This window comes from Lygodium microphyllum, chromosome 23 (genome assembly GCF_053477565.2).
Source record: "Lygodium microphyllum isolate KBCC chromosome 23, Lygodium_microphyllum_v1.1.10, whole genome shotgun sequence".
Classification (NCBI taxonomy): Eukaryota; Viridiplantae; Streptophyta; class Polypodiopsida; order Schizaeales; family Lygodiaceae; genus Lygodium; species Lygodium microphyllum.
The window spans coordinates 96,634,613-96,748,534 of record NC_141157.1 but is presented as its reverse complement, the minus strand read 5'-3'; the positions used below and the strand labels follow the sequence as shown (position 1 = coordinate 96,748,534).

The following is a 113,922-nucleotide window of genomic DNA, read 5'->3' as shown; positions in this document are numbered from 1 at the left end:
GCTTTTTTGAGCAATCATATACTAGTATCTAAGATATATTTTTCATCTTTGTCATTGCATGTTGTCATCTCGGTACATCCACCCTTCTAAACTCAAAGATATTCCACAACGCCAAAGCACCAAGCATCGGGTCCCCTTGTACTCCATGTTGTTTCTCGTGGTCGTTCTCTCACTATCTCTTGTTTTTGTCTATGTTGATGCTATCCATTGTTGCATCCTACAATCCAGTTTTCTTATTGCGACCTTTCTACTTCTGATGCTTCAATTAATGCTAACATGTTGCACTCAATCCAAACATGCAAAAAGTGAGCTTTTTTATGCACGGCATTATTCCATTGATGCATGCTGCAACCCATAAAGGCATACAATTTTGGTGCATGTTGCAATCGATTGATGCATGGTTACGGCCAAATGAAATATAGATGACATGATACTATATCGAAACTAATCCGGGCTTCATTATTTGAATGACTCAAGCACCACATAAGGGGCCTTCCTATTCTCCGAATTAGTTCCTATGGTCATCCTCTCGTCTCTTCTTATTGTCTATGTTGATGTTGTTCATCACCATGTCATACAATGTAAATTATTATCATTACCTTGCTACTTTTGATGCTTCAATCGATGCTTGCATGTTGCACCTAATTCAAACATGTAGTTTTGATAAAATTAGTATTTTGATCCATGATGCAACCCGTAGACAGTTACAATTTTGATGCATGTTTGTGATCAATTGATATATAAAAGGTCAAACAAGCAAAATGGAATGGGCACAAGGGTCCAAAGGAATAGTTCTCGTCGTACATTTTCCTGCACTGGAAATAAAGAGATAGTGCATAGTAAAACACAAGACATGAAAGGGAGCATATGTGCTTTTTCAACATAACCTTACCCCTACCCAACTAGCCCATATGAGAGAGTGTATGGCCCAAATTAGGGCAACTAGGAAAGAAGGTAAGATGGGTTTTTGCAAGGGAGGAAAAGTGGTAATCTTAGAGAAATGCACCAAATGACAGTATGAGATGTGACTAGTCTGAAATAGCAACATGGAGTTGTAATAGATCACTACTAAGGCACAGCAGGCACATCAAATAGCATGGGGACCCATATGAATACCTAGTTGAGGCTCAAGTGGAGTGGAAGTTCTTTCCAAAGAGAAACATTATCCACTGATCTAGGTAAACCATCAAGATCAATAGGCCAAACATATGTGTGTCACGCACCCTATACATTGCCATATGCTACTTCACTCCCACCGCATCCAAATCTATTGCCATATGCTACTTCCCTCCCATGACATCCAAATATATCCTCCTTAAAGGGAAATCATCATACACTATATTGGATGAGAACATTTGGGAGTTCCCTAGAGAGGATGATATCATCTTACTAAAAAGACTTCAATGCCCCTTTTTGACACATTGGAGGACATTTTACAAGAGTATGACTTGGCAAAGTTAGGAATAGAGCATGCCTTAGAAGACATGGGTAATACACAAAGTTTGGGAGATACCTCATTACGATGGATAAGGTACGTGGATTATACCTACTTAATGGCCTAGTCAGATATCCCTTATTAGGCATATTGGCATGCTATCTCTCGTCAACATAGTGCCAACATGATGGACTATGTATTCACCATTGCCCCCCCCCCCCCCCCCCATGTTTATCCACCATATTCACAATCTCACAATATCTTTGTGCCCCATTGGAGCCACAATTGATCGTACCTACTTCTCGTTTACAATAGCTCTTTGATATGCACAAGGTAAGGCCCCCCATGTAGTTCCCAAACACCCAAGATACTATTTTTAACTCGAGATGGTTTGTATCTACTTAGGAGGGATATTTAGAGTACTACATGTTTGAGCTATATATAGCTCACCACTACACAATGTTGATCCCCATGTTCCATTACTTAAGCTCGTAGCATTTTAGCAAGGCTTTACATGCAATAGCAAGTACGATCTCCCCCACTCATAGCCCACACAATGAGACCCCTCTAGGATGATACTTCAAATATTTATCATAATGATTAGTGTCACAATATCAAAACACATTTGCAAAGGGAGTGGCACTAAGATCTATTATTCATAGATAGAAAAATCTACTCTTTAGATGCCTCTCCCAATGTGAGAGAGAGATTTTCTGGCTCATTTTGGTGTGCAAATTGGATGTTGTATGCGCGCGTAGTGAGCGCTGGAAGGTCCTCAAGAACAAATTAATGTAATGAGAGGGTGCTCAAGAAAACGAAGGCCATGTACAAAAACTAAAAAGTGAATGTATAAGCTCATTCTTGTGGTGTGCAATCTTGTGAGCACACTTATTGCTTCTCACATGCTTCTTGCTTGTGTGAGATTGTTAACCCCAATTTGAGATGGAGAAAAAGAAGTCTAAGAAAACTCCAAATGTGGACACAAAGGAAGAAGTGAATGTATAAGCTCATTCTTGTGGTGTGCAATCTTGTGAGTACACTTATTGCTTCTCACATGCTTCTTGCTTGTGTGAGATTGTTAACCCCAATTTGAGATGGAGAAAAAGAAGTCTAAGAAAACCCCAAATGTGGACACAAAGGAAGAATCAGGAAGGGAAATGGTCAAAAGCACAAGGGTGGCTTCAAAAGCTAAGTCAAAGGCAAAAGCACATTGTTAAATGTAAGGCGCTTATAAAACTTTTGCAAAAGAGTTCCAGGCTCCCTCCTGTGCAAATTGTAAAGGGTAGATGGGCATAGGTAAAGAGAAAGGAAAACTAGAAGGAAGTGGGAAAAGAGGACCTTGCCATAATGGCCAGTCATGGAAAAAAGGGGATGGGTGTCCAAAGGGATAAGGGCTTTGTATATAAACTCAAAAAGTGACTGAGAAGCTCATTCTTTGGTGTGTGGAAAAGTGGACTCCTCTTCTTCTCTTATTATCTTATTCTCTTCTTCTTTCTTTCTTGTGTGCTTAAGGGAGGGAGTGTGAGAGTGTGAGGGAGTGAGTGTGGGAGGGTGAGGAATCAAGGAGAAGAAGCTCTCCATCATCTCTTCTCTTTCTCTCTTTTTTTCTCTTCTCTTCTCTTGTCTCACCCGCAGCTATGGAGGATGGAGCTTAAAGGTGGAGGCTTGAGGTTGCTTGAGCTCGCATCACAAATCATGGAGCTACCGGTGTGCTTAAAGGAGGAGGGTACTCAATTGGGCATTGAGGTAAGCTCACTACACTCGTAGAGAGGGATAGCGCATCGGCTATGTGAGAGGTAGCCATTAGTGCTCGACTTGAAACGCTTGAACAATAAGCGGTCCATGGGTCTTGGCGGTCAAGCATGAGCTCCCAATATTTTGGTTCCATTGTTGCTGAGACCAACGGATTTGAGCTTTGAGTGCTTGCACGCTTCGAATTGAGCATTGAAGTAGGGTTTCACCCATGAACCGGTGCTTGATATAGGTCAGAGATTTAGGCGCTTTGAAATAAGTAAGTGATTGGAGTTTTTGATGAGTAGACAAGTAGATTACTTTAGCCTAAGGATTATTTTGTGATTTTTGGTTGCATTTAGGTAGATTAGAACCAAGAACTTGTAGTTAAATAGTAGGGTTTGCTGTTGTGAAATAAGAAAAATAGGGAAAATAAAAGCAAAAAAATGAGTTTTGGGGTTTAATGCATGCAAGACGTGGAATTGGAAGGTTAAGGATGGCTAGACATGACCCTAAAAGCCCAAAACCAATAAGGAAGAGCACATTTCAACACTTAGTGTTAGAGAGAGAGCTGCAGATTCAGAACAAATCAAGCATGTTGATTTCAAGTCCAATCTTTTATTCTAGATACCTCCAGGCCTTCCTTGTGTTCTAATTGTTTATTTTGGAAGGTTACATGTTAGGCTACAAACCCTAGGGACCTCTAGCATTGATTGCATTGGCATACATCCCCAGTAATCCATTCATGTTAGCGGTAGCATCTTTGCTCGATCCTCCTTCTATGGTTGTGACCTTCCCAGTTACTAAACCCTAGACGATCTGCGGATTACAAGCCCTTATGCAGTCGATGCAAAGGTGAAGGCCACACTGTAAAGGACTGTCCAAGTCCAGCCCCTGTAAAGGCCCATGCCACTGATAGCCAACAGAAGGTACAAGAGCCTGCCTCCAATTTGGTAGAGTTGGAAGTTGCCGCTGTTACGCGCACCAAGAAAAAGGAACCAATGGTTCAAAATGAAAATAAATCTCTTGCCAAGACTGTGAAGTTCAACCTACCAACAGAGGGACAGAGCAGTACAAAACAGAACAATGCAGTACAGAGCACTGTAGCGCCACAGAGAGTTATAGAGACAGACCCAGAGATAGGACCAGAGGCCCAGGAGATAGATGATACAGAAGCACTTCCAGAAATAGAGGAAGTGCTGATGCTGCAATTGTTAGAAGAAAAAGGAAAGATGAAAATGGGTGTAGCCCCATTCCCCAGTAGGCTAGAGAATCCTGTGGATCCTATCAAAGATTATGACTTGGTCAAAGACCTAGACACTTTTAAACCAAACTTAACATTCCGACATTTGATGTTGTCTCCCAGCTACCGAAAGAAATTTAAAAGCATCTTAACAAGAAGACGTGGACTAAGGATCGCTCCTTCAACGACGACCAAGACCAATAAGGCCCCGAAGCCTGTAAAGGAAGTAGATGTGGCTAATGTCTTCTTAGATCCTAGAACCCCAGAGATTAGTGTATGGATAGAAGGATGCTTTATTTCAGATGCATTGATTGATGGAGGCTCATCAGGAAACATAATGACGGATGTGACAATGAAGGACTTAGGGTTGCAAGGAATTCAACCACCACTCAAACAGAAGCAAACAAAGCTCTGATACCCTTCCAGCAACCTCAACAGATGAATGAGTCATCTGTTCAGAAGGAGGACACTGGTTCTAGCGGGACATCAGACGAGGATACTATTCTCTTGAAAGAGTCAAACCTCTATCCAGAAGCAGTCTGTGGGACATTTATCCGCGAAGTGGAAGGTGAAAGGAAAGTAACGTTCTTGGATATTGACAGTACTGAACGTCATCTGAAAGCGGGTCTCAATCTTCTAGAAGAAGAACTAGTGGTCCTGTGAGACCTACTCAAAGAGAACTTAGACGTGTTTGCTTGGTCATATAAAGATCTAAAAGGGATTGATCCCACAGTATGCCAATATCACATTGACCTAGAGCCCGATACCAAACCTGTAAGGCAAAGACAAAGGCAAATGAATCCTAATTACTCTTCTCTGGTGAAGGCCGAATTATTGAAACTTCTTGAAGCAGAGTTCATTTATCCCGTGGCTAACAATGAATGGGTTTTGCCCATTTTGGTAGTACCCAAGAAGAACGGGAAACTTCGAATATGTGTCGAATTTCGGAAGTCCAATTCGAAGACGAAGAATGATAATTTTCCTATCCCTTTTACAGAACAACTGTTGGACACAGTGGCAGGCCATGAGCTGTATTTCCTCTTGGATGGATTCAGTGCATATAACCAAGTCCAAATTGTAGAAAATGACCAATCTAAAACAACCTTCACCACCGAATGGGGGACCTATGCCTATAGAGTGATGCCATTTGGGCTCTGTAATGCTCCTGCCACCTTCCAACGAGTAATGATGGCTGCCTTCCAGAATCATCTACATGATTTCATTGAGGTATATCTTGATGACTTTTGTATCTATAGTTTGATCCGTGAGCACTAGGGACATCTAGAGCAATGTTTTGACAGACGCCGCGAGTTTGGGATTTCTCTCAATCCCGACAAATGTGTCTTTGGCATTTCCTCAGGAATTCTTTTGGGCCATATTGTCTCTGCACAAGGGATTGCAACACACCTTGCAAAGATTGAAAAGATTGCCACTTTAACAACACTAACAAACCTCAAGCAATTGAGAGAATTTCTTGGCCATGTGGGCTACTATAGAAGATTTATTGCACATTTTGCAACCAAGGCAACCCCTCTGCACAAGTTCCTAAAGAAAGAAGTTGATTTCCTTTGGACTGATGACTGTGAAGAGGCCTTTAATACCCTAAAACAGTGCCTTATCCAAGCACCTATTTTGCAGCCTCCTGATTGGACGAAGGAGTTCCATGTGTACACAGATGCATCAGTTGAAGGGCTAGGTGCTGTCCTATGTCAAAAGGGCCCTTCATAATTAGATCAACCGATATATTATGCAAGCCGAAAGGTCACTGATAGGGAATGGAACTACACAGTGACAGAGCTTAAGTACTGAGCAATGGTGTTTGCACTGGAGAAGTTTCGATACTATCTACTGTCAACGCATTTCAAGTTCTACGTGGATCATGAAGCCCTGTCCTTCCTGATGAACAAAGCAGATGTTAAAGGACGACTGATGAGATGGTTACTCCTATTCCAAGAGTTCGACTTTGAAGTGGTCACTAAGCCTGGCCGTTCCCATGTCCTAGCTGATTATCTATCACGGATCCCTCAATCAGAAGAAGAGAAACAGGATGATCCAGACCTTCCTGATGCTTCCTTGTTTCTAGTTGAAACAGTTACTCCTTGGTATGCAGACATAGCCAACCTCCTAGCAACTCAATAGTATCCTCTTGGCATCTCAAGCCATGAGAAGAAGAAGCTTCTGCTAGAATCAGCCCCCTACACTTTGCTAGGCGGTGCACTGTACAAGAGAGGCAAAGATGAAGTGCTGCGAAGATGTGTTGGAGGGGATGAAATCGGCATAGTATTGAAAGCATGCCATGACGAACATGTGTTGGACACTTTGCAGGAGAAGCGACAGCCAGGAAGGCTCTGTTAGCAAGATATTGGTGGCTGACCCTCCACAAGGATGCATATGATTACTGTACCTCCTCCACAGAAATATCTCAACCCGACATTGTTCTCTTCTCGTTTGATCCAACAACGGTGGCGAGGTTGGTCTTGATATATGGTATTTCTACCATTCTCTTTCTTAATGAAAAAAAAAGAAAAAAAAGAGAGAGAAAAAAAACAAAGAAAAAAAAAACAAAAAGAAAAAAAAACTATTATGGGAGAAAAGGAAGAAATTCCCTGTCATAATAGGCCTCGTTCCAAGAAAAGATGGAAACACCCTTGGGCGGGAAGCTGACTGTGGAAAAGGTGATAACACCCTGCAGTTCAGGATAGCTGACTCACCAGGCAGAACCTCTTCAGCAACAAGTAATTTGAAGCCATCTCCCTTGGTGCGTTGTTTCTGTAATATTAGTCCGTCTGCCCTTCTTAATAGACGACTCTTCTTACAATCATTGAAGTATGAGACTTGTTGGCTGCCTCCCTGGGTACGCCTCCTCTTCAAGATCCTGATGACAACAACAGCCGACATGATCTTTATCATCAACCCCTTGAGAGATGTGAGCTTTCATCCTAATAGGATGGGGACGTGAGTATGGACTGCCCTCTATATCTATCAGAGAGTGAGATAGAGGGTGGAGGGGTCACCAGTCTTTCCCTTTAAATCAAATGAGGGGTGAGATGTGTGAACGGAGTGTTGCACGGACGGGATGGGCCTCTCAATGCACAATATACGATCTGTTCCCTGGCCTTCCTTCTTGCACTGTATGCCGGCACAGGGTGGGATGTATAGTTGCACCATTAATTGCGCACAAGGCATACAACCTCTACACAAGTGACCGTGAGGATTACATCAATGGGTTTCAGGAACGGGCTGCCCTCTATATCTATCAATAAAGCGTGAGACAGAGGGTGGGCTGGTGTTTCTTCAATCAATTATCGAGAGGTGAGGATTGAGGGATGTTACAACAATTGGAGTCCGATACGTTTCTGTTTTCCTATGCACCCACGGGCTGGGTCTCTGCCATTAGCACAGGACATGTCACTCTGTTCTGTATACTGCACTACAAGGCTCCCTGGCCTTCCTCCTTGCACCTATGCTAGATGGGGTTGGACGCACTTATGCACCATCAATTGTGCACCCTGGCATACTCTCTTCACACCATCCCCTTGTTGATTCCTAAACCGGGTGTGAGCTCTGGGTTTTCATCATTATTTTCTTCTAATGACGTTCGTAATGGAGTGAGTGACTGCTCTTTCATTCCATTTGAGTGCTCGTGAGTTGAGTGCAATATCCCTTGTCATCGACGAATTTCCTGCGATTCCTTCAACCAGCCACCTCCCTGGGTGCTGCTGCTTGGTCCTTGCCACGAAGGATGAAGGACGTGAGCTGTGAAGACACCTTGTTACCTTCTGCAGTCGACAATGACACAAGACGCAACCTCAATAGTGGACATTCCTCCTCGGCAATATGTGCCAAGTTTTTCTAACCCTATTCCTTCTGTTTTTTAGTAATGGTCATGTCTTAAGTGTGGGGACATCATGATTGGTCTGATGTGAGGTACCCGGTCCTTAATGTTCGGTTTACCCTTCCTGCTAAGGTGTTAAGTGTGGGGATGCGTCCCTGCCCGTCTATGTTGCATACCCCCATGCATATACCCTGTCTGATCATGCATCCATGCCGTGACTTCAATTTACCCTGATGGGGTCCCTTCCCCACCCTTCCGTTCTATTTTACCCTGTCCCCGGGGTTGTTTTTTGATCGTTTTCATTTATCCTTTATTTTGTGCTTTTTTTATATGAACAGACTCTACGTTTATCAAACACTGAAATCGGCCTTACACCCCTGTTTTTCCCTTTGAACTGCCTATTTTTTCTTTTTACCCACCCCTGTTCCGACATACAGTTCTTAAGTTATTAATTTTTGAACCAATTCTCATAAAATGGACGGTTTTCCATGTGAACGCGTCTTTATTGCTTTAGAACCCTAATCTGATATGTGAAACATGTCCTACCCATTCCCCCTAACATTTTTTCTTTTTATTCCCTGTCATTTCGATACACGTTTGATCCGTTATTAATTTTTACGAATTTTCGGGCTAATTTTTTACATTTTTCCATGTAAACTTGCCCTATTTTCACTAGAATTCCAGTTTGACTTGACAGCCGTGTCCTACTAGCCTTTCCCCCACTTTTTTCTTTTTTCTCCACCCTCTTTCGATTGTTGGATTTTTAGTTATTAATTTTTTCGAGTGTTTTCGAGTGTGATTTTCGTGTTTTTTTCATGTGAACCCCTCTTAATTTCCCCCAAACTGAGTTTTGATATACCAGCCCTATGAATCCCTTTCTTTTGGACATTTTTCTTTTTACCGCCCACTATTCTGACGCACGGTTCTTCTCGTATTAATTTTTGAGTCCATTTTCAAGCCCTTTTTTGGGGTTTTTCCCATGTGAATGCGTCCTATCTCAATCGGAATTGTGTTTTGTTATAATAGGGTTGTCAGAAACATTGTTCTGCACACTTTTTCTGCTTTTTGCACTTCCTTCCGATGCACGGATTTTTCGATATTAATACACGTATGTGTTTTTGGGTTTTTTTTTTACGTTTTTCCCATGTGAACACCCTGATTTTGCCTTGGAACCTGTGTTGTATGTTTGCAACATTTTCATCTCGTCTCTTGGCACATTTTTCCTTTTTATAGATTTTTGATCCGACGAATGGTTTGTATTTTGTTAATTTTTCTTCATTTTTCCCGTGTGACTGCGTTTCTCGTCTCACGCGTGAATGTACATGTTTTTGGTTTTACGCACCTCAGAACGCCCCGTGGCATCCGTGGCTTGCGCGTCATCGTCCCTGCCCCATTTGACCCCATCACTCCAAATTTTTTTTACCCCGTGCATGCGCACGGGCCGGGGGTGTGTTTCTGGCCCCTCAATTCTCCATTTCATTATTTATTTTATTTTTATTTTTCTCTTTAGAAAAATCAACACAACCCACAAGCCCACAAAGTAAAAAAAAACAAAAACAAACACAACCGCATACATAATCATTATAATACATAAAACCACAAAACAATACCAAACAAAAATAAATAAATAAATAAATAAATACACAAAAAAACAAACAAAATAATTTATATTTAAAAAAAACATGCACGAAGAAAAAAAAACAAAGAGAAAAACAAAAAGACAGAAGACAACTAAAAGAAGAGGAAGAAGAAAAAAAAAACACAAACAAACAACAAAGGAGGAAGAAAAGAAAGAAGCCATAACTAAAGAAAATAATTATTTTTTAAAAAAACAAAAAAGAGAGAAAAGCAAACAAAGAAAGAAAGAAAAAAAAACTTACCTGATGACTGTTTGTGCGCACCTCCTCGTCCTCCCCTTCTTCTCCCCTCATGCTCTTCTTTCTCCTCCTTCCTTTCTTCTTGCCCTTTTCCTTCTCTTCTTCTTGCCCCCTTCCTCCTCCTCCTCCTCCTCTCTCTCCCTCGGCCGCCCTATGCACCTGACGCCACCCAGGTCAGCCTTCGTCTCGCTGCCCGCTACATCGTTGACGCCACTAGCGCCTCGACCGCCAGATGCCGGCGTCTTCGTTGCCCTGCCGCCGACTGCTGTCCGCCTCCGTTGCTGAGGTCAACTCGCCGTCGCCGCATTGACGCTGTCATCTGCTCCTGCCTCGGCCCGCCATCTCGTCCACCACCACCTGCTGTGCCTCCTCCTTCTCTTCCACCTCCACCTCCACCTCCACCTCCAGCTCCTTCCTCCCCCTCCACCTCCACCTCCACCTCCAGCTCGTTCCTCCCCCTCCACCTCCATCTCCTTCCTCCTCCTCCTCCTCCACCTCCCCCACCACCTCCTCGTTAGTGTTAACTCCATTTTGGTTAGTTCTAACTTAACTAGAGTTAGTTAACTCACTAACTTCACCCACAGTTAGTTAACCCCCCACCAATTAACCCTAGTTAGTAATTAACTAACCTTAGTTAGTAATTAACTAACCCTAGTTAGTCACAAAATTAACCTAACTAGCCTAGACTAACCAGACCTTGACTAACTAGCCTAGACTAACTAGACCCTGACTAACTAGCCTAGACTAACAAGACCCGACTTCCCTGACTTACCCAGACCTACCTAGACTAACCAGACTTAATTGACCTAACTTGACCTAACTTAACCAATTAACTTAATTTAACTCACTTAATTGATTTATTCAACTAAATTAACTTAATTAACTTTATCAGACTAAGCTAACCTAATTCATCTAATCTACTCAGTTAGCCCCTGTTCCTGCCCTTTCTCTTTCGTTCTTTTTCCGCTGAGTACGGGTGTGCTAGCAGGCGTTCACGTGCGAGGACACGCTTCCGACTTGGCATGCAGTGGAGATTGCAGACCCGCCGTTCACACGCAGTCATCCTTCGCTGTTCACACGCAGCCCGACTACCTCCTTGTATTTTCCAACCCGCAAATATATAAAAATACATAAAAATAAACAGAAAAAATATAAAAAAATTCCAAAAAAATAATTTAAAATGAAAAAATAAAAATAAAAATTCTAAAAATTTACCAATATTGCTCAAATTATTTGGAATATTTTTAAGGTGGAAATTAAAATAAATAACTTTTAGAAAAATTAAAATCTGAAAATTCATTCAAAATTACATAAAAAATGAGTAAATTTCATTAAAAATTAGTAAAAATTCAGAAATAAATTCAAAAAAATCCCAAAAAAATTCGCAAATCCCTTGTTGTTTTTTCCACTAAATTCTCAATTAAAAATATTTCCATAAAAGGTAAAAATATTATTTGAAGAAAAAAACCCTAATTTTAATACTACACTTCATAAACATTCATTTTAAATCCTAAAAATCAACTGAAAATCATGGCTGAATTAACATACATTGTGGACACTTGCTAAATGGCTGAAAATTTATTCTTACACTTCATAACATATCCATGTGTTATATATCTTGATTTAATTATTTTTTAAAAAATATAATAAAAATAATAAAACAAATTAATCAAACCAAACAATACAAAAAAACACCTAAAATACAAAATAAATAAATACAAAAAAATAAAAATAAAATAAAAATCAAACAAAAACACTAAGGTGCTTTATTTTTTTCAGTCAGTAGGTCTTTGTTTTTGTTTAAGTGGATTAATTGCTTTTGGGGGATTACTCCGTGCGCCTTCAATCCATTGCATACACACCCCTACTAGGTACTTATTTTGTGAGCTTTATTTATTTTCATTACCCCCTTAACCACAATTAATTGCTAAAATGAACTATATTCACTCACCTCTTCCACACGCATTTGCGCTAAACACACAGTTTCTAATAATAAAAATCAACCAGCCGTTCACTTTGCACACGCTATGTGCGCTTAAGAGGCACCTTAATTTGTAATAAAAATGAACCAGCTCTGCAAAAAGCACACGCTGGCAAAAAAAACACTCCACATCACTCTTAATTTTTAGTTAAAGAATTTGCATTTAGAGACCTAGTCTGGGGATCGTAGTTCGGGTTTCGATAAAGCATCGTTTCATCTTAATAAATTGTAATTACATTTTGAAGAAGGAACCGCTATTTTTTTATTAAGGTTTACAACCTAATAAAATGATACCCATTGTTAATAATTTCTTAAAATAAACCCTTTATTAAAATAATTTCCCCTCACTGCACTTTTTTTTTTCTTTTTTAATAAACACGCTTCGTGGGATGGGCACGTAAAAGTCCTCTTAGTTGACATTGATGGTCAAGGTTATGGTTCGGTCTTGAGGTACAATTTTATGGTATTATGATTTGTCTATGTGTTACGATTATGGGAATGGTTTGTAATTTTTTCTCTTTTTCTTGCCTGACACGGGGTTTTGGATGCCTGTTTATTGCATCGCATGAAGTTTTTGGTCGCATATGTGTAGAGGTCATGCCGAATTTTTTCTAGGATGTGTATTGTTTGGGATGGTAATTGGGTTAGTTACGTTTGTGTATGTGTGTCTTTCTTTTTGATTGATTTCTTTTTGATAGCCCTTTGGTTGTTTTGCAGGCATTCTTTATGATTGTCTGTGTTGTGGTGTGTGTGTTTTTCATCTGGATGGCGCCTCACGCTCCTCCTCCTATCGAGTATGTCCCGCTGGTCAGTAGGGATTACTCTTCCCTACTAGCTTTTGAGCCTATAGCGAAAGCAGGACTTGCGACTTTCGTGGCTGCCTCATTCCCCTTGATTCCAGATGATCCATCCTTGTGTGATGAGTTCCTTGCATCATACAGCAAGAAGTCGGGATTGGTTCATGGTGCTTCCATGACATTGACACCCCGAGGGTTAGGGAAGGCTCTGTCTCTTTCCTACAAAGGAGAGCCCTTTGTTACAACTAGACAATTATTCTCTAATGATGAGATTTTCAAGCTGTTGCAGAAGCAGACCAAGGAAATTTTGGATGTCAAGAAAGTGATCAACCTCCTCCAAGACAGCTTTATGCCTACCAAAACACCATCCCATTACTTGTCCAAAGGGCTCTTCATAGCTTCCAGGATGGTGTTAAAAGGAGTGGCTATTGATTGGAGCACTTACCTACTTACAAAGATGGATCAACATTTCGTCAAAGTAACCAGAGAAAATGTCACAAACGTCACATATGGATCGTACCTGTATGCTTTCTTGATGTACTCAGGCTTAAAGAAGGGTGTGCTTCCACCTCCTCCATCTGATCCAGTACCTCCCCCTCCACCTTCAGAAGAGTTAGAACCTATTGATGCAGAGGATCTTGATTCTCCTCCTCCACTGGTCATTCAGCGAAAACGCTTGAAGCATGTGGCAGATAAAGCTCCTTTAGTTCTTCCTTCAGTTACAATTCCTACTACATCTGGCAGTGACCTTCCTGCTTACCTCACATGTAACAACTTGTTCAGAGCACATAGAGAGGGTTCCTTGGACATATCAGTCCCTTCACTGAACAGTCTAGTGTTAGGAGATGCCATTCCATTCCTCTATAAAGACATCCAGAGTTCGATTGAACTTTTAGTTTTTGACAGCCTGTGCTCAACAGCTATATGCTTCCTTTTATGAAGAACTGATGCAGTCCAAAGACCAATTGCATAAGGCAACATCCAAGTTAGCCTCTGCTAAAGACACACTTGTAGATCTGTTTAAGCAGATGGAGCAAAAAACCCAAATGATTGAGGCTCAAAGAGAAGAGATATATTCTTTGAAGATTCAGTTAACAGAAGCTCAATCAGAGGTCACTAGAGTATCAGAGGAGAAGGAGATGATGTCCAAAGAAGCGCAAGAGTTTCAAACTCTTTTAGATGCAAAACTCTTAGCCTTACAGACTGCTCATGATACAGTGGAATCACAAGCTTCCCAAGCAGTTACAAGACCAACTGACGCAGTCACGGTCTGTTCCTCCAAGGCCCAATGTTCCATTGATTCCTTCTATCTCAAAGCAGGACTTGGCAGTTCTCCAGAGACAGGCTACCTTGTGTTCTTTATTCCAAGATAAAGTGGAAGATTGCACTCCAAGATGGATTTGTTATGGTCAACATTTGAGCATTTCCAAGAGTATGTTCCTTCGGACCATTCTTTCTTTGTCCACTATCAATTGCAAAAGTTGGCCTTTTATATGAAGCTTTCAACGATGGATCTTCCTCTTCCAGAGGATGGTTGGAGTGGGGCTTGGTCTTCTTACTGACAGAAGTGGTCTGTATGGTGTTTGAAGATTCTGTGATGACGGATACCATGTTGCTGTCATATATGTATCTACAAGGTGATCTGTTGATTCCAGATGAAGTAGATATGGCCTGGTATGTGGAAGACGTGGTTTTGCAAGCTGTCTTGCATGTCAACTATTTGGATTTGCGGATAGATGACATGTTCGAGTGTTACTCTTCAAAAGTGGCTACTTGCCCTAATAATTCCTGGCACTCAATGATTGATTCTGTGGTTCTGAATCAACGTCAGAACACAACTTCTACCTATATACAAAGCACTAACCAACTGAGGGTGGATCTCTTAGCTCACCTTTCCAAAAATCATCCATTTGATTTCATTTTTTTAATGCTTATCAGAGAAGATCTGTCTTAGGTCCCTCTATTCATAGCCTACTGTACTACCAACAAATGGCTCACTGCTATGATACTTATCTTTCCCTTTATCAAATCAATTCAACAACAATCTTACCCCTTTTTTTTCAACCTCAATCTTTTCCTTAAATTCCCATATTTACATATTGCTCTTTTATCGAAGATAGAGCATTTTCCCCTTCTCCACCATGCCCTTCTCCATCTATCTATATACCTTCTACTTTTTCTGTTTATCAATTAACACCTTTCCTAACTGATTCCCTTAAATTTTTATGCACTCCTTCTTTAACTTATTCCTCCTTTTATGATTTTGCCTACCCATCTCTTCATCCACTTTTACTTATTCCACTTCCATCTCCTGCCACTTCTATCTCTCAACCCCCTTAGTTGGTTAGTGAATATGAAGGGTTTGATCAGCAGATTCCCAGAAGAAGAGGATGGAGCTCGACTGATTCTCTTACAGGACCTCAGATAAACTGGCCAATAATTCCAAGAGATTGGACAACAGTCAGTCAAGCATACCAGAACTACCTTCATTTTGCTCACCAATATTCACAATCTCTAGATCCTTCAGTGAGATTGATAGCTCACTTTGCTTGGTATCTAGCATACATGCATAGGCATTCCCATAATGATCAAAAGGCCATTCCAAAGCTTTGTATGAATGTCAATGTGAACATTGACTCCCACCAGTTGGATGTCCTGTATTTTCATGCCCTATGTCTACCTAGCAGATACCTTGTTTTGTTAGAAAGGATGTGCTACATGCAGTTATTTCAAAATCCTCTAAAGACATTTGTAGATGAATCCTTCTCCAAAGACATTTGTATTTTTATGCCCTATGTCTACCTAGCAGATACCTTGTTTTGCTAGAAAGGATGTGCTGCCTGCAGTTCTTTCAAATCCTCCAAAGACATTTGTAGATGAATCCTTCTCCATGGATCATTTTCGAAACCACCAAGCCTTCAAAATGGATCACCTTCATTGATGCCTTTGAGATGTATTTTGGATGATTCTTAATGATATATAAATATCTCTCTTTTTGGAGGTGTCATTCAGATGGTTTAGTGTTTGTGTGTGTTGTAATAATTGTATGTGATAAGATCGTGCTGATTGAAAATCATTGGTTCGAGAGCTCTTTTTAAACTATTGATGGTGGATGGAAAGCCTATGGTGGCAAGCTGAAGAGAACCTCTTATATCCTTTACAAATTTGTTATGGCTTTTAAATGATTAATCAGAAGAGTTAATGAATAACGGAAGTTTTCCTTTAGTAGTATTTTCTATCAGATACAGGTAATAAGTTGGGGTCGTGTTTTGGGAAGATTATTAAAGATCCGACGGAAGATAAAATTGAGCTCTTAATGAACTTATATTCTTCTTTTCCTTAGGTCACGAGGATGCTTCCTTTCAAAGTGTGGGGATATATTGAGAGTGGAAAAAGATTGAATTTTTGACTGATTTTTGTTGTTTTTGAGGTTTGAATGATTGATTTTTGATGGATTTAGAGTGATGTATGGTTGTTAATGGAAGTATTTGAGAGTGTTTTGGATGATATTGATTATGTTTTGGAAGATCATGATGATTCTTAGTAGAGATATGAAGCCCTATAATGTTCTGTTGAGGTTCGGATTGGTTATGTATACCTTCTGTATAGCTTTTATTTTATTCTGATTTTCTTCCGTAGGAAGCATGGATTGGTGATTGATAAATATTGAGATCTTTTGGAAGATTATTGAATAGTTTTTGATAGTATGAAATGGTTTGAGTATGAGTTATGAGGTTTTGATGACCTTCTGTAATCTTCTGTAGAGCCTCTGTCTCTGCTCTGTCTTTGTACTGTAACTGTACTGTAGCTGCTCTGGTACTGTACTGTAGACCTTCTGTAAGTGTTCTGAAGAATGTATGTGTGACTTTGGGAAAGTTTTCTAACCTTTGGAAATGATGAATCTAAGTTCAAAAGAGCTAAAACAAGTGGAAGAAGCAGCTGTTAAAGACTGAAGAGAAGACTGAGTGACAGTGACAGTAGTGAGCTGTGAAAAGACACTGTAGTGGCTCTGGTGACTCTTCATATCAGACATACCTCTTGGGAGGTGCATCCATGACCTAAGAAGGATTATTAAGAGTTATTATGAGAGTATTGTAGTGAGGAGATGACGTACTATTGATAGAGAGAGAGAGAGAGAGCCAAAGATAGTCAATTCTATCAAAACAGTGTAACTGTATATGAGAGATTGAGAGAGAGAACTATGAAGATGAATACTATGTGATTGATTTCCATTCAAAGATGGTGTATTCTTTTGTGTTCTTTGTTATATTGATGGATTCTATGAAGGTGTTGAAGATTATGGTTGATTCTATCAAATTCGTGGGAGAAATCTACTATGATGCTGCGTGAAGAATTGCTGTTTTCTTTGTTTTGATGATCAAAAGAATGAAATAAAAGCTTGTTGATGTTACAAGATAGATTTTCTTGCAAGAGAATCCCCTTTTCCTTGGTGTTTCTCTTGGGGCTCCAGTCCACCACTAGAGTCAGACACCCAGAATCAGACCGTTTGACTGAATCAAATCAAAAGGGAGAACAAAAATAGGGGCAAATTACCTAGCCCCTGACCAAAATCAGACCCTGGAAACCCCAGAGATAAACGACCTGGCTTACGGAAGCTGAGAACATGAGACATTGTGAGCTACGGCCTAGAGGTAGCCTCTAGTGTCCTAATCAAGAGTCCAATCCCACTTAGAGACAAAACCAACTCATAGACCCCGATTCCACCCTAGATAATTCTTAAAAGCAGCTAGAGAATGTGTGTAGAGCCACATTAGGCTATGAACAAAAAGGGGAATAGTGTGAGTTGCATTTTCCATCTTGCATTTGTACCCCACATTGATTTTATCACTCGAAGTGCATTAAAAAACCAAGAGCCTGATTTTGCACAGTGCATGGAAGAGAGCACACACACATACACCGAGTGAGTTTAAGCTGAGAAGTGTGTGTAAATAATAAGGAACTCACTCATACCTAACCATAAGAACGAACCCACTAGTAGGAGAAGACCCTAAAACGTCATCGGGTGATCGAGAACCCCAAGCATAGGACCAAGCAAGAACCGACACCATTGGAGGAGTAGATCTACATGACTTGATCAATCTCATCGACACCCTGGTGCAACAAGAGACCGCAAACATGGCGGCAGAGTCAAGCACTAACCACCACCGATGGGACAAAGAGCTTGACCTAGGTGGGTTCCTGGCAGGAATTCAACGGCTAGTTGCCAACTACTATCTGCAGACCCAAACAGACCACCACGGTAGGACATCCGAGGATATCATAGCGGACCTCGAAGAGGAGGGGAGACTAGTGCGAGAAGCCTTGCAGGGCATAAAGACTTACAATTAGGAGCAACAAGCCATGAGCTTGCGATAGAACATAGAAATGTGCAAGATTCAGCGAGTGCTAGCCCTAGTAAGACAAAATAGGACATGACTTGATGCAGAAAGGGAAAGAGTATTGGAAGGAGATCTCATGCTAAGCGAGCTTCTTATGAAGCGACTGCTAGATAGTGCTTCCACTGAGCAGAGCATTGCTGCAATGGCAATCTCATTGCTTGTGCAGAATTAGGGGACAACTAGGGCTCTAAGAGCCAATTAAGAATCCATGTCATAGCTAAGCAACTAGACAAGTTCAGCCAAACAATGACCCATATAGCTTCGTGGAGCACTTTGAGCAAGTCTGCGAGATGAACGGCCTCATCAGAGACTACGCCACCCATGTGTGGAGTCTCTTTAAGAGGATCCCAACTGGTGAGCAACCTACTAAAAGAGTGGTCTCCATAGTCTTCATCAATGGGATACAAAGTGAGGAACTCTACAAGGCCTTGGCAAGCAATTCAAGCTTGCACAGCGAGACGTGCTAGCTAGGGTCTTTGTGACGAGGCAATCAGAGTTGATGACCAGCTCAAAGAGAGAAGCTCTAAGAGCTCAACCCTATACTAGAAACTCTGAAAGAGTTTCAATGTCAAGTGAAAGATCAAGCCCAAGTTCTCAAGATAAAGAAAAGGGCACGGGCATAAGTCAGGAGCTAGTGAAGATGAAGATGGAGCTAGCCAAATTACAAGAAATGATGAGACAACCTACATGCCCTCACATCTAATGTGTGTATTGTGATGAAAACCACTTGCCAATTGAGTGTCAGGGCCCGAGGTCCCGACTTTGCGTCACTTGCAGTAGGTTTGATCACGATCTTATGGATTGCTGACTACCGAGGAGACTCCCGTAGTTGCAACCATATGGAGAGCCTTACGTAGCGAATAGGCCGCTAAAATTCTTCGGAAGGGGAGCCCCATTGGCTCTCTCGCCACTTAATGATGCCAAACCAACCATTCCAAGGATGGAGATAAACCCCACAGGCATACCTAGACTAGCTGGACCCTACATAACTCATCCACCAAGCGATGCTCCAGTCCACTATGTGGAGAAGTCAAATGACGAGGAGCCTTATGTACATCCCTACATATCATATGACGAAGAGGGCAATGCAATCCTTATGGATAACCGCCCTGTACCGGTGATGGCGCTAGGAAGAGGTAGAGGCAGAGGCTTTGGAGGGTAGATCCAAGAACCAACCTCGTGTTGGACTTGTGGACACCCAGGACATATCTCCTCATGCTGCCCCAAATGGGAGCAGGCTAATTAGGAAATGACTGATCTTAGATGTCCATAGTGTGGAATCACTCACTTGTTTGTCGAATGCCCTAGACAAAGACCACCCTCTAGTGCGAAAAACGAGCCATCTGTACCATTGGGACTGTTCAGAGTTGAGATATTTTACAAAGAGGACACACCCATCCTGCTGCATATCATGACCCACTCGCAAACAAAGCAACCCGACATATCACTGCATGTACCTAGTAACTTAGATGCAGCCTCTTGGAAAGAAAAGTTAAAGGTGAAGAAGAAAGAAAGTTAACCCAAAGGTCACGCTAAAAATCGAGAGTGTTATGATACTACCTGCCGGAAAAAAGATGATAGACACAGAGGCAGAAACATCAGCTCCAAAGATGGTTGAGAAGGAGTGCAAAGGTTGGGGAGTATCCCAACCTGAAGCTCAACTAGAGGCCATCAAAAAGGTTAAGGACTGGGTAAAAGAAGCCTAAGAGCACCTAAAGGATGTTGAGCCCATATTGGAAGATGAGCTAGATGATCTCTCAAGTGTAAGCACACTAGTCTTGTCTCCACGACCAAAGTCGAGGAACGTGGTTGTACCACAAGCAATGCCGCTTAAATAGAGCCTACATACTATGGGCCAGTAAACCAGCCAGGACTATTGGCCAAGAAACACAGAGTTCGGAGAGAGGCAAGCAGCTAACGGCCTCCTCACCACTCTAGTAACCACCTTGGTGACTCTAAGCCTTGGAGATTTGCTTAGCCAGCATCTAAGACTATGGCAAAAACTGAAGGAGTGGGTTGAAGGACCGATGGAGGAAGGGGCAGCTGATCTACATGACCATGATGTGGTAACTCAGATACCCAGCCTGACATTGCACTCAGTGCTAAAGTCCTTAACATGAATGATTTTTGGGAAGGCACCGAAATGCATGTAGTCTTATTGATCCTAGCACAAGAGACACCACGAGAAAGGGAATTTTGGAAACGAGAGCAGGAGTTAGTGTGCTGAGCCACACAGTACTCTAGGACTGGGATAATGCGCATGTTGAGAATGCTAGGTTCAATGTCTCCCTAGCCAATGGAATGAAAGTGCAGACGTTTAGAGTGTTAAAGAACTAGCCCTTGAAGATTGCGGGAATCCAATTCTTTGTTGACTTTGTGGACATGAAGGGAGTGGACTATGAGATCCTATTAGGCCGGCCATGGATGCGCAATGCATAGGTCATAGGAGACTGGGGCAATAGTCTGATCTTCCTAGGAAATCGATAAGAAGGAAGTAAGAGTAGAGATGGATACATGGAAGACCACACAGCCGACTTGGATGCCATCTCCACCATGTTGAAGGGTGAGTGTAGATTAGGAAATCTTACGGGCCACTGACCAAATATATCCCCTGTCCTAAGGATGAGTGAGATTGGATGCATGTGCTTACCATGATGGACCTGACATTCTCAGATAGTGAGGAATACGAGCAAGTTGCTAAGAAAACTGATAAACCTAAAGACGCACTCTCATAAACCTAAAGACGCACTCTCAGTGCCAATTTGCATAATGGCTAAAAGCTCGAATGGACAATCCAACCCCATTGAACTCCATGCCCCAAGTAACAAGTGAGACTCCTGGAGATCCTAGAATATCTGACAAGCAAGCTAGCAAGCAATCTAGCCGCTAACCTTAAACCTCTCCAAGATCTCTTGGATGAACCTAAGTGGCGATGGACCAAAGTGCATGACTTAAACTTAATGTACAATCAGGCCTTAGCCACTGATGAGAAGAAAAGACCCTATCAAGACTTAGGAGATGATGAGCAGTCAGAGGAGGAGGGCTCTAGCAAAGAATACCAGGATTGTTATTCTTTTAGTGTGATGGAAGCAAATGAGAGTTGGACACGGTAGAATATGACACCGAGGGAAAGGTGATAGAGCAAATTCAAGCTGACTCCAAACCGTGTAGGAAGAATGCCTTTAGAATCGAGAGAGGAGTCATGCGCATGGATTGTGATCGAGCCTGGCTGTGAGCACATGAAAGCAATTGACTATGAACAAGCACGCATTGCCAACCGAATGCTTTGCCCATGCTTAGGAAAGAGTCACCATCTGAGCTACGACCACCAGCCCGTGAGTCCCTTTTCTAGCAAAGGTAGAGAGTTTGATTCTGAGTCAGAGGTAAGTTCAGACAGTGATCCTGAGGTGCCACAACTACCTAAGACCAAACGCACCAAAGGGGACCTGCCACTCCACCTGAGGCGTTGAAGGTTGAAGGAAGAACGTCACAAGTAGGCTAGGGATATATAGGTTGAAGAGCAAAGGAAACCACAAGACCCGTCAAAGCAATTTACTAAGTTTAAGAGAGGCGATAGGGTAGTGATCTTGCTAGGAGCCAAACGACAAGGGCAAGGAAACAAACCAATAGAAGGACCCGCAAGCCTTGCTATATCTAGTAAGCAAACCCTGTGCTACAGGATGCACAATGCGATGGTTACTTCTGCTTCTCGAAATTGACTTCTCGATTGTCGTGCCCAAGGTAAAACAACACTATATGGTTGATCATATGTCCCGCATACCCACGGGAAAAGCCACTGGATAGAGCATTGGAGACGAGCTACTAGACACACACCTATTCGCCCTATCTAGCGAAGGAGATATGTTTAGGGCCCGACTTGACGTTTATTTTCCTAGTATGGTGTCAAGTCGGGCCCTAAACCGATTATCTCACAAAGTGGGCAGAAGGTTGAGCCACCGAAAAGAATGACACATGAACCACTGTTAAGTTTTTATGGGAGTAGGTAATCTCTCAATTTGGTTGCCCCATTGAACTTGTCGGTGATTATCCATAAAAAATCCTCACCATATTACCCTCAAGCAAACAACCAAGCAGAGTCAACAAATAAGATTTTGGTAAACATCTTGACCAAGGTAGTCTCTGCTTTGCACAAAAATTGGGATAACAAGCTAATGGCAACCTTATGCGCTTATCAGATAGCTTATAAAACGGCTGTGGATCTCCCTTTAGGTTGACCTACGGAGCTGAGGCAATTCTACCCATAGAATTCTTCGTTCCTAGCTTATCGCTATTGAAGAAAGATGGGAGGGAAAGAAAGCATAAACTAAACATTTAGTTGAGCTAGAATGCTTCTCACAAACTCGACTTCTAGCCACATTGGCACTAATTTGCGAAAAGGCATGACATAAGAGCTGGTTTGATAAGCACGTCAAGTGATGCGATTTCACACATGGTGACTTGGTACTATTATACTCGGTCAAGGGACATAAATAGAAAATGAATTTTAGGGGGTTAGGACCCTTACGAGTTCGCACCATAAGCTGGACCAGTAATGTAGAACTCGAAACCCTGGAAGGTGAGGGTTAGGCTTCTTTAATGGCAGCCGCATCAAGAAGTAATATCCCCCTAGACATCCACTACATGAACCCCCAATGCTAGAAGCCCCTATCAATGTATGAGTTGCCACCATTACGGAGGTTGAAGATGAGGATGAGGAAGCCATAGCTTTGGCTTACTTGTGCATGACCATTACAGTAGCCCAACAGACACACACCATTGATGCATTGATTGATGAGGGTGTTAACTTTAACGTCCTGACTTATGATCATTGGACTCAAATTAGAAAACCATAGTTACACGTCACTAATGCCAAACTCAGCCCATTTGGTGGCCACACATCTACACTTTTGGAAAAGTGCAAAGTTGCAGTCTCTGTTGAGACTGAGAGCTTACACATGGTCTTTTATGTGTTGCTAAACGTGAAAGATGCAGGCACGGAATCATTGCTAGGACAAACCTTTAAGAATCACGCTCATTATAATGTCGCCTACCGATCATAGTGTATTCACCTGGCCATTGGCAATGTATGAATCATCACAGCCTTCATCAAGGACTGTGCGATCCCATCACAGTCCGCAAAGCCACGAGTAGAGAAACCCACCATCAACCCTTAGAAGGGGGGATCGTGATTTGTCACATCCCGCCAAACCTCAACACCACCAAAAGGCCGAACACAAAGCTAAAACCCTTGAACACCAGTTCAAATGGGTACCAAAACATCCAAGACCGCCACCTAGGAGCACCCAACCATGAATTCGCAAGGCTAGGAACCTTCCCTTGAAACCTAGGAGGTCCAAAAGAAAGTATAGGTCCCACAATGAATGGTCAAGATGAGATGGGTCCCCAAGACCTTATTGCAAGTGCGAGGTTATTATGAGGGTAATACCTGGATTTGGGTACCTAAAGCCCCGATGACCAAGCACACTACCCAAATGCCACCCTCAAGCTTAACCACATGAAGCATCAAGACGAATCAAATATCAACGCCACAAAAGCCTCTGGCTATAGGGCATATTTCCCTTCCCAAAATCTAAACCCATCACAACTCAACAAGTTTATCGACCCAAACCACAGCCCGCTACTCCTAAATCACCTCAACCTTGCCTTGCTAGTACCCCACAACCGCCGCCCAAGCATCTGGTAGTGCACCACCCACTACACGAGTCGCCCCTAGTGCACCAATACCAAAACCACAACTAGAGGTGCACCCGAGAGCTACGTGACTAACCAACCCCACCAAACCTCACACACCTATTGGCCTTAGACCCTCTTACCAAAGGAGATCCATTCTAACCTAGGCTGTTGACTTAGCTGAGAATACAGGCGACGACTTGGTTGCCTGCTTCAGACACTTGGATGCCACGTTTATCAGAGCAGTTGAAGTAGCTCACTGCCAACAACTCCTCTTTCTTATGTAAATGGTATGCTCTTTGACTGTCAAGTCTTGGCAGTGGCAGGTACATTTTTCTTCGTTGATTGGGGGATGTACCAACTCATTACCATATATTTGTATGACATGTTTGGGTGTTGGTTTCATGATTATTAACTGTCATATGCCTATGGTATGCTTGCATGATGTTGGTTTTGGACTTGTTAGTAGGCATTGCCAGCTCTCATTTTCAGAGTTCTGTAATTTATTACAACAAGCATTTATGTATGGAGTGATATGGAATTTTCATGCTGAAACATCCTGATTTGATGTATTACTGATAGTACTTGGTGAATAACATCATTAAACACCAGTTCTCTATCGTTTTGCCTTTTTTGTGGTTTTTTGGGCATTTTCTGCAAAAAATAGCAAGCAGTTTTGAACTGTCTATAGTGTTATAGCCTGTATTATGGTATCTTCTTCCACTGACAGTGCTATCTTCAACGTCACTAAGCTTGATGGTACGAATTATGCCTATTGGAAGAGCCAACTTTGGCAAGTATTGGTGTAGAAATCACAGATAAAGCCACTAAGGTTGAGTGGAGAGCAGCCTGAAACTATGACTAATGATGAATGGATGGAGCTTGATGAGTTATGCAAGTCCACCTTCATCTTGTCTCTAACTGAACATGTGCATTATTACAATGTGGTTGAGGAAGCATAGAGTGCTTGGCAGCTTTGGGATAAGATTAAGAACCTCTATGACAAGAAAAGTCTAGCAAGTTGGATGTATTAGCTGAAGTAGCTTATGGACTTGCGCATGAAGGAGAATGTGACGATGTTTGCTCATTTGAGTCAGTTCCATGCTATTCTCAAAAACTTGACTTCGCAGGGCATTACTTTCAATGATGAGGTTACTCCATTGTTTTTGCTTGGGACTTTGAGTGAGTCATGGGATGTATTTTGCACTGCCTTATGTGCTTCTGCTACTACTTTGAACTTGCCTGATGTAGAGAGTGCTCTTCTGCAGGAAGAGATCAATCGTAAGAACTTGGATGCCTCTCGTGCGTCACATGCTTTGACTGTTAGAGATAGAGATGGTAATGGAAAGAATGGTCATGGCAGAGACTTGCAGAATTCTAGGTCTAAATTGCATGGCAAGTCACGCAATAAGTCTTCTGGGAGAAATGCTAATGTGACATGTCACCATTGTAGCAAGAAGGGTCATATATATCCACAATGTCATGAGTTGTGCAATGAGAAGCGCAAGAGAAGGGGAAAGACAAAGTACAAGAAAAGTCCTTTGATCGCAACATTGTGCCTGCAAAATCCAGTGTGAAAATCGAGGAGATAAATATCATGCAGACTCAGGACTCGGATGGGGAGTACATACTTGCAGCTAGTTCTTGTGATGCTATGCAGTTGACCGAGGTTCACTCTATGTATGCGCAGTGGTGGCTTCTGGATTCTAGTGCTTCATTTCATGTTACACCATGCTGTGAGTGGTTCCACTCCTACCGCACTGTCTCTGGTTCATTTCACTTAGGTGACGACAGGACACTTACTATTGTTGGCATTGGGGATGTACGACTGCAGTTCTCTACTGTTAGTACTTTTCTGTTACAGGATGTACATCATGTACCTGCGCTTGCATGCAATCTTATGTCTACAGGGCAGCTTGATGATGCTAAGTTTCATGTTTCATTTGGGGATTCTGCTTGGAAAATCACATGTAGCAGACTTGTGCTCGCTAGATGTGCCAAGGCTTGCAGCCTCTATCCTCTTGTAGTTGATGGGTCCTCTGTTGACCATGTTTTGTCAGTGGATTCCATCGCACATGTATCTCTTTGGCATGCTCGTTTGGACCATATGTCCTTGAAGGTAATGAAAATTCTTTCTAGTTTTTGCAGTACTTACTGCCCCTTGACTATGCATGTTTTGATTCATGTAAGCATTGTCTTTATGGGAATACGCATAATAAGTCTGGTAGGACACGCATGAGTGAGCCCCTGGCATTGGTACATTCGGATATCTGTGGGCCCATGCCCTGTCAGTCTATGAGTGGTGCAAAGTATTTTATGACGTTTATTGGTGCTTTTTCACGTAAAGTTTGGGCTTATCCCATTAAGCTTAAGCTTAGGTAAAAAATTTTGGTTGTGTTTCAGAGATGGCTTGCATTGGTTGAGAAGCAGACTGGGCATAGGCTTAAATGCCTTAGGACTGACAATGGGGGAGAATATGTGCCACTTTCCTTTGAGCAGTTATGTGACGAGAGGGGTATTAAACGTTAGTTGACTGCCCCCTATACCCCATCCCAGAATGATTTGGCTGAGCGGATGAATAGAACCATCCAGGAGTGTGTATGTAGTATGCTTAGCCATACAGACCTACCACATAGCTTTTGGGATGAGACAGTCAATATAGCTATGCATATCATAAATAGATCACCTTCCAGTGGTTTGGATTTCCAGGTTGCAGAGGAGGTATGGACTGGGAAACCTCCGTCTTATGCATATCTACATGTCTTTGGATGTGAGGCATTCTACAATGTGTCCCAGGAACAAGCATAGTAAGATGGATCCTAAGAGTGTCAAATGCATTTTCCTTGGCTATGGAGATGCAGGCGAGATGGATTATCGCCTCTAGGATCCATAAGCAAGGAAAGTCATTAGCAGTCATGATGTAGTCTTCCATGAAGACAAGATGCATACGCATCCTAAGAAGGTGGTAGAGATACGTAGGGTTATATTCCAAGAGAAGCCACATGCGAAGTACCCTTGGAAACCCCAAGCTGGCCTATAAGGCAAGACTTGTTGCTAAGGGTTTTAAACAGGAGCATGGAGTTGACTTTGATGAAATCTTTTCTTCTGTGGTTAAGATGACTACCCTATGCTTAGTTTTGGCCTTAGTCGCGTAGCTTGACTTGGATTTATACAGAATGGATGTCAAGATTGCATTCTTGTATGGGAATTTGCATGATGAGATTTACATGGGGTAGCCTAAGGGCTTTGCAAGCAGAACCTAGCAGGGAGTACCTAATGTACAAGTTGAAGAAAAGGCTTTATGGCTTGAAGTAGGGACCTAGGGAGTGGTATCATAAGTTTGATGCTTTTATGCAGTCACAGGGCTACAACATGAGTGCTATGGATCCATGTTTTACATGAAGAAAGCCCATGATGGCTCATTGCTTATTTTGATACTTTATATGGATGATATTGTGATAGCAGAAAAAGCTCATGATGAGCTGGATGCTCTTAAATCTCAGTTGAAGAAGAGCTTTCAGATGAAGGATTTGGGATAGGCCTCCTACATTCTTGTTATGCACATTAAGCGCGACAGGCACCAGGGACTACTCTATCTCTCACAAAGGGAGTACGTTCATAAAGTCCTTGAGTGTTTTCACATGCAGGACGTGAAGCCTATTGGTTGTCCATTACCTTCTTATGTGAAGGTCTCACAGGCCGATTGTTCATAGACAGATGAGCAGAGGGCCGATATTTCCAAGATCCCTTATGCATCAACCATGGGTAGTTCAACGTATGCCATGATAGCCACTCGTCCAAATATTGCCTTTGTAGTTGGTATTGTGGCATGCTATATGGCTACACCTGGAAAGAAGCATTGGGATGCCATGAAGGGTATCATGAGATACTTGAAGGACACATCAGGTATGTGTATTTGCTATGGCAACCAGGATACGGGAGTTGTGGGGTACAAAGACTTTAATTATGCAAGACCTGCAGATAGTAAGAAGTCCACTTCTGGCTATGTATTCACCTATGTTGGAGGTGCTGTCTCTTGGATGTCCAGGGTTCAGAAGTATACGGCTCTATCTACCACTGAGGCCGAGTATGTTGCAACCACTGAGGCCTGCAAGGCGGCCATATGGCTAGGCTGTTTGGTTCATGACCTTGGGATTGATGCTATACCTATGCTGCATTCGGATTCTATGAGTGCTATTCAACTAGCCAAGAATCCGGTCTTCCATGCAAAGACGAAACACATTGAGGTGAGGTATCACTTCATACATGAGGTCAAGATCTCCATTGACAAAAATCCTACAGATCTACTCACGAAAAGCCTCACTACTAAGCGCTTTGCCTTCCTCTCAGGAGATTGATGTGAGTTGGATGAGATGATGTTTTTCCTCATCCTGTTGTATATGTTACATTGTACTATCTTTTTTTTCTTTTTCTTTTCACTCCTTACTGAGGAAAATTTTCCTTTAAGTGGGAGGTTGTTGGGGGTAAAGGCACCTCCGCCTAGCCACCCGTGTATTACTATACTGACAGTATCTGCCACTGTGCACTGCATGTGGCGGGCGCCCGTCACCATCACTTTATTCTTTATTCTTTTAGTGACAATTAGAATAAAGGAAGGCCCGATCACACATTGTAACTGTTGGAGTTTCCATTTTGTATCTGTCTCTTTCTTGCTCTTGCTCTCCCGCCATAGCTCTTCCAAGCAAGCTTCGATCCTTCTCACCTTTCATACCATGAGGCCCCATAATCATCAACTCACCAACCACACTTCAGATCACCAAACCCTCAACAACATAGACATGAAAGTGCCATGGGACTGGCACTCGTCTAGGAGGGGGATAATGTTAACCCTAGTCTGAGATGGAGAAAAAGAAGTCCAAAAAAACTCCAAATGTGGACACAAATGAAGGAGTAAGAAGGGAAATGGTCAAAAGCACAAGGGCGGCCTCAAAAGCTAAGTCAAAGACAAAAGCGCATTATTAAATGTAAGGTGCCCATAAAACTTTTGTAAAAGAGAACCAAGCTCCCTCTTGTGCAAATTGTAAAGGGTAGACGGGCATAGAGAAAGAGAAAGGACAACTAGAAGGAAATAGAAAAAGAGGACCTTGCCATAATGGCCAGCCATGTTAAAAAGGGGATGGGTGCCCAAAGGGATAAGGGCTTTGTATATAAACTCAAAAAGTGAATGAGAAGCTCATTCTTTGGTGTGTGGCAAAGTGGACTCCTCTTCTTCTCTTCTTCTCTTCTTCTCTTTCTTGCTTGCTTGTGTGTGCTTGAGGGAGGGAGTGTGAGAGTGTGAGGGAGTGAGTGTGAGAGGGTGAGGGATCAAGGAGAAGAAGCTCTCCATCATATCCTCTCTTCCTCTCTTCTCTTGTCTTGCGCGCATATATGGAGGATGGAGCTTGAAGGTGGAGACTTGGGGTTGCTTGAGCTCGCATCACGAATCGTGGAGCTACCGGTGTGCTTGAAGGAGGGTACTCAATCGAGAATCGAGGTAAGGTCACTATACTCGTAGAGAGAGATAGTGTGTCGGCTATGTGAGAGGTAGCCATTAGTGCTCGGCTTGAGATGCTTGAACAATAAGCGGTCCATGGGTCTCGGCGGTCGAGTGTGAGCTCCCAATAGAGAGAGCGAGAGAGCGAGAGAGCGAGAGAGGAGGGGAGTTTGAGGTAGAGTGAGGGACCGGTGTAGAAGAAGCTCTTGCTTCCTCCTCCTCCTCCTCCTCCTCCTCCTCCTCCTCCTCATCCTCCTCTTTTCTTTTTTTCTTCCTCTTTTATGCAAAGCTTATGTGGCAATTGAAGCTACAAAGGTGGATCTCACTTGAGACACATCGTTTGAATCATGGAGCCATCAACAACCCTTTTTGTAAATAGACTATACTAAGAAGGTAAATCGGCGAGTTCACTACATTTGGTTGGAGATTTTGCAATGGTTATGTGAGAGATAGCCATAGCCGCATTTTTCAAAGCACGTCTCATCCACTCTTACATATGCCTCTTGCAATTATCATTAGCCAAGCTCTTCTCTTCGCCCTAGATGTCATTTCCTCTAGTATATTATGGCATTGCCCATGTGGGTCAAGTCCTTTTCGTAGTCATTTGTCATTCTTTTGCAACAACATAGCAGCTTCCTTGTTGGAGCCACAAAATATCCACTCAAATTGTGATTGTATATGGCCTTGGTAATAGGCCAATCAAGCCTCATCTTGTTGAGTACCTATTACATAAAAGCGGCCTCTTGAGTCATCAATCGAAATTTAATCCTACCACCATTTAGAAACTATGTATTGCCTTGATCCCAAATATCCTTCCATCTTAGCACTCATTTAGCTATCATGCTTTGGTCCCAAATATCCTTCCATCTTAACACTCCTTTAGCTATCATGCCCTTAACCATCCTTGGCGAATTGTTATATTTGATTTAGAAGGGGAGGTCATAGGTGCACCTGCAACTCTATATGATCTACATTACGAGGGGATCTTCCCTATGGTCATGTGCCTCCAATGAGGCAACTCCTTTTAGCACATTCTACCATGCCTTAGCATGATTTTGTGCAACTCGTGACCATCTTAATCTTGGGTCATTGTCTTAACAGTCAAGAATCTATCTAGTAGAGGCTATGTCCCTTGACTTATTTAATATTGTTCTTTGTTACATGTCTTCCATCCTCTTACCACCTAAATTATTGCTTGGGTTGTACAAATTTTAACCCCAAATTGTTAATCCATTTATACGGCTTGTTTAGCTCTAATTACATAAGCTTAATTACATGAGAGCTTAGAGAACTTATCACATGAACCTCCATTAAGACTTTAACTTAGAGTTTCTCAGCTTGCATTATGTTAGAGTTATTGTCTACAAAAAAAACTACAAGACAAAGTAACGGTCAATTCAGTGGTAGCCCTTTGATTGTTTCCTACTCGTTCCATATTGGGCCTTTAAGTCCAAGTTGGGAGCAAATGATCACTAATGATTGCAAAGAGGAAGGGAGCAATTGGACACCCTTGTCTCATAAGCCTCTTAACCTCAAATGGTGCAAAGTAGATACCATTGAAGTAAACGATTGCCAAAGCATTGTAGAATAATGCTTGTGTCCTTTTGAGGAAGCCCTTGCCAAATCCCATGATTTGCATGACCTTCAAAATAAAGGTCGAGCTTATCCTATCATAAGCTTTTTCATCAAAGTCCATAGCTTGAATGTGTCTAGAGATTTAAAAATAAATTTGATTAGACTAGACCTTTATTGAGCTCTCTCAAGAGTACAGCATCCACCATGACCTTATTAAGCAGCCTACACAAATCCTACCAACAAAGATTGGAAAACTTTAAGAGGAATGAATGCTAAGACCTCATCTAGCTTCAATGGAAAGCGAGCACAAGGGGTTTTGGGCTTTATTGGTTTGAGGGAAAGGCTAAGACCTCATCTAGCTTCAATGGAAAGCTAGCAGAAGGGGTTTTGGCTTCTTATTTGTTTGAGGGAAAGGCAAAGGTCCCCCACATCGACACTTTCCATGTTTATCTGGAGAGAGCGGGCATCGATCCCGCGACCTATAAGCATGCTGAGCGATTGGGTAGCTCTATCGCTTGAGCTACAGCCCCGGGTTTAACTAATAATACTAATTATAATTTGTTTTAATCATGCATCAATACAACGAGTTGTTGCATTTGACTGTCGCTATACATTAAAACCTTTTAAATATGAATAAAGCATCTTATAACGTTATCATATTGCTATCATGTTATTACACTTAAAAAAAATTCTCTACTCTTTTATTAATATTTTTTTTTGCATTGTTATATATTCGACCTTGTTATTATAGTACATTGCTACAATACTATTGCAATAATTGTATTTTAATATAATGTGAATTTCACAATTAATTTATCATGTATAATATGATTACAATTACTATGAGATTTTAAAATAACTATTTTAAACGTTTTAATTAAAGCATTGAATACTTTAAAACATTGTTCTATATAAAATATTCAATATGTTAATATAACATTTAATTGAAAATTTTGAATACTAGCAAATGTTTCCTTATCCAATTCACTTTAAACCTAAAATAAAATGATTGGCTAATGCGCCAAGTAATTGTCCATATCTCCTTAAGGTTAAATATTCCCACAATACATGGATTGTCTCTTGGATCAATTTAAGCACATGCATAACTAGAAAGAGTAGAGAGGTAAAAGGAGAGAGGATGGGTGGAAGGCAAAAAGGGAACATAACCTACACTCATGCAAATATAAAAACCTCGCATACTCCCATTGCTAGCATTGAGACCTTAGAGTTTCCCCACCACCCCCCTTCCTCCTAAGACCTTCCCCTCAAACTATGAAAAACTTTGTCCCTCTCCCTTAAATTTTCACACCCCTAAGGCCCTTAAACCCCTCCTTGCTCAAATCCCCAACCCAAAAAAGATTTTAGCACTTCCTTCTCTTGTGAGGCCTAACCTCATATTGTAAAAACCTAATCCCTAATAACATTTCATAGAGAAAACCCTCTACCTAAAACCCTTGCTAGTCCCAAAAACCTCTAACCACTGCGCACGCGCACACGCACGCACACACACACACACACTTCAACCCCCCTGCCCCACACACACCCCAAAACCTTAGGGAGAGACAAAGATGGTGAGAGAAGTGTTAAAATACGCGGGATCTAGAGCATGGCAGATGCGGAAGCTATGGAGGTTGAAAGAGGAAAAGGAAACTCATGAAGACATTGACCCTGACAAGGACAAATTGTTAAACAAGTGAATTAGGTTCCAAGATTGAGACTTGGACTCATAAACACAATCTTGTGTATTGACAGTGACATGACACTTTACTGGAAAGAAAAAGTACTATCATTGCATTAGAAAAAGAGTACAAGTACAATGCTTTATAAGATTTGAATGGTGGTACTTTCTCCTACTGTGCATATGGGATTTTGGTCCTGAGCCCTCACTGCTCCTCACGAAGGAACTAAAGTAGGTGTGATTGCAAATATTTCAACAAGAAGGAGAGACCTTGCCCCCCATTCAAGAGAAACCTTGAATCCCCTCTCTAAATACCATGTCTAGGTTAGGCCCAATGAGTCAAGTTTATGAATAAATTAATATTTTGAGAGAGAGAAAGAAAGAAAGAAAGTTATATTAACGTCTTCTAAAGACCAAAACTGGCCTATGAGACAAACTATGATACAACTGATGAGGTCCAACTATCTAAAATAAAAGTGTTGAATGAAAAGCTAAAAACTGAAAACTGAAAATACGGTGCTGTGAGTGTGATAAGTGTTGTGTATGTGTATGTGCGTATGTAGCTCTGGTACTCTAGATAATGGCTACAAAAGGGGAACAAATGAGAGAGAGAGAGAGAGAGAGAGAGAGAGAGAGAGAGAGAGAGAGAGAGAGAGAGAGAGAGAGAGAGAGAGAGAGAGAGAGAGAGAGAGAGAGAGAGAGAGAATCATACAACTCTCTTTCCTCCAAATCTAGATTGCCATCCTTTTCACCATCATTATATGATCATATTGATGATTATAGTGTTTTGTATACATTTATTTCTTTGTTAATTCATGGGTAGACTTACAATTAGCACACTACAATGCATTTGGTTCAATTTAATGCTCCTTGTGGTTATCTTACTTATTGCTTTTAGAGTTTCAAATGTGTGCTATAGAATGTTAACGTTTAGCCAATTTCTATCTAGGTGTTATAAGGCAAGGGCATGCAACATTACAAAGAAAGTGCGACAATGTAGATGTATATGTGATAACTTATGTTATTGAAGTTTGTGTACACTAATGTGAGAACAATACTTGTAACTTGCATTTAACAAGTATTAATTGCATGATGCAAGTAGGGTAAAATTAAGGACCATATCTACAATGTATGATCTTACCTGCTCTTGTCACATGAAACATGGCTTAGGGCACCCTTATTGTTCCTAACCTAGGTGCAAAGCACCAACCTAGGTTTCTAATGCATAATATCATAAAGTGAGTGGCCTACAACATGTGTCCCATGAGCAGCCAAGTCACACGTACTTTAGAAACTATAACCCCTACACACACCATATGATTGTGTTTCTATCTAAACTAGTTTCATTACTAGTTGAGCTTGTGCAAGGAGGAGGCAAACTAAAAGTGAAATCATTAAGCATGGCCCAATTAACCCTCTCAAATTTAACCACATCACATTTCCATTTTTTTATTGCAACAAATTCTATCTTTGGAAAAAAAATTGAAACTAAGTTACCATGAGAACATGAGAACTTCTCTACCATCCCAAAGCACCACCATCATGCTCCCTCTTCTCACCTCTAATTTACCTCGACATGGGTGTTAAGCAAAGCCCTCTACTACTTTTCATGCATGCCAAGTACGCTATTCAAACTAATTCTTCTGCTATGTACATCCCTACATAGATAATTTGCATATGATCAAATTTTTATTTGGCTCTATAGAGGAGGTTTTGGCACCTTATCAAACATGTAGGTGCAATGGGTGGCATGCACACATGCAGTTTCATGTAGTTCATATCCCTTTAACAATGTAGGAGCCATCTCAAAGTGAACTTTAATTTTTTTAAAAGCAACATTGGACAATTACATAGGTAAGTATGAGTGTAGATGGGGATGATCTATTCTACCATGCTAGAAAAAATGAAGTGAAGTAAAATGACATGCAAATTTACATTTGTATAGTCCTACCATCACCTTGGTTCACAACATTTGTAAAACTTGCATATTAAGCTTCAATGACTTTGGTTATTATAAAAATGCAACAAAAAGAACTAGTTGAGTGAGAGGGCCGTTTCAAAAAGTGAAGTTGCCTTCTGAAAATATCGTGCTTTCAAGGATGGAGATGGTTTGAAAATGATAGAAAGTATGTAAGTACAATTACTATTAGGATGGACAATAAGCTTGTTTATGACTCATTTATGAAAGCATGGAGATGAGTTCAAAATGATTGAAAGCATGTAAGGTAAAATTAATATTGAGATTGTTAATAAGCTTGTTTATGAATATAACGATGGAATGTACAAGTTTCAATGTTCACAAAGAACAATTCAACAAGCAATGCAAAAACCTTCAACTTCCACATTTACAACTTCTTGTGGATACTCCAAATTACATTTTGCAAAAAGTATAACTAAACTTTTTTAAGGATTTGTCTCCAAATTTGGAAGTTATTTTTTCATTTTTGTAATCCATTTAACGATAATGTTATGCTATACGTGTGATTTTGGCATTATCATGATTGTTTGCGGCATCCCACAACTTCAACATTTATCGAGGATTGATTAGTTAAGGATAAGGCACCACACAAACTTTTGGGATGCGTTGTCTTTTTCAATACATGGACTTCGAGACCAATCATGTACATAAGTTTGAATGTTGACATCTCAAATAAGTAATTTTAGCCTACGAAGAAGAGTTGTCAACATTTCCATTACCAAAAACTCAATGCCTAACATGACTCGATTTTGGAAACACTTGACTTGATTATTACTGCAATTGACTTAGAAGAGTAGCATCATACACACATTTCCACACATGTTTACATAATATTGCATGCGTTGACCAATTACCCACCATGCAAGTAAGGTCTCAAAAAATCTCCCTTTGGTCATGAATTATCCAAGTAAAATATAGAGCTTCAAACATCATTTTCACAGTCAATATCAATATACAGAATTATACACATGTTACCCTTATCTAAGTGACTCTTCTTTAGATTAAATGATTCACAAAAGGATAATGTATAACATTTATCCTCAATATAGGTATTTTTGAACATAAAAGATATATCTTATGGACCTACTTATTTATGAGGTCCATAATGCCTTTTTCATTTTCTTATAGTAAGACAAGTATTTTACTTCCTTTTGATCCTCACATGAGATTCCTTCCTTCAACTAGTGAATATGAATGCTTTATTACAATATGACTCCATTGAACATCTAAATGCAAATTTTTTATTTGATAGTTCATAACCTATCAAAAAAGAGAAAATCTAGCATGAATTACTTAAGTGTGTACCTTGTTGAGTATTATTCCGCAACTACAAAATTTTACTTGAAAACTATTTGAACAAAGAATCACTTGGTTAATCACAAAGGTACACGCAAATAGATGGTTATCCTTATGTAATAAAATTACATCGACTACAACTTGTTAATTTATTAACATCTTTCTTGTAATGACCCACTTTTGTCAAACATAGTAGTTAGAATTTATAAAATCTACACACCTTCAACTTGGCTTATATACTAATGTATGAATTATGCTTTAATTCTCTACCTAATTGTACCATGACGTGACCAAGCATCTTTAGAAGTCACCTACAAAAAAGCATCAAAGAATGTATTGTTACTAGTGCTTGGTGAGTAGCACTTGTTCCCTCCAACATTAAGCATATAAAGAGCTCTTTCTCATGCAAAAGCTTTGTCCCATCACAAAGGTAAATACAAGATTTACCAATGTGTCTTGGTGAGCTAAGCATCCCCTAACTAACAAGGTCCCTAAAACAAGCTTCCATTGACTAGCTATTGACAACGTGTCCCCTAATTAAGGTTTCCTCTTTGTTCTAACCTTAATTAATGATACCTTGGTCTTACCGACCTATTGCCTATCACACGATAGTTCTCTCTCATCATATCTATTGCAAGCTTGCCCTTCCACTCAGCCCAACATTTGATTTATAGTAGTATTAGCTTCATACAATATCAATGAAGTCTTCAAAGGCTTTTGATTGAAGCCAAATAACTTTTACCAAGGTTCAATCCTTCTTCCCTAATCACCTCTCCATTGCGACTTCTTGATTACACTTCTCCATTCATCCAACAAGTTTTGTGCAGCATAGGAACGTTGAATCTTGAATAATGTTCTATAAAACAAGGTATCATCCTAATCAATAACCTGAGAATGTTGAATCCAAAGTGGGGAACAGCAACCTCTACCCCCACCCACACCTAGCGAGGCATACAGTGCCTCCTGAGCAAAAGCTTGTGATGTTGAGCACTAAATGATAAAAGAGGAAAAAGAGCCCCTTTCAGATATGGAAAAATGTCAAAAACTTCTAGTAGGAGCCCAAGATAAAACTAGCACTAACCCTTTCTCTCTGGGCATGACGCCTGGCCTCACAACGGATGAATGTCCACAATTAGAACAAATACCGAGAAGCCATGACTGCATACTCCATGGCATAGCAATGTATAGATAATCATGCAATGCAAATCTTCTCCCATGGACAACCTCACCCATAGATCATATATGCACACAATGGCCACTGGCAAGCTTATATAAATTGGAGGTAAGGCCTCTAGTCGGCTTGTTATTAAAGATGGGAGATCAACAAATGAGAGAAAAGATCCACAGCACAATGTGATCAATTATTCTGAAGGAGCAAAGAAACATATATAAACACCTTTTTAATACAATGTGTGCTTTGATTCAATAGGCAATCCCATAAAACACAAAAATCTCGCATGGCCAATTAGTTTGGCCAATGAAAATATGGAATGAAAGTAGATCAATTTATTATCCATTTGCTCACTAGATATACCCATTCCTTGATGCAACAATCGGTGAGGTAGAATCTTGAAGATATATGCTTATTTGTTCCAAATTATCACTCAATGCATTGGATTTCAACTCAAGATTTGCCGTTTGAACTTGTGAATTGTGCACTGTTGAGATATGCTTTCTCTCTGCTTATGAACTGTGCATTAAAGCTGAATGATCTCAAAGAATAGCTCCAAAACGAACAACCCTACGTGCACTGGAAAGATATATGAAATCACAAATACTTCCTGCTACATTCACATTCGACAAGTTTCAAATCAAATTAATGCATTATAGGCTACAATAGCCCACAGAGAAATTTCGAAACACTTCTTTCTATTGCTTCTTGTATTTCTCCCTTTCTCCATACAATTTGATAAGGACCTGCATGACTAAATGTCACATAGTAATCCACTATTTGCAAAGACCAAACAGTTTTCTTCCACCTCAATTCCATGAAAAAGCAATCAAACAGTGGAATCTTCTACAACAAAGAGATTGTGAGCCTATTCCGAACAGACGCCTTACAGCAACCACACACTACTGAGTAAACTGAGTAGGGCATCTCCCATCCAAAGCACCCTTTTAAAGCTCATATACACCAGCTGTGGTCAGAGCGCTCCATGATATCACATACCCCTTTCAGCATTTGCATAAATGTGCCCTTGCATCATCTGAGCTTTTACATTGCATTTTCTGTACATGCTGACCAAATAATTTCCCAACTGCCACATCTGCACTCTTCGGAGTCCATGATTGCTGCATGGATTCAATGGCCAAGATCCATGCTGGTAACACTGGAACATGCATCAAGGACAGGCAAACATGGCATAGCTTTGTTTGATACTATTACCCTGTGTCTGTCCAAAAGATCAATGGTTTTCTAAACTAGGCATTCTTGCAAATGGTGCAATTATGGTATTCCAAGCAACCACATCCCTATAAGGATTTTACAGAAAATGATCCATGCTTCATCTAATGCACCATCCTCAGCATAGGACTTGATGTGGTTTGCCCAAGAAAACAGATTCAGATTCTACATTAAATAAAATGCCTTCTAAGCATCCCACTTACATCTCCAAGTGCCATACATTGGCACGAGATATCAAGTAAATAAGGGTGTGCTGTCAACATCCAATGATACAGATACCAACGCACTTTTAGTTGATTCCTAATCCGGCTTCCCAGAACAGTCAGAAGGTCATAAGGGCCAAAAGAATCTTCTTTGTCAAATTCCACTGTAGCAACAGCAGGCCTATTGTTTTGGAGAAAACTATAAACACATGCTATGAGACACCCACTATGCACACAAAGCAGCTGTTCTGGTGTGAAACCACAATTGCTCCTTCATCCCAAAGGACATAGAAGCTAAACGAATAATACTGAGAGAGGTTGTGTTGCCTTTCTGGCATCACCCATGGCAGGTGAATGCTAAGTGAAGATGATACTACCGTATGGTCCAATTTTGTGAGACTTTGGTACTAGCATCTGCTGTTAATATCAACCAATTTCTAGACTTACACAGATGACTTATTTGATCCTTTTTTTCCCAGCAAGTATTTGTTGTCTTATGGATCAAGAAAACCAAAACAATGGAGGATAGAAGCCTTTCATTTTCATACTAAGCTAAACCACTTTCCTGAAAATTATCTTGTTTGATGTGCATAATTTTACAGCGATTCTAGACATGGATTCAGCTTGCAGCAAAGAGTTGGTCATACTTAGTATACTAAATCCCATAATTCCTTTATTTATGCATTGTAAAATCACCAAGCTCTTTTTTCATCCTTTTGCATGTTGACTCATCTACCACCAGCTCAAGAGTTATCTGCATGCCACCCAATTTTAATTGTGGTTACAATCACCTCATCAGAAAGACCTCACAAATAATTTTTACTAGCATGCCTTATACATTGATTGCAAAAAAACTAGTGTCAAAATTACTACAATAAGGGCTTTGCCTGTTTTGGTGGGAACAAAAAGACCAAGCCAGCCTTAAGGTAAGAAAACTAACATCAAGTAAGCAGTTTGATCACATTCAGAACCAAAATGTGTCCACCATGCCAAGACAAAGGCATGCAAAAATTCCTAGGTTACTGACAGCCAATATAAGGCCTTACCAAACCTCGTTCCTCTTTTTTAAGCCCTGGTTAGAACTCTTGTTCCAAGGACCACAAGAAAGCCAAAAATTTTGGAATGATATACCAATTAAGCACAGGAGATCGACAAAACATACTTCTATCATCACGTGTAAAGCATGAGTTAAACTTCTCTGCCATGTGATGGTTCAAAGCATGAGTCATAGTACTCAGAATCCACATAATACATAACATGTCAACCTTGTGCAACTTGCAATCTCTTGCTCATGTGATGCCCTAAATGTGAAGTGTGCCAACTGCAAGAAGGAGGCTTTGCTCTGACTCTTTCGGTGCATTATGCTTGTTAAGCCATTGACAAGAATTGCCACTCTGCTTGTTACTTTAGCTCGCATTCACTTAAGGATGTTGCCCAAAGCCACAAAAATTACATGTGTAGCATGACCAATATGCAAAAGGAGTGACCAGAGCCGCATCACCAAGACCTTATACTGCATGAAAAGAAGAGCAATGGGCTGCCAACTGATAGATCTCCTGACAAACTATCATGACAGAGAGGCTGTTTAGAACCTGTTTGTGTTTGGTACTTTTCCAAAATATCACCCAAAATGTTTGCTCATTCACCATTTATCGGCTGATTATCTCCCTGATTTTTTCAGTTATGTTTGTGCTTCTTGCAGTTTTCCCTTCCATAACTCTGTAGTAAAAGAATCTTACAAGCCTGATGTTTCCCAATGGTTTCCTAGCTGTTTCTGTTTCCTAGGCTCAAATAATTGCCATTTCAGCAGGCTTGATCATTGCAGTAATCATTTCCCTTGCATGCAGCTCGAGAAAAAAGTAGGAGATGTCAGTAATGATATAAATCATCTCTTTAACCTCCCATTTCGTCTTTTGGGCTCCAAAAACCTGATGTGTAGAACTATTCCGCAAGGCTAAAGCAGGATAAAGTAAATATTATCACTAGCCAAATTTAATTAACTTTAGAGTGTTTTCATCAAGCAATCATTTACCTGCCCAACTCCATGTAAGGAGGGCCAGGAGGAGCCATTCTTCATACTATCTAATCTCCAATCATTTACCGCATTACCACATCTTCTCTATCAACCTTCCTTACAAGCCTCTATCTCATCATGCATGCCCATGCTGCTGTCTATGACAGTTTCAAACCCAGACATCTCTTTTTTTTTTTTCGTAAACCCCAGACATCTCTCTCTCTCTCTCTCTCTCTCTCTCTCTCTCTGATTGCTGACGAAATACTGACGGGGATGGTGACGAGACGTGTCTGGTGTGAGTGCCAGGATGCTGGCGTGACGAGACATGCCTGGCGTGATGGACGTGTCTGGCGCGAGTGACAAGAGCTGACGTGACTGTCATGTCCGTCCTACAAGAGGCAGCAGTTTGGTGGGAGCAATTGCAGTGACAGTAGTCTAGCAGGACTGGTGTGAGTGCTGACCCGAAGGAGCTGCTCTGCAAGGTCACGTCTCTACACAAGGAGACAGCCACTGTCCTACAGGGACACAAATGTACTCAGAATGACATGAATGCAGACCTGGGTGAATGTATTGATGCACTGGCCTGTGGACTAGGCAATGATGCATTGACTTTGATTTTGATCATGTCACGGAGTATGCAGTAATGCACTGACTGGGACTGCAATTTGTATTTCTGTAGTGACTGTAAAGAGTGTAAAGGCATTTGGGCTCGTAAAAGATTACTGGGCTTGCAAAAATTTAGAGAAGGGTTAGGGAAACCTTGGAAATTTGCAAGAATCACAGAATTTGCTCTGATTTTGACAGTACAAAGTACAAGCTGAGTGGCTTTGCACACAGTGTGTGAGAGATGGATAATGTAGACAAATGCAAGCATCAAACCGTGGAAAATGAATATCTGGGAGATGAATCTAATCAAAAACTAACACAACCGTCAATGGAAGCAATGTTCAACACCCCTTCTAAGAACACACGGTACAAGACGTATGGCCGTAGGGTCCGTGATTGAACCGTCTCCCCAGCATCTGATAGGCATGGAAAGACCTCACGCACCATGAATAAAAAGAAATACGAGAGCAGGTCAAAGCCGAACTAATAGAAAATCAGAGGGAAGAAATGCAAGACATGCAGATAAAGATGAAGAATGACTTACACGCACAAATGCTGTCTGAAATGCATACGCTGAAAACTGATGCTGAAAGTGGTAGATGCCTACAAATCTGAAATCTTAGAACTGAGGAAAGAATTGAATACATTTAAGAAAAAAGAAATGAATGTGCAAAAAAAACTACAAAAAGAGGAAAGAGGCTTTGAAGGCATGTGAAAGGGAGGTTCACTCATGGGCAGAAGTGGCAAAGACAACACAGAAGCAAATAGAAGAAGCCAGCCCATGGATTGAGGTAGTAAAAAAGAATAAGGGAACATGCGTAAACAAGACTAAAGTAATGAATGCTACCTTGGAAGAAGAGACTAGGAGACCGGCTAGGGTTTTACACGTACGGGTAGTAGGATGGGAGGAGAAGAGCAGCCCACAAGAAGATGCTAAGACACTTGCTGACAAAATTGGGGCTTCAGACATGCCTATCGTCAGTGCTTGGAGAGTGGGGAAAGAGGACTCTTAAGTCCAAGGCTCTAATTCTTCACTTTGGGGACAAAGAGAAAACAAAGGCCTTCCTCTCCAAGAGGAGAGCCCAGTGAGAAGATCTATTTCGATGAGGACCTTACCCCGGCACAAATAGCGCATCGCAAAGAACACGTGCCCAAGGTATTGGAGGCTTGCAAAGAGGGAAAGTGGGATGTTTATAGAGATGGACGAGTCATCGTCACTGACAAAAGTACTTCATGACGGTACAAGGCCTATGAGACACTTCGGATGTCAATATGGAGTTGTAATGGAGCCTTACGCTTGGATTCTGGTTACTTTGAAGATAGCTTCAGAAACATAGATATAGCAATGCACACAAAAACACCAATGTAAAGGTAGCCGGCTATTTGACGTCCAGGGATACAAGTGGGAAAGTGCATTTCATCCAGCAACTAGAAAACCAGGAAGCACTAGGGGTTCTGGAGGTGTGGCCATACTATACCGGAAAGACCTCAAAGGGATAGTGCAAGTAATAAAAAGAGATGATGATGCACGATATTTATGGATTAGAATACATGCAAGAAGACCACGTGATATATTCATCGCAATATGCTACTTCCCTCCTACAAATTCTACCTATGCCACACGAGATGGATCTCCCTTTGATGTACTTTATGAGGATATCATGAGATATGCTAGCATTGGGGACATATTATTAGTAGGAGATTTCAATGCACACACTAGAGATAGACAAAGTGACTTTTATATGCGTGATAATGCCATGTTCAAAGAGATCGACATAGATGAAATAGGCCTACACAGGAGAGCCCAGGATAAAGAAGTGAGTACCTATGGGACACACCTATTGACTTTGGGAAGTGCGCATAGACTAGCCATCTTTAATGGCCTGCAACAATAGCCACGATCTGACAATTTGACATGCTGGAATCACAAAGGAGGGGCAAGTACTGTGGACTACTTGATGGGCTCACCAGCATTGATACTAGACATCCAAAACTTTAAGATATCTAAGAGACCAATTGGCATAGCAACAGATCATGCTATTTTGACATTCATGCTCTCTTGTATACATATGAAACATGAAACACCATGCCTCCCTAGACATTCCAAATACTACTTTACAGAAGATACCTCACATATCTACAGTGGTTCTTTGCAAACCAGTTTACATACATTGGACTTGAGTAGATCGTTGGAAGAATGTACAAGGGATTTAGTAGAGGCCATACATGGATCAGCCATGTATGCATTCCCACACACCTTGCCCCAATGTAGACCCACATGATCTACTGCTCCCCAAAATAGCTGGTATGATGATGAGTGTAGAGTCACCCGAGCTCACTTACAGATAGAAGTGGAGCTAGGCACTCAGACACATCGCCAAGCAAAGGCGTTCTTCAAACGCCTTGTGCGGACGAAGAAACGAGACTACTTAGAGAAAGCAGAAGTAGAGATATATCAGCTATTTTTGGGGCGGGATAGCAAGAGCGCATGGAAGATGTTTCATAAAAGACAGGCCCCCATACAGATTACATCACCAGATGCTTGGCTTGACTATGGGAGACAGCTGTATGACCTGCCAGGACAGCCACCTATGCAGCCCCCACAAGCTTGTAGGCCAACACAGTGGTATTTCTTCACATGGAAAATGGTTAGGGATGCAATTTATAGATTACAAAATGGAAGGACACAGGATGAGGATGGACTGGTAGCAGAACATTTCTCGCATGCTTGTGACATATTAGCACCCATATTAGCACATATATTCAATAGAGCAATATGTGAAGGTTTCCCTATGAGTTGGTCAGACAATACTATAATCCCGCTATTTAAAAGTGGTGATCCCCTAATTCCTAGCAACTACAGGACTATCATGATCGGTCATACTTTGGCAAAGATATATGGATCTATATTTGAGCATGAACTCAGTGAGTAGGCGAATCTCCTCTTAAGGTACATTGCCTTTAGGTGGGAGGTTGTTGGAAATAAAGGCCTCATGCCTTTTAAATGTGCTCGGGTGTGAACACACCCTTAGCACTTGTACTTACACATATATATCTATCTAAAAACCTAAAGGTACACACTCGTCATTGTACCTAAAAATGTACTTACTCTCTACTCTGCTCTCTCTCTCACTCTCTGTCTCTCACTGCACGTAATGACAGTTTGTCTCGATCTCCGTGCCTAGCCGGTCTCTACAGTTGCCCAGTGGCTTACCAAAACTATAGAGACAATTGTTATCTTATCAAGGAAGCCCAAGTAATCACTCTAGAGAGGCCAAGGCATCTGACAAAGGATGCTCACTAGTTGCCTAACAGCCCACAAGGACTTACAAAGGTGGATGGAACCACATTGAACCTTTTTTTTTTAAAAATGAGAACACATGGTTTGCGGCCTATCAAGCAGTTATGCCCCAAGGGGAAGAATAAAAAGGGATGGTTAAATCCACCACATCACAAAACAGACAAGCTATTTCAACCACCATTGGATATGCAGAACATGCCCGTACTCAATGGTGGGAAAGGGCTCCAATGCTGATCAAGTAGCAAAGGCAAGCCTTAATTTCAACCTCAGAAGATGGCTCCATGCTAGTTGAAGAAATGCTAGGACAATAGTCCACCATGCAAATAGATCGAATGGATGGAGGAGGAAGACTTGACCCTCCCCAACTAGAAAAGTGGGGAAAAATTCAACCATCAAGGTAGTTGCAATGTGCTCGTACTTGATCTCGGAAGATGGCTCAAATGTTGACTAAGTGTTGTAGGCTTGCCTCAAAAGTTAGCCTTGGAAGGTGGCTCCTATGCTAGTCAAGAATGTGAAGGTACAATCACCAAATTAGGAGTCCACTTGTCATGAAAAGGAAACAAACTACGAGTGTAGAAAATGATAGTTAAATGATTAAAAAACAACTCAATTGAAAGGAAAGAAAGACAGATGCCAAGATAAGGGAAAAGGATACCGAAGTCCCGATCTCGAGAGAGAAAATACTATCCATGATGACTTATAGTTGGTTCTTGCATAACAAAAGGAGCAGTATAGACAAAATTGGACTCACACAAAAATGGATTGTACGAACTTGCCATTGGGCTTAATTGTGAAGAGTTTGAACTTTTGGTGTGTCCTGAGTGGATAGTCTTTCCTCAACTGAGAGGTAATTAGTCTCATCAACAAAGTGCTTACTGAGATGTACCTTATGGAGTATGAGACGAAGAAGAGTTGGTCCTTTGTGAGCGATCCCTACGATAAAGGTTAGTAGGAGTGTTGTCCTCCAAATCAAGACCATAAGGCCTCCTTAGGGCCTTGATTGAAGCAGTAGCTGAGAAAGCATTAGAGGATTTGAAGATAGAGTCGTTTGAGCCATTGTGAATGAGTTACGCGTCATTCATGTATCTCGCACAATACCAAGCTCTCCACGATAGCCACCATAGGATACTCTTTTAAAGAGCATAGACTCTAATACCATGTGAAGATATGCTAGGGTTTGCACAGACAAAATATAGAATGTATGAACATAGCTGAAACACAATAAGTTAGACATTAATGCAATAGATGCAAATCCTAAACCCTAAACCCTAAATGCAAAATGTAAAATGAAAATGCAAAATTACAAACACAAACAAAGAAGAAAAAGAACCCTGAAATGAATGAATCAATGTTGTAAATGAATGAGAGAAAGTATAGAATGCTCAAGGGCAGACTGTCCAACAGCTGGTGGCTCTTGTGGGAGCGGGCTAAGGGAGGTGTCAATGTGTGCCGTTCATCAAAGATGGATCGCGAGTGTAGTAACCAGTATTCAAAGTAGAGGATGATGAAGAAAAGTGATGCAAACACAAATCAGGTTGTTGTCGGAAATGGAAGGGCAGCAGGTTGGAAACCAAAGTACAGTAATCTTTGGGGTTGAAACTGGTAACCACAGCAATGTAACCGCTTGAAGTTGATGGCAAGTGATCACCGACAGCAATAGGATGCTGGGCAATAGTTGTAGACCACATAGTAGTAGTCGTTGGGGATGGACAACTAGTGGAAGAGGGTTGATAGTCGAAACTTGCAAGACAAGGATGGGCTGAATGATGGGCAGCCTATCTATTTATGGATGCAGAAGGATTCTCTGAAATTAGGGTTTTCCTTAGGATTGCGCACCATTTCGTGAAACTTTTGATGATTTACACTTTTGGGGCTGTTTTAAAGGGCTAATCAGTTTGCAATGCATTTTTAGCTCAACAACATTTTGGCACCCCACCGCCCACACAAGTCCCTAAGGTGGCAAGGTGAATGTTGACTTCTACTGCTTTTTATTGAGCCTTCACTTGTCCTTTGGCTCCCCTATTCTACACATTGTACTTATGCATTTAGTGTCTCTTCCTTCCACCCTTCATCATTGTACTTTTTGTTTCTCTAAGCATTTATTTGTTTATTGGCGAGTTTGTGCTAGTATACTTGAGTCTTAATTAGCCCAATTTTCTCACAATGTGAGAACGTGATGTACCTAAAACACATTTATATGAATTGCAATGTAAATTTTGAGATATATCTAATGGAGCTCATTTGTCCCTTTTCAAATTTACATATTAGTGTGTGTTTGGGGATTTGTGGTGACTTACAATCTATACTTGCACATTAGTAGGACCAACAAAGAAGGTATGTGGTTCTATGAACCAAAAGACATACAAACTTGACACGGGGCATGGCTGAGATGAAGACGTTGGAAGTAGTCTATCCTCCCCTAGCTGAGAGCTACACACTGATTGGTTCTCTCAAGTGAAGTGCACCTCCCTTTGGCAACGTATCCAATGGGTCAATGCTAGTGACATGATGGGCTGAAAATGGAGGAATATATGGATTCTTTGATGGGAGTTATTGTAATTGCTTTGAGATGAAAAAGCATGTGAAGTGTTCTCCATGTAGATGGGAGATGGAGTGATGACTTTGCGTGCAATAACAAATACTCCATGGTAGCTCAAATGTGAGTCTTAGGTATGGAGCCTGCAACCATGGAGTGGCTATGGTGGATGGAACCCTATAACAAAAGAGAAAGAAAGAAAGAAAGATATATTAATGTCTACATAAGGCCAATGTGGCCTATGAGACTAAATCCAGAGTACATCCATGTCTAATGTCATCTCATCAGCAAGGTAAAGATAACATTAGAAATAAGTGGGTGGCCTATGAAACAATACTGAAATAACTATATGATGGGACTATACTAGGGTTGAACCATGTGTAGTGTTGTTTCATCGATAGAAAAGAAAAGGAAAGGAAAGGAGAACCAAATCTGATAGAGCCATGTACAAAAGTGTGGTGGAGACTATGGGTTATAGCTGATCTCAAGATCTGCACATGATCTCAGCTATGATGCGGTCCCTAGCTGCTTCACTGATATGCTTGGTGGTGAGTCTTCGGTGTCTCGTGATAATGGCTCTAATCCGACTGTGGTGTGGCCTCCTCGTGCATGGTCCTCGTAGATGGGGTCGTCGTGCTCGACGAAGGGAAATGGCTCTATCTAATGTGACTCCACGACGTGGCCTATAAGGTGTCTGGCGGGGCGGCTTTGTCTCTGCTAGGCTAGTAGTGTCAATAGGGTCGGCTCTGTAGAAGAAGTCTGTCACTGCTCTCTGTGTGTGTCCTTCTGGATGAGCTGGCCTCCTGTCTCACAGTAGTCCAGTTCGGCGCCTCTCGAGCTCTAGGAGGAAAAGACCTAGTCATCTTTGGTCCTCATACTCCATGACGCAATGAAGAGGTCCAAATCCATCATAGAAGAGGCAGTGGTACCATCCTCGTATGTCATAGTATACTGTGCATCTGCATATGTGGTGCTCCTCCATCTCAGGCTCTCGATCACAAAGCTGGCAAATCCTATCCTCTACCAGGGTATTTGTCCATCTGCCTGTCTCCATTTGAAGCCTATGTGAGGAGGTGCGGATCTGTCCGATAGCAACCCGTACACTATGGGAGAGATGTGTGTCCATATATGCTGGCCGAATAGTGAAACCATCATCAGAGAGACACAAGAAATGACTCTTGTAGAACTCCATCCTCAATCCTAGAGGGAGTAGTGGATGGATCCATGTCCTTGCTATCTTAATCCTCAAGATATCAAATCTGATCACAGGGTTCAGCTCTGATCGGCTAAGAGAAAGTGTAGGGCAGTCAATGCTATAATCCAAAGGTGGAAGACGATCAATATCCAAACCATGTAGGCTCATCCAAATAGCCATTTGTGAAAACCAATAGTTCTTCTCGCCTCCTGCTGCTAGTTGTCTAGATGAGGTTAGTACCAATCTAGAGTATCTATGGCGTGGAAGTTCCCATAGTCTGTGTCAAAGGTCACTGCCCTGAAGAGTGCCTCCGTAACTGTAGGTGTTGCCTCTAGCTCTGCTCTGACAATGGGATGTGGGGTGGAGGGCTTACTCCTAATCATGCATGCTATCATCATGATCAATGGCCTTTCCATGCTATCCCAACCATCATAATAATCCCTCTCTACTCCAATCTGATCAATGGGCTAAGACGCCTGTGGTACAAGTTATGATCTCATACCTCTGCTCCATATAGTAGTGTAGGTGTGACTAGGGTGTCAATTTGAGAAAAGAATCAACTAAGTCTAGGTATGTACAAAGCTGAAATACATATATCTATCCAACTCCCATCATCTGTCGGCAATGAGCAAACCGCTTTGCTGGAAGACTCTTCGTGAGAAGGTCTGCAAGGTTCTCATCTGTATGCACTTTGACAAGCTCAATGCTCTTGCTGTCAAGCACATCTCTAATGAAGTGGTACTTCACCTGTATGTGCTTTGTCTTTGAATGAAAGACAGGATTCCGTGCTAACATGATAGCACTCTGACTATCACAATGGAGAACAGGTAACTCTGAGATGCCAAGCTCTCCCACCAGACGTGCAAGCCATAAAGTCTCCTTGAATGCCTCAGTGGCAACCACATACTCTGCCTCTATAGTAGACAATGCAACACACTTTGTAACCTGGAGATCCAAGAGACTACTCCTCTGAAAGTAAACACATACCCAGAAGTGGACTTCATGCAATCCACATGACCAGCATAGTCTGCATCCGTAAAGCCAACAATAGATGCCTTCTAAAGCAGATGCACAACTCCTTTGTGCCTTTGAGGTATCTCATAATACCTTTCATTGCATCCTAATGCTTCTTGCCAGGGGTTGCCATGTATCTGCTAACCACTCCCACTGCAAAGGCAATATCAAGACGCGTAGCAACCATAGCATACATCAAAGTTCCAACAACTGAAGCATATGGTATCTTGGCCATTTCAGCCTTCTCATCATCAGATGTAGGGTTGTCCTCTGCACTAATTTTCACATATGAAGGCAATGGAACCCCAATTGTCCCCCCCCCCCCCCCCCACATTTTGAAACACTGCAAAACTTTGAAGATATACTCCTGCTGAGATAGATAGAGTAAGCCTTTTAATCTATCTCTCAGTATTCGCATGCCAAGAATGTGATTTGCATCACCAAGATCCTTCGTGTCAAAGCTGCCATGAAGACTTTGCTTCAATGAATCCAAGGCATGAGTATCCCTGCTAGCAATCAGCATGTCATCAACATACAAAACCAAGATAATCAAGCTGCCATCTGCTGCCTTCTTGGTGTACAAGCAGTGATCCACTTGACTTCTATGAAAGCCTTGGGACTGCATGAATGTATCAAACTTATGATACCATTCTCTTGGTGCTTGTTTCAGCCCATACAAACTCCTTTTGAGTTTACATACCATTTTTTATTTCCCTTGTCCAACAAACCCTTCAGGCTGCTGCATATATATGTCTTCATGCAGATCACCATGTAAAAATGCAATCTTTACATCCATCTATATGAGCTCCATATCCTCAACTGCAACCAAGCCCAAAATGGTTCTCAATGTAGTCACCTTGACTACAAGAGAGAAAATCTCATCAAAGTCAATTCCATGCTCCTGCTTGTACCCCTTTGCAACCAATCTTGCTTTGTACTTTGGTGGGGAACCAGAAGTGGCCTTCATCTTGTAAACCCATTTGCATGGAAGGGTTTTCTGCCCTTTAGGCAACTGCACCAAGTCCCAAGTGCCATTCTTTTCAAGAGATTCCATCTCTGACAACATGGCTTTATACCATTTCTTGTTGTCCTGTCTGTCCATTGCTTCCTTGAAGCAAGATGATTCACCATAGTCTGTCAACATGACATAATCAGCCACATTGTTTGCACCAGGAACAAATCTGTCAAGTTGTCTAGTAGCCCTAGACGATCTCCTAACCGAATGGTCATTGTTTGCTGGCTGTTGAGCCTGCAAATTCCCATTTTCAGCATGCTATCTTGGTATTTCAGCCTGCAAATCAGCATTAGCAGCTTGCTATCCTGGTTGTTCCTGCACATGTAATGGCTCATTTTCATGGGCAATACCTGGCTGATCATTTCCTGCATTTATAGGTTCATTTACAGCAAGTATTTGCTGTTGTACAGCGGGCACATTTTGTTGTCCAAAAGGTATTTCTTCCCAGAATACAGCCCTACGGACCTCCTCAGTCTTTTCAGGCTGTTTGTGCATGCGATCTTCCCAGCAGATAACATCATTGCTATGTACTACTTTCCTTTTCTCGAATCCCACAATTTATACCCCATTTCACCCTCGTCACCATATCCTAGGAAAATGCATTTACAAGACTTTGGCTCAAATTTGCTACATTTTTCCTTACGTATGTGCAGCTAAACACTTTTCAAGTGTGCATACGAAGGTGGCATGCCCGACCACGCTTCTTGGAGAACTCCCCTCCCCCCCCCTTCCCCCCCCCCCCCCCCCCCCCCCCAAGACCTGTTTGGTGACCAATTAATCAAGTGTATGGCTGTCATGACAACCTCTGTCCAAAAACCATGGGGTAATAGAGTATGAGACAGCATCATACAAACCTTATCCTATATGGTCCCTTTCATACGCTCTACAACTCCATTTTTGGGTGGATTATGAGGGACACTGAGCTCCCTCTTTATCCCTTTGCTGTCACAAAATGCCTGAAAGGCCTTGGACACATATTCCCCACCATTGTCAAAGCAAAGACACGTAAGTGTTTTATGAGTCTGATTCTCAACCAATGCCAAGAATTTTTGAAACTTGTCAAGCACTTCATCCTTGCTACGAATAGGGTAAACCCATACCTTCCGTGTAGCATCATCGACAAAGGTGACAAGATATTTCTTTCCCTCTAAAGATAACTTTGGCATCCAACATACATCGGAATATACTAACTCTAGAGGAGAAGATTTTAGTGAAAGAGACTTTTTATGAGACATCTGTGCATATTTTTTATAAACACAATGATCACAATGCTCAAAATCAGCATAACGAAAACAAGGGAAGTAACCCAAATGAGAAAACACTTTCATTCCAATGTGACTCATGTGTTCCAACCGGCCATGCCACAAACAAACACTTGGCTACTCAGTCACAGCAACAACATGGTCACACACACTAGATACGTGGAGAGGATACAAGGTATCACTTTTACAATCTCTAGCAATCACTCTAGATCCCTTACAGATCTTTCATTTCCTATCACCAAAGGTGGTATGAAATCCATCATCATCTAGCTGCCCTGTGCTAATCAAACTCTTCTTGAGTTGAGGTACATGCCATACATGCTGAAGTGTGAAGACAAAACCATACTGAAACTGCAACTACACACTGCTAATACCTGCAATGTCACATGCATAGTTGTCCCCAAGATGAACAACACCATGTCGACCCCCTTTATAGTCAAAAAACCATTCTCGATGAGAGGTGACATGAAAGGAAGCATCTAAATCTAGAATCCAAGTATGCATGTCATCATCCGTATCTACAAGTAAAGCATGTGTACTAAAGTGTGAAAAAGAGTATGTCATTCCCACTATCACTGTCATGAGTGACTACATTCACCTCTTCAATTTTGACACTGCTCTTCTTAGGCTAATTCTCTTTCTTCTCTTCCTTGCTATCATCTGTCTTCTTGCCCTTTCCTTTCTCTTTCTTCCATTTGTAGCAGTCACGTTTAAAGTGACCCTTTTTGCCACAATGATGGCATTCAACATCCTTACCATGTGATTTACTGCATCCCTTGCTATCAGATTTGTCTTTCTGCTATGATCTGCCCCTAGTAAGCAAAGCACTAGAAGACTTACTGAATGCTTTGTTCTACCGATTCATTTCTTCCATGAGTAGAGCACTCTCTACATCAGCATACAAAAGGATCGCATTAGAATTACTCATAGCAGTCCTAAATGTATCCCAACTCTCCGGCAGAGTGCAAAGCAAGAACGTAGCCTTAAATTCTTCATCAATCATGAACTTCAACACAACTAGCTGGCTGAAAATGGAGTTAAACTCACTCAAGTGAGTAGACATTGTTATACCCTCTTTCATTTACAAATCATAAGCTTTTCAGACAATAAACTTTGCTTGTGGCACTCTTCTATGCATACAATTCTTCCAGTCGAGTCCAAATAGCATAGGCAGAATCCAAACCTTCAATGTTAAATAGCAAGGCATCAGAAATTGATAGCTCGATGGTTGAGCGTGCAAGCTCATTTAACTCATCTCAATCTTCCTATTCCATATCTGTGGGCTTTGCCCTTTTGGTCTTAATCGGCTTTGCCTGCTTCTTCTGCAACAAGATATTATAGCACTGTTTTTGCCAAACTGCAAAGTTATGTGCTCCTTCAAGCTTCTTAATGTGCATGAGATGACTGTTGTCACTGCTACCAGACATGATTTTCAGCCCAAATGTGACCAAAAAAAAGTTTCAGCAAATGCAGGCCCAAACTGTCACACAAGTGACCAAGGTGCAAACAAGTGCCAACCAGCAATAAATGACCACATAAAAGCAGAAATTTCAGGTCTTCAAATGAATTTTCAGAAGCACTAAACCTTGTGCTACAGCACTCCACAACTGATTATAGTTGTTCCAAGGACAAATACATCACATTACATGAGAAGTCCCAAATTTTAGCTACAATTTCTGTTGTACATGACCCACGGGCACAAAATTTGACACGCATGGTCAAAAGCCTCAAAATTTTTGTGCGCAAAGCATCAACCATACATCTGCACTATCTCTGACATGCATGGAACATGCCAATTTTACCAAAATAGAGCAATTTCAACAAAATCGCCAAATTTTTCAAAGTGCTAGGTGTACAAATTGCATGGAATTAAACCCACAAATACATAAAATGACCAAATGGTGCACAAATTTTGCCCAAACAGCAAAAGCCCCAAATTGCACGGGGTCCAATGTGCATCAATGTCGAGAAATTGGGTAAATTTCAGCCCAATTCTTGCATGTACATGAAAAGCCCCAAATGTCGGAGGTAAAATGTCACAAATCCCTGCAATTTTTGAGGCAAATATCACTGTTGTGTCTTGCTCGCATAAAATCTAGACAAATTCCCAAATTTCAAGCACAAATCTGCCCAAAAAACCTGAATTGTGCTTACACGCATGAACGCCCGCAAAGGAAAGGGGGCAAAAGGGATTTTTAAAAAAGACTAATTTTTTTGAAAAAAAAAGTGACCACCGGGGGGGAGGGGGCGCGACTGCTGCCCTGCTAGTCCGTTGCCAGCCGTCACACCTACCCTTCCTTGTCGCCCTGTGCCACAACTACTGCTCTGTTGCACCCGCTGGCTTCGTCCCATCACGTGCTGCTGCAGGCCTGCTACCCTACTTGCCTACGACACCTACAACTCCTGCTCACCTGTCCAATTGCCTCTCTTGCACCAGCCAAATACTGACAATTGGTGCTTGAAGCTCCGGCTCGTCTGTCACTCAACCTGACGACTGTTACTGACTCCGAAAAGCGTGCACGACTTGTGAGCTCCGATACCAGTTTGATGAAGCCAGACGAGGAGCTGAGAGTGAATGTGACAGATAACACACACACACAAAGTAGAGAGAGCAGTGAGTAGAAAGGAGAGTGTGAGCACGACACTTGATGTTCGATACAATGACGAGTGTACCTCTTTAGGTTTTAGATAGATATATATGAAAGTATAAATGTGCTAAGGGTGTGTTCACACTCGTGCACATATAAAAGGCACGATGGCCCTTTATTCCCAACAACAAGGTGACCGCAGAGGCCCACTCTATCTTACTGAGCAATGAGCACTTCTGCACTTGTTTGGTTTGTAGATAGTGGAGCCACACATCACATGACATTTGTCTTTGGAGCCCCTACAACCACAAATGTCTGATGTGGGAATAAATCCTCGGTTAAGATTCATGATCTAGTTTGCATCAAGTTTTATACTAACAAGAGTCAAGAGCTCGCTTTGTTGGACGATGTGTATTGGGGGTAAATCTCTTATCCATTTAGCAACTTTTCTGATTGGGGCAAGCAATTTTATTCACTATGACCATAGTCAAGATCATAGACTCTCAAACTCGTTGAGTGATTGCTCATGGCAAGGCACAACCTAGTGGCCTTACATGATGACTCATTCCCTATCCCCGCCGATTGCTGACGGCTTTGAGTTCCATCACTCCATGCTTTAGCCACTACATGGGAGCCTATGAATAATGAACATTTTTGGCGTTTCTGCTTAGGACACCTTGGGTATGAGCACCCAGTGACATCATTACCTGCTCCTATGACTGCTACTGATATCAGCAATGCCTCCTACAGCTTGCCACGTCTTAATTCATTGCAGGTGCCGCTGTTGCTGTCCTGATACACAGTTCTTCAGCCAAAACACAGCTCTTTTTGCTGCTCAATGAGTCAAGACATTGCTGTCATGACATCCAGTGCTCCAAACTGTCCTTGCTGTTGTTCCACATCAAAACACAGGTCTTTGCTACCTAGCAACTGCTCCCTGCTGCTCATGCTGTCATTCTTCTGCAGCCTCTACACCACCAAACACAGGCTGTGCTGCTCCAAGACTGCCACTACAGCCATTTCCCTTCTTCATGGCATCCAAAACACAGTTTCTTCTCACAGTCCGATACCCCTACTTATGAGTGCTAGTTGGCTACTCGCATTCAAGAAGTGACCATGCTTTACACCATACTTTTCATGGCATCTTTGACTCTACCGTAAGTACTGAACTGCCTCTTCAAGAGTCCCTGACCCCTCCGCATTACACAACCAGGCTTGAGCCTTTAACCCCCATGTGGCCCTTCTACCACATTCTGCATCGACCCCGGCTCCTTCTGCAGTTGGTTCCTACTCTACCACATTGTACGTCACTTAGATCATTGCACCAGTTCACTCATTTCCATCACCATTGTAACTTTCTATTGTCATACAGATCATCAACATGCCTTTGTCATTCGAGTTTGTTCATCCTTTGTGCACTTGATGATAGCCTACTAGTCCACATACAGCATTAGATCATCACAGAACCGTGAGTCATAAGCTTTAAAGAACTTGTTCGTCCATCACATTGATCCAAAAGGAAACCAAAGGTGAATTTGGTTCTCCTGGCAGAATCTCACTGCTCAATTGGCCACATAATCAAGATGCTTCAATCATTGAAATCATTAATATTGTCTTAAGTCCCTTTGAACTAGGCATTTTTCCAATCCTTGCAAAGTTCATCATGTACCTTTTCTAGATGAGCACAGGTTTAAGAAATTGTGTAATGTACACAAGTTTGATCTCCACTCCAACCTTCTCAAGGTCAAACTGAAGAAGGCCCTAAAAAACAATATGCCATAAACAACGGACTCTTTAAAGGAAGAATTCACCAAAATTTCCACTTAAGAAACTTTGGGGCTTCCTTGATTCTTTAAAAATCCTTTCCAAATGCCCATACTGCATCTTATGGAACACAAATATGTCATTAAAAAATGTGCTTGCATCTTCCAATGTGGTCCAAAATAACCATAATCTTGTTGAAATGCTTGGAGCATCTGTATAACCTGACACTATCCACTCCTCAAATCAATCCTATTAGATACAAAAGCTCCTGAAAGTCAATCCAAACTGTCATCAATCTTGGGGATTAAGAATCTGGTTGTCTTCTTCTGTAACGTGTCCACTTAGTATCATCCAGGACACGTCTTAGCAGTCCATCGGGAAGGATTTCTAGAAAGCTCCGCCCGGCACTCCCATGGAATGTTACGGGATTTGCGATCTAGGTCTTTCCGCGTCTGCCACGTAGCGGAAGTATCCTGGCCGTTCCCACTTAGGATCGACCGGAATTAGGTTTTTCCTGATTGGTCATTACCTAACAGCAACTAGCGTCGGACCCAAGCGAACTACTTTACGCAGAAACGCCAGGTCCGAAGCGGATTCACGCTGCACTTGGTTCAAGGAGAATGGGAAACGAGAGGGATGGAAAGCTCAACCTCTCTGCCATAAGGCATAGTCCCATTCCGTTCCCCTAAAACAGCGTAAAATCGGTTAGACATAACTCTAGGTCAACGCTTTTGTTGTTCGTGTCCTTTGACGATCATCCCGCTGTTCTTCAAGATTTGAGAAAAGTTCCCAGCTAACCGGGACCACCCAACCGTAGGACGGACCCATGGCCCATCCTCCGCACTTTCCTCGGTTTGTTTTAGTTATGTAATTATCTAACACATTAATTTGACATGTAACAATCAGCTTCTTTAATTAATCCGTTAAGCACTGGTTCCTTCACACAATCTTATCACGTGACATAGAAAGACAATATCAAACAAGTTCTTTATTAACATATTATCATATTTGTCTTAGAAATACAAGGAATTCCACCCGTGGCTTGTCCATAATCCGCCCGAAGGCCATCCAGTAATCCACAGGGATCACTAATCCAAGCTTTTGCCCGTAGACTAGTATGCGGGCCTCGAGATTCAATCCCGAGTCACGTTAGCCTCTTGTGCAGGACCCGGAAGGCGAGGGATTTACGGCTAGAGCCCCCCCTAGCACCCAAGCGTCCTCCTGCTCCAAGTAGAGCTCAACGGAGAGACCTCTCGCGGCGGGTTCGGTCCACATTCCCGGCGCGGTCAACAACCCCCTTGGTTAGGGTCAGGCAGGCAGTCGGGGGTAACTGAATATTCATTTAATTTATAAATCAAACAGTGCTCTAAATTCTCTAGCAAGCACAAACACTTTCATTAACCGATCTTGTTGTTGGCAAACTGCTAAGGAATGATTCTTTCCTTTCGAATGCATCAGCACTCGTTCCAGGATGTCTTGCAACTTGGCAAGATCCCTTATATTCTGGGTTAGGGCGTACCCTATTAACCCAACTTGGTCAACCCTAAAGTTCATTGGATACTTTAGTTTCCGGTTTTTAACCTTCCTTACTTAGAAGGATATCAAAGAATACATCATTTTGCAAGATAACTTGCGTAAGGATCCGCCATCCTTGTTGAGGGTATTTCACTTTTCTTCTTGTGAATCAATCACAAGACCATATGACTTCGTACTTGCCGCGCAAGTCCTGCATCGTACTATGCGATGAAGCAATCCGTTTCAGTTTCTTTAAGCTAATGTTTGTCAGACCTAGGGTCTCCTTTTCTTTAAGAACCTCAGGGACAAACCCTAGTTCTTTCATGATTTATTGATCCTACAATCAGGGAAGGTGGGCAAGTATTTTAAAGTATAAACATTTCTCTGGATTCTAAATTATTCCCAATGCATATTTCGCAGCATAGGTATTTCTAAGTTTACATTAATTCGAATAACTTTTAGAAGGTAATATCGAGATCACCTAGGCACGACTTGTTATCTATGTGACGATTGATTTTGCAGTCCTAAACTTTATTGCATCGAGGTTAGATAAATTCAAGTAATCTTCCTTTTCTCCTTGTGAAAAAAACTCATGCCAAATAAACAATCTTTCCCTTGCTAAGATATGCCGTTAGCAATGATGACTTCCTAGAGTTTAAGCAAAGTAAAAAACCTTTCATAAAATTTCACCTTCTATGATGATTCGTTGTAAAAAGAATAGGGGTTAATGGTGCAAGAGGCAGTTTTTATTCCTTCAAGATTTAACCGAAATATACTACTATAGTAGGTAGATAATCTTGCTCGTAATTCGTTTCAATGCATGATGCTATTTGAAGGAAACTATGTTTTAAATATTATCATTTTTGCATATTCAATTAAACTAAACTCCTTCATCGTAAATAACTAACTAGGACAAAATATATCTTACCCCTAACAATTCATCTTGCATGATTAAATTAAAACCGATATAAAACCAAGAAGGAAAAACTTGGTTTTGGGGTGAGATATCCACATGGATACCGGGAGATGACCCTCCCGCAACTACTCCTTGGACTTTCTTAGGCGGCATCGCAGTTGTAATCCTTCAGATATGAAGGCAGCTTTTACTCTACTTTTCGGATTTCCACCATCCCTCTTTCGAGGCAAGGAGCCGTTTAAATGATTGACCACGAGAAGGAATAATAAGACCTTTAAGTTCTTAGCTTCTTCGGAGAGGGAAAGGTTTATAAAGCCTAAGAATGCCCTATAGAGTATATACACGGCAAAAAGGTTATAGGTGAGTGTGGCTTCGCAACCATATGAACCTTTGGAGAACTTTGGGCTTGGGGTAAAAGATACAGGAAGGGGGATTTTTAGAGAGGTTTTTGGACACGGGATAGTTTAACCCGGTGTGATAAGGGAAAGGTGAAGGGTGAAGGCTTCTCGCACGGGGGAAAAAGAAGAGAGGAAAGGGTGTGTAAGGAAAAGGGGACACGGGTTAGAAAGGGGCTTAGGGAGTGTGTTAAAAGGAGTATGGGGGGTGAAAGGGAAAAAGGATTATGAGGGGGGTGAAAAGGTAAAAGGAATATGAGTATAGGAAGGGGCTTGAGGGTTTTTAGAAAAAAAAAACGGGGTGAAAGGGTTCTAAGGTATAGGAAGGGGGCTTGAGGTGGTCCCCCTTAGAAGGGAATTCGTGGGGGTAGTCCTGAGCCACAGGAAAGGGGGCTTAGGAGGCCCAATCCTAAGGCTTCAAAAAAGCTATTGACCGCGGGCAGGAATTTGGAGATGGCGATGACGGGGGTAGTCTGCAGCGTTATCTCCTTCCGTCCTTCCTCCGTCCCCCTAAAACCTGCGGCCCTCCCTCTTTATATAGGGGAGGGGAGGGAATCCTCCCCCCCTTGACGTGTCCGCCTGCATGGCGATGGAGCTGAGCAAGCTCCAGCGAGGAGCTTGCTGGCTCCCTATCCCCATCCCCCTTCCAGCACGACACGCCGTGGAGGGGAGGATAGCCGTGGAGGGGAGGATATGGGGAAGAAGAAAAAAAAAAATCACTTATGTTAATCCATTTGATATATTACATCTTCAAAGCCTGCAAACAACCTGAAGTGAAGAGTTGATGACAAAAGTGACTCTCTCTCTCTCTCTCTCTCTCTCTCTCTCTCTCTCTCTCTCTCTCTCTCTCTTTTTCGTAAAAGGTAATTGTATTAATTACGAAAAAAATACAAGATTACAAGATACATGACGACAATCCAAGCCATCATGCGAAGAGGTGCTAAGTACTACAAGTTACAATTTCATGGCAAGGATGCGGAGGAAATTGCCATATACCAAGGACGGAAGTCCTCCGTAGAGAGCAAATCAGAACGATGAAGAAGAGCTAACTGCCAATACAAGAGGCCCTTAAGCCTTACAATATGCCGCTGAACATTATGGGCGGAGTCAAACAGAAACGCATTCCGAATGGTCCAGTTATGCCAACAGCCCCAGTATCGAAGAAAGTGATACATGAGCTTCATATGTGGCTGTGCGGGAGTAGGGTATTTGGGCTGGCCCAAAACCCAATCAAAGGGGCGCAGTGTGATACCAACCACCCCTCGCCAAACGGCCGACAAAAATAACCAGACTTTCTTAGCGACGGGGCAAGAAATAAATCGGTGGCGGGCGGATTCCATAGTAGTGGTGCAAAAGAAACAGGTGCCATTGGAGATTCGTCGCTTGGAAAGAGCCGAAGCAAGCGGAAGACCCCCAATCATCACTCTCCAAAGAAAGACTTTGTATTTAAAGGGTGTCTTGTTGACCCAGCCCTCCATCACAGTTGCCCTCCACCATGACCGGGATTTGCGCAATCCCCATAAAGCATTCGCTTTAGTAACTAGCCATTGATTATCTTTAATCAGAAGATGATACACTTGGTTGGCAGAAGCTTTGCTCAAAGGCAGCCGGCCTTGTAGGTCCCAATCCTGCCAGGGATGATCCGAAGCAAGAGCAGGAAAGGGTTGTCTGCTCTGGATCACCGTCAATAGCTGTTCCCATAAAGGCCTATATCCACGAGGGATCCTGAAAAGCTGCCTAGCAGTACGAAACGATATAAGCACATTGCGACTGGCAAGGGTGGCATCCGCAACTGAAGACAAGCCCAAACGTGCCATTCGGTTGAATTGTGGTCTAAGCTCATGTTTACCTTCCCACGAAAGTAAACGCGAGACTGCCAGTAATTCCAATTGAAAAGAGTTAGTAGCCAAGCGATCCTCCGGTGGGTGCCACTGAGCCTTTTGAAGGACGTGTTTCCAGGAAGACACCAAATGAGTAAGCAGCGATGAAGAAGAACTGGAAAACCGCGAATCAGCATTCAGAACGTGCCACCAAGAACTCCGGAGTTGGGTATTGCCATGCCGAAGCCCATGGCCCTCGAGGAAATACCGGGCGATAGCGACCCACGGATGATGATCATCCGAGCACATGGCGCGGACAAGGGACCAACGAAGTGCCTGCATGTGAGTATGGGCATCTAAAATAGCTCCGCCACCCATGCGTTTGGGGGTGCACGCATGCAACCAGGAGATCCAGGAAATGCCTGCATGCAATGAGTCCTTCTTCCATAGCATGAAGCGAATAGACTGAGTGAGAGCATTCAGAGTCGTAGGAGTCCAGGGCAACAATGGCAAGAAATATGTGAGCATTGGCAACATAATGATCTGGGCTACTTTGAGGCGAACATGAAAAGGCCAGGCCTGAGACTTCCAATACATAAACTTGGCCACCATTTTCTGAGAAATCCACTGCAGAAGCTGCTTTGGGGGAACATCAACACCCAAAGGATATCCAAGATGCCTGACAATGGAACCTCGAGGAACAACCGGACCCTGCCAGTCCAAGGACTGCAAATCCGACTCCGTGCAGCTTAGAATGGCTGATTTGAGCGCATTGATACGAAGGCCTGACGCCTGACCAAAGAGACCCCAAACATCCAACGCTTTTCGAAGGTTATCCTTGTCCGCACGCAAAATCATAAAAGTATCATCCGCCAGGGATTGGCCAATGAAGTGTTGTCCTGTAGGAAGCGACAGTCCGGCCAACTGGGAGGAGGCGGCCATATGTGATAACATGGAAAGAACTGGATGTGTCGCAAGGGCAAAGAATAAAGGGCTCAAAGGGCACCCCTGTCGGACAGAACGGGCAAGTACAAATGGCTCAGTAACACCTCCGTTCAGCATGACTCGCGAAGACGCCGCAGCACTAATGGTGTAGATCAGACGAGACATCCGAGCACCAAAGCCCATAGCAGACATAAGGTCAGCAACGAAAGACCAGTCCAGATAGTCAAAAGCCTTTTCCAGGTCCAGTTGAATCAGTACCACCTCCTGATTAGAATGCCGCGCATAATCAATGGCCAATTGGGCATTCAAAACATTGTGTAGAATATTTCGGCCCTTAATGAAACCATACTGGAGAGGGTGTACAAGGGCAGGGAGATGCTTATGGAGCCGATTCGCCATTACTTTGGAAAAGATTTTGTACATTGAACCCATCAAAGAAATGGGGCGCCACTGTGTCAACGTAGATGGCGAAGGAACTTTTGGAAGCAGTTTAATAAGTCCTTGTTTCCATGAGGGAGGCATGATCCCCGTTTCCCACACCTGCTGAAACAAGGCCTGCAATGGTTTCACCAGTTGGGGAGCGAAAGCTTCAAAGAACTCATTGGTGAGACCATCCCAACCCGGACTTTTATCTTTGGGCAAGTGTAACAAGACATCCATAACCTCTGCCTCACCAATATCTGACTCCAGAGTAGCTTGCATGTCCTGCGGAAGCTGATTGTGGACCAGGTCATAAAAAACCGAACGGGCCTGAGTAATTTGGGCGGAAGGTGAAGAAGTGGAACCGAGAAGGTCACGGAAATAATTCCTGCACATATGCACAATAGTCTGTGGATCCAGGATAAGGTGGCCTTGTGCATCCTCGAGTCTGGTCATATTCTCTCGAGCAGGAGAGGCATGGAGAGCTCGAAAGAACTTATGGGTCTGACATGCACTATCTTGCAAAGTCTCTGTCAGATGTTGCAATTTGGCCTGCTGATACGATTTTAACTGGAATTCTTTAATAAGATCGGCCACCCGCATGGCCAGTGCAAGCAAAAATGCATCATCCGGAGTGTCCACCAGCAGGGAGCGAACCAAAACCAGCAGGTCCTCCGCTGCCTGTCGACGGCACCGACAAAGAGAGGCATGATAGATCCCATATTGCCGAGCAACCCGCTGCACATTAGAGAGCAATCTTTCAAATGACGCAGTGCCCTGAGAGGAAAAGTCCAAGAAGAATCTATCAAGCAATTGCTGCATATAGCCCTGGAAAATTGTATGCTTTAAGTAGGACGAGTTGAAACGCAAAGGGAGTCTCTCCAGAAATTGCTTGAAAGGGGCAATGGGTTGTGCAAGCAACTCGAACTGCAGAGGGAAATGGTCCGACAAGACATATTGCTGCAACACTTTTATTTCGAGCATCTCAGGCAGAAAATCATCATTCTGCATGATATATATACGATCCAACCGCGACCATGTTGTGGCATACTGGGCCGAATGGAAAGTAAAGCCTAGAGAAGACGGGTGTAGCCAGGACCAAAGATCTTGCTTAAGAACAGCAAGAGCCAACTCTTGCCACATATGACTTTCCGGCGCATCCATGACCGAGTGTTCCGATGTAGACTGGGAAGAATCAACACACATATTGAAATCCCCCATGAAGAAGCCCCGTCTGCCAAGTGACAAGGAAGTCTGCAAAGTCTGCCAAAGCTCCCGGCGAGATAACGAATCATTCGGAGCATAGAGGCCAAGTAACCATAGGATTTCCCCTTCGAATAAGATTTCAATCACCAAAAAGCGGCCATGAACATCATTTTTAATAAGAACAGGCTGATATTTGGCATGTACAATCATGAGCACACCCGAGTAATGCATGGCCTGTATTCCTGCATAGAACAAACGAAAGCCATGGCAATCCACAACTTTACCGGCATCACCGTGACTCTTGTGCTCAACAGCGCACAGGACATCCCACTGATTCTCATACAATGCAGCCCACATGGCATGTTGCTTGTGACGAGAACAAATTCCTCACACATTCCACGTGGCTATTTTCATGTGTATACAAAACACAATCAGGTACGAGGCACAGCTTGCCTCGATTTGACTTTGTCGGCGAGAATGTCCAGGACTCCCTCATCCAAGAAATCCGCCAACACCGCAAAAGAGTTCCGAGGACCAGATTTGGAAGTAGACGGCATATCTGCTTGCTTGGGGTTGGAACGTGGGTAACGACGGTCCCACGGAGTAATGACGTTGCCTCTGATATCAAAAGCCAGCTGGGCAGGTGGACCCTTTAGACGATCCGAATACATTTTCCTGGCGGGCTGATGACGGGGAGCTGAAGAAACCATAGCAGGAGCAGAGCGCTCGGAAGACATCATTTCCTTCCTGCACATATAGGTTCGCAGGGAATCTTGTGAGGTAGTAGGCACAGTACTCTCCATGCCAGCACCAATCCTGTTGCCTTTTTTGGAACGAACTTCAACCCAATCAGTGGCACGGGAATCCAGACCCGAAACCTGTTGTTTGCCTTTGGTTCGAACTTGGGGCGGGGGGATAGTATCCAACGACGGAGCATCACACACCATATCTTCCATGGGCGGAGCAACATGACCCGCATCTGAAACGTGTTGTTGCTCTGGGCATTCAGCCATAAAGTGCCCCAACTGTCCACAGGAAAAGCAATGGCCTGCAAAATTGGCCCATTTCAAACGAAAGTGTAACGGATGCATACCAGAGCAGTTGAGGCGTAACCATGCAGGCTGTTTCCTTGCAGTATCCCATAACATGCACAATCGGTTGCGATTCACAGCCCTGAGACTGGGAGGGACCAGAACCGTGCCCACAACGGCCATAGCATCCTTCAATAGCGGCCAATAAACAGCCGGACAATTTTCCACTTCTACCCACACAGGGCATTCACGTTGCAGGAGGCGCTGGAAATCTGCCATCGGGCGCCAAGGAACCACATGAACCAACCGACGATCAAAAAACAAAGGCAGTTTAGACAGGAGAGCAGCACGGTGCGTCTCTGTTTTCAAGAGGACCTCAAAAAAACCTCGGGATCCAACAAAAATCTCTTCAACACATTCCCCTTGTAGCAGACTCTGTAGCCATTGGCGAATACGGGAAAGCAGCGGGATGCGACCAGTAAAGAAGAGTATCACCGCGCGATCATAAAATACCGAAAAGGAGCGTAGGACAGTTTTTGGGTCGACGGTAGCTTCCAGAACATCGTCTGGAGCAGAGTCAGAGAAGGCTTCCTGATTATGTTGAACATATTCACCAAGCAGAGTGTTGGCAAATTCCAACAGATGCTCCCAGTCCACCTCCTGAGAGTCCACAGAATCCGAAGCAACCTGCGCATAGGAACGATCCTGAGTAACACCTATCTCTTCTGGGGTATGCTTGGTACGTTTACCCGCAGGCTGGATGTCAGGACCCGGGGGCAATTCTTCAGTGCACGGAACCATATCCTCCGGTTCCTCAGCATCAGAATCCGGGCCAAGTGCTGCCACCGTTTGGTCTATGAAATCCAGATCCAAACCAGCCATCTCTCTCTCTCTCTCTCTCTCTCTCTCTCTCTCTCTCTCTCTCTCTCTCTCTCTCTCTCTCTCTCTCTCTCTCTCTCTCTCTCGCTGCCAAGAACTCTCTCTCTCTCTCTCTGCCAATCGCTGCAGGAACAGGCGGCAGGTAGCTGAGATGCAAACGGGTGGCTCACAGGTCCCAGTCCCACAGGGGTACAGGCCTCTCTCTCTCTCTCTCTCCCTCTCTCTCTCTCTCTTTCCAGCCTATGCACAGCAACCTGCAAGAAGAAGCAGAATCCCAGAGTCGGGTCCAGCACTCCCCACAGTCCACAGCCCACAGTCCCTTCAACTGATTGTATAGTACAGGTCTGCACCTAGCGGATGCCAATCCCAGTCCGAAAGCTACTCTGCACAAGCAGTCATCACTGCCGCTCGTGTCTGCTACCCTGTTCTGCACGGGTCTGCCCTAATTTACCTAACAGTTGTTTGCTGACGAACTTGCCGGTCTACAGAAAGAGTGGCACATCTGGCTCGGTATCCTGCTGTTCGTTCAACAAGCGCGGAACCCAGGGCAGGGCAATCTTGAAACGGCTTAGGTGGGGGGCGCCAAGCTGTCGCCCATGTGCTCCCTTGCTGAGTGGCTGTCGGGCGCTGCTGCAACCCAGTCAGGCGACGAGGGGCAGAAGGACTGCGTCACCAGTCCCTGTGCGATCTTTTTTTTTTTTTTTTTTTCCGTAAAAGGTAATTGTATTAATTACGAAAAATACAAGATTACTTGATTACAAGATAGTTGATGACACTAAGCCATCAGGTGAAGAAGTTCTCTCGCTCTCTCTCTCTCTTTCTGATTACAAGAGGCACGAGGGCCCTAGGCCAACGTGGGGAAAATCCCAGTAGTAATGCACTAAAAAGTTACACGAATCATGGCAACGACCCAGAGGCAATTGCCATATTCCAAGGAAGCAAATCCTCCCGAGGGAGCAAGTCGGCGTGCCGGATGAGATCTAACTGCCAGTGCAAGAGGCCTTTAAGCCTGGCAATATGGCGCGGTACATTAGAGGCCGAATCAAAGAGAAAAGCATTGCGCGTGGTCCAAATGTGCCAGCATCCCCAGTATCTTTTAAAGTGAAATAATATCTTCATATGCAACTGTGGCGGTGTGGGATACTTCGGGCGCACAAAAACCCAGTCGAAAGGAGTTAGCGAGGAGCCCACCACAGTGCGCCAAATGTGCGACAAGAGTAACCAGATATTCTTGGCGTGCGCCAAATGTGCGATCTTCTCTCTCTCTCTCTCTCTCTCTCTCTCTCTCTCTCTCTCTCTCTCTCTCTCTAATTTGATGCTCTAGAATTGTGATGTTGGAAACGTGATGTTGTTGACGATACTTGTATGTCTTATAGAAGCTTCGTTTCATAGTCCCAAGCTTGAGGATTAGCACACAAGAAACCCTCGTGAGCAGTTCCAGATTTGCAGTCAGACAGGAAACATTGGTCTATCATGACCAAAATAAGACTCTCCCAGCACTTCATTTTTGTTGAGAGGAATGTACTTTTGATATTTCACAATTTCACGTGCCCATCTACTTCAAAAACTCCAAGCAGCCCTCCCTTGCTCAATGTTTTCTCTTAGATTTTCCTTGCTGTGTATTGAAAACTTTCTATTAACTACATTCTCAAATGCCATGTGGGATACCTTTGCAGCTATAGCCCGTAGATGTGCAGAAAGAACCATTTTTGTTCTGTATTACAAAGAAGCACTGAACAGAAAGGCATCGTGTCATGACCTTGTGGTAGCAAGCGCATGTGGTACTTCGTAGGTTCAACTTACTTCTATATAAATTCAATGACTTCTCTCATAATTTCAGCTGCAATCAACAACCTAGACTCAAAACAGATTGCATTTTGTTTTGCCCTTCCAGAAGATGCTCTCCTCTCTTCAAGAAGCTCACCTCTACTAGCTCCTAGTTCCTTGAGTACATGTTGATTTCCATTTCTTTTTGTATTTGTACATAGGAGTGTCGGTGATCAGTAGGACACTGGGGCACTTTTTACTCTCGGTAGGAGAGGTTTTTCCCCCCATACTTATGGTATTATTTCGTATGTGCTTATGACACACACTTACGGGCACTTACCGTGTTCGGGTTTAAACACCACCCTACAACCTAAGGTTTAAGGACTGTACCTTGTACTTTCAATTTACAATCTTTCAGCCTATTGCATTGGGTGTCGTGCTTCACTCTCTACTATCTACTGGTTTTCTGTGTTGAGCTTCGATCCTGTCCTCCCTCACATTTGGTATCAAAGCATTGGCTCTGTTCAGCTGAGGTTCCGTTCAGCTCAGCTCAGCTCAGCCTTTAAGAGCTTCTGGCTCAATCCAACTTTGCCCCCCCCCCCCCCCCCCCCGGGCGTCGGATTCAGCACGACCTGCAGCAGCTCGACCTGCTTCCTAGAGCCGCCTAACCTCGCCCCTACAGCTTCCTGCCCTATGACCTGCACCCGCCTGGAACAGCACCAGTAGTCTTCTCCCTCTACTCAGTCGTTCCTGTTTAACCACATCACTCCAGCCTTCTGCGCCCGCTCGATAGTCTCCAAACACCCCTGTGGTGCTGAGACACTTCTGCCTGGAGGAAGTCGCCCCCTGCCCTACAGCGCATCGCCTCCCTGCCGCCCTTCCTACCAGTGCCAGCTCACGTGCAACATCAGTCGCCTCGCCTGCCAACTCGTCTGCGACGCCCAACGCCAGTCAACCCGTCAAAGGCGTGCCTGACAGCTCTGCGTTTTTTCTGGTATTTTAAAAAAAATTTAATCTCCTGCAATTTCTGGAAGCAAGGGTTCCCACGCCACAGACACAAAAGTCAACAAACGTGTCTGGGACACATTAAATGCAATTTCTGGACACATTCATCAAAAAATTTTGGGGCTTTTATGTTTTCTAGGAACATTGGCATACACACTGCAGTTACAATCACTGACAGACTGTTTTGACAAACCTGAGGCAATAAATTTTGGGCATTTTGCTGGTACAGTGTTGCTGAACAATGATTGCACGTTGGATTGTGTGCATAACAGACAGTTTTGACAGAGTGCACCTCTGTACACTAATTGTAGAAAGTTATTTCTTGCAATTTATGAAAATTTTCAGATTTCCAGTGTAGTCCTACTTCGACATTGCTCTTTTGCATTTTTTGGTAATTAAATATCATGCCTAATCAGGGAGGAGACGTTTTCACCTATGTATCCAAGGAAGACAGATTGGATTGAAATAACTATTCACTTGGTCCTTCATGATGAAGAATGTACTTGTGGCTAAAAATCTTTGGGATTACGTCAGCGGAGAAGAAGCTCGACCTGGAGTTGTGGCTCCAACTACTCCTCCTTCAGGAGGACGTGCACCACGGGCACCTCAGCCTGCTCCACTTCAGCCACTTCCCCAAAGAACAGCAACTCAAAAAGCATGGGATACACGGGATGCACAGGCTTTGTCGCTGATTGCACTGGCAGTTCAGCGGTCAATCATCCCCCACATTCGTTCAGCAACTTCTTCACGAGAAGCTTGGCTAACTTTGGAGCAGATGTTTGTAGGCAAGAATGAGACTCGCATCTCTTTCTTAAAGAAAGAGCTAGAGACATTGAAAATGGATGAAGGTGATTCTATTTAGGATCACTTGAACAAAATTTAAGACTTGCGAGAGCAACTCATGAATGTTGATGAGTACTATTCGGATACACAGATAATATCTACCACTTTGAACTCATTACCTCCTTCGTACTTGGCTTTTCATACGGCCTTAAACCTCATCATAAGGATTGCCGCACAGCCAATCACTTTTCTTCAGTTAGTCAGTTTGCTTCTAGAGGAGGAGCAAACACAGAGGAATAGTGGTGTGGATGCTATAGCCTCTGAGCAAGTTTTTATGGCTAGACAGAAGGAAAAAAGGCAGCCAAGTGAAGAATGCTCCGCAGAGTTTTGGGACTTCTGGCACATCACAGGCAAACAAAAAATAAGGGGGCACCCAAGCCAAAAAGGGCAAATGCCATTATTGCAAGAAGCCAGGCTACTACATCACTGAGTGCAAAAAGCGCATTGCCAAAGAGAAGAAAAAGGAGTTAGGAATGTCTGTTTTTTATGCTCCTTCCACTGCTACTGAGTCCGCGTCCTTTGTTGCAAATAGGGACTATTGTTTTTACATATGCAGTTATGACACCTCTTGGGCAAATCGAGCATTCAGCTCTACTAAGGATGCACGCATTACATCTCGCAAAGATTTATTTGCATCTGATTCATGCAACTCCAGTTGGCAAGTCTATACAGTGTGCCAACAATGCATCATACCCTGTTAGAGGTATTGGGGAGATTGTGCTCACAGACATTGATGGCTCTATTCTCCACCTACAAGATGCTTTATTTGTGCCAGGCATAAAGAAGAATTTGCTCTCTATCTCTTCTTTGACACATTGTGGATTGCAAGTCACATTTGATGATGACCGATGCATGGTGAGAGACAAAGAACACATGACTTTGGTCTTGACAGGCACTTTATGCCATGGGTTATACGAGTTGGATGCTCTTTCAGTTGATAAGTCAGCGTATTTATGTTGATGATCTCTTGCTTATAGAGACACATGCTAATTAGATTTCAGCATTTAAACAAAATTTGCAGCAAACTTTTGACATGTCAGACTTGGAGTCTTTGCATTATTACTTGGGCATTCAGTTCATACATGATGCTAGAGGTATTGGGTTATCACAGTCAAGATACATTGATAAACTTCTTGAGAAGTTTAGCTTACAGAATTGCAAGCCAGTTTGTACACCAATGGAACCTGGACTTAAACTATCATTACATGATGACAGTGATTTGTTTGATATACACACATATGCTCCAACAATTGGATGTCTTATTTACTTATGCAACACTAGGCCAGACATACAATTTGCAGTTTCAACCCTGAGCATATATATGCATCAGCCACGCATGTCACATTGGCAAGCTGTCAAGCATGTCTTCCATTATTTGCAGGGTACTAGATCTCTTGAATTGCTTTATGCCAAGGGGGAACCACTGCAATTACATGCTTACAATGATTCTGATTGGGCTGGTGATTATGATTCACGTCACTCCACTAGAGGCAATTGTTTCTTTCTTGGCTCATCTTGCATATCTTGGCTTAGCAAGAAACAATCACTGTTGCCACATCGTCATGTGAAGCTGAATACAAGGCAGCTTTCACTACCACAGTTGAATGCATACGGATTAGACGCTTGCTTGTTGATCTGGATGTATCTGTTACGAAGCCTACTCCTTTGTTCACTGACAGTCAAAGTGCCATTGCAATGACACAGAACCCAGTGTTTCATGTACGCACGAAACACATTGAGATACATTATCACTTGTCAGAGAGAGGCTACATGCAGGTGATATCAACCTTGTCTATTGTCCTACCACCAGTAATGTGGCAGACATCTTCACCAAAGCTTTTCCTCATGAAAAATTTGAAGCATTTCGCCATGCTTTAAATTTGATCTCCTTTGGTGGCGGATGATCCTTGTACTCTTGATCACTCTTCACTCCAAGGGGGTTTGTTGGGTATTTCATTCACGCCTCACTTACGCCTATACTCACATAGGAGTGTCGGTGATCAGTAGGACACTGGGGCACTTTTTACTCTCGGTAGGAGAGGTTTTTTCCCCCAAACTTATGGTATTATTTCGTATGTGCTTATGACACACACTTATGGGCACTTACCGTGTTCGGGTGTGAACAACCCCCTACAACCCTAAGGTTTAAGTGTTGTACCTTGTACTTTCAGTTTATTGCATTGGGTGCCGTGCTTCACTCTCTACTATCTACTGGTTTTCTGTGCTGAGCTTCGATCCTGTCCTCCCTCACATAGATGAATATTAGAATGTTGTATATATAGGTGGTGACAAGTAAAGTAAGCCCATTGTTCTCTTCCTATTAACTAGGTTGGCATGCCCAAAACTTCTCCATTGTTCTTTCCCAAAAGGCAACCCTCACATCAACATTTTAGAATCAAGGGCCTTGTATTCTGCCTTTTGATGAATGATATTCAGCACACCTTCGTGCTTTGGAAGTATGATAATTTTCCAAGTAACTCAAGCAATGATTTTGATGCCCTTACAGTTGATGTACCTTTCTCTTACTCCAATGCAGGTAAAGTCTATAGATATATTGATATATTAAAAAACTAAAGCAACTTCTTGTGCTAGAGGCTTATCATTCCAATCTAGCAACCAACAAAGAAAATTGCCTGAACTATTTCAATTCATGCAAATCTGATTCCAATCCAACTCAGATTTGCTATTGCAAACACTGACTATCCTGTATCAATTAATGATGCTCCTGCAGAGCAAAAGAATACCTGAATGTACCCAAACAAGACTGGAAAGCACTATCTGCAAGTTTACAGTGAAGTAGTTCTTCACTACTCCAGATAGTTGAGGTTAGTCCAGAAAAGCCAGCAGTAGATCAAATATAGATGCTTATAGCCTCTGGAGCCTGAACCACAATATGGGCCACTAAACTATTCTTAAAGCCACCTGCATGCGTACCATCCAGAGGTTATAGTTTTGGCTTCATCATTAGTTTGATAAGATCGCATAGATTTTACATTGCTACTTAAATTCCCAACTTCACTGGTGGTGTGAGAGAAGTGTCAGTGCACAAAAGGGCCTATGTGAGATTGAGCCAGTTGTAGTGAGAAAATTTTTCTACTCTTCAAGCAAGCCCATACAAAAGTTTGAAAATGCTTTGTATCTGCACTACAAAATATGAAGGACAGCAGAAAAAGAAGGTAGACAATTAGAAAATACATGACAAATGAAAAACAATGAGAGAATACGAATGCAATACCTGACTAAAAATACCACTGTGACCAACATCTTGAAATCCCTACAATAAAAAAACTCCAATGTAACACCATTTAACTTTTGACAACACAAACCAGACATATCTATAACACAGAACCGAGGCTTACCAATTTTCTAAACAAGCGAAGGGAGGGAGTGTTTGTGTCACCAATTTTAGCTCGAAATTTCATTATATTTAGATTTTCCATAGCATAAACCATCATTAACTGCACAGATTCTTTGCCAATGCCTTTTCCTCGGCTGCATCAGATAATCATAGTATCATCAAAGAGAACCATCTGACTGAATATTCTCTACAATTGATCAGGCCCCGCTTGTGCTAAGAAATGAGCTTTGTTATACAAAACCAAACCCAAAATTTTGATGAGATAGCGATAATCCTTTAAAAACTTGTACCAGTCTGGTTCAGCTATCATGATCTCAATCTCTGCGGCAGTTGTATCATCCACATCATTCATGTAAAGATTTACATCTCCAACCATAGCTGAACAATCACAATGTACACCAAGTAGATGTTTCACAAGCTTGCAAATACTATGAGGACCAGGCTAGATCATACATAAAAATACTGCTTCTGTCAGTGTAACCCATTAAAGAATTTAAGGATTCTTTTTTGATAAGAAACTGTGGAATCAGACAAACAACAAAACTTTTGGGTTTGATGAGGGCAACAAATCGATGAATCAGCAAGCTAAAGGCGATGATTTAGCTGGAACAAAGAACTATGACTACAAGTGATCAGCAGACTGACAGTCTTGATGAGCAGCACCAAACAGTAAACAAGATGAAAAAGCTATGCTGGAAACAGCCAAGTTAAAGATTTAAAACCTTCCAGCTCCTACATTTCTCCGAAAAAGAGCAAACATAACTAGATTATGAGTAATCTTAACATCATGACTTTAATAGAGTTTTGAGTTTGTTTCTGAAAGAGAGAACCACAACCACTATTAATATGCATAGCCGTCGGAGAGATTTTGCAGTCCTACTGGAATAATATGACCAGTATAACCAGAATGAACTAGGAGCAGTAAGCCTCAACAAAGTGAAATGTAAGAAGGCCCAAGTTACTATAAAAACCACTCAGTCAAACTAGTGACCGCAGGTCAAGCCCAATATTTGAAGTCAGATAAAGGAAAGGCACAGTTGGACCTATGTAGAAGAGTTTGAAGCTATAAAACACTCCAACCACCTTACAATTTCCTAATTCACAGGAATCATCATGCTAGGAGACTAGTTGCATTCTTAATGAAAGAAGGAAAGACAAAGAAGATTGAATTAATGTCATCAACATGCTGTGTAAACTTTGAGGGTGTAAGGGATCTGATATAGAGGTGTCTTTTGTGGAAGACATTTCAGGCAAAGCTTACCACAAGAGGATATTCTTCATCAAACTCTTCTCTTCCATTCATTACACTGTTGAGAATTTTGGCAAAGAGCTGGCTGGCCACTAGTTGAGATAAAGGGAGGACAGAGTTGTCTCCACTATCTTGTTTAGTTCTATGTGCTACTGATCAAGTGTGATTAAAAGATTATTCACCTCTCACCCAACCCTTGCCATCCTCCATCGGTATCAAAGCCTATGATCTTTTCTGTTGAGGAGGAGGTGATCCAAGGAGAATTTTGCTTCTCAATTCACAGCTGTTAAAATATTACTCAACCTTTGAGGTAAAACATGAGATGATCATGTTTCCAACAGCACTCAAAGAGGAAGAGAACCCTCATGCAAGAAAAGAACCATCAATTTCAAAAGCCTTGAGAGAAATTTGGAAGAAAATGTAAATTGGTATGGTGTGCATGGATGATGCATGTCTATGCATGATACACGTTATCAATACTACAGTGTCCACTGATGACCTGTATTGGGCAATATGGCTTGTAAAAGTGCCCATGCATGGCTTGGGTTTATAGGACCCTTGAGGTGGCACAGTCATGTGATTGCACTCTTATGGTTTGGGTATATGGGAGTTTGCATGGGCAATGACAGATAAGACCAGGCCTATAAGTGGGCCACAGAAATGATTATTTTCCTTTAAGTTATGCAAAGGTGAAATGTGAGCCTTTTGAATGCACATTGAAACATTTAATGTTCAAAGGGCTTAGACATTTTATTTGCACATTGAAACATTTAAGTTTCAAAGGGCTTAGGCATTTTGAATGTCACATTAAATGTTCGGCAGCATTTAATGTTATTTTAATGTGAGGAGGGCCAAAGGGCTATTCAGGTCCAATTTGCATGTGGAGGCCGAAGTGACAATGAAAGTTTGCCAAGTGTCAAGTTTGAGTTAGTCCTTGACTGTGTTCAAGTGTATCTTCCATGTTAGGCTCTCTCTCTCTCCCATTTTGGTGTGATTTGAGAGCTTTAACAGCAGGAGATGATGCATGCTTGCTGATCTATGCTATGAACAGCAAGAAGAAAGAGTTTTGCAGCCATCACCAAGTCTCTAGCAGCAAGGGGGCAGCTCTAACAACAGCGCAGCAAGTCAAATAGGCTGCTGCAGCCATCAAGAGGCTGTAAACTTTGTTGCTAGGTTGCCACACTCAAGGCAAACTCTGAACAACAAGGAACCAATCTCCATGTTCTCTCTCTCTTGGGTTATGCAAACTCTGTTTCACAACAGATCAGAATTAGGGTTTAGCCGTTTGCTGCAGATCGATGGCTAGGGTTCGCAAACATTAGTCATTATGGGTGTGGAATTGCTTGCTAAGGGCGTCCCACCAAAACCCCCGATTTGCCCCTTGTTTTAGGTTACCAAACCACTAAAGATTTACAGACATGTAGATCTACTTTCCAGCCATTGAAAACATTAAATTGAGCATCAAATCTCAAGGCAAATGCATATCAGAGATTATGGTTCATGAACAACAGATGTACAACTTTGGATTACTTCAATAGTGAATTGAACATGCCTTGATTAGGGCAAATCTCCAAGATTTTTGGACAACGAGAGCTAAGACCTCATTCGATTAATCGGATCGGTCTACGATTGAGATTCATGCAAATTCCTCATTCATTGCAATTGAGCAATGGAGAGAGATCATGGATGCATCTTTCAATGTCATGTTGGTCAAGATTGGAGTGACTGCGCCTCTGTATGCTTGAAGATGACACATTGGTTTGAGTATGTGATTGAGTCAGGTTCAAAGCTCATTGGTAAGGTTAGTGAGAACACTTGAGGATATAGAACATGGAGCAAACCTCATCCATGGAAGAGCCAAGCACACCAAAAATCAATAGCAAAGACAATGATTGCTTGTGACAGCCAAATGGCCAAGCCACAAGTGGTTATGTAAAGGCTCATTGTCACTAGAATGAGAAATGGCTTTAATGATTTAATCTTCACCAAACTTATTCTATGCTTATCTATGTTCTGACGCTAGTATTAGAGTAGGTTCAAGGCTGGGAAAGGAGGCAAAGGTAGTGTGTAAAAGCTTTACAAGTTTAGTGACGACATACTCTTCTTGTCACAAATCAGCCCATAGCATTGCCAATTGCCATTTCAGACCTAATGTTTGTTAGCATTCACATGCGTCTTGTACGGTCATCTCCTGTCTGTGACCCTCAATCTAAGTCAAGCAAGGACATTATGGCTCTGATAGTGTATTTGTCTGTTAGGTCATTTTCCCCCAAACACTTTAGATGGAGCTCCTCGCATTTGTCACCAAGTAGTTTGTTTTCCTCTTTTTTGGGCAAGCATTTATGGGCAAGGGAGAATCAAGCATGCAAGGAGCATTTATTGCTGCATTTATGGCATAGGTAGCATTTATGACGAGCTTGGCCTACATTAATGCAAGTCAGATTGATCAGGATAGTCTCATCAGCATTGCCTATTTATTCATTGCCCCCACACTCCACTATCAATTGTTCATTCTATTGTCAATCCTTCTCATTATTCAATCGTTATTTTCTAGCCTCCATCTAGCACCCTCCTTGACACTTTGTGCCATGTGTAGGAGCCGATTGTCACAGCCTTGTACTAATTCCATTGTGCACTCTCACAAGGTATCATTCTCTTCGGTGGGAGTCAGAAATGATCAAACAGAAGCCTCTGTTTGTGCTACAATCGGCTGTGTGACAATATCCGTGTCTGCAATCTTGCCTTTGCTCAGCTGGTGCCACCCATAAGAAGTTCACTCAGTCGAAGAAGTAAAAGAAGCTGTTATTTTGAAAAAGGAGGATTTTTATTATCTTGCCTTCAAAGGCACGCTATAGGTAGTGGTACATTAAATTGATGTTTGAATCAGATTGGGTATGGAAATCGAGGCATTCATAGCCACTGTTTGGCTACACAGCAGTGTTTCAGCACTTGACAATTTTTGTACAAAAAGTATTCTTGCGTTGGGGATCCCAAAGAGGATTTTGTTCTCCCTACACCTCTGCCATGTTGAAAGTCTTATTTACAGCTTCAATTCATTTTTGATTCAGAAATGGTAGGGAATAACAATGATACCCGTGGCATCCTCACTAGTGAGGACATAAATGAGGTGATTGAAGATGGTGAACATTACTTTGAACTCTCTTCCAAAGTCTTACCTTGATTCTCACACTTCACTGAATTTGTCAAGAGGGGGCCGCTCAACCCCTCACATTCGTGGAGTTTGACCAGCCTCTTGCTTCAAGAGGAGCAAGCTCAAAAGAATATAGCCCTACATTCACATGATTCAAGCATGCTTTCCAAATACAAAGGCAAAAGGAAAGGATAGCAAAGAATAAAGGAAAATGTAATCATTGTAAAAAGCCACGCCATTGTTGAAATGCATGGATATAGAGCATGGCTATGGTAGATGGAACACAAAGACAATGTTCGTGATGACATTGATTAGATAGACCAACTATTACTCAAGTGAATTAGGTTCCAAGATGGAAGCTTGGACTCATAAACACAATCTTGAGTATGACACTGACTATGACTGAAAGGACAAAGTACAGTTATATTTCATCATTGAATGAATAGAATGTACATCACTTTATAAACTCATGATGGTTCCCTTTTTCTCCACTGTGTATATGGGATTCAAGACATCTCTTCTTGGAGCATATATCATTTGTCATTTCTCAACACCCCCCTCAAATGATGAGTCTCTACCCTTGCTGGCTTTTCCCCCCCCTACATGATGACATGGCCCGAGAGACTAGCTCTTTGGCAGCCTAGTCAAGTTAAGGCTTGAAACTTTACATCTTTGGTAAGGGTTTTGTTTTACAAGGCAAATTCACTAAGGAAAACAAAATCCACTATGGGAAAAACATATGATCCACTATGGGAGAGAGAATTTCTTTAAAACAATCTATCAGAGTTGTTGTTGATAGCAGAAGCATCTTCTTCTTCTTCTCTTTCATTCATGAACTGATTCTAATGGTTACTATTCTGCACGTGTTGTGCTCTTTTACAGTGGAAAATTTCACTGGCTGTTTGGCCGGTCTTACCACAATAATGACATGTCATCCAATCTTTGTTGTCGAAGTTGAATCCTCGACCTTGGCCTTTTGCTCCAGCAGCTCCTTTGGTGTATAAGAGATTTTCCCTAGATGATGGGACACCATCTTTTGCATTCTTGTTTTTCTATTTATTCTCTTCATCAAGAAGAGAGTGCTTAATATCTTTCTGTGATAGATTAGGTACATTGCTAAGAGTAGAGACAAGATTTTCATAAAGATCCTAGTTTACACTAACAAGGAGTACAACAATGGCTTCATCTTCATCTATTGTTTTTTTCAAAGTGGCAAATTAAGTTTTTAAAAATTTGAATTTGTTAATATGCATAGTCATTGAAGTGTTGTTTCTTATATCAAGCTTATAGAACTACATTAACAACTTGACCTTAGAGTTTCTGGCTTGACTTCCAAAGATCCTGTCAAGCTCATCCCAAGCCTTTTTAGCATCTTTGATACCAGAGATATGGTGCAATACATCATCAGATAGTCCCCAAGTAATGATGCCTAAATCCTTGTTCATCTTTTTCCACTCCTTTGTCTTAAGTTGATCTTCTTCAACGAACCCGTTTCATCATCTTCCTTCTTGCTATCTACATCATCCTCAAACAGGTCCCACAAGTCCTTCCGCATAAGGTGGTACATGGTCTTCTCCTTCCAAGCATGAAAGGCTTCACCATTGAACTTGGCTATTTGCTCAAGCTCTGCCAACAAAAGAGCTGTAGTTCAATGTGTCAAGAGACACACAAAGATCAGTATCAAACTAACACTAGTTGAGTATCAATGGGGGATACTATTCTTTGAGCTTAGTATTGGATGTCAGTGCTTGAGGTCTTCAAATCTTCCAGAGTCTCCTCTCCTTGCTGGTTTGATGGGTGAATCTTGTTGTGAACTTTAGTGGTTGTAGCTCAGTGATTAAAATCAATGTTGATAGCTTTAGTGAGAAGAACCAACGAAAAATGTCAAGCTTTTGAGGTTCTGGCTATGGAGTCTTTAGGATTTCTAACAAACCCGACTGGTTTTTTTGTCACAGCAACCTAAAGAGCCAATCATTTGATGAGTCCTTTGATGGGGAGTAAGCTCATTAGCCCACCCTCGATTGCCCTATGGTCGCAAGAAGGATTATGACCTGTGCGCACAACAACAGCAATACAACCAGAGTTCAACGTAGTTCAAACAGCGATGGCAAATCTTAACAACGCCAAGCTGGGGCAATCTTGGTGTTTGATGTGCCACAGAGAAGGTTTGGAAGTCAGGAAACACTTTCCCAGAAGAAAGCACTAAAAGATATGGCCTGTAGAGGGAGATCTAGCTACTCAAAGTAGGATAGGTACTATTTTGGCTATGGCAGACACAAGGTCAAGATGAAAGTGAAGTTGAAAAAGGAATCATGAGCTGGATGTGAGCTGGACAGAGATGACCAGAGATGAAGAGAGACTAGAGAAGCAGTGTATGGAGTTGTGCCATGCTCAGCTAAGCTCTGATACTATGTTGAAATGCATGGATCTAGAGAATGGCTATGGTGGATGAAACACAAAGACATGTTCATGGATGACATAGATTAGACCAACTATTACTCAAGTGAATTAGGTTCCAAGATGAAAGCTTGGACTCAAACACAATCTTGAGTATGACAATGACTATGACTAAAAGGACAAAGTACAGTTGTATTTCATCATTGAATGATAAGAAGGTACATCATTTTATAGGCTCATGATGGTCCCTTTTTTCTCCACATATGGGATTCAGGACATCTCTTCTTGGAGCATACATCATTTGTCATTTCTCAACAGCCATTATAGTAATGAATGTAGAGAAGGCTTGCAAAAGAGAAGGAAAAGAACTCCAATATGGCTCTCCAAGAGGCATTAGCCACTCGCATGACTAATGGAGGCTCTTTAGCCAACCTTGTGGAGAAGGATTATGCTTTTCTTACATACAATAATGACTCTTGTATGGATGGGTAAGCCTTTAATGCATCAAAGACACATCATACTTGGTAATTTGACAATGGTGCATCACATCATATCACTTATAGGAAGTGTTTGTTCTCTTCAATGCATTCAACTCCTTTTGGCAAGGTGTCTTGTGCCAACAACACTTCTCATGCAATTTGTGATATTTGTGGGGTGTTGATTGCAACAGAGCTGATGGCACAAATTTCTAGCCTTTGGATCCTTTGTATGTGCCAGACATTACCAAGGACTTGCTTTCAATGTCTGCTTTGAACAAAAGTTGAACAAAAGTCGATTTTGAGTCATCTTTGAGAATGGCAAATGCATTATGCATGATAGAGCATGATTATGTATTAAATCTTTCTCGCACTTTGTACAAAGGCCTCTTTCTTTTGGATGATAATGTAAAGAGATCAAACAATGCATTGTCAATTGCTACACTCACTCATACAATGCAAAATATGGAGATATGGTATGCTAGATAGGAGCACATGAGTTTCAAACGTCTTATGACTCTTCATAAGTATCGGATGGTTCATGCTTTGCCCACATTGGATACTCCACCTCCCCACACTTGTAAGGATTGCATTCTTGGTAGAATGCATCGGTTTGCTTTTAAAAAAATGATGCAATGCATGAAGTCTAGAAGTTGTGTTGAGGTACCCGCTACATTTACTCTATACACTATACCCACACACCTATACACCGCAAGTGGCGGTGCCTATCACTGTTACTCTATCCTTTATTCTTTCAATGGCAATAGAATAAGGGAAGGCAAGTTAGATATGGTAACTGTTGGAGTTCCCACATACCGTCTTGCTCTCTCTTGCTTGTGTGAGTGCACAACAGAAAAAAGAACACTAACACAAAGAGAGAGGAAGAGAGAGAACAAGAAGAAGAAAGAAATCTACACTGACTGAAAATGAATGTTGAATACAAAAGGGAGGACTGATCAGTCCCTGCACACATCTTGAGGCATTAGTGAGGGCATCAAATCAGGCTGAAAATGATGATGGCAGCAGCAGCACCGGAGATGGAGGAGAATGCCAGAGTCGAAGGAGCAACCTACAGAACATGAATGCCAAAGTGAGGAGTGGACAGCTATAAATAGCTGTAGAACTCCAAATCTGGTCTGACCTGCCATAAATGGCCCAAAATTTGGCCGACTTGCTGCAAATGATCATGGGGCTGCATTAAATGCAATCTGATTGCACAAAAAATCCAACAAATAGTGACGTGGTATCCTAGGCAATCCAAAGGTAGTTAGGCACTGGCAGGAGGTGTAAACAAACTAACAAACATAGGAAAAGTGCCAAAAAGAAAAGAAATACACACTAAAATGCCAAAGCTCCCATGTCTCTATCAAACTCTAACAAGAGCTCACAACCAAGAGATGACAGACTAACAACCCTAGAATAGGCAAGCTAACATTCCCTCTCAAATTCTAGGAGTGTCTGGAGACCCAACAATTTCATGTGATAAAGCATGGAAGCCTTGGCAAAGGCTTCATGAAGAGATCCGTTGCATTGTCCTCTATGGGACAATAAACCAGTGAGAACTCGAAATCCACGATTCGCTCTTGAACATAATGGTACTAAACCTCAATGTGCTTCTTGTGGATATGAAACACAAGGTTCTTAGCCAAAGGTAGAGCATGTTGGCTGTCCACATGTAGCTGAGGGGGTCATGTCTAGAAAACTAATCCCCGCCAACATTCAACAAAGCCACACTGCCTCCATAGCAATCAAACAAAGAGAGTGATACTTTGCCTCTATAGAAAAAAACGCCACAATAGGCTGCTTCTTACTCCTCCATGAGATAGCACTTGAACCAAGGAAGACAGCAAAACATGTAGTGGACTGTGTCGAATCCACATCACCGACCCAATAAGAGTTACTCCATCCAAAAAGAGTGGCCCCCTCTCTATACTTGATCCCGTTGCACCAAATCCCTTATAGATAGCACAGAACGTGCAAAGCAGCTCACCAGTGAGCTTGAGGAGTCTTCATAAAAGAAGACAACAAAGACACCACAAAAGAGACGTCTGGCCAAGTATTGATTAGCCCAATCCATAGTTGTCAAGTACGAAATGTGTGATACCGTACAGTACAATTAAATATGGTACTAAATGGTACCTTAAGATCTTATAAGATACGGTACGATATTAGTACAGGAAAAAAAAAATCATAGTGGGTATTTTAGACTAAAGATGATAGAATAAGTATGACGTCTAAAGAACAATGCTATTAGAGTATATAAGATGATTGCTTAAGAGTAACATGCCAAACCCTCTATCGTATATGCCTCACGCACAATATGCACTACAACTTACAAGTTACAAGTAAATAGATGGGATTGGATACATCATACGTAAATGATCATACAAATAAGAGAAGTGTACGCTTGAGAGAGAGAGAGAGAGGTGTGAGAAGCTTGATCATGAGAGAGAGAGGGGGGCTTTTTTTGTGGGGGGGGGAGGGGGGTGTGGAAGATTGATGCTTGAAAAAAAAAAGAGATTGGGGGATATGGCCAAAAGTACTCTTATTTTTCATACAAAATCATAGCACTATACCCAACCTCCAATGCAAGAGTCTCATCAACTGTGCTGGGAATAAAGATGCTCTGTGCCATCTAATAAATATCTAGACCATGAAAGAAATATAGAATCCCAAGATCCATCATGTCGAACTATCAATGCAAAAGTCTCAAAGTAATCTAAGCTTGCCCACTAAGAGAACCCCTTCTCAATAAGCCATGCCTTATGCTTGTCCAAGGTCCCATCTACAAGATACTTGGTCTTATAGACCCACTTCACACCAATCACCTTCCGCTTCTTCGAACGAGGAACCAGCTCTCAAGTCTAGTTCTGCTCAATAGAATCAAGCTCAACCTGCATAGCATTATGTCAAACCTCCAACGCAAGAGCCTCATCAACTGTAGTGGACTCATGGTCCTAAAAAATCTCTGACATAAGAGCATAGTTCATGTAGAGTGAACTATCCCACCGAGCTTGAATCCTGGCTAATTTGCATGGTCCAAGAGGCATCTCAAGGAACGAAGTAATCTCGAAATCCTACATGAGCCGCTGATACCACTGAGGAACGGTGATAGGCTCAACCTGCTGCAAAGGAGGCCGAGAGGCCTTTGGTACTTGTAAAGCACCTATCTATGAAAGGGACTCAACCTCACTAAGGGAAGGTAAATCCTCCTCATCCAATGAAGAAGACTTCCCCTTTGATAGCTCAATTTCCCCAAAGGGAACTTGAGGAGACGAGAAAGGGGTGGAAATACTCGAGGAGGAGATAGTACATGAAGAAGCCATCAAAGGTGGAAGGGAAGAAGATAAGGGAGAAGAGAAAGGAGAGGAAGGAGTCACAAACGAAGAAGGGATGCAAAGGGGTAACCTAGAAAGAAAGGAAGGAGCTGATGGTTTGGGGGGGCATCAATCGATAATGAAGAACCACTTGTATCAGAAGAACCATCAATCAAATCTTCAGAGGCCACAACCTTATCAAAGATCACATCCCTACTCACCTCGATCTTTGGAGTCTGTAGGTCATAGAGTCAATAGCCCTTCGTGGTCGTGTTGTAGCCCACAAAGATAAGCTTCTTTGACTTCGAATCAAGTTTGCTCCCTCTTTTCTTCTTGTCTACATGGACATATGCCTCTTACCCAAGGAAACGAAATTGGGAAACTGAAGGCTTCTTCCTAAAGAAAGCTTGGTAGGGAGTCATATCCTACAATGCCGAAGTAGGAGAGCTATTGCAGATATAAGCTGCAATGGCCACTGAGGAATGGGAAAAACTCCTATACTCCAATATCGATCGGGCCATTTTGAGCATGATTAGATTGGCACGCTCCACTATATCATGTTCTAATGGTGTGTTGGGATGAGAGTACTTCATCCAAATACATTGTTTCCTACAAAACTAAGAAAATACATTGGAAGAAAACTTGTTGCCGTAGTTTCCTTGTACACCGTGAACTTTGAAAGAGATTTGTGTCTCTGCAAACACCTCCCACTCACAGAAGTGAGTACGCCTCGCTCTTGTACACCAAGAAGTAGGGCCACACATAACAACTAAAGTGTCATCAATGATCAACACAAGGTACTTGGCCTTCCCATGGGAGGCCATGCCCATATTTCCACAAAGGGTGGTGTAAACCAACTCAAGCGGTATCAAAGCCCTCTGAGTAGCAACCTATGGATGAAGCTACCTATGTTGCTTGCCCCTTAAGCAACTAGAGTAAAGAGTGTGAATGGGATGGAAATTCGAAAGTCCCTCCATCTTCTTTTGAGAAGCCTGTCAAATAGCATCAAGGTTTGAATGCCCATAATAAGCATGCCAAAGTAGTCCAAGCTCCTGTGAAAACTGAGCAGCAAGGGCCGTAAGTGTGTAAAGTCCACCCTCATATATCCAAAGAGTAACTCCTGAAGATGCATCCTCCACTATGATCGCATCCTGGGCAAAGATGACTCGGGTACCTAGTTGTGTTAGACTGTAAACAAAAAAGAGATTAAAACCCAAATCTGGTACATAGAGGACTTTGGCCAAAGAAGTATACCAATCGCGTATGAAGGAAATGGTCTCCACTCCTCATATGGAAACGGAAGAGTTGTCACCAATGGTGACAGATCCCCCACTAGATCTCATGTCCTGAAACCAATCCTAGCAGTAAGTCATGTGGGAAGAGGCCCCACTATCCACGAGTCAAGGTTTCTCCTCAGAAGAAGAAGCAAGTGTCATATCATCCACCTTGAGCAAGTGTACGAAGACAAACTTTGAGATAGTGGATCTGGCCTTCTAATCCTTTGACCCCTCCTTAGGCTTCAAATGGGGATACTTCTGCCATCACTTCTCCTCAAGATGAGTATCCTTGTCACAATGGGAGCACTTAGACTTCTTGGATCCCTACAATCGTCCTTCTTGTCTGCCTATTTCTTGGTCTCTGGCTTCCCCTTCTTTCCTCTCCCTAAACTTGCATTAAAAGCTTTGATGGAGCTAGATCCACTCATACCTATATCTCTAAGCCGCTTGTCATGCTCCAAGTCGAGTTGGGCAAGATCCTCCCAAATAAGCGTATCTTGGATCCTCGGAGGAGTAAGAAGACTGGTGTAGAATACATCGACGAACTTTGGAGATGGCAACTATGTCAATAGAATCATGGCGATGCCCTCCAAAGATATAGTCCATCCAAGAGATGCAAGCTCATCTCTCATGTCCTCCAATTTGTTGATGTGGTCCTTCATGCAAGGAGAATCATTGGCACTAAGCGTCTGAAGTTTCTTCTCAAGGGATATGCGGTGAGCAAACGCCTTCTAATGTTAGAGAGACACTAGCTTCTTCCAAACCTCCGTAGCAATCTTCAATCTGCGAACATGAACTAGGACAAAATTCTACAAGCTCATAAAAGAAAGGATCTAGCTCTAAAGTTGAGCTGATCCCATAAGGCAGCACGATCCATCATTGATCCCACTACGGGATCCTCCACAAGATGAGGAACAGGATGAGAAACAAACTCCCAAAGGTGGAAGGTGTCAAAAACACACTCCACCTTATATTACCAAAGAGAATAGCTAGAACCATCCAAGTAATCCTCCTTGGGCAAAGAAGGAAGTACAGGAACTTACATAGAGGGTGCCATCGGAGGCATATTAAGACCATGGTGCCAAGTCTTCTATGAAAAACATGGAGGGAGGGAAGAGAAGGTTGCCGTACAAACTAACTCAGTGACCTCTGTGCTTCTCAATCGTCGCGAGGACTAGCACGATAATCTCTCTGCCTCTCAAAGGAATGATGAGAGACCTCATTCTCTGAGTCATCAAAGCATTCAAACTAGTAATAAGACATCTTCAATAACTTGCAATCACCCAAAAAGACTGTGTTTGGTTATCAACAGCATGGAAACAGAAGGAAGCCAGCTACAGCCGATGTGTAGATGTGCTGCCTGTGGAGAATATGATGTCACTTCCTGCCAAAGACTATCATTCGCTAAGGGATAAACTTGTCCCTTGGAGCAAAAACCTACGTTTTGAAGTCAAAAGATTGTCACCTATTGAGAAAACATGTTGCCTACAAGCAGAAGACTATCATCAAAGCTGCCAACCTGTTGCCTCAAGTAAGAGAGGTTGCCTATGCAGCAAACACAAGGGTTGGGACCTGTGTTTTGAAGTCCGGGTGATCACCTCTTCAAAAGGGCTCAACTATATCTCATGTTAGGCAATGATACCATGTGAGAGTGCGCAACGGAAGAAGGAATACAAACACAGAGAGAAAGGAAGAGAGAGAGAGCAAGAAGAAGAAGGAAGAAATCTGCACTGACTGAAAATGAATGCTGAATACAAAAGGGAGGATTGATCAATCCCTGTACACAGCCCGAGGCGTCGGTGAGGGCACCAAATCATGCTAAAAATGATGATGGCAGCAGTAGCACCAGAGACGGAGGAGGATACCGGAGTCGAAGGAGCAACTTGCAGAAAATAAATGCCAAAGTGAGGAATTGACAGCTATAAATAGCTATAGATCTCCAAATCTAGCCAAGCTGCCATAAATGGCCCAAAAATCTGGCTGAATTGCTGCAAATGATCATGGGGCTGCAATAAATACAATCGGACTGCATAGAAAAATACAACAAACAGTGACGTGGCATTTTGGGCAGTCAAGCACTGGCAGGAGGTATAAACCGACTCACAAAGATAAGAAAAGTGCTAGAAACAGAAGAAATGCACACTAAAATGCCAAAGCTCCCATGTCTCTGTCAAACTCTAATAAGAGCTCATAACCAAGAGATGATAGACTGAAAACCCTAAAATAGGTAGGCTAACAACTTGAACCTCCATAGCTCTTGCTTCTTTCTTGCTTTCGCTTGTGCTTCCACTCTTGCTCTACCTTTCAACCGGTATCAGAGAGGGCATTCGAAGAGCTTCACCAACATTGCATTCAGTGCAAGAAGAGAGATTGACTTACAACTTCCATGGCAGCCCCATTTGAGTCAATTTGAGGTATGCATTGGCCTCGCTACCTTCAACACTCGTTCCACACTGGTTGAGGAGCTTCCCAAGGCTTACTTAAGCCTTGTTGAGTGCTTACTAGGCTGAGAAGCAGCCATTTCTATCCATTTTGAGTGGATACACAGCATGCTGCAAAAGTCGTGGACAGCTATAGCAACTTGATAGCACTTTCATATTTTGGCTATAACTTCTACATACAATATCAAATTGAGATGTTCTATAGCTGGAAACGAAGAGTGCAACGAGAACTATAGATCTGAACAGTCATAGAGTTATTATGGGTAATTTTCAGCTCTCTGTTTTACACAGAACACAACAATTCTGGCTTGAACAGCAAGTTTATAGGTTACAGAGCTTTATGTATTACATGTCCACATGTTGTTCGGGTCTTCTATGTACTTATGTGATACTCAACATTGATGTTTATGCACAGATATGTTTAAGGCAATCTTTGAAGCTTGAGCTCCATTGGATGTCTTTCGATATTAACCATTTTCTTCAGTAATTCTTCCCTTGTGGCTTGAAGACATATTGGATATATATGCTCTTCGATGTATCATTGATGTGCTTGGGCTTCCCAAATGTTGTGTGCTTGATGTATTGAGCTTTGTTGTACTCTTGGACATTCTAGATTCGCTTCAAGTGGGAACCATTTGTATTTATATTACAAAGCTTGGTTCTTTGAGTCAGTGGGAGACTCGTTATGCTCTTTTGGTCTATGTTAGACTGTTCATTGTAGAGATTCATGACTGTGTGCTGATTTGCTTTGGAGTTTGGATACCTAGTACCTATCATTGTCTGTGGGTTGCCAATTGTGGACACATGCTCAATATGCTTTATTGTATGCATCTATGTATCTAACACCCTCAATGTTTTTTACAATGATCCTTGATTGCTACACTGCTAGTTGCATTTTATATATCCTGGTCGCTACCCAGATATTCCTAGCATTAGAAGCTTACTCCTTTGGTCATTTGCCTACAAATATATGGTCATTTACTACTATTTTATGGACAACAAAGCTAAAAACTATTTATGAGTAGTTTTTTTAAGAGCAGACACCTTGTTTGAGCACTCTAGAGCCTACTAATTGTGGAAAGCTATATACTCTTTTGTTCCCCACCTCTTGCTCTCACTTTTGGCTCAATTTTGGGGCTATTTTACTGTGCTTACAGCAGCCCATACTCTTATACTTTGCAATCATTTGCAGACATAATGGCAAGTACTTCAAATGCATCCAATGATAGTGCTATTTTCAACATCAAAAAGTTGGATGGCAATAACTTTCAATATTCGAAGACACAAATATAACAGGTTTTGGTGCAAAAGAAGTACATTAGGCCATTAAAAGCCAAGGGCATAGAGCCAAAAAATTGGGATAAAGATGATTGGAATGAGCTTAATCAGTTGTGCAAGTCCACTATCATATTGTCTTTGTCTAAGCATGTGTTTTTCAATATTATTTCGACTAATGGTGATGCATATAATTTATGGCAAAAGATAAGTCATCTTTATAACAAGCAAAGTCTTGCATCTCAATTGTATTGGTTAAAGACGCTTGTGGACCTTCACATGAAAGAGGGCACCCCTATGTCTACTCATTTGATGAGTTCCACTATTTTCATCCAACTTATCTTCCAAGGCATTCAGTTTGAGGATAACATAAAGTCTTTGTTCTTGCTTGTCACACTACAAAAGTCATGGGATACATTTCGTACTGCTATGTGTACTAATCCTCTTGAAGATCGTTATAAATGTAGTGATGTAGAGAATGCTTTACTTACAGAAAAAGTGAACATGAAGAATGTTGATGCAATCGACACTTCTCATGCACTTACAATTAGAGGTAGAGATGATGGAAATGAGAATAATAATCGTAGTAAAGACTCTCAACAAGGGCAAGTCTCAATCTCGTGGGCAATCACATAGTAAGTTTGGTTGTCACAAGTCCTCTTTGACATGTCATTATTGTGGGCAACAGGATCACATTAGGCCACAGTGCCATAAAATCTATAATAATAAGCACAATGAAAAAGACAAATGGAACGTGCAAGATAACACTAAATCTTATGATGATCATAGTATTGTTCCGATCATTAAATGCTTGCTACTTTATCACTTGATGGTACTCAGTTGACCAATGCTCTGTCTTCTTACTCTCAGCGTTGGCTTCCTCATTCGAGGGCTTCATTCCATGTTACCCCGCATCATCATTGGTTTCATAGCTACCATACTATTATTGGTTTTGCTAGACTGGGAGATGACACTACATTGAATATCATTGGTATAGGTAATATTAGATTGCAATTTAATACCGGTGCTTCTTTTGTGCTTCATGGTTTACATCATATCCTAGCTTTGACTAAAATCCTTATTTTGACTGGACAATTAGATGTTAACAGGTACCATGTATCTTTTGGTGATTCTACATGGAAGATCACTCATGGTAGTCTTGTTTTTGCTAGAGATGCCAAGGTTGGCACTCCCTATCCCTTGATTGTCTCTAGGTCTATTGACGATGTTTTGGCTATGACCGATCTTCCATATATATCTTTATGGCATCGTCGCCTTGGACACATGCCTTTGAAAAGAATGAAAGTACTTACTCATTTACAACATCTTCATCCTCTTAGTTACCGTGTTTTGATTCATATGATCATTGTCTTTATGGCAAGCAGACACGTTGTTGAGCTAAAATATGCATTACTTGCCGATTAGCTCTTAAACAGCCCCAAAACACACTAAAAATACTCTTTTAGAGTAAAACCCTAAAACGGGGAGCGATTCGAGAGAGTTCAGTGGAAACCCTAAAACAGGGAGCGGTTCGAGAAAGTTTAGTGGAAACCCTAATTTTTGGGGCGCCCTTCCACATCTATAAATACACAGACTGCCCCCGTTCAACAATCATCCTTGTTTTGCATGTTACACCAACCCACACACCCTCTGCTGCTGTTGGCGCCCAGTTTCCACCCTACAGCCCGCCTCCATCTGCTGTCCAGCCACATCGACTTCAGCCTGTCCATTGCTGTATGCGACAACTCTCAGCTGTTGGCGACTACTCCAAACTATCCCAGACTGCTGTTCAGCCTGCTATCCATCATCTCCAGGGTCAGCTAGCCTGCGTATTCAGCATTGCAGGCCATGACACTCTCAGACACTGTTTCAGCCTGCTGTTTACAGCAGACTGTGCACAGTTTCCAGCCCCCAAGCGGTGGTACACTACTGCGTTTACCAGTTTCCAGCCTCCAGACTGCTGTGTTTTGGTAACCAGCCTGCCACCATTCACTATTCAGCACTCCTACACTCCGACTGGTGGTCACAAACTTGGAATCCGTCTTCGGTGGACGTCACACTCCGACATTGCTCTGCCCTTGAGCACACTGTACACTCTTACATTTATTTACAGCATTCATTCACTTCAAAGTTGTATTCTCTCTCTCCCTTCTTCTGTTTGTGTTTGAGTTTTGAATTTTTAGTTTTGCATTTAGGGTTTGAGTTTTAAGTTTTGTGTTTAGGGTTTGAGTTTTGCTCTGTGTCTGTGTCTGTGTCTTTGTGTTTCTGTCGTGGTCGTACACTCTATGTATACTCAATGCAAACCCTAGCAATCTTCTTAACACATGTAACTCTCATAAAAAGGTCTAGTTCTACGAACATCGGTAAGCATTTGGCTCTTGTGCATTCAGATATTTGTGGTCCCATGCCTTGTCAGTCAGTGGGTAACGCGAAGTACTTTGCCACCTTCATATATCATTATTCGCATTAAGGTTTGGGCCTATCCTATTAAGCAAAAATCAAATGTTTTGGCTACGTTTCAGCCCTTTTGGGTCATGGTTGAAAACCGCTTTAGGTATAGGTTGAAATGCCTACAATCTGACAATGGGGATGAAGATGTCTCTTAGGCTTTTGAGCAACTTTGTGATAAGAGGGATATTAAGTCTCAATTAACCACCCTGTACATCCCAAGAATGATGTTGCAGAGTGCATGAATAGAACTATTTTGGAAAGAGTCCGTAGTATGCTTAGTCAAACAAGTTTACCACAGCATTTTTGGGCTGAGGTAGTTACTACTATTATCCATCTGATTAATAGATCACATACACTACTCTTGATGATAGATTTGCAAAGGAGATATGGTCTAGTAAACTCCCCTTGTATACACACTTTGCGAGTCTTTTGATATAAGGCTTCCTACCATATTTCCAAAGACAAGTGCAACAAGTTGGATCCAGAGTCCGTCAAATACATCTTTCTTGAATATGGGGATGCAAGTGAGATGGGCTATTGTCTTCGGGATCCACAGGCTCCAAAGGTTATCTGCAACCACGATGTTATATTCCATGAGGAAAAGATGCATATGGGACCAGAGTAAGTGATTGAGATACGTACAGTGATCTTTTAGAAGGAGCCTCTTGTTACAATACAACCAGCCCCAATTAGACAACCTGTTGCAATTGCAGATGATGTTGTGGCCCAACATCCGCCTATTGTGCAGGATCATGATGTTGACAAAGAGGACAAGCCATACAAGCCCCACAGTCAGTCGTGAGACACTCCACTAGAGTATCACATCCTCCTGATCATTTTGCACCCTCTATGCATTGTGCCAATACTTGCAATTTTACATGCATAGTTATCCCCCAAGTAAACAACACCACGGGCACCACCATTGTAGTTAGAAAACCACTCATAATGCGATGTAACATGAAAAGACGCACTTGAATCAAGTATCCAAGTATGCATGTCATCATCAAAATCTACAATCAATGCATGTGCACTCAAAAAAGAAGCAAGGAGTACATCACTGTCACTGTCATTCTCATGAGTGACTACGTTTACCTCCTCTATCTTCACATTACTTTTCTTTGCAGGTTGGTTGTCCTGTTTCTCAACCTTGTTGTCTTCAATGTTTTTGTTTTTACCTCTCTTTCTTCAATTGAAAACAATCCCATTTGTAGTGCCCGTTCTTGCCACAATGATGATACTCCACATTTTTGCCACGAGACTTGTTGCGTGCTCTATTTTCGGAACTGCCCTTTTGCTGAAATCTGCCCCTAGTGTGTAATGCATTAGAAGACTTGTTTGCTTACTTATTTTGCCTATTAAGTTCTTCCATCAACAAAGAACTCTCCACATTAGAATATAGCATCTGAGTATTTGAGTTACTCAAAGCTGTCTTGAAAGTATCCCAACTTTCAGGCAAAGTGCATAGCAAGAAAGTAGCCTTAAACTCATCATCAATGTGGAAATCCAGAGCAATCAGCTAACTGATAATTGATATTGCCTCAATTTGCCACATTGGTCTAATGGACTCAATGCGGACCTATTACTAGGGCCAGCTGGCCTCACATCCTTATAACTTCTATCGAGCGCAGGAAACCTTCGGCATCATGTATCTTCTTCATTGAGATGTCTTTACTTGCCTTTGTCCACTCTGCAAACTGCTTAGCCATTGGAACCATGCTCTTACGCAAAGGAATAGCATCTACTCGAAAGCATGATTCATCCATAAATTGGAAAGGTCTTTTAAGAGCCTTACTAGGAGCACAGGTCGAACACATTCAAATGTACAAACATGGTTGTACCTTCCTTCATGCAAAGGTCCATCAACTTTTTCAGCCAATAAACCTTGTTGGCTGCACTTTTCCAAGCATACAATTCCTCAAGTCTTTGCCACATTTCATATGCAAAATTCAGCTTCTCAATGTTAAAGAGCAAGTTGTCTAACACTAAGAGCTCTATGGTAGAACGTCAAGCTCATCCAAATCATTCCACTCTTCTTGTTCCATATCTGCTGGTCTTCTTCACTTCACTTTGATGGGCTTCACCTATTTCTTCTACACCAAGACATTGTAGTACTGTTTTTGCCATATTGCAAAATTGTGTGCACCCTCAAGCTTCTTGATGTGCAAAAGGTTGCTGCTATCACTGTTTCCAGCCATGATTTGCAGCACTAAATTGACTCAAATGTCAGCAAATGCAAGTCCAAATGTCACACAAATAACCTATGCTTCAAGTACCAACCAGCAGTGAAAATCAAGAAATTGCAGAAATTTCAGATCTACAAATTGATTTCCAAAATTAGAGAATGCCTGGTACTGCACTCCACAATCAATTACAGCCACATTTATAGGCCAATGCACCAATTACATGTGAAATCCCCAAAATTCTGCTGCAATTTCTGCTCCAAATGCATTCTCATGAAAATTTTGACAATTGAGGTCAAAAGCCCCAGATTTTCGAAGGCATATCCACCCAAATTTGCATCAATACATGTATCCAAGTGCATATACTAGGCAATTCTTGCATAAATTGATCAAATCCTGCAAAAGCCCCAATTTTCTCGAGTTCGATGTGCACAAATTTCAGTGAAATTGACAAAATTTCACTAAAATATGAAAAGCCCTAGATTTCCCGTGCAAATGTGCACCAAATTCGAAATTTCTAAGTCAAATTGTCTTGTTTTGCATCAAAATCCCCAAATCCGAGAAAAGCCCCAATTTTTCAGCTCAAAATGTCACACCGTGCTTGCACATGTGAACAACCATCACTGGGAGGGGAACAGATTTCAAAAATTAATTTTAAAAAATGATGAAAAGTTGAACAGTCGAAATGTGACGTTGTTGACCAAGTGTGATCTCTGCCAGCCCTTTGCCTGTGCCGAATCGTGGCCCCATTGCCTGCTTGTGGCCCCACTACCCAACCTGTCACACGTATTCGTAGCTGATGTGCCACCTAACCAGCCTATCCCCTGTCACCCGACTTCACCTCGAGAAGCGTGCACTCCTGCACAACTCTGATACCACTTTGTTATGACAAAGAGCGCAAGGATTGAGACATGCAATGCTTTCTCTCAGCAAAGAGAGAGTGTGAGTGCAGAGTAGAGAGTGAGGGAGAGAGAGTGAGAGCATGACTCAAAGTGGGTATAATCACGAAGTGTACCACTTTAGGTTTTTTATCATATATATATAAAGTACACGTGTAAGGGGGTGTGCACACCCGAACACCGTGAAAGGCACGGTGACCCTTTATTCCCAACATAACTAATATAGGCAGGCTAACAACCCCTCTCACATCCTAGAGTGTCTGAAGACCCAATAACCTCACGTGATAAGGCATAGAAGCCTAGGGCAAAGGCTTCGTGAAGAGATTGGATGCGTTGTCTTCCGTGCAACAGTAGGCCACCGCTAACTTAGAATCCACGATCCGCTCTCGAACATAGTGATATTAAACCTCGATGTGTTGTGTACGAGCATGAAACATGGGGTTTTGGCCAGAGCTAGAGCACTCTGGTTGTTGATATGCGGCTCCGTAGATCCAAGCTGAGAAAAGCCAATCTCTACCAATATGTGGTGAAGCCAAAGTGCCTCCATAGTTGTAGAATATAAGACACAATACTCAGCCTCTGTAGAAGAAAGGGCCACAGTAGGCTACTTCTTGCTGCTCCATTAGATAACTCCCGATCCAAGGAGAAGACATAACTTGTAGCGGACCGACAAGAATCCACATCACCTGCCTAGTCAAAATCACTCCAACCAGAGAGAGTAACCCCCTCTCCATACATGATCCCCTAGGATTGAGTCCCCTGTAAATAATGAAGAACACACAAGGTCGCTCTCCAATGCTCCTAAGTGGATGTCTTCATGAAAGAAGACAACAATGCCACAACAAAAGAAACATCCGATCAAGTGTGAATAAGCCAGATGAGGGAACCGTCAAGTCATAGAGGCAATAGCCCTTTGTGGTAGTGCTATAGTCCACAAATATGAGCTTTCTAGACTTCAAGCTTCGTCTTCCTCTTCTTCTTGTCTACATGGACAAATGCATCACATCCAAATATGCAGAAGTGAGATACAGAGGGCTTTCGGCCAAAGAAAGCCTCGTAGGGAGTCATGTCCTCTAACACAAAAGTCGAGAAGCAATTGCAACTATCAACCACACTAGCCATTGCCTCACCCCAAAGGGTATGAGGAAGACCTCGATACTCCAACATGGATCAGTGGGCCATCTCTAGCATGGTCCGATTCACATGCTCCACCACATCATTCTCCAAAGGTGTATTCAGATGGGTATACTCCACCCGAATGCCGTGATCCCTGCAAAACTAAGAAAAGAGATTAGAAGTAAACTCTCCACCATGATCTACTCATATGTAATGAACTTTAAAGGTAGTCTGAGTCTCCACAAACACCTTCCACTCACAAAAATGGGAGTACGCCTCGTTCTTGTACTCCAAAAAATAAGGCCACACATAACGACAGACGTCGTCTATAATCAGCATCAAATACTTGGCCTTCCCAAGAGAGGTTGTGCCCATAGGTACGCAAAGGTCAGTATCAACCAACTCAAGCAGAGTAGAAGCTCTCGGAGTGGCAACCTGGGGATGAGGCTGCCTATGTTGCTTGCCCCGCAAACAAATATGGCACAAACTGTGAATAGGAGAAAAAACAGGAAGGCCCTCCACCGTCTTCTTTTGAGAAGCCTGTTGTATAGCATCAAAATTTAGATGACCATAATGAGCATGCCAAAGCAGCCCAAGCTTGTGGGAAGGCCTCACGGCTAAGGTTGTGAGCGTGTAAATCCCACCCTCCTCAAGGCCCTGTCCAAAGAACGGCACTTATAGAAGTATCCTCCACTGTCGCCGCATCCTGTGTAAATACCACGCTGGTACTAAGCCGTGTAAAATCATGAACAGACAATAAGTTAAAACCTAAATCTAGTATATAGAGAGCTATGGCCGAAGAAGAATGCATGTCTAGCAATAAAGGAATAGTCCCCACTCCTTGAACGGGAATGGTAGAATTACCAATAATGGTGATGGTGGCCCCTCTTGCACTTAGATCCTGAAGCCAGTCCTATCTGTAGGTCATGTGAAAAAAAGGCTCCACTGTGAACGAGCCAAGGCTTCTCTTGAGTGGAAGAAGCAAGAGCTATGTCCTCCTCAGCAAATACATGCACAAAGATAAACTCTGTCGTCATCGCGGCAGTCTTCCTATCCTTCGAATCCTTCTTCTTTGGCTTCAAATGGGGGTATTTTTGCCAACACTTATCTTCAAGACAAGTGCCCTTCCCATAGTGTGAGCACTTAGGCTTCTTCTCCTTCTCATCCTTCTTATTGTCAGAAGTGGTGCGGCAATGGAACGTAAACATAAGCTGTAAAAAACTGCTGAAACACAAGACAAAAGAGAAAGGGAAAGACAGAACACAATACAAATGAGAACTCAAATGTATGCTCGGGAAATAGAATCCATATATCAAACACGAGACTGTCGCATACAACAGTGAGTCACTGGCTGCGTAGGCACCGGCACTGGCTCCTCTCTCCATGGGAACTCCAAGTGGTGAACAAGCCAATTGAGGAGGAGGCCAAAATAAATAGGCACAAATAATGCCATAAAATATGTCAGATTGGCCAGCATTTAATGCTGGTGGGCTAGCAATAAATGCCCAATATGACCATAAAATGACAATTAAAAAATGCCTAAATACCCTAAATAATGTGCCCAACCCTCTACAGCTCAAACTCACACATGAGCTCACATATCTGCTAATATCCTCTCTCAGATTATGGGTGATCTAATACAATACAATGGTACAATGAGAATGAATCATAAATCATACAACATAGAACCACCAAGTAGAACCATGGATACCCAAGCAGTGGGTGATCAAGCCACCACCAAGGTGCCTCGGAGAAAACCCGATATCAATGTCAATCGTACCAGCTCCGGAAAATAGAGAAGATCATAGCAACTCTCAATATCTGTCAACAATGCCTCTGAAGTAGCACACGTGACCATCCTGTCACCAATGCTGCAAAGCATAAATGACCATGGATCCCCCTCCTTTGGCCAAACTACCAAAGTGTCCCCTCATGTGAGCTCCAGACGAAAGCCACCCGCTCTCTGTCAAATAACCAGCCCATCATGAACATGGATGTCAATCCCAGCTCCAGGATTTGAACCTACCAGACTTTAGTCGATGCGTCAAGGACATCCCTCTCTGGATCCTGTGCATTTGTATAGAAATATAGATGAGGTACGGCTGCCCCATCTCACCACCCTCTCATACTCCCTCTCTCGCACTGGAGAGTCGTCAGGGATGACCTCATCACCACCAATAGAAAGTAGCTAAGGAAGGGGCCACCAAGCCCTTCCCACGATCCGAAGAAGAGGATCCCTACTGCGCCTTGGCTGGAGGATCCGAGTCAGAATCTGATGCAGATGATGACTTGTCAAAGTCATCCGCATCCTGCTTCGTCTTCTGCTCCATTTTCTTCTTGGAAGCCGCTAACTCTTTGTAGTCCTTCCGCAAGTAACCCTTCTTGCCACAGTGGTAACACTGGGCCTTCGACTTCTTCATCTTCAAACCCCTCTCTGAAGCAACAAGAGCCTCACCTAATCCTCCATGTAATGTATCATCAGTGGATGTGCATGGAGGAGCCATCAGTAGAGGATTTAGAAGAGAAGTAGAGAAGAGAAGGTATTTGGAGAGGAAACACAACCAAAACACGAGCACAAACTGCAAAAAACAAGAGTTCACATATAGTATAACCCAAAATCTGACCAAAAGAAGACAAAAGCTGTTGCAAAAAGTCAAAAAATCTATCAAAACTGCCAAAAACAGCAAAAAAGGCCTGAAGGTACAATCACCCAGCCAAGAAGGAGTCAAGAACACCAAAACACAACCTGAGTACTATCACAAACAGGCTCAAAAATTGTTGCGGCAGCCTGAAAACTAAAAACGCAGGCAGCAGAGGGGCTGTAGACAATAGACAAGGGCAAATCTGCAGAAAACGCAGGTAAAACAAGTCACCTGTATGGAGCAGCAGTCACCTGATCAGCAAGGGCAAAAACAGTCCTCAAATCAACAAGAAAACACAGCATGAGCACAAATCCTAAAATCTAATACCATGTCAAAAGTGGTGCAGCAATGGAAGCATACACATAAGTTGTAAAAAACTGCTGAAACACAAGACAAAAGAGAAAGGGAAAGACAAAACACAATACAAATGAGAACTCAGATGTATGCTCAGGAAATAGAATCCATATATCAGACCCGAGACTGTCACATACAATAGTGAGTCACTGGTTGTGTGGGCACCGGCACCTCTCTCCACAGGAACTCCAAGTGGTAAACTGACCAACTGAGGAGGAGAAGGCTAGAATAAATAGGCACAAATAATGCTATAAAATATGTCAGGCCAGCCAGCATTTAATGCTGGTGGTCCAGCAATAATTCCCAATATGACCATAAAATGACAATTAAAAAATGCCTAAATACCCTAAATAATGTGCCCAAGCCTCTGCAGCTCAAACTCATACATGAGCTAACATATCTGCTAACACTTATCCTCTTGCTTCTTGTCCTTGGCTGTGCCTTCGTCTTCTTCCCTCTACCTATGCCAGTAGTAAAGGTCCTGGTGGAGCCATAACCATTGGCCCCAACCTCTCTGAGTTGCTCATTGTGCTCCAAGACAAGCAATGAAAGCTCCTCCCATAAGAGTGTCTCACAAGTCCTCCACATGATAAGGTCGGTGTAGAAGACATCGAACCAAGGAGATGATAGGTAAGTCAGAAGGATCGTAGCCATGTCTTCAAAGGATATCATCCAACCAAGAGAGGCAAGCTCACCTCTCATGTCCTCAATCTTCATGATGTGCTTCTTCATAGAGAAGGAATCATCAAGACTAAGCATTTGCAACTCTTCTTAGGGAAAATCTTGTGGGCAAACGTCCTATGTTGATACAAAGACACAAGCTTCTTCCACACTTCCGCCGTAGTCTTCAACCTGTGAGCATACACAAGGACAGAATCCTGCAAATTCATAAAGAGAAAGGATCGGATTCGAGAGTTCAACTAATCCCACAAGGCTACTCGGTCCATAGAAGTCCCATCTATTGGATCCTCCTTAGGACAACGGATGGAATCTGAAACAAAAGCCCAAAGATCAAAAGTGTCGAGTATGCACTCCACCTTACATGACCACAACGAGTAGTTCGAACCATGGAGTTTGTCTTCTTTGGGCAATGAAGGTAAAACAAGCACCTATACCGAGGGTATCAAGGATGGCATATTCACTTCGAACCGAGCCTTCTATGATGGATTAATAGAAGGGGGACTGGTGCCAATAGGGGACTCCTCTCACTAACTATAATCGCAATAATCGTGTCTCCAAACAAAAGAATGTTTGGAAAGAAGCTCCTCCTTTGAGTCATCAAAGCTCGTAAGCTGGTAAGACATCTTCGATCCTGCAATCACCCAGGATTTTGCATTTTGATGGAGACAGCAAGAAAGATAGAAGGCACTCAGTTACACAGGCTGCAGACGCATCATCTATCAGGGAAAAGCTGTCGCCTGCCACCAAGATGCTGCCGCCTACACCGGAATGCTATGACCTACACCAAGATGTGGACACCTGGAAAATACAAATTTGTGTTTTCTACAAAATGCAGAAATAGATGCCACCTGATGCCTAAAGGCTGGGTCCTGGAGATTGTCGCCTAGCTGTCAACAAGATCAAACGGACACTGGACCACCTGTACAAGCTATAAACGTAGGCAGAAAATCTGCATTTTGAAGATCTAGCTGCTTCTTCGCGATGAAAACCTACTCTTTTGCAAGAAATCTCCAGACTATGTCCTCACTTAAGCAATGATACCATGTGAGAGTGCACGACGAAAGAGAAATATGAACACACACACAGAGAGAGAGAGAGAGAGAGAGAGAGAAGAAGTAGAAGATGAAGGAAGTATACTACACCAACTGAAAAAGAATGTTGATACAATGGAGATGGATTGATCAGTCCTCGCACACAGCCCAAAGCGTCAGTGAGGACACCAGATCAAGCTGATGACGATGACAGCACCAAGCACAGAGAATCGGAGTGTCGGAGTGTGCACCTGCAAAGGGAAGATTGAAGACTTAAGAGTGTGTGTGTTTGCCAAGTAGGGAAGGTTGGCTATAAATAGCCATGAATACCCAAATTTGGCCGACCTACACCAATAGGTGCTAAAAATGTTGGCCGAACAGCATTTAATGTTGGTCACTAAAGAAAAATGCCAGAAAAAGCTAGTGGAAGAGAGCTGATAGCCAAAACTCGCAAAACCAAGATAGATTGAATGGTGAGCAGTTCAAGCCCCAAAGGCTGCTGCATTTTGGTTTCCAACCTGCTGCCCTTCCATTTCCAACATCAGCCTGATTTGCATTTGCATCTACATCAGGTCATTTTTGTGTTTTCAGCACTTTTCTTCATCATCCTCTACTTCAACTAGTGGTCAGTGCACTCAGAATCCATCTCCAGTGGAAAACACACAAGGACACCTCTCTCAACCTGGTTCCACAAGAGCCATGAACTATTGGACAGCTTTGCCCTTGAGCATTATGTTCATTCTCTCATTCATTTACAGCATTGATTCATTCTCTTTTGAGTTCTTTTTCTTCTTTGTTTATGTTTGTGCTTTTGTGTTTTGCATTTTGCATTTCAGGTTTACTGCTATTGTCATCTACTCCTGGAGAGCTCCAAACTGTTATCACTTGCTGTAGGAATGGTCCCTAGTGGCTGCAAATCACATCATTAGCATCTCCTTTCTCTCTAGTAGCCGCCTCCTCTCTCACAAGGGTTGGAATAGACTTCTACCAGCCCCCAAAAGCGTTTCTTCCACTTCCATGGGTATGTTTTGCTAAGTGGCAACCTTCCAATCCCATTTTCTAGCATTATCCAGCTTATTAAATTAATTTTCAAAAGACTAATTCTAAGATTTAATTTATCAATTATTCTAGTGCCTAGAAACCACTGACATTAATGGCCAGTAAGTTGGTCTAGACCCATATCTGACACCGGGTACCACCTAGTACTGTCATACATAACTTATTGCAACTTTTGCCTTTGGTATCAACTAATATTTAGCGGTCCAAGGTTCCACTCTGTAAAATAATTAACTGTCACCTCACATGTGCAAGTCACATTAGCACATTTGATTAGCTCTAATTAGATGCTAAGCAAAGCAATAAAATTTCATGTCCTCGTGACACCACCATACTTCTTCACCCTTCTACTTCCTCAACAACACCGTCAAGTAGTTTGGATAGCTAGTATGTTTATGATGTTTTGGACCTAGCTATCTCTTTTCATTCTCGCCACAAGGCATACTTACTCGACACACCACAACTATCTATTCTCAATCCAAAGAAAAAGAAGAGTTCATTGTGGTTCCATCTGCCTTTGCAGGTCTTAATAGGCCACTGGGCAGTCGATGAGCACACTTTGTCTGATGCCTTGGCCTCACTGGGGTGATCACTTGGGCTCCCTCAATCAGACAACCATCATCTCTATAGTCTTGGTAACATAGAAACATGAAACGGGGAACGGGAACAGGGACAAGGACGGTGATGGGGACGCCAAACCTAGGGAATGGGGACGTGGAAACAAGAACAGCATTTAAAAAATTAAACTTCATGAAAACAAATTTAACATTTCACTCATAATCCATGTGGACTCTAGAGTGTTAAAACCAAGGTATATAATCCACAAGGACAAATCATTTTAAGTTTTAACTTTAAGATATCATACATCATTCTAAAACTACTCATGAGAAATTGAATTGCGACTTACAAGGCTCAAGAGGTTATCTATTCTATTATAAAATGCATAATACATATACAATAAATGATAAAACAATGAACAATGAACTAAACTTTAAAGTCTAAGCTGAAATAACATGCCTATGGTCCCATTGCCAAAAAACATAAAAGATTACAAATATGAAGTCTAATCTTTAAAAGAACATGCTCATTGCCCCAAAAAAGACTCTACAAATATAAAGTCTAATCTCTAGACTGAAGCAAAATGCGGCATGTCAAAAAAGCCCAAAGGACAACTGCAAGAATGCAAGTACAAATATAATATCGGCATGGCACAACAGCCCAAGTGTCACACTGCCATCAATGATCATAATATCATATACAATGTACATGTGTCATGTATCATGAGACTCATGATAAGTAAACTAAATCAATGATCATAATATCATATACAATATACATGTGTCATGTATCATGAGACTCATGATAAGTAAACAAAATCAAAGATCATCATCATGATCTGAGGCTGCTCTAGCTACTCCTGAACTACCAGCCTCATCATCATGTGTACCATGAATTGTTGCATCTTTCTCAACATCAGCATGTGTCTCCTCTTCTTGCTGCATCTCCCACTCTGTGAATGGATCGGGCTTTGTTATCATACTATAACATAACATCCTCAAACTAGCACTAACGAATACTAGATCGTTTGCCCTCTCCACACCAAGACAGTTCCTCTTCTTTGAAGCAATGTGAGCGTATATACTCCACAATTGCTCCAAACAAGAGAAGCTAACCAACGAAACGTGTTACTAATGTATCCACCTCTTCCTTATTCTTGGGATCCCAACTAGCATCAAGTGTGCTCTATCTACGTACAACATGTGGCACTGTTGATGCCATGGCCAATGCAATGCCTGCAGTAGGTGTGGAGGTAGCACTTCTTGATATTGACCTTGCTCTAGACACATCTGATGGGGATGGTGTCACAAAAGTTGCAGGGTTAACTGCAACACATCGTGGTCTAGATGCAAGGTAAGCTTGTTGGCCTGCTACACGATCATGAAGCTCCCTTTGCTTCTCCAATGTCACATTCGGACAAAACTATACCTTTGAATTTGGCTCATGTAGAATATGAGCTCGGACCTGATTATGCATAAAACGGAACAAGTGGCAATTGGTATTTCATATTCTAATATTTAAGTAACTTTGAAAAATTAAAATCAATAAAAATTTGAAATACAAATGCTCGGCTCAATGGATTACCTTGTTTGCTCCACTAGTTCGCTTGTATGGGCAAAGCTTGCAAGTCCATGGTCAAGATCCTCCACCACTCAAGGGGCGGTTAGCATTTACTTTTTCCCACCATGACCAATCATCAGACCTTCTTCCTCAACACCAGCCCCAACGAGCGGGGCGGGAAGATGAAGCCATTTCAGGCTGAAAATTGAAATAAAAATGGCTCAAGAGAAGTGAGAACTCGAGTCTCAAGAGAAGGGAATGGCGTTCCCTATCCCGTTTCAGACAGGGAACGCTAGGAATGCTACTGCCTTCCCTGTTTGAAACGGGACAAGGAACACCATGTGGCACCTACTTACCTGCATTCCTTGTCTGAAACGGAACAGGGAACGCAACGTCGCACCCACTTACCTGCATTCCCTATCTGAAACGGGACAGGGAACGCCACGTGGCAGTGGGCACCCACTTACCTTCGGCCCACTGTTGCTCCCACCCGATCGTCTGTGACTCTGCGGCGTTCCCTACTGCATTCCCTATCTAAAAAGGGACAGGGAACGTTCCACAGATTTGCAACGCGTCCCATGACGGCTTCGTGCCGGGGACGGCGATTCCGCGCGCCGAGGGGCCGTTCCGGCCATTTCTTGTTTCTATGCTTGGTAGGCCACTGAGCAGCCAACATGCACCCTTTGTCCAATGCTCTCATTGTTTTGGGGTGGGATGCCTTCGAGTATAAATGGACTTGAGCTTTTCTTCCATTCCCTTCTTGATTCTAGTTTTGGGTCTAAGGGTGGTATTGAGCTAAAAATGCATTGCAAACCAATTACCTCTTTAAAACAGCCCCAAAACATGTACATTACCAAAAGTTTCATTAAAGGGTGCTCGGTCCTAGAGAGCTTCTGCGTCCCATTAACAAAACCCTAATTTGGGAGGATCCTTTTGCATCTATAAATAGACAAGCTACCCTCCATTCAATCTATCCTTGTCTTTTAGGTTTTGGCCATATAAGCCCTTGTCCACTAGTTGTCCAACCCCCAATGACTATTGCTACATGGTCTACAATTTTTGTCCAACCTCCCACTATTGTTGGTGATCAACTACCATCATTTTCAGGCGGTTACATTGTTGCATTTACTAGTTCAAGCCCCAAAGACTACTACATTTCAATTTCCAACCATCTACCCTTCCATTTCCAACATTGGCTTGATTTGCATTCACATCTACAACAGGTCGTTTTTGTGTTTTCAGCACTTTTCTTCATCATCCTTTGCTTCGATTGGGGATTACTGCACTCGAGATCCATCTCCAATGGACAACACACATCTCTACTTCGAATTGTGGTTACTGCAATCTAGATCCATCTCCAGTGGATAATACATAGCGACCCCTCCCTCAACCCGCTCCTACAAGAGCCACCAACCATTGGACAGCTCTACCCTTGAGCATTCTCTCGTTCATTTACAGCATTGATTCATTCACTTCAAAGTTCTCTTTCTTCTCTGCTTGTGTTTGTGTTTTTGTGTTTTGCATTTAGGATTCAGGGTTTGCGCTTATTGCGTTACTATCTAAGGTTACTCTCTAAGTTATCATGTTTCAAACGTGTTCATTTTGTGTTTTCTCAATGCAAACCCTAGCATATCTTTACGGCACTCGTCTCTATAATCCACACCCTGTTTGCATAGGATATCTCGGTTCAAGCTATCATTCACTACTATCTAGACTTGGCACCTATTGTCCAACCTCTCTTCTCTTGTTGGTGACTAGTTTCAACCTGTTGTCTATGTCTAAACTCTTGCATTTACTGTTGTTGATCACTGCACAGCCTACATTCAACTCAAATCTGCTATCGTAACTTGCCACGTCATCAATTGTACTTACATTTGCTATCTGCAAGCTTGCCACATTTCTATAGCCTGTCTTAACCAATTTAGCTCTCGCATGGCTACGACATCAGCATACCAAGCTAGGTTTGCAAATTTCCTACATTCCTCTATCTGCTTGTCACACTAATCCACCTTCACACTGCTACATTTGCTACTGCCAAACTTCTTCGAAGGCTGTCTACTACATTTTGGGATCCGTTAGAGTGCCATACACTCTCTAGCTTATACCCTCCCTCTACCCCGATCCTAGAAGATATGGAAGTTCAAGGGTCAATATTTCACCTTTACATAATGTGTTTGCTACATTGAGCATCTCATTCGTTCATTATCTTCTTCAATGTTTGTTGCCCTTGAAGTTATTCCCTAATTGTGTTCTTTATCAATTTGTGCTTTATCATACAATTGTGTTTGTTATTTGTTGGCAAGTATTTCTTTACATTTGTATCACTGCAATGCAATTAGGGACAACTAGAAGGATTTCAAAGGGGAGGTCTATCATGGGACATGTACTTTTAATGCTTAGCCTTGGCATTTATTAAGTTATGCACTTGTAAGGTGCACAAGTGAAGTGCAAGTTAGTTAAGTCACAATGACAACCTAAGTACCTAAGTATACAATGGGTGACATTGGTAAAAGTTGCATTAAGTTATGTTGGGCCTAATATTAGTTTGAACTTGAGACATTAATTGCGCCTTCAAAATATCCTATGATGACATTATGACTAGGCATTGATTAATAAATTAACGCTTGTCCAAGGCCAATTAATGTTGAGAACAACTTAAAGTTTCAAACTGATTAGCATATTAAATGAAGATGGGCATTGACCAATTAGTGGGCAAGGTCAATTGGACAATTAATTGATTTTCATAAATTTAATTTCAAAAATTAATTAATTGATGCTCAATATTACTTATGGAAGGCTGCCACTTGGCAAACTTGCCCATACAAGCTTAGAGATGGTTGTTTGGGGCTGGTTGATTGTGGAGACGGCCATTCAAAAGCTAAAGAAGGATCGTTCAAGCTAGGTCGATGGATATTGGTGCATTTTGGGGTTGCCAAATTAGCTCTAAGACAAGCGATACCTAATCATGCAACGTGACAAGACACAAACAGCAAGTTTCCTTCTCCTCCTCAATGAGAGGTGATGCCAAAAGAGAAGGGCTCACTAGTTACGCCATGGTCATACCCCCTTTCAAAGCCATTGGTACCATCAAACTCGCCATTAGAGCTAGTCACGCCATGGTCATACCCCCTTTCAAAGCTATTGACGCCATCAAAGTTGCCATTAGAGCTAGCATTCAAAAGATTCTCTCTTCAACTAATTTTCACTCTCTTCTCTAACATTCCCTCAACAATTGTCAGCATATTTTAGCCATTGGTGAAGAGCAACACTGATATTTGCTAGTGAAACCCTAATTTTCAACAACACTTAGGGTTTCTCAGCTACCTCGAGATCCATGCCCAATAATTGAAGACTCAGAGTCTGAAGTTGAACTATGTATGTGTGTACATATGCACGTCTGTATTTACACGATAATCGGCCTATCTTTCCTTTAATGTCATCCAATTTGCAGCCTATAAAAAGGCATGTGACACACTCACTCCTACATTTGTACTATCACTCCAATTGCAACTTCAAGCCTCACTAGTGATGTGATACTTCCAATAATTGACTTGATTATTTGGAGACTTCATTGGTTGCTCATTTGGACAACTCTTGAGAGCCTATGTCATCCTTGAATTATCAAGCTACCTAACATATTGAGCAAGTTGGTAGAGCACGTACACTATCTCCATTTTCTTCATCTTTCTCACGTAAAATGGCATCAATTGCTCAAGCTCCTCATTTTCACACTTGTAGAAGAGCATCTTTTCTCTTGTACATAGTCTAGAGCACCTTGGTGCTTTGGCTCCCCTCATGTTGTAATGCCATCTTAGCTTGCACCATCTTCAGCAGTTGATGTTGAAACAAACAACCCCACTTGATGCAAAAACGTATTTGTTCAAGCAGTCAAGCTGCAGTTGAAAATGTTATATCGTGTATGCATGGTAGATCCCCTAAGTGACATTTTTTCGTGATCAAAGTGCCCTTGAGTGCTTGTACAAGTCATGCACGCAAGATAGAAGACTCAAGCCGAAGTGCACATTCCACTCCTGCCATTGCTGCAAATGGAGAACGTCTATGAAAAAACCTTGTGCACCATGCATGTGAACAACTTATTACTACATAAAGAAGTCATATTGTGTTTATCCTACTACCGATGGGATCTGCACACCTTACATAAGCCGTTTAATACAGTCAGTCCTAGGAGTTGAAGCCCCTGAAAATTTATTTTCTGCCTTGTCTGGAACACTAACACCCTCAGGAAGGGAGACCATATAATACAGTCGGTTTATTCCAATGTCCATACTATCGTCTAAAAGCTATCCTGATGTCCACTGATCACTCTAAGGTATCCTTAAAGAGCAAGATCCCTAAGTTTTCCTTGAAGGGCTAGAAACAACTTTGATTATGAGTCTACCTTCTTCATGAGGATCATGCAAACGCCACTGTCCATTGATTCTGTCTTTGTCCAGGACGATGAAAGTGCATTCTGCAAGTGCATTGAACTATCAGGTTATGGCCTCGGGTTGTTTTTTTCGTTTTTCCTTTATACTTCTTTGAAGAAGAAACAATGAGAAAGGGTGTGTTTCGTCTTCTGGCATGAGATGATATGACAATGGCGGACGAAGTACTGACTGAAGGGATCGACAGTCCAGGAGTGCTGCATCTCGTACTCCTGCTCGAGAGTGAGGGGCTCGGAGCCCGTGGCCTCCAGGAGGCCGGGGTCTTGCATCCAGGAATGGTACGTGGGCACGTGTTCCCGCTTGTACGGCACGAGCAGCGTGCGTTTCCCCTCCAAGCTCACCTCCTCGTCCTTTTTCCCCATCCCAGCACAAAGACACTTGAATTTTTCAAAGCTCCTGTCCTCCTCCCTACACGTGAGGGCAAAGAGCCCAAGTAATAAGCAAAAAACATTTGGGCGGTTTCACAATGCTCCCTACACGTGAGGGCAAAGAGCCCAAGTAATAAGCAAAAAACATTTGGGCGGTTTCACAATGCTCTGAACACAAAACATTAGAAAAGTGGAACTGGTCACTCGTCTTGTCACATGTGTCCGGACAATTGAGGATGAACCGAGTGTATCAAACGATTGTTTCTCAACTTCTGCCACGCTCTTTTGTCCAAATGGGTGTGAAACAAGCCTTATTATAAGGCCCGCCCATTCTCTAGAACATTCAAATACTAACAATAATAATAATAATAGTGTAATTATATTAAAAATCAAAACTTCAATCAAACTTAATAATATATTCACTATTATCAAGCGTTAGTAAAAACAACAAAGGGGCAATTGGAAAGAAAGCCCTTTGCAACATCGAAAAGAGATATAAACAATAGCCTCAGCAACATTCTCCTATTAACATGGGAGAGATTCATAAAAGTCGATCAAACAATCAACTAAGACTCTCTAATTTCTTAAATAATCTCCTTAAAGATAACTATTCAACCCCTACAAACACTATAACCTCCCCTAGGAGGGGCAAAAAAGAGTAGAGAATATAAAACAAAGTATTAGTTTCAAAATATGGAAGGAATAGGTTATGACTATGTATAGACAAAATAAGAGCCATACAAAACATTGAATGAAAAAGAAGTTGCACAAGAAAGACAAAGTATGATCTCTAGGAGTTAGTGGAAAATTTGGGTACCAATCAGAAAACCTCTAAGGTAGAGGAGTCTACTAATCAGGTGACACTTTTTAGAACCTAACTAGAGTGAGTAACATGACATAAGTATTTGGATTGGCAATTATGGGAACAAAATAAAGAGCTCCTATTGTTGGTCATTGGTTCCAAAACCCATTATAGCATTAGGTCACAAACATATTTCTCAATAAGCCTTTCATTATGACCTTATAAAGGTTGATTTTTGTTAGTCACACTTTCACATTTCATTATAACCATCACTTGAGAAAGCATCATGGCATAAAATTTTTCATTTTCAAATTGTGTAATACATTAGCACTAGAAATGTCAATTAATTAATAGTAGTTGAAGAAATGTGATGCATCATGAGTAAGGTGTTATTCTATTGGCTCCTCTATCCTACATTGTCATCTCTCTTGCTATAGCTAAAGTGTTGAGCTTATAGATCACTTATTGTTTCAAGCATTTCGAGTAATGTGGCTATGCCTATCTCTCATCTAGCCATTGCAACTATCCAAGTGAGTAGCAAACTCACCGATTTACCTTCTCATTGTAGTCTATCCGTGGAAGGCTTGTCAATGGCTCCACGATATCCTAACAACATGCCACAAGTGAACTCCACCTCCTTTGCATCAATCACTGCACAAGCTTTGCAAGGAAGAAGAAAAAAAGGAGAAAGAGAATGCAAGAGCTTCTCCAATTGGTCCCTCACTCTACCTCACACACACTCTCTCTACCTCAATCTCTCCCTCTCTCACACAAGCAAAAAGCAAGCAAGAAGTAAGAAGAGAGCTCACAAGATTGCACACCACAAGAATGAGCTTATCCATTCACTTTTCAATTTTTATACATAGCCTCAATTTTTGGGCACCCTCCCTTTACATTTTCCTACACCAGCCTTCTCTCACTAGCTTATATCATTTATATTCTTTTACCAGTTTACTGACTAGTTTGGCCAAGAGTAATTGATGTAATTTGCACGAGAGCAAGCCCAACTCTATTGTACAATAATTGTTCCAAGTAATTTTCTAATTCAAAAAACTACAAGTTATTCTTCTATTCCACTTTTTTTCACATTTCTTGCACCTATGTAAATTTTCAAATTTTCTTCTACCTTCTTAGTTGCACCTTCGTAGATAAGTTCAACATTACCCCTCTCCTAGAGTTGTATGAGTCCCATGGCACTTTGTGGTCTGATGGGATCCATGTACAGATGGTGCCAATTGCAAGTGTAGAGGGTAACCAGTAGTAGCCTTGTCCTTAAGGCTAATGCTTAGCGAGAATGAAATAAGCTTTGGATTAGTCTTCAAGGATAGTCTCGCTATCGAGGTAAATGAGGAAAGGATCAAGATCATGTGGGCCACTAATGTTGCTAGTTTCTTCGAATTGCTCTTGAAACTGTGTTCTCACCATAAAATGGGTGTGTGCACTACTTAAGAGGGTATCTATCTCACTGTGCTATGACTTTTGTGCTCATGCAAGTGTAACTAGGAGATGAGTCAAACCCCAAGCAAGCTTGGAGTGTTGTCTCACACTTGAGGATCCAATTAGTATTAGGAGAAAGTGTGGTGCAAAACTCACGAAGGCAGGTCTACCAATGTTCTTGGGATGTCCTACCCTTAAGTTGCCTTGAGTTTGTGAAGTGGGGAAGGGCTACGGTTTAGAGTCCCCTAGGTGATGTGTGACTGTGTGTGGCCCTCATTCTTTTACTTCCCCGCCCCCCCCCCCCCCCCCCCCCCCCTTTTTTTTTGAAAGTAATGTGTACAAGTAAATGAAGAGGGCTTCATTAAGCTCTCTCTAATTCCTAGCTGGTGGTCAAGGTAGTGGCCGCAATGCTTTTTCTAGGCATGCTTTGTTCATCATATAAGTCTTCAATGTACCCTTTGCTACTAAGGGTGTTGTTGGGAGAAAAGAGTAGCTACAACTAGTGAATTGATTGATGTTCATGTCTTCTACTAGCTCAAAACAACATGCCAGTAGTAATGTAGCATGAAAAGGAGCAATCTCACCATGGCATACCTATCTATTCATGCATTCACATCATCAAAGAACAAAGGTTGGAGACCCTCCTCTTCCACCACCTTCTTCTGGTTGAGCAATTAGAGAAGCAATCTTAAATAATTACATACTATAATGAAAATCGGGTCTGGGCGGGAAGAGAAATCGTCCACGAATCGTTTGGAGGAAGGGATCAAGTCCTTCTCTCAAAACTTGAGGCTATCTTCTAGTCTTTTTGTATTGACACTATATACTAAAGGGAAATTGTGCCTACCATGCCTTGCAGAGTCGTAGTCAAATCCATGTTGCTTAGGATAAGGCATGTGAGTGGGGTTCCATCGTTTAGAAAGTAGGAAGCTATAGAAGGCCACCTATGCTTCCATATTGTCATCCAAGATATTCCTTCTTTAGGTAGGTTGAAACTCATAACCTTTCACAGTCCATGGCACCTCAAATACCATTGTCATGCCAATAATCTACTAAATCGTGTTGCCACAATCTAGGGTCCTAAATTTTTTGCTCCAACCCTCTTTTTCCCAGCCTTAAATGACACTTGAATTACCTTCTACACAATTGTTAAAGGCAGTATCTTTTTGAGCCCATGTGAAAAGTTAAAAGCAAATTGCATGGGCGATTCTTGAGCCTCCCATTGTTCCCAAGTGATGAGTTTGTTGCCAATTAGAGTTCGAAGCATGAGAGAGTGTGCACAAGAGGGAGAGAGAGAGAGCTCAAGTACAAGAACGAGATCTTATTTAGTCAGTTATTCAAGGTACAACTAGTACACTCTCCTCTACATGAGTGTGTACTTTAGGCTGTTTATATAGCCTTTGAAGGAGTTAGGGTTTGGGTTTCCCCTGTCCTCTAGTCCATTTACACCTAGCTACCCTTATCCTCTCCAGTGTAAGGAGAGTTCCTATGCTTATCTTTCAACACCCCCCCTCAATACCATGTGGCATTGGATAAAGCATGATAGGATGCCTCCCCTTAATACACAATGAGATGCCTTTATAATTCAGGCTACAAGAGAAGGTTATAGATGGAGAGTGTTACAAGACTCAAAAAAGTCGGTCATTTGTGGATTGGGAGGCAAAGTTGGCCTCAAATTCCTTAGGTGCTTCTGGAACACTAGGATACTTACTGGTGATATGCCCAGTCTTTTTGCATTTATTGCACTTCATTTTGTCAGGATATTTCTTCCATTAGTTGCTCACAATATGCCCCTTTTTGTGACAGAATGAGCACTTAGTAGAAGTTGTATGGACTAACACTTGCTCACAGGAAGCAAATGCTGAAGTCCCTTCAGTATGGTTTCTCTTCTCTTCATTGAGGCATGACTGGATGGTACTTGCTAAAGTTGGGTTCAGGATATTAGTTAGGGTAGTCACAAGGGTTGGAAAAACATTATTCACATACTTTAGCAGGATGGCAATGGCATCTTCATCATGGATGGGTGCTTGAATGGAGGCAAGCTGTGTCATAAGCCCCTTCATATGTGAAATAAACTTGCTTAGATCTTCTCCTCGTTTGTATTCCAGGCTAAAAAACTCAATCTTGAGAAATATTTTGGAGTTTTTCCCTGTAGCACCATAGAGCCTTTCAAGCTCATCCCACTTTTCTTTTGCAATTGAGAGTTTGTCAATGTGATGAATTAAAGATTCACCTAAATGAACCATGATGATGGCTTGAGCCCGTTCATCATCTTCTACATCAAGGGGATTGGATGGATCAATTACTTTGGTCCCTTTTATGAAGGGCCAGTATCCTCTTTCCATAATTTTGTATTTGACCAAGACTTGCCAAGGATGGAAATATTTTCCATTAAATTTTCGAATTTGAGGACGAACATCAGCATATGTTGTGGCCATTGGGAATGTCTTACCACTTGCTAGGACAAGGGCAGTGTCTAGTCCCGTACAAACTTGCCAATGAATGTGGAAGCAAATCAAGGACACCCTTACAAACAATTGATATCAAAGTTGTAATGAGGAGAAAGGCTGAAAATCATACATATGTAATATTTCAAAATATGACTTTGGTGGTACTTTCTTATGTGCAATCTTCTTCTGAGGTTTAATGATCTTTTTAGGCTTCAATGATGTGAACCTAGACTCGACTTCGGGCTCCTCCTTGTGGTATGGTTTAGCATATGAACCTTGTGTTGGACAAGGATGGTGTATGATTTCAATGCTTGTTGTTGATGACTCTGAGGAGAGTACAATGACACTCATCCCTCTGATTTCATTGACCAGGGTACTTGAAAAAACCACACATGATATGCAATACAAGTTTAGGATAGGATGGTCTATGTGTTTATAGTTGTATACATAGCCTTACAAAATGAAGTGGAGCACTTAATTGTTTTAATTTTCTGATGAAAAAACTCAAATTGTGTAAGTACCAACAGCAATAATGATTGAGCAATGTGCCTTAGTGCTTACAAGCACTCATCTCTAGTTTATGTTGCTATAGATGGTAGATATCGGTCTTAATGAGCTTGGTGATGCCCTTCCAAGTAAAAGAACCTCTGAAATAAAGTTCCCAAATTAGTAACTAACTCTGGGAGAGATGATTCAGTGATTAAAATCATTATTAGTGATAGCAGAAGATGAAAAAATCCAGAAAGTCAAGCTTTCAAGCTTGTGGCTATGGCTACCATGAAACCACAATTAGGTTTTGACTCTGTGGGAGCAGAAGAGGAAGAACTTCTGAGAACCCTCTTGGGTGGAGATAGCCCACTTGAGGGGACTATCAAAGCCCCATGGTGGCCGCCATTATTACATCTGCTACAAGCCGCACCAAGCTTGGGAACTTCACGCTATCAAAACTGTGCCGTTTTTTGCATTTGTTGCAATACTACCCACCACCGTCTAAATTCAGGGATTGATGTGTCATGCTGAAGCATCTTACACTGAGGATGAAGTCTCTCGAAGAAATCAAAAGCTAATATTGCTTTTATTGCACACAGTAGCTCCTTCGAGGTCAGAGGGTCTAGCTGGCTATGGTGGAAAGGAAGGTAACTAAGATGGCAAGAGTTCTTCTTATGCACTTAGATGTGTAAAGAGGTCGAGGGAAGTTGAAGGATTAGAGATGGCTCTGATACCATGTTGCAAATCAGAGTTGGAAGCATGAGAGAGTGTGCACAAGAGGGAAAGAGAGAGCTTAAGTACAAGAACAAGATCTTGTTTAGTCAGTTGTTCAAGGTACAACTAGTACACTCTCCTCTACATGAGCGTGTACTTTAGATTGTTTATATAGCCTTTGGAGGAGTTAGGGTTAGGGTTTCCCCTATCCTCCAATCCATTTACACCTAGCTACCCTTATCCTCTCTAGTGTAAGGAGAGTTCCTATGCTTATCTTTCGACAGAGCTCTCTATCCCAATTGATCAATAAAGTACTCCCCTCTCTGCACAAAGGCATACTAGCAATGAGCTTCCTTCTACTTTTTTCCACCCATTTTCTTCTTCTCTATATGGCTTCCATAATACTTTCTAGAGAGGTGAGTGCCATTTCTATTTTTGTGGTAGTTTCTAGTTGTGGAGATGTTGATTGTTCATGTTTTTCATATTCCCAATCTGCTTCAAGTACAAGGGATGATGGTGGTGGTGCTTCCATGGTTTGGATAAGTTCTTCAGTGATGGCTATCCCAATCAACTTCAATTCTTTTGTGGAGAGCCCCCTTTACCTAAGCCTTTGTACATGTTTATTCTTTGTCATGTTGTACTCCCAATAGGGAACTATCACCTCCAGATTGTGCTTGAGTGCCTACCTAGTGAGTTATAGTTTCTTCTTGAGATTGTCCATTGTGTTGTCCTCACATGGCTTTAACACCTTAGGTAGTATATTAATAAAGCCTTTGTTTTGTTGCAATATACTTTACCTCTATAGTGGATAGGGCCATGCATTTCCACACCCAAAATATCCAAGAAATAGTGTCTCCGACAAAGATAAAGACATAGCTAGAGGTGGGCTTCCTACTATCCACATGTCATGCATAATCACAGTCAGTGTACCCCACAATTCTTGTATCTAGCCACCATAATATATGCACATATCTATAATACCCATGTCACAACTCCCACTACAACTATGCTTTGTCAAGACGAGTGGCTATCATGGTATACATCAAATTGCCCACTACGAATGCATAAGGGAGCTTAGCGATCTCAGCCTTTTG

The 113,922-nt window shown here is 42.1% G+C and overlaps 1 protein-coding gene across 2 annotated transcripts; it reads right to left on the bottom strand.

The window, feature by feature from the left end:
• Positions 1 to 37,890: 37,890 nt before the first annotated feature.
• Positions 37,891 to 106,977, bottom strand: LOC148016505 (Acyl-CoA N-acyltransferases (NAT) superfamily protein). Of its 2 annotated transcripts, XM_087664611.1 has the most exons (6): positions 106,741 to 106,977; positions 106,523 to 106,594; positions 72,303 to 72,390; positions 72,014 to 72,146; positions 71,890 to 71,928; positions 37,891 to 39,371 (listed from the first exon to the last, which is right to left on the bottom strand). In XM_087664611.1, the coding sequence occupies exons 1-6, from the start codon at positions 106,928 to 106,930 to the stop codon at positions 39,291 to 39,293; spliced, it is 603 nt and encodes a 200-aa protein (XP_087520737.1). In that variant the 5' UTR covers positions 106,931 to 106,977; the 3' UTR covers positions 37,891 to 39,290. The 2 variants fall into 2 exon arrangements, with proteins under 2 accessions (XP_087520737.1, XP_087520738.1); XM_087664612.1 differs by lacking the exon at positions 106,523 to 106,594.
• Positions 106,978 to 113,922: the final 6,945 nt, after the last annotated feature.

Coding starts and splice junctions, on each gene's coding strand:
- LOC148016505 (XM_087664611.1), bottom strand. CDS start 106,930: ATGGGGAAAAAGGACGAGGAGGTGAGCTTGGAGGGGAAACGCACGCTG. Junction 72,391..106,522: donor GCATGATCCTCATGAAGAAG/GTAGACTCATAA, acceptor GTGATTGTTCAG/CTATGGTTGGAGATGTAAAT. Junction 39,372..71,889: donor ACAGTGGTATTTTTAGTCAG/GTATTGCATTCG, acceptor GGTGGCATGCAG/ATAACTCTTGAGCTGGTGGT.